This window comes from Mobula hypostoma, chromosome 7 (genome assembly GCF_963921235.1).
Source record: "Mobula hypostoma chromosome 7, sMobHyp1.1, whole genome shotgun sequence".
NCBI lineage: Eukaryota > Metazoa > Chordata > Chondrichthyes > Myliobatiformes > Myliobatidae > Mobula > Mobula hypostoma.
Genome location: NC_086103.1, coordinates 39,746,421 through 39,879,576, shown reverse-complemented (window position 1 = coordinate 39,879,576; position 133,156 = coordinate 39,746,421). Strand labels below are relative to the sequence as shown.

General features: G+C 42.0%; 1 protein-coding gene across 3 annotated transcripts; it reads right to left on the bottom strand.

Moving 5' to 3' along the window:
- Positions 1 to 33,274: 33,274 nt before the first annotated feature.
- Positions 33,275 to 94,536, bottom strand: ddx46 (DEAD (Asp-Glu-Ala-Asp) box polypeptide 46). 3 transcript variants are annotated; one of them, XM_063053290.1, is made up of 24 exons: positions 94,430 to 94,536; positions 91,767 to 91,958; positions 89,951 to 89,989; positions 87,845 to 87,973; positions 82,209 to 82,296; positions 80,844 to 81,009; positions 71,243 to 71,394; positions 69,347 to 69,460; positions 69,049 to 69,214; positions 66,151 to 66,271; positions 65,863 to 66,038; positions 62,480 to 62,601; positions 61,808 to 61,886; positions 57,565 to 57,647; positions 47,764 to 47,928; positions 41,621 to 41,783; positions 40,653 to 40,846; positions 40,413 to 40,550; positions 39,619 to 39,768; positions 39,271 to 39,444; positions 37,689 to 37,907; positions 36,753 to 36,897; positions 35,184 to 35,257; positions 33,275 to 33,617 (listed from the first exon to the last, which is right to left on the bottom strand). In XM_063053290.1, exons 1-24 carry the CDS (start codon positions 94,444 to 94,446, stop codon positions 33,570 to 33,572), a joined length of 3,114 nt encoding a protein of 1,037 aa, XP_062909360.1. In that variant the 5' UTR covers positions 94,447 to 94,536; the 3' UTR covers positions 33,275 to 33,569. The 3 variants fall into 3 exon arrangements, with proteins under 3 accessions (XP_062909360.1, XP_062909361.1, XP_062909362.1); XM_063053291.1 differs by having other exon boundaries at positions 69,347 to 69,457; XM_063053292.1 differs by lacking the exon at positions 89,951 to 89,989.
- Positions 94,537 to 133,156: the final 38,620 nt, after the last annotated feature.

Sequence of the window (133,156 nt, the reverse complement as noted above, 5' to 3'; positions counted from 1 at the left end):
GACACGAGAGATTCTACAATGCCTGAAATCTTGAGCAACACACGCTCAAAATGCTTAAGGAACTCAGCAAGTTAGGCAGCATCCATGGAGCTGAATAAACAGGCTACGTTTTCGGTGGAGATCCTTCAGCGGGGATCTGCAGTGTTACTTAAAGCAAAATTCTCAAGGCACAAAATAGAAAAAAATCCTTTCATAGATTCTTGGAAGTTTACCACTTGTCCCATCCTGCATCCTGGTAGTTCCAATTCCCTTTTCCTTCAGCTTACCAATGTAATTGGTACACTCAGTCAAATCCCTGCACAGGAGTAGTGCACACATTCACCAAATCGGTGAACTGAAGGTAAAGGGGCTGGGGACCTAGGATCTCTTGGAGGTCAACATCAGAACATCTTTCAAGAGGATGAAACCTTGCAAGGCGTCCACCCTGATGGCGTACCTGGTAGAGCTCTGATAACCCGTTCCAGCCAACTGGTGCGAGCATCGTCAACCTCTCCCTGCTGCCATCAGAGGTTCCCACCTGCTTCAAAAGAGCAATAATCATATCAGTGCCCAAGAAGAGCAGGGTGAGCTGTCTCAATCACCGTGACCCAGTGGCACTCTCATCTACTGTGATAATCTGCTTTGAGAAGTTGGTCGTGGCTAGAATGAACTCCTGCCTACGCAAGGACCTGGACCCATTGCAACTTGCCTATTGCCAAATAATCTACAGTGGATGCAGTCTCACTGACTCTCCATTCTCCCTTGGATCACCTGGACAATAGTAATACCTATGTCAAGCTGCTGTTTATTGACTCAGTTCAGCATTCAACACAATCATACCCTCAGTTCTAATCAACAAGCTCCAAACCCTGGGCCTCTGTACCTCCCTCTGCAACTTCCTCACCAGGAGACCACAGTCTGTGCGAATCAGAAATAACATCTCCTCGTCACAGACGATCAACACTTGTACACCTTATGGATGCATGCCTAGCTCACTACTCTACTCTCTCTGCGCCTAGCTGGGTACAGCTCGAATGCCATCTATAAATTCACTCTGGTCAGCAAATTTTTTCAAAAGTGTTGCTTCCTCAGAAGTTCTTTGTGGTTATGATAGACTGCTTGAAGTGAACACAAATATAATTTCAGACTATTTGTATCACATGTAGGAATTTGGAGAAACTAGAAATTAACTTGTAATGTGTTTAACTGCATAACAGTGCCGATGCTTTGCAATATTTCAATGAAGCTAAAATATTTTGTTGATGATTTTCATTTGGACTCAGTGTCTGAGGCTTCTTGTTTAAGTGTCCAACAATAATCAGCCAGCATTAATGGATTCTAGTTGCCCTGATACTGTTTCTCCGTGAGCGCAATGTCCCAGTGAAACTTTTCACCATGCTCATCACTGACAGCGTCAAGATTTGCAGGGAAGAAATCTAAATGGGAATGCAGAAACATGAATGTTTAGTGACATGTTCCATAGTTTTGTGTGCTTGAAGCATGTTGTCAGCCACCTGCACATAGTTTGGTGCTCTGTAGTTGCCAAGCAAATTTTCAACAATATCCTCGAAGGCCTTCCATGCGCTTTTCTATAGTCCCACTAGAAGTTCTTTTAATCGTCTGTCATTGATGACGTGTTCGAGTTGTGGACCAACAAAAAAGCTGTCCTTAATCTTGGCAGACATCTGACTCAGGTTTGGAAAGCCTTCACAGAAATTTGCCTGATCACAACCTCACGGCCTTGTGACCCCTGTTTCCATCCAGGGGGTCAGTGTGGACATGGTGGAGGATTACAAATACCTGGGGATATGATTTGACAATAAACTGGAGTGGTCAAAGAACACTGAGGCTGAATACAAGAAGGGTCAGAGCCGTCTCCATTTCCTGAAGAGACTGAGGTCCTTTAACATCTGTCGGACGATGCTGAGGATGTTCTACGAGTCTGTGGTGGTCAGTGCGATCATGTTTGCTGTTGTGTGCTGGGGCAGCAGGCTGAGGGTAGCAGGCACCAACAGAATCAACAAACTCATTCGTAAGGCCAGTGATGTTGTGGGGATGGAACTGGACTCTCTGACGGTGGTGTCTGAAAAGAGGATGCTGTCCAAGTTGCATGCCATCTTGGACAATGTCTCCCATCCCCCACATAATAGACTGGTTGGGCACAGGAGTACATTCAGCCAGAGACTCATTCCACCGAGATGCAACACAGAGCGTTATAGGAAGTCATTCCTGCCTGTGGCCATCAAACTTTACAACTCCTCCCTTGGAGGGTCAGACACCCTGAGCCAATAGGCTGGTCCTGGACTTATTTCCTGGCATAATTTACATATTACTATTTAATTATTTATGGTTTTATTGCTATTTAATTGTTTATGGTGTAACTGTAACGAAAACCAATTTCCCTGGGAATCAATAAAGTATGACTATGACTATGACTTGAATCCAGTAGTTCTGCTTTTGCCCTTGACAAACCCAAGTCTCTGACCAGGTCATTTAACACGGAATGAGTTATCAGATGAGGCTCACTTTATATAAAGGGTTCAAAATCTGTCTCAGTATCAGTGTCATTTTCCGTTCCTGGCTCGTGCATCATGGCACCTTCGTCTGTCTTCTCTAGTGGTTTTGGTACTGGAAACTATTGTCGTGCAGCACAGGTCTCATGGCTGAAGGGAGATTGGGGTAGTCAATGGATTTCTTGTTTTTAGCAGAGAAACCAGACACACTAGTCAGACAGAAGTAGCAGTCTGTCACATGATCCTTCTGCTCTCACCATATCATCAGGACACAGGACAGCATTGACTTCTGAGCATCTCTGAGCCAAGCTCTACGATCGACAGCACACATTGTACAACAAGTGTGAGGAGCCTAGGCTTTGTCTTGGTCGCCAATTTTACACCCAAGGTAGAGCTGATAGGCTTTCTTAATAAAAGGAGTCATGCTCCATCTTTGAGATTTAAGCGTATACTCGCCACAAATATAACAGAAGGTATCATGGTTATTGCAACATTGGTGAGACATTTTGCTATTACTAATAATCCTGAAAATACAATTACTTTATTATAATAAGTACACACAATATGCTATGCGCATAGAGCATGCACATCAACATGATCGCCAACCGATATACATGTAAAGATGATGCATATAACGGTGTGTGTGTGTGTGTGTGTGTGTGTGTGTGATGTTTTTATAGTCTTTCTAAAAGCTGTCCTGCCATGCAGCATCTGCCCTGCCTCAGCATGCCCTGGTGTGCCTGGACAAGATAGAAAATTTTTCATCCTACAGTGTGGGCAACATTTTAATTGATTTGAATTACGAATTGAAATAACAATAATAGGCGATTTTTTTTTTAAACAAGTTGCATGATAGGGAAATTTCATTGTGATTTTCATGAACAGTAGCCCAAGATCCATGAGGTACACCCAAAAGTAGTCAGGCAGAAAAATATTTGTTATCCAGTGAAATTTGCAGACAACACCAACTACTGATGACAGAATCTGCGATGGTGATGATGAGGTGTTCAGGAGTGAAATAAATCAGATGCTGCTACAGCAACCTTGCACTCAGCTTCAGTAAGACTAAAGAATTTATTGTGGACTACAGGAAGGAGAAATTGGGGGAAAACACCACGTCCTCATCGGGGGATCAGCAGTGGAAAAGTTCCTGCGTGGCAACATTTCTGAAGATCTATCCTACACCCAACATATTGATGCAATTGCAAAGGAGGCATGTCAGCAGCTGTACTTCATTAGGACTTTGAGGAGATTTGGTACGCCACCAAATACACTAGCAAGTGGCTAAATGTACCATGGAGAGCATTCTAACCGGTTGCATCACCGTCTGGTATGGAGGAGTATCAGAGAAAGTTGTAGACGGTTGCAAACTCAGCCAGCTCATGGACATCAGCCTCCCCAGGATCGAAGATACTTTCAAAAGACGATGCCTCAAAATGGCACATCTATCATTAAGGACCTCCATCACCCAGGACATGCCTTCTCATTGCCTCCATCAGGGAAGAGGTACAGGGGCACACTCAGCTTTTCAGGAACAGTTTCTTCCCCTTGTACATCAGATTTATGAACAGACAATGAACCAACTAGTGAACACCACCTCCCCATTTTTGCTCTCTATTTGCACTAGTTATTTTAAATTCAGGGGGTGTCCAGGGATTGGTAGCACCTCTGGTGAAGGGGCTTGTCATGCCTATTCTGGGGCAGCTCACTCACCTTTCGTCCCCACCAGACACTCAGCTCTCACCTGTGGCTCCAAGTAGCTGATCACATGCAAAGGCAGCCACACCCCAGTACACCACTTCAACAAGCAAGCAAAACCAGGTGAGGTAAGATACCCTGGTAAGACAGGGACATGCCTGTCCTACCACACGAAGTCAGCTCCAGCGGACTGGGCAGATGAGATCCAATGGCCAAGAAGGCGTTTCGGCAATACTTCCTGCAGAGCAAAGGGCATGATAAGGCATGGAAGATTCATAGTCATCCACTGCAACTAAAGAAGTCCCCAGTTTGTTCGTACCACTGAACCTGGACTTCTGAGGTTGAGAGAGTGGAACTGTCCCAGTGCAATGGCTTTTCCAGTTTTTAAAGACTCTCCCGCCTAGTTTTCCTGTCATCATCATACACAATGTACAACCACCTATATATAGAATGGGAGATGTGGAGGGGTGAAGTAAAGAGCTGGGAAGCTGATTGGTGACAGAGATACAGGGCTGGAGAAGGGAGAATCTGATAGGAAAGGATGGAAGACCATGGAAGAAAGGGAAGAAGGAGGAGCACCAGGGGGAAATCGTTGTCTGGTAAGGAGAAACAAGAATGGGGAATGGTGAAGAAGATGAAAGGAAGGAAGGAAATTGCCTTTTAAACTCACGAGGGAGCATAGGCCATCAACTTTTTGCTGTTATGTTTCTGTAGCAGGCAATTTCTTTTTTACAAAGTCAAGTTGCTAGCTCAACGCTCAACCCAGCATGGATGGAAAGCGAGCCTGGGGAGCCGGTTGGGTTCGAACTCGGGAACCTTCGTTCCGAAGTCTGGCGCTGATGCCACTACGCCACCAGCCGGCCTTGAAGAAGAGGGGTGGGTGCAATTACTGGAAGTTGTAGAAATCAGGTTGGAGGCTACCCAGACGGAATATAAATTGTTGCTCCTCCAGCCCGAGTATGGCCTCATCACGGCAATAGAGGAGGCCACGGACTGACATGTTGGAATGGGAACGGAAAGTAGAATTGAAATGTGTGGCCTTTCTCCAGCTCTTTATTTCTTTCACCAATCAACTTCCCAGCTCTTACTTCACCCACTCCCCCTCTCCCGGTTTCACCTGTCACCCACCACCTTGTACTTCTTCCTCCCCTCCCCCCACCTTCTTACACTGACTCTCCTCTTTCTTTCCAGTCCTGGTGAAGTTTCTCAGCCCAAAACATAGGCTGTTTACTCTTTTCCATAGATGCTGCCTGGCCTGTTGAGCTCCTCCAGCATTTTGTGCACATTGCTGTGGATTTCCAGCATCTGCAGATATTCTTGCGTTTGTGAAAGTTTACAACATTCGTGTGGTCCAAAACTAGAAGGGCTAAGGTTAACACTGAGAGAGAAAAGATAACAAGGGGACCTGAGGGGTAAGTCTGTCACACGGAGGATAGAGGGTATTTGGAACAAGCTGCCAGAAATAATGATAGAGGCAGGCACCATTATAATGTTGAAAAGAAATTTGGACATGTAAGATAGGAAAGGTTAATGACAGAGACAAATGAAACTCCAGCATGGACAGTCCCAAGCCTAGCTACAGAAGGAGGCAGGTTGGGCATGGAGCCAGCAGCCCCATCACATAAAAAAATGGCAGTAGAGAAACACCAACAGAAGCTCCAAAGACCTCAGCTCTGGGAAAGGACGGATCTTCGATGGGCTAGACTTTGAAAGACTGAAAATCTGTCCCAGAACAGAGGACTCTGGCAAGCTGTTGTCAGCAGCCTATGCCCCAGTATGGCTGATTGCAGAGGAAGAGGAGGAGGAGGACGTTGTTGTTATTAGATAGGCTGGTATAGATGAGTTGGGCTGTATTATTCTATGAATCTAAACTGCACACGTTTATTAACAACATTTTTGCTTACGATTGGCATCCTGTCAATGAGAACTAGTGTCCCATGTGTGCTTTACAACTTTATTGGTGTCTTCCAACTTTGAAAAATTAGTTATTATCTGATCCTCTAGGTCTTTGTCTTTCCATCGATTTTACGCATTCACCAGCTAGTTTATATTTCCTCTCAAAATATATTATTTTGGGTTCATTTGCAATATATTTCAGATGATCGTCCATCTACCCAATTAACTGACATTATAGTCAAGCCTTTTGCCTCTCATTTACATATTGTGCTGAAAGAGATAGAGAGAGCAGAAGAGATAGGTTTAGAAAGTGGTGCGGATAAGCTAATTGTTCTGGAATTGACTCCAGCTTCTGATACAGTGAGCATAATTTAGCCATTATTGCCTCTTCTCAGATCATCAACTTGTACAATCTAGTTGCTTCTGGGAATTAATGTGAAGTATCTCTTCAAATGGTGCTAATGGAAGAAATAATGAACAACTAATTCTTAGCAAACAGAGCAGTGCATCGTTGCTGGATGTAGTTCTACGGTCAGAGCCATTGGGTCCGTGACGACTTCCAGCGGACCAGACTTAATACAGAAGATTCCGGTTAATTGAGACACATTGGGACCAGTACACTTTGGCCCAATTAAGTGGCTGCCACAATTAGATCTGGAAATAGTTAAAAACACATAAAAAGGCAAATTACCATTTAACTGAGAAACAAATTATGCATTGAAATGAAATACAGAACAAACTAGAACACTAAAAATACTACTACAGCACTGTAAGGCTTTCTCTGTCCCAGTTGAACGGACACAGGCTTTTCAAACTCAGATGGTTCAAGGCCAAGAACAAGGTCAGCATCACCACTGTTATGGAGCATCCGCACACAGACAACAATGCCATTGCATCAGATTCTGAGGAAGACCTCCAATATATCCTGAATACCTTCGCCAAGGCATATAGAGCCCTGGGTTAGGTTTTGAATATAAATCAGACACAGGTCCTATATCAGCCAGCCCCCCCAACCAGCCATTCACCCAGCCCTCCATAGAAGTTGATGGTATTGCCCTTGAAAATGCAGACCCCTTTCCCTACCTTGGCAGCACCCTCTCATAAAAGCAGACATTGACTCAGAGGTCAACACCGCCAGTGGAGTCTGTGCAAGATTAAGGAAAAGGGTCTTCGAAGACAGCGACATACCGGTCCAAACAAAACTTTTGGTCCATAGAGCAGTTGTCCTTCCTGCATTACAGTTTGGAGCTGAATCATGGACCATTTAGAGCAGACACCTGAAACCCTGGAACAATACCACCAAGGAACCTTACGAAAGATTTTGAGGGTCAGCTGGAAGGACAAACGCACTAACACCAGTGTACTGGAGAAGGCCAACATGAACGGCATTTCCACCATGATGAAGCAACAACGATTCTGATGGATAGGTCATATCATTCGGATGCCTAACTCATGTCTCCCCAAACAGATCCTTTACTCCCAGTTGAAGGAAGGTCAGCAAGTCCCAGGCGAGCAAAGGAAATGTTTCAAAATTAACATTAAGATCAGCCTGAAGAAATTCAACATTATATTTAAAAACTGGGAAGACATCGCACTCAGTAGATACACCTGAGGAAATCTGTTCAAGAGGGAGCTGTGCTACACGACAGCGAGTTCTGTTGTGCCACAGAGAACAAGCGGCAGCTGTGGATAGAGAGAATGAACAATGAAAAGACCCAACCACTAACCATAGCTACCACTTATTTGTGTCCACACTGCACCACAGTTTGTGGATCTCGATTGGCCTCTTCAGCCTCCTGAGGACCCAGCAATACAAACCCTTAGGAAAACATCTTACTTAACTTGAGTGATTGCACAACCTACCTACTATAAAACTGTTTTAATTCCTAATAGTTGTTGACAGAGGAATTCATCCATGGTACGGTGGCGTGTTCTTTTGATTGACTGTAAGAGAACAAAATCAGTGCAGACACGCTAATACAATACCTTCATACAATGCTATGGACAACTGCATCCTCCCAATCTTCATTTTTGTTGTAACATTCAAGGTATTTGTTGATGCCTTCAAATTCTTCGTATCTCCTAACTTGCTGAAGTAGTGAAATTGTTTCATTTTCACTCCTGGCTGTTTCTAGAATCTCCAAGCCTCAATGCATGAAATCGCAGTGATCGAAACAGTTCTGAATTGTCTTACAGCTTTTTCTTAACTAACTAGCACTGACAAAAGTCACTGCTTTTTGTTTTACACACAAACACCCATAACTGATGCTACCTAAAGACTATTTGCTTTAGCATGGTGTAGTGTATAACAGTCACACGAATGCATGTGACTGGTGATACCTGTTAGAAACTTTGAAAGCAGCTGTCCCAATTTCGTGGTACAGTGTCCCAAATATTCTGACTATTTTCTCTATTAGTTTCTGCTCTTTAGGAGCTGTCCTGAGTAAGTGGCTGCCTTGATTAACTGATGGCCCAATTAACCAGAATCAACTGTAATCCCATTCCCCTTCCTTTGTTTTCCCTGTAGTCTTGCAATGTATTATTTCTTGCAATGCTCATCAACCAGCCCTTAAATTTGTTTGCTACCGACTAAGAGATAACTTCCAATTAACTTGTCAGCGTGACACAGCAGTACTGAACGCTGCATCATTGTGCTGCCAATTGCATTCAAAGAACCACACTGCAGAATCAGAAAAATTTATAACAAGTTTTCACATTTGTTCTAATTGCAATATTAACGTTCATCATGCCTGTCTCCTTCTGCAGCTAATCAATTATTTATTTTTATTTTTTATTGAGAGGTACAGCACAGAACAGGCCCTTCTGGCCCTCGTGACTAAATTAATCTCACACTCCCAATTCTTTTCCTACCGCTCCATATAATATCCTTCAACTACTAAAGCAATTCCCTTTGGAAAACTACTATTACAAAATAGACACTGTATTCCACATTACAATCCAGTGTCAAACACATTTCTCAAGTAGCCTCTTGTTGTTTTTCCAATAAATCCTAAATTTGAATCCTTTGATCACTTGCCCTTTGCATAATATTCTAACTGAGATGGAACCAGAGTTTAATAATCAGTTCTGACAAAGGGCCTAAAATATTACCTGTTTTTTCTTTCCACAGATATAGCCTGACCTGTTGAGAATTTCCAGTGTTTTGTTTTTTATTTTAGATTTCCAGAATCTGCAGATTTAAAAAAAAATAATGCTGTCTGCTTGCTTTTGTTGTCTACGGTTCCATTTATAACAAGAGGGATCCAGAATACTTCTGATTTGCCCTGCTGCCTTTAATCATGGGCTTGCATGCTATGCAAAGTATTTCAGGGTGGCCCCGTTTCTGGTTTTTTTTTGACTTGGTTCATTCTTCCTACCATGTAATGTCACTTCACAAATTCACCAAGTACATTATCTACTCCGATTTCTAAGTCCCTCCCCAAACGTGGATGAGGTAAGCTGCCAGTAAAACTTGCAATTCATTCAAGGAAACATATTATTAACAGAAGCTTGTAGAATTAAGCTGGAGGAAGTGGCAAAAGAATAGATAAGCAGTAATGTCATAAGAGTGGGATAGGAAAATATGAAATTAAACTTTATCACCAGTTTACTATGACCTGAAAAAACATAGAAACATAGATAACCTACAGCACAATACAGGCCCTTCGGCCCACAAAGCTGTGCCAAACATGTCCTTACCTGAGAAATTACCTAGGATTACCCATAGCTCTCTATTTTTCTGAGCTCCATGTACAAGTCCAGGAGCCTCTTAAAAGACCCTGTCATATCCACCTCCACCATCGTCGCCGGCAGCCCATTCCACGCACTCACCACTCTCTGCATAAAAAAACTTACCCCTGACATCTCCTCTGTACTTAATTTATTAATTTATTAATTCATTCTTAGAATGTGGGCAACAATGGCAAGATAGCATTTATTGTACCCTATTCATGTTAAGAGTTGTGGACGGACTCTCTTTGTGGACTTCAGTTCAGAACCCTATTGCTTCAGTTTGTTGTTTGCATAATTTGTTTTTCTTTCTCTCTGCGCATTGAGCGTTCAATTGTCCTTTTTTAAATAGGTTCTTTTGGGTTTCTTTGTTTTGTGGGCCAGTAAGAAGATGAATCTCAAGGTTGTATAATGTATACGTACTTTGATAACAAATGTACTTTGAACTTTGACCACTGTGGGTCAGGGACACAAATAGATATTGACTTGGTGCAGACTCTTTCTTTTCTTGGAAAGGCATTGGTAAATTATTTGGAATTTTCATTCATTTCAGGGGTCACTTTCTGCTCGGACCATCAGCTTCATATCTATTGAATTTCATTTTGAAAAACATGAAAACATGGTTTTGAACTTACTTCTTTTGGGTAAGTCATCCCTTTTTATGACCAAGCTACCATCTATTGAAACATTCCTTATAGGACTGGAAGTGTCCCTCGAGTCTACTGCCACATGCGTTTCAGCAAGAAGAAATTTATTTATAATGCATCTTGGATCAAAACTACAAGACCTAAAGATGAGATAAAATGTCACTGATCATCTGAAAAAAAGATGTATGGTGTTTCTAAGAAATTTGTCTGGGAGGTTGGGGAGGGAAGGGAGGGAAATAAATCGCCCACTGTATTGAATAAAGATGAACATGAAATAAAAAAAGATGTATTACCAAGAGAAACCACTAGCTTGACTGGGACATCAGCTTGAGAATAAGAATCAGGTTTATTATCACTGATATCTGTTGTGAAACATTGTTTTGTGGCAGCAGTACTGTGTAATAACATAAAAAAGTGCTATAAGTGACAGTAAGAATAAATAAATAAGTAAAATACCACAAAAAGAGAGCAAGAGAGAGGAGACTTGGTTGAGTGGGGCAGCAGCAGCAATTTCTTGCTCAGTGTCAGCAAAACGACAGAGCTGATTGTTGACTTCAGGAAGAAGGGTGAGCATGTGGGGATCAGTGGTGGAGAGCGTCAGTAGCTAACATATTGTTGACCTGCGCTGGGCTCAGCCCAATGAGACTTGCAGGATGATTTTATTTCCTGCCACCCCTCCAACAGTGCCCTGGTGTCAGTTGCAAGGTCATCAGTCGAGGACCACCATTCATTGATGTTTCGCTCCCTTAATCCTGGTACATCTCCTGGTGGCGGAGCAGTGCCAGGGCCATCTCCCTGCCACCCCCAGCATCTTCCAGTGGGGTTGGTCAGTGCCCCCAGTTTCTGTCCTTCCTCATCAGACACAGCCAAAAGCTGCCCTCCTCTGCCTCTTCAGCCAACACTCTGGTGGCACTCCTGAGCCTCGATCCAGTCAGTGCCATATTATGGAGTAACCTTGTTGGCGATGCGCCGACAAAGGGTAGATGATGGTCCTCCCGCCAGCTTCCTTGCACTCAGCTGCCAGGTCTGAGTACTTCAGCCTCTTCGGCTTGTGGGCAGCCTCCACTCCCTCCTCCATGGGGTGGTCAACTCGATGAGGAGGACCGTCTTGGCAGCCATGGACCACAGTACTATGTCTGGGTGGAGAGATGTGGTGATTCCACCGAGATGCAAGACAGAGCGTCATATGAAGTCATTCCTGCCTGTGGCCATCAAACTTTACAACTCCTCCCTTGGAGGGTCAGACACCCTGAGCCAATAGGCTGGTCCTGGACTTATTTCTGGGCATAATTTACATATTACTATTTAACTATTTATGGTTTTATTACTATTTATTATTTATGGAGCAACTGTAACCAAAATCAAATTTCCCCCGGGATCAATAAAGTATGACTATGACTACTCCCATGGGGAACTGTAGCTGTCTACTGAGATTGGCCCTCATGTCCCACTCCTTGCCCGTGGAGAGGAGTCCTCAAGGAGCTCTTGGGCGGGTGCACTCAGCGGTCTTACCAGCCTTAACAAATGGGGTGAGTTGTCGACCCGCTGGGGAAAGGCTGCTTCTTGCATCCCGCCTGCAGGTCTCTAGGATCTCCGAAAGCTTCATTAGGACCAGGTCGCGCCACCATCTGTAGCGCCCTTGGGACAGCGCAGACTTGCATCCTGCCAGGATGTGTTGGGGGTTGGCACTGCTGGTATCACACAGGGGGCAGCTATCCTCACAGCTGAGCCACTGGTGAAGATTTCAGGGGCAGGGCAAGGTATCATAGGTTGCCCTGATGTGGAAGCTGGGTCTAGATTGTGGAACCTTCCAAAAGTCAGACCAGCTGAGTGACCTATTGATGGTGCCCTCCCAAGTTGTCCAGCTTCCCAGGAAGCCCTGTGCTACTGCCTTCCCCCAGCCAAGTCCTGCACGTCCGGCCTGGACTTTGCCAACATGCTGCAACCTGCTGAAGGCCTGGTCTACTTCAGCTTGAGCTCTTTACTCACGGCCGGTATGGATTGGAGCGCTGGCACTCCTCACCAGCAGGTCAGTGCACTCCCTCAGCTTAATGACCCGTCAGGTTTTCTCCTGCTTGTACCCAGACGGCTGGAACATGTTCTTCCTGAAGAGGCCAGTGTCTAAGAAACACCAAGACAGCCCCGGCCATTTCCAGATATACTAAATGGCTATGCCATCCATCCTTCTGGCCATTGATGAGGAGATTTTACAGAATTTCAGGGGCCACATCACCCATTGGTACAGTGTGAACCGGTAGCACCACACTTTTTACTTTCTGGGTAGCTGGTTCTGGCCAGGCCCTCTGCGAGCTGTCCCTATGCTACTTCTCCCAGCTGCCTGTCAGAGAGCTCTGTAGTGCATTGCCTCTCAAGGCTTTGGATAGGCTTTAGATAGGCTACCTGGCCAACAATGGGATTTCCTCACCCCCTACAACAAAGGTGATGTCGCTACTGGCCCCTTTTCGGGATGGATAGGCTTCACGACTTGGAGGTCTTGATCTTCATCCTTGCCCGTGTCATGAGGGCAGTTTTTGTAGAGCTTGTGAGGAATTCCATTCCAACCTGGCTCCACCAGTGACCTTGCCTTTTTGAGGACTTCTCTGACCTCACTTTGCTTGGAAGTATTGGAGAAGCAGGATGTGGAACCAAACTGAAGAATGGAATTCCACAGTCCCTCACAACTATCAAAAGTTTTGTTAAGACTGAAAAAGATACCATAGCTGCAAGTCTATGGACCAAGAGCTGAGAAGTTTTATTAACCTGCAAGTTCCTTTTGGGCTGGTGAAGACATAATGGGTTAAATGGCCTCCTGTTTGCAGCCAACTGCCATATTCTTTCCCTCTCATATAAGATCCCTTTATCCCTTTGCAGTCTCATTCTGTCATCCTCACAGCTTACCAGTAGATTTATACTATCAGCTAACTTGGATATCGTCTCAAAAAGAAGTCATTGCATTGTTCATCCCATATTTTTCATTGAACAATTGGCAGCCATGCTCTAACATTATCAGAATCAGAATCAAGTTCACTATCACTGGCATGTATCATGAAATTTGTTAACCTAGCAGCAGCAGATCAATGCAATACATAACATAGAAGAAAAAAATGATAAGTAAATCAATTACAGTATAAGTATATTGATTCTGTTAAAATCGTGCAAAACAGAAATAATATATATTTAAAAAGTGAGGCACTGTTCAAGGGTTCAATATCCATTTAGGAATTGGATGGCAGAGGGGAAGAAGCTATTCGTGAATCACTGAGTGTGTGTCTTCAGGCTTCTGTACCTCCTGCCTGATGGTAAGTCAGAAAAGGGCATGCCCTGGGTGCTAGGGGTCCTTAATAATGGCCGCTGCCTTCTGAGACACCACTCCTCGAAGACGTGGAGCTGTCTATATTTACCACCCTCTGCAGCTTCTTTCGGTCCTGTGCAGTAGCCCCCCACCGCCATACCAGATGGTGATGCAGCCTGTCAGAATACTCTCCATAATACATCTATGGAAGTATTTGAGTGTTTTTGTTGACGTACCAAATCTCTTCAAACTCCTGATGAAGTATAGTCACTGTCTTGCCTTCTTTATAGCTACATCCATATGTTGGGACCTGGTTAGGCCCTCAGATATCTTGACAGCCAGGAACTTGAAACTGTTCACTCTCTCCACTTCTGATCCCTCTATGAGGATTGGTATGTGTTCCTTTGTCTTACTCTTCCTAACATCCACAATCAGCTCTTTCGTCTTTCTGATGTTGGGTGCAAGGTTTTTGCTGCGACACCACTCCCTAGGTGGCATATCTCACTCGTGTACGCCCTCTCGTCTCCATCTGAGATTCTACCTACAATAGTTGTGTCATCAGCAAAGTTATAGATGGTATTTGAGCTATGCCTAGCTACATAGTCATGGGTATAGAGAGAATAGAGCAGTGGGCTAAGCACATGCCCCTGAGGTGCGCCAGTGTTGATCGTCAGCGAGATTATGTTATCACCAATCCACACAGATTGTGGTCTTCTGGTTAGGAAGCTGAGGATTCAATTACAGAGGGAGGTACAGGGGCCCAGGTTCTGTAACTTCTCAATCAGGACTGTGGGAATGGTGGTATTAAATGCTGAGCTATAGTCGATGAACAGCATCCTGATGTAGGTGTTTGTGTTGTCCAGGTGGTCTAAAGCCGTGTAGGGAGCCATTGCGATTGCATCTGCCATTGACCTATTGTGGCGATAGGCAAATTGCAATGGATCCAGGTCCTTGCTGAGGCAGGAGTTCAGTCTAGTCATGACCAACCTCTCGAAGCGTTTCATCACTGTCGATGTGGTACTGGGCGATAGTCATTAAGGCAGCTCACGTTATTCTTCTTAGGCACTGGTATAATTGTTGCTTTTTTGAAGCAAGTGAGAACTTCCACCCATATCAGTGAGAGGTTGAAAATATCCTTGAATACTTCTGCCAGTTGGTTGGCACAAGTTTTCAGAGCCTTACCAGGTACTCCATTGCGACCTTCTGCCTTGTGATGGTTCACCCTCTTTAAAGACAGCTTAACATCGGCCTCCGAGATAGAGATCACAGGGTCACCGGATGCAGCAGGGATCTTTGCAACTGTAGTTATATTCTCCCTTTCAAAGCGGGCATAGAAGATGTTGAGTTCATCTGGTAATGAAGCATCGCTGCCATTCATGCTATTGGGTTTTGCTTTGTAGGAAGTAATGTCTTGCAGACCCTGCCAGAGTTGTCGTACATCCGATGTCACCTCCAACCTCCAACCTCATTCGAAATTCTCTTCACCCTTGAAATAGCCCTCCGCAAATCATTCCTGGTTTCTGGTATAGACCTGGGTCACTAGCCTTGAATGCCACATCTAGCCGTCAGCAGACTACTGGTTCATCCAGGGCTTTTGGTTTGGGAATGTACAGTAAGTCTTTGTGGGCACACACTCATCCACACAGGTTTTAATGAAGTCGGTACAACTGCAGCATACTCACCAGATTCGAAGACGATTCCTTGAATACAGTCCAGTCCACCGATTCAAAGCAGTCCGGTAGGCGTTCTTGTGCTTCCCTTGTCCATACCTTCTTGGTCCTCACTGCTGGTGCTGCAGTCTTCAGTTTCTGCCTATTGTCAGAGAGTAGAGTACATCCAGGTGATCAGACTTCCTGAAGTGAGGGTGTGGAATAGCACGGTAGGCGTTCTTGATGGCGGTGTGATAATGGTCCAGTATGTTGTTTCTTCTGGTATTGCAAATGATCTGTTGATGATAATTGCTTAGTGATTTTTTTCAGACTGGCCTCACCTCCTCCTCCTGTCCAAGATCCTCCCTAAAAACTTTTGGAACAAACTTTCAGTCACCCATCTTTACACTGTCCTCAATTTTGACTGATCTTGCAAAGCAACTGGCAATTTGTATTGAAGACTCTATACACTCTGGGCAAACTGAGGTTGTTGAAATTAAATGAGCCAATCAGATACTTTATTGATCCCAAAGGAACTTACAGTGTCACAGTAGCATTACAAGTGCACAGATCTAAATATTAGAAGAGAAGTAAGAAAGAATAGAAAATAAGTTACCTCAACCAGTCTAACAGGAGGGGTCATCACTTCCTCGGCTATAGGTTGACTCATTATAAAACCTAATGGCTGAAGGTAAGAATGACCTCATACAGTGTTCTTTGAAGCAGCATAGTTGTCTAGTCTATTACTAAAAATGTTCTTCTGTTCAGCCAAGGTGGCATTCAGAGGTTGAGAAACATTTTCCGGAATTGCCAGGATTTTCCATAGGATCCTTTATTCTACTACAGCCTCCAATGTGTCCTGTTTGACTCCTATAATAGAGCCAGCCTTTCTAATCAGATTATTGAGCATGTTGGCATCACCCATGTTGATGCCATTGCCCCAGCACACCACTGCATAGAAGATTGTACTGGTGACAACAGACTAGTAGAACGTATGAAGGAGGGGCCTGCGTACTCCAAAGGACCTCAGTCTCTTCAAGAAGTAGAGGCGACTCTGGCCCTTGGAGTGGTGCTCCACACAAGTCTGTCATCCAGGTGCACCCCAGGTGTTTGTAGGTCCTCATCACATCCATGTCCTCACCACCAATAGTAACAGGGAGCAGTGCAGGGTAAGTCTTCCTAAAGTCCATCACCATCTCCTTTGTCTTCCTGATGTTGAGCTGCAGATGATTCAACTTGCACCATTTGACAAAGTCCTTCACCAGATCCTCCTGTCCTCCCTTTCTACACTCAACTATTGTTGCGTCTTCAGAGAATTTCTGCAGAGGACATAACTCAGTGTTGTATCTAAAGTCAATTAGCTTATGTTATTTGAAGAGAAATGTAATTTATTGAACCAGTTGTCTTCAGGTGATAGAATTCCTGCAGCTGTTGGCTCGTAATATTACCTCAAGAAAATTTGTTTGCTGAATTTTACTGTTACTTTTATAAAAGATGCAAGATTTCTAAAAGTCCTTGCTTTCTGAAATCTCATAGATTTCTTTGAAGATCAACATGAATGCTGACAAAACATTCAAGGCCACAAAGAGTTTTACTTGCTTTCACTAGCTTGTGCTCATCTATTTCCTCGAATCATCCACCCTGAATAAATATTTATTCAGTTCTTCTTGAGTCAGAATCACAGTAAACAAGTCCTTGTTTGTTTAGTGACCCAGATAATATATTACTTATTTAGTAGATTGTTACATGAATCCATTATCTATTATTTGTTTTAGAAAGCAGGCAATGTTGTTTTGAGTTTTATATATTATTTTTATTTTATAAAGAGATCTATCTCTGGAGCTTAGTAATGTACAAGGCCCATGATGTTACAAATAGATTATAGTAGATATCCATAATGAAGTGCAAAATCTAAGTAGGAATTCCAACGCTGAAGCAATCTGCACATTCATATCAATATTTCAACAAGGATTTCAATAGGAGAGACAATTAGAAAACGGGGAAAGATTTATTACTCTGGTCAAAATAGCAAGCACTAATGTAAAGATGTTCAGGTGAAAAGTATGACTGCATAAACTAGAATATTCGGCTGGTACAAAGAAAGCAATGTCCAACATTGGAACCATATACAATTACCCAATGTCTGTATGCTATTATTCATATCTTCATATTTACCAGTTTCTAACATACTAATTTGGTAACTTTGCCAGAGTTAGTAAAGTGATATATAACTATTGCACCGTTACACCTGTTGATTTGAAATAATGCAAAGATATGATCAAGATAAAATTGAATATTTTATGGAGTCATAGAAACAGCACCAAAAGTGGATCTTTGTCCTATGGAGTCTATGCCAATTTACATTACTGTATAATACCATTGTTAATTCTCCCCAGATTCTATCAACTCCTCCTGTACATGAGATAATTATAGCAGTTAATTAATCTACCAACTTCTGCATCTAAAGGAAACACATGCAGTCAGTAGGAGCAGAAGTAGACCATTCAGTCCATCGAGTTTGCTCTGCCATTCTATCATTGCTGAGTCATTATTCCTCTCAACCCCATTCTCCTGCCTTCTCTCTGTAACCTTTGAACATGCAAACTTCACACAGATAATAAGGCCATAAGATATAGAAGCAGAATTATGCCATTTGGACCACCAAGTTTGCTCTGCCATTTCATCATGTCTGATCCATTTTCCTTTCCAGCCCCAGTCTCCTGCCCTCTCCCTGTATTCTTTAATGCCCTGACTAATCAAGAATCTATCGACTTCTGCCTTAAATATACCCAATGACCTGGCCTCCAGAACTGCCTGTGGCAATGAATTCCACAGATTCACCACTCTCTGGCTAAAGGAATTCCTCCTCCTCATCTCTATTCTAAAAGGATGCCCCTCTATTCTAAGGCTGTGTCATCTGGTCTTATACTCCCCTACCAGAGGAAACATCCTTTCTACATCCACTCTATCGAGGTCTTCCACTATTCAATAGGTTTCCATGAGGTCACCCCTCATTCCAATTTGTAGAGGCCCAGAGCCATCCAATATTTCTCATATGACAAGCCTTTCAACCCCAGAATCATTTTCACAAACCTCCTTTGTACCCTCTCCAATGTCAGCACATCCTTTCATAGATAAGGGGCCCAAAACTGCTCACAATACTCCAAGTGAGGCTTCACCAGTGTTTTATAAAGCCTCAACCTTACATCTTTGCTTTTACATCCTAGTCCTCTTGAAATGAATGCTAACATTGCATTTGTCTTCCTCATCACAGACTCAAACTCAACCTGAAAATTGACCTTTAGAGAGTCCTGCATCAAGTCCCCAAGTCCCTTTGTACCTTAGGTTGTTAAATTTTCTCTCCACTTAGAAAATTTTATTTCTTCTACCAAAGTGCATGACCACTTTGCTGGGAGTAAAGTCACTGTAAACACTCTTGTTGAAGTTAATGGAATCACTGGAATTTACAGCCAATTAGACCATAATGACTTTGCATGCAAAAGTCAAGTCTATTATCACTTACCTACATACATGTATACCATCAAACAAAATAACATTCCTCCAAACCAAAGATCACTATTTAGATTAATTTTACTCCAATCTTAAGACTATATTACATACCACTGAAACTACTTAACACCATAAGACAAAGGACAGAATCAGGCCATTCATCCTACCGAGTCTGCTCTGCTACCCAATCATGGCTGATCCCAGATCCCACTCAACCCCATACATCTGCCTTCTCACCATATCCTTTGATGCCCTGACCAATCAGGAAATGATCAACTTCTGCCTTAAATATACCCACAGACTTGGCCTCCACTGCAGTCTGTGGCAGAGCATTCCACAGATTCATGACTCTCTGGCTATATAAAAAAGAATTCCTCCTTACTTCTGTTCTAAAAGGGTGTCCCTCAATTCCTCTAGTTCTGGATACCCCCACCATGGGAAACATCCTCTCCACATCCACCCTATCTAATTCTTTCAACATTTGATAGGTTTCAGTGAGATCCCCACAAATTCTTCAAAATTCCAGTGAGTACAGGTCCAAAGCTGTGAAATGCTCCTCATATGTTAACCCCTTCATTCCCAGAATAATCTTTATAAACCTCCTCTGGACTCTCTCCAGTGACAACGCACCCTTTCAGAGATATGGGGCCCAAAACTGTTAAGAATACTCCAAGTGTGGCCTGACTAGTATCTTATACAGGCTCAGCATTATCTCTTTGCTTTTTTATTCTATTCCCCTTGAAATACTTTGTAAATGCCAACATTGTATTTGCCTTCTTTACTGCAGACTCAACCTGTAATACTTGTGCTATTTTAATTTGAAACACCTTGTTAAATTTCACTTCAGTCGTGTTCCAAGGAAAACAGCCAGGTGCAAACAATCCCCTCTTGTACCTATAATTCTCCAGCCCTAGCAACTTACTTGTATATCATCTCTTTGCCTCTTTAATGCTTTCACTTCCCTTCTCTACAGTTCTACTATGACTTCCTTATTCTCATATTCTATGAATTGGCCATCAACAGCAAGATGCCTCTTAACTATCTGACCAACATTTCTCAGATCTCTTTGCATATTCTGTCCAAGGTAATTTGAATCAAATTTATTTATTTTTGTTTGCTCTTGATTCTGTTAAGCCATTATATTGTAAGATGTTAGTACTTTTTATTGCCTGGTAGTTAAGCTTAGTTGGAATTTTTGTTAAAGTTATTCCATAACCTTCGGATGTGACCAGGGAACCACATTATGCTTCACAAAGTGAACTGTTTGTTTTCCATCTTGTAATTTTAACAGATAAAATACTTTCAAGATTGCCTTCAGTTTGATGCCTCCTTTATGACAGAGATGGGGTGCATCACTTTAGATGATTTAACTACTCTTGAAACTTTAAAATATAGTGTTACCATCCAGGAATACAAAGCTTTTCTTGTAACCAGACATGTATAGCAACAATTAAAGTTCCAAAACATTTTGTTCTCTGTTTTCGGAATCATGAAAGAACAGCAAACATGTATGTTCAGAGTGCATTTATTTAAAATTAATAGGATTGTCTGCCTGTTGTGAAGTAATATCAATATCTGGTGTGACAAAGTTAAGTGGCAGAACCACTGCTAGTACTCTTGTACCTTCAGTTTCCCAGTAGTCTGCTTGTATTATTTGTATGTAAACATCCTTTTGAAAATTAGATCATTAGTTTTAACCTGAATGTGGTAGGTGATTGAACGATTTCTTGCAATATTTATTAGAGTGGTAATCCTCAAGGGTTTCATGTATTGAACACTTTTAAACGTGCCATTGTCGGCCCCTTGCCATGAGAAACTATTCAAAACTGTCAGAAATTTACATCATAATAGTTAAGATTGCTTCTGAAATTACCTTTTGCAGTAATGTGTTTAGTGTGCTGGCAGAACATCCATAAAACATTACAAGATTTTGCTCCAGGGACACAGGATACGGGTAAGAATAATTTATCTCAGTCAGCAGTGCTAAAGCAACAGAATCGATTTGCCAAAGAAAAGTATTGCTGCTACTATATGGCAGTTCGATGCTACTGATTGTGGATAAACTTCTAGATGATAAAGCAGGAATCCTTAAAAGCAAGAGCTCCAACTCAGCAAAAACTTAAAAAGAAAGCCACACGTGATTCCAAGTTTTTTTTTTAGAAATGTATATTTAACACAAGACCAAATGTTTATCAACCACTAATTATGCTACATTTCAAATGGGCTATATTTATATTGGGTGTGGCACGTGGCCAAGTGGTTAGGGCGTTGGGCTAGCGATCTGAAGGTTGTGGGTTCGAGCCTCGGCTGAGGCAGCATGTGTGTCCTTGTGCAAGGCACTTAACCACACAATGCTCCAGTCTACCCAGCTGAGAATGGGTACCGGCAAAAATGCTGGGGGTTAACCTCACGATAGACTGGCATCCTATCCGGGGTGGGGGGAGTCTCATACTCTCAATCAATTCACGCCACGGAAACCGGCATAAGCACCAGCCTGATGGGCCACAAGGCTCGTGACAGACTTTAATCTGAATATTTAAATTGGGCAATCCATATTGGCCAGGATTCTGCCTGCCACTTGGGGTCCACACTTCCTTGCACTTACCTGACATACTGATTTTCCATCTGAGGGAGATCAAGACCTCAATGCTGAATAAGAGATTATGGTTTATAAGGAATTGATTGTTGAATTCAAGAAGGGGAACTCAGGAGAACACACAGCAGTCTTCATTGAAAGGTTAATTGTGGAAAGGGTGAGCAGCTTCAATTCCTTGGGCATCAATGTCTCAGAGGGTCCAGCCTGGGCCAAACACACCAGTGCAATCACAAAGAAGGCATGCCAGTGGCTCTGCATCAGGAGTTTGAGGATATATGGTTATCATCAAATACTCTTGCCTGTTTCTGTGATGTACACTGGACAGCCCTGCATCTTGGTATAGAGCCTCCAATGTACAGGACTGCAAGAAGCTGCAGAGGGTCGTGGGCTTAGCCAGGGCCATCATAGGCACAACCCTCCCCACAACTGAAGACATCTTCAAGAGATTGTATCTCAAGAAGGCAGCAGTTATCCATTAAGGACTTCCATCATCCGGGACATGGTCTCTTCTCATTACTACCATCAGGGAGAGGTACAGGAAGCTGAAGACCCATTCTCAATTTACAAACAACTTCTTCCTCTCTGCCACCTGATTTCTGAACACTCCATGAATCCACGAACACTAACCCTTATCCTTCCCCATTTTTCCTATGTCTTCACATCAAGCAAGACTCGAGGTAGAACCTCAGTTCCTGTCAAAGTTGCTGGTTTCATTAACTCTTTCTAAATGTCCCTTTACAGCAAGTATATTTAAATCTGTGAAAATTACTTAAACTATCAAAAAAATAAATTAATTAGCATTAAGACACACAGAAATAAAAAGAAAGCAAAATAAAATTTACCCTCTCCTCTTGATCTCCAGCCTGGAGATCACAGCTCTACACACCATCCTTACACACCTGGAGAAGAGGGATGCTTATGTGAGAATGCTGTTCTTGGACTACAGTTCAGCATTCAACACCATAATTCCCTACAGACTTGACAAGAAGCTCAGAGACCTTGACCTTCACCCTGTCTTGTGCAGCTGGATCCTGAACTTCCTGTCAGATCACTGGCAGGTGGTAAGAGTGGGTTCCCTCACCTCTGCCCCTCTGACCCTCAACACAGGAGCCCCCCCAGGGCTGTGTCCTAAGCCCCCTCCTGTACTCTCTCTATACCCATGACTGTGTCGCCACCCACAGCTCCAATCTGCTAATTAAATTTGCAGATGATACTACATTGATTGGCCTAATCTCAAATAATAATGAGGCAGCCTACAGAAGTCATCACCTGACACAGTGGTGCCAAGAAAACAACCTCTCCCTTAGTGTTGCAAAAACAGAGGAGCTGGTTGTGGACAGGCTCACCACTATTGACACCAATGGATCTGGGGTTGAGAGGGTGAACAGCTTCAAGTTCCTTGGCATACACATCACTGAAGACCTCATTTGGTCTGTACATACCAGCTGTGTGGTGAAAAAGCACAACAGCACCTCTTTCAACTCAGATGGTTGAAGAAGTTTGGTATGAGTCCCCAAATCATACAGACTTTCTACAGGGGCACAATTGAGAGCATCCTGACTGGCTGTATGGAACTGTACTCTCAATCGCAGGATTTTGCAGAGAGTGGTGCAGACAGCCCAGCGCATTTGTGGTTGTGAACTTCCCAACTATTCAAGACATTTACAGTGATAGTTGTGTAAAAAGGGGCCGAAGGATGATGGGGGACCCGAATCACCCCAACCACAAACTGTTCCAGCTGCTACCATCCGGGAAACAATACTGCAGCATAAAGCCAGGACCATCAGGCTCAGGGACAGCTTCTTCCACCAGGCCATCAGACTGATTAATTCATGCTGACACAATTGCATTTCTAAGCTATATTGACTGTTCTGTTGTATATCTTACTGTACATAGTATTTATTGCAAATTACTATCATTTACACATTGCAGAGAGTTGTAACGTAAAGATTTTTACTCGTGTATGTAAAGGATGTAAGAAATAAAATCAATTCAATTCAGTCCTGTGCCAATTCATATCTTAGAAACAAATTCCTCATGTCAGTACTGCAAGATTCGGCAATTGGACGGAAATGACAAAAGCACTAGTGGTCGTGAATAAGCTAGACTTTTGGGATCAGTATGGGGATTTAGGCACTTTCTCAGGTAAAGATTCACCTTTCTTGATGATAATTTTCATTTTGGCAACAACCTCAGTGGACCTATGTCATCAAGCAGGCTGGTTACCCAGTAATTGTTTGAAGTATCCCAGTAGGTATCTAACTAGGAAATAAAAAAAGCCTTGTTTTTGTTATAATTAGTAGTTGAACATATTGCTCTCAGGAGGAGTTTCCTGTACAGGAAAACTATTTATTGTAAAAATAAAATCTATTCAAAAATAGAGATGGGAAAACAAACTACAGCAACTTTACCCCAAAGAACAGGATAGCTCATTCAAAAAATATAATATGAGGTTAATTACATATAATTTCTTGCAGAAAAAATCTCAGTAACTTACAACAGTGTGAAAACCAAATGTAACTGACAGGAAAATCACTTGATTTTCAGTACTCTTGTTAAAGCATTGTCATAAGCTTAATTTAAAACATTAAAACTTTACAGAGTGAAAATTGGATCTGAGATTAAAATAGCAATTGAGATGTCAATTTAAAAAAAAGTGATTATTATTAATTAAATGGAGGAATTTGATTTTACACATAAAATTAGTATTCACGCTATGAATGTGTTCAACAATAATATTTCTTGGAATGGTGTTGAAAATTTAGTTACGTGTTAGCCATGAAGGAATTAAGAATATTTGAAAACATCTGAAAGGATTGAGTCAAGGACAGTGGAAATAATGAATGCCTTTGTTCATGTTATTTGGTGGAACAAATGGAGGTCACTATTTGGTTAGACTGTTCTTGCAACCACCATTTTGTGACCCTGGCTGGGTTGAGTTGTCCTCCAATCTTGGACACCTTTCAAACCTTTCGTCAGTGCACTGCTGATTGTAGTGTGTCTTCTGAATGTTTGGCCTTTATATACTATACTTTTCAATCAGCTGATTAGATGTCATTTCGGAAACTCGATTGTGATGTGGGGAGGAAATCTCATCGCTGATTGGCTGTGTGGCGAACTTCGTGTGTTGTGGTCTGGAACTTTGCCCACATTGTCTCATAAGTAGGATCGAGGTCAATGTGTTTTTTTTATAGAATTGTTCATGGAAAACCACGCTTCTAGGAATTGTCTGGCACGCCGTGTGTTCACTTGCTTCATGACTTTCACTGATGCCCCTCTGGATCTTCACAGGTAGAGGTGGTCACGTTGCTTTACAGCCAGTTGATATTCATGGATCCATGTGGATAGTTTTCTCCCAAATTGACCAATGTAATATTTGCAGCAGTCCCTGCATTGGATTTTGTAGACCACATTGCTCTTGTCTAATGGCTTGGTTTGGTCTTTTGGTCTGCAAAATACTCTCAACGTTGCTGTTGGCTTGTGCACAATTGAAATTCTATGTTCTTGGAACAATCAGGCCATCATTTCTGAGAAACTTATATGGAAGGACAACCCGTTTGGTCACTTCTTGATTGATGCACTGTTGACCTCGTAGGCATCTCTGTATGAAGTTCCACGGGTATCCTTATCGTGTGAGCACTTAAAAGAAATGTTTCTCCTCTTTATCCTTTAGTTCCATTGTGCAGTTGTGTGTCTCTGTTCTTTGGAACAAAGTTTTGATAAAGCTCTTCTTGTGTACATTTGGATGGTTGCTGTGAACATTTAGGATCCGATCTGTATGTATTTCTTATGAAAAACAGAATGTGATTCTACTGACAAACATGTCCAAGAATGCTAGTTTCCCTTCGTTTTCTGTCTCCATTGTGAACATATCATCAAACACACGCACCAACCAAGAAGTGATGAAATGGGTTGTCCTTTCCATACATTTGAATTATTACTGAAATGACGCCTGACTGCTCCAAGAACATAGAATTTCAATCACGCACAAGCCAACAGCAACATTGAGGAGATTACTTTGCAGGCCGAAAGAATGAACCAAGCTTTGGACAAGACCGATGTGGTCTACAAAATCCAATGCAGTGACTGCTGCAAATATTACATTGGCCAAACTGGGAGAAAACTATCCACATGGATACATGAACATCAACTGGCTGTAAAGTGGTATGACCATCTCTCCGTAGTCTCTACCCATGAAGAATGAGAGAGGCACCAATTCAACTGGGCATCAGTGAAAGTCAAGGCGCAAGCGAACACGCGGCATGCAAGAGAATTCCTAGAATCGTGGTTTCCTCCCCACATCACAATTGAATTTCCGAAATGATGTTCAATCAGCTGATTGAAAAGAACAGCATATAAAGGCCAAGCATTTGGAGGACACACTACAATCAACAACACACTGATGGTATCTGCTTGCATGGTGATGAAATCCTTGCAAGTAAATTACCAAGATCAGAGAACAACTCAACCCAACCATCAACCAACCCAGCTGCACATCTTCTGAATTATTTCCAACATTTTGTGAACCACTTCTTAAACTGATTCTTGCTCAAGGATGGCTGGATTAAAGCAATTGAAAGTAGAAATAATTAAGCCAATAGCAGTATCCTGCTGCAGAACTGTGGAAGAGTGGTCTTTGTCTGTGAACTGAAGTAACCCAAGCCCAGTGTCCAACTTGAGCAGCTGTAACTGGTTAAAAATGGCCTGGCTCAAGAAGAGCGAGGGAATGACATGAGACAAGTCCTCATTTGGGAGAAGAACAAAGAGGTGATGCTACCTGTAGCCTCATGAAAAGTGGACACAGGCTAGCCGGATAAATCAGAGCCAACAGAATTGAAGAATAATGGTACAGAACTACAAATATAAAGGGAATAACAATGAAGGATTTCAGATGTAAGCAGAGAGAACTCAGGAAGCTAACTATCGCAAGGGAATGAACAGGGAAAGGGAAACAGCCAACAAGAGATCCCCTTTTTTGGTGTCTCAAATTGGAGCAGGGTTCTGGGTGAGTACTGATACAAAAATGAACAATAGCATTTGTGAGCCTAAGTCATTGACCCAGGTTTACTTATAACAGAACACCTAGTTTACATGGATATTTACATTAATACAATAAAGAGTTTTGAATTAAGATTTGTGTGGTCATTTACCAAACCTATTTAACAGAGGTGATAGTCGATATATGAAAATCAAAAAGGCTCTTAAAGTAGTTTTACGGCAGAGAAAACAAAATGATGAAGTGCTGACTAGTGCAATAGCTTCAGAAGTATGTTTGGGAGACAGCCACAGAGTCTTCTAATGGAGGGTAGCTTAATATTGTCAGGAAACTTTGGATTTCTATACTGCAAGATAAACACAGTTGATTAAATAGCCTCCTTCACATTGGAAATTTCCAAGTCTGCTTGTGCAGATCCTGAAGTTAGTTCCAGATGAAAAAGTGTAATAACATCAAAAGTTGACCACCATAAAATCCAGCCAAATTCAGTCTTATTTTTGCTGGACTGCTTCAAGAGTATCAAGATCACTGAATTAATCTGTGTCATAAGATGCAATAACTTTGATTGAAGTCCTTTGCTGGAGTGCAGTAACGTGAAAGATCCTTCAGCCTTCAAAATGGTAAAGCCATTTAAAGTAAATAAGCAAATTTCCAATGAAAATCAACATATTCAGTAACACTTACAAGAGAACAAAAAGAGGTAGAAGCAGTATCCACAACAAATATTCACAAAATTAAGTAAATAATTCAAAGCTCATAGCACTAATGGTCACTTTCAGAGCTGAAACAAACACATTTGACCAAATGGGGCCTTTTTTTTATATGAAAAATGTGATTTTTCCCCCTTATAATCCCATAATCAGAGCTTGGAACTGCTCTGTATTGTACAATTGACATACTTAATTTGAGTATTGGATACTGGGACTTTTTAAAGTACTGATATTCCAACAGTTATCTTATTTTCTTTAACTAAAAGAACATGTTGTACTTTTGGCTAAAGCTAAAATACAGTTCCAAGAAAAAGTTTGTGAACTCTTTACAATTACCTGGTTTTCTGCATTAATTACTCATAAAATGTGATCAGTGCTTCATCTGAGTCACAGCCTGCCTAAACTAAAAACACACAATTGTACATCTTCTCGTCAATACTGAGTACACCATTTAAAACAATCACAGTCTAGGTTCAAAGAAAGTATGTGAACCTCTGGGGTAATGCCCTCTACAAATGCTATTTGGAGTCGGGTGTTCTAATCAATGATTGGAGGTGTGGGTGTAGAGGTGCCCTGCCCTATATATAAGAAAAAACATACAGTCAGTTTACTGACGGAGCCCACTCTTCTCAAGAAAGATCTGTTTATGTGCAGCGTGCCTCGATCAAAACAGCTTTCAGAGGACCTTAGAAGAATTGTAGAAATGCATCAAGCCGTAAAAGGCTACAGAAGCATTTCTAAACACCTGAGTGTTCATCAGTCCACAGATAGAGGAATTGTCTACAAATGAAGGAAACTCAGTACTGTTGCACTTTCCCTAGGAGTGGGCATCCTGCAAAGATCACACCAAGAGCACAACGTGCAATGCTGAAGGAGGTGAAAAAGAACCAGATACGATAGGGTCTTGAGGCTGATAAGATAGGGTCTTTTAGGTAGGTACATGGAGCTTAGAAAAATAGAGGGCTATGGGGAAGTCTAGTAACTCCTAAGGTAGGGACATGTTTGGCACAACTTTGTGGGTCAAAGGGCCTGTATTGTGCTGTAGGTTTTCTATATTCTATGTTTCTAACCCAAGGGTAACAGCAAAAGACCTGTAGAAATGTCTAGAACTTGCTAAAGTCTCTGTTCATGTATCCACTACAAGAAAAACACTGAACGAGAATGGTATTCATGGAAGAACACAACTGCTCTCCAAAAAAATATTACCGCATGTTTCATGTTTGCAAATGACCACCTAGATGTTCCACAATGCTTCTGGGACAATGTTCTGTGGACAGATGAGACACAAGTTGAAATTTTTGGCAGAAATGCACACCGCTACGTTTGGAGGAAAAAGGACACTACACACTAACACCAAAATCTCATCCCAACTGTGAAGCATGGTGGAAGGAACATCATGGCTTGGGGCTGCTTTGCTGTACAGCTTAGAGCAATGAATTCAAAATTGCCAGGGTAGTGGTTCATCATCTGAAGCTTAATAGAAGTTGGATGATGCTACAAAACAATGATCCGAAACACAAGAGCAAATCAACAACAGAATGGTTTAAAAAGAACATTTGTGTTTTGTAATGGCCAAGGCAGAATCCAGACTTTAACCCAATTGAGATGCTGTGGCATGACCTGAGGAGGGCTGCTCATGCAAGGTATCCCAGAAATATTGATGAACTGAAACAGTTTTGTATGGAGGAACGGTCTAAAATTCCTCCTCGGTGTTGTGCAAGTCTGATCAGCAGCTACAGGAAACGTTTGGTGGATGTTATTGCTGCTAAAGGAGGTTCTACCAGTTATTAAATACAAGGGTTCACATACTTTTTCCAGCCTGGACTGTGAATGATTAAACAATGTGTTCAATAAAGACATGAAAAGTACAAATGTTTGTGCTAGTTTAGGCAGATTGTGTTTGTCTATTTTTGTGACTTGGATGAAAATCAGACCACATTCTATAAGTAGTTAATACAGAAAACCAGACAATTGCAAAGAGTTCACGTTTTTCTTGCAACTGTATATTTTTAATGAACTGCTAAGTATTCTGGACAGAGATGACATTTCTTCACTACCCAAAGGGCTATGGAGCCTCAGTATCTAAAGCAGGGGTCCTCAATCTTTTTTGCACCGGCGGTTTAATATTGACAATATTCTTGCGGACTGGCCGACGGGGTGGGGGGGGGGAGGTGTTAATCACAACTGGAATATAGCTGATACAAGCCACTTATAAGTGGCTAATAATACACTCAATTTCGTTTCTAAAAGGGTTTATCTAACAAATTTATTATGCACACCGCATATTTTCCTCGCATGAATATAGTGATAAGTCAATTACAAATCACTTAAGGTGGGAGGAAGCGATAGCAGCACACCACACATGCGCTCTTCAGTGAAAATGATATCGTATCTGTTAAATGGGGCCGTCGACAATTCTGATTTGATGGAGACAGACGTGAAAGCACAGAGGAACACCGGGAGAAATTTCTGAAACGCTGGTTCGCTGCCGCTGTTACTGCGCGATCGAGAATCTTCCGGAGGGAAGGCCTCAAAATCCCCGGCTTTGCCTGCTGCTGGCGACCAAGACCAGGGTCGAATCGTTCGGATAGAGATGGTGCTCGGTACTCAGTGTCGCGCTGATCGGAGGCTCGAAGTTTTTGACGACTCAGAGTCGGACTGTGGTCAGGCATGGCAGGGAGAGTTTTCTTCCTTCTCCCGTCTGCGTGAGATGTGGGACTTTCGAGAAACTTTGAACTCTTTTACTGTGCCATGGACTGTTCTTCATCAAGTTATGGCATTGTTGCACCGTTGTGACTATATGTTATAATTATGTGGTTTTGTTAGTTTTTTCAGTCTTGCTCTGTCCTGTGTTTTCTTGATATCACACCGGAGGAATATTGATCATTTCTTAATGCATGCATTACTAAATGACAATAAAAGAGGACTGCGTGTCCTCATAATCGAATCTAAGTCAATAGCATCATAACATTTTAAGTAACGTTTGGATATTAAACACACAGTGCATATTTTCCTCATATGAACATATAAAATCATTGCAACACACCAATATCGCTGAATCAGTGGGAGCCCTAGCCATTGAGGGGTGGTGGGAGACAGCGATACTCGAGGGGGGTTCCTTATGTCCAGTCTATTCCGCAATTTAGTTTTCGTTGCAAGCATTGCAGAAAACCCCGCTTCGCAGAGATATGATGTTGGAAATGGAAGCAACGTTTTCGGTGCTTTCGTGGCTATCTCAGGATATTCAGCCTTGACTTTGATCCAGAATGCCGGCAGAGATGTTATGTCAAACATACTTTTCAGCCTGTCGTCATTTGCAAACTCGAGGAGTTGATCTTCTTCCCACGCTGACATGGATGACATGTGGGTAGTGACCTCGCATGCATTGAAGTTCAACAGCGGGCATGACAGGGAATGAGGAAAGGTGCAGCTGACTCATATCGCCAAATCAAGTCGTTTCCTCGCGGCCCGGTAGCACATGCTTTGCCCGGTGGTTGGGGACCACTGCTCTAAATACATTTAAGATAAATGGATACTTTTAGATATTAAGATAATCAAGTGATTTGGGATTAGTTCAGGGAAATGGCAGAGGTAAAAGATCAGATAAATGATATTAAGTAGTGATGCTGGCATGACAAGCTGAATGGACTTAGTTTGGATATTCTATTTGTTATGCAGGTCGACCTTCTATAATTGGGACCTGAGGAGTGCTGGGTTAGTGAAAATGCCGACTGACAGAAGGATCACATTAAGCAGCAGCTAACCACCTCACCATACCTTTAAAATATCAAAGGATTCAAAGGTTCATTTAATGTCAGAGAAATGTATACAATACACATCCTGAAATGCTTTTTCTTCGCAACCATCTATGAAAACAGAGGAATGCCCCAAAGAATGAACGGCAGTTAAACGTTAGAATCCCTAAGTCCCCCCCCCCCCCGCCCGGCTCCCCACCCTCCTGCACGTAAGCAGCAGTGAGCAACAATCCCCCCTCCCCACCGGCAAAAAAATAAAGTGCACCCACTACCAGCACTCAAGCGTGAGCTAAGCGATAGCAAAGACACAGACTTGCAGTTACCCCAAAGACTACATTGCACTCGCAGTTACTGAGGGAATCCTCGTTAGTCTCTTTTCCACCGCTTAGTAACATGCTTAAATTCAGCGGGTCACCAGGTTTGATCTGAGGTCGTAGGCAGAAGAGAACGAAGCACCGGCCGGGTGACACTGGAGGGCAATGGGCGACTGCCGGCAGGTGGACCGACCCAGCGCGCGTCAGCTCCCCTGCCGTTGGCGGGTGCTGGGCGGCCGCACCTCACGCAAACCATATTAATAAATGCAGGAAAACAAGCAGGAATCGCCTGTGTGCTTACAAGAGTGCGTCAACACATGAACAGATCTAGTGCAACCAAAACAATGCGCAGCAGATTGGTACGGTGGCCCAGAAAATTTGAAATTACAGTTGCACGGAAAATTTGAAATCAGTGTGGATTATTGAGGGAACTGGATACAGGTAGTCCGATTAGTGAAGGTCGACCTGTATTATGAATTTCTATACTTGAGCTCAGGCCAAATTGATGCCAATTTAAAGTTTCATGTTAGGTCTTCTTTAACTTTAAAGAAAACTCAAAACAGGTTCTATGATAAGCCCAAGCTGAACTTCAAATCCCACAGTACAACATTGCGGCATATGCTTCTTTCTCACTTCCATTACTGATGAAATTATAATCCTCACAAGTTACTACAATAGATGATTTTTTTTTAAACGACATCTTCCTCATCTCCCACTTAAATTTTGTTCACTAAGTATTCCAGCCCATATTGTGCACCATTTTCTCTAAAGCTTGACGATCTGTTTTCTGCACTGCATCCTGAGCAAGGTGTCATGAAAATACCTCATCCCAGTTTTCAAGTTCACGACCTCGTTTATCTGCAGATGGAAGACCACACTGACTACTTTGAGAAGAGGCGCAGTCAACGTTTCAGGCCGAGACCCTTCGTCAGGACGAAGGGTCTCGGCCTGAAACGTCGACTGCGCCTCTTCCTATAGATGCTGCTTGGCCTGCTGCGTTCACCAGCAACTTTGATGTATGTTGCTTGAATTTCCAGCATCTGCAGAATTCCTGTTGTTTGTGTTTAAACTGACTACTTTGAGCCCACTTCATTTGAGAAGCTGCTGTTATAGTAACTATTCCTAGACACCAGAATACTACAGCATAGTACAGACCCTACGGCCCTTGATGTTGTGCCAACCCATATAGTCCTTAAAAAAAAAGTACTAAACCCACACTACCCTGTAACCCTCTATTCTTCTTTCATCCATGTGCCTGTCCAAGAGGCTCTTAAATACCCCTAATGTTTTAGCCTCCACCACCATCCCTGGCAAGTCATTCCAGGCACCCATAACCCTCTGTGTAAAAACTTACCCCCCTTAACTTTGTACATATGCCCTCAGGTTAAGCTGGGTGGCTCACTGCTATCCACTAAATTCAAGGCCACACGATTACAGTCATAGACAAAGACTACAGGCTACCCTAAGTATGTGAAAGATTGTTTGAGCATTTTTTTTCAATCACCAATATAGAATTACTCTCAGAAAAAAAAGATTATCCAAACACACAAAAGCTTTTCACTGTCAGTTTTTTTTTAGAAAAAATGATAGAAGCAATTTCCAATCCTCATCTTAAGTCACCAGAAACATTCCTAGTTATTTTGCACATCTTAAGGAGATAAGGGGTATGATGGTACACAATGATATCACTGGTATTAGTACAAACAAGCCTTTCAAAGACCATCGTGAGTGATGGAAATGGGTAAGGCAGCCACAGGGTTCTGGAGAAGCTGTATATGCCAATCCCCTGTATGGTGGATGCAATAGATTGCAGAAGCATGATGAACTCCAACTATACCATCAACTTCAGAGGACGATGGAGACAGGAGGTCATCGATGACCTATGCTCCACTGGGAGCTAAGGGCCTAAGTAAGTAAGTAGCACAAATGTCTACAAGTTTCTTGAATTAAAAAGTCATGAAATTAAACATAATATTCATTTTATTTAACTTTTTGACATTTCTGTAATCCAAGGATACAAAATGCAACTTATTTTACACTTCAAAAGCATAAGTACTTTTTGTTCACTTACAATAAGTTGGATTAAGAAAAAAACCTATCATAAACAGAAACCTATTACTGTAGAACACAGTTTCCAGAAATTCACAAAATAAATTCTACAGATTCTGTAGAATAGCTAAATTCAAAAGCTTTGTAATTTTAACATTATGGAGAGAATCAAAGCACAATAATGAACTACCATTAAAATCAATTTGCAGACATGTAACATACATTTTACAGGATTCCTACAAAACCTTGTATCGTCCACGGTTAGTTGGCTGGTATGAATTTTGCTGCAATAAAAACAAATTTTTAAATTATAAGTTACTACACAAACATACAAATGGATTTAAGTTTAATATTCTATAAAAAGCACATCATTTTAACATTACAAGCAAAATCAAATCCCTATTGAAAGAAACTTAAACCCCTTGTTTGTGGTTGTTTTGAAATTGGCTGTTCTTCCTTTTCAGAAAAAAACAAGAGCTCTAACTATAATTAAGAACCTGAGCAAAGTCTCCAAAATGTAACAGAACAATGTCAAATGTTTCACAATCAACTGTTCCAGATTATAATAGAACTGACAAATTCTAATGAAGGGTTGACAATCTGCAACAGTAAATGTATTTTCATTTCACTCCACATGCTGCACTTTTCTACTCCTCCCTTTTATTTCTGGTTTCCAGCAAATGCAGTGTTCTAGTGTAGTTTCTTCATTCTCTCTACTATCTCTCACTCATTTCCTTATATTTGTAACTTGCCCAGGTGGATTAGCTTCAATTAACAACCTTACACTTTTTTTTCCTCAGAAAATCTTAGCAAACTGTGTCATTTAGTCTCTTTGTCTCCAGTTTACCATAGTCAATGTCATCCTCCACCACTCTGCTTCTCTTTGAAACTTCACACATCTCTGCTTTTAAAAATTTTATTTAGAGATATTAGGATAGCAGGACCTTGGTGATGGGAAAACGTACAAACTCCTTACAGTGGCGCGAATTGAACTTGGGTCGTTGGCTCTGTAATAGCATGATGGTAACCACTATGCTATTGTGCTGACCCTAACTGTTTCTAATTGTCTCTCACTATATATTTGTAGTCTAATATTTCGAGCATTATCTGCATTTTCTGCTTTCTGATTTCCATCAACAGTAGTTTTATTTTGACTTTTTGGTACTTGGTCTGTTGATTATGTATTATGGCCACATATCCCCCAAGAAAAATACTCTCCACCCAAAAAACATACTGCATCATGAATACCCAGACTTGGATCCACTGGCTGTCCAAATCTTGCCCACCACAACTATACTGGCTGCGGAGGGACTTCAGACCCAGGGAACAGCCACTATTAAATGTCTTTCATTAATTTAGTCCTCCTGATCTTCCTTCAGTATCAAGATAATGTTTAACAATAGAAGCAGATCATTATTAAGGTTCAAGAATAAAACACCTCTTCATGAGACTTAGAAGAGGGTAGGAGAAACTTGCAGTCGTGATATTGTGAAATTCACTTCCAGGTTAATGTTCAGACAATAAATTAGGCCAGCATTTAAGATTAGGTTAAGGAAAAGGAATTCAAAGGACAAGTGATACATAAGCAAGAAAAAGTATTTGATCTTGTGGAGAATAAACATATTACTTTCTCTATCCTTATGCCCGTTTGATCACAAAATGGTAATATATTCCCTGTTAAGGAAACTGAAACACGATATTAATTCACTTAAAAATTATAGTCAAAGATATGCTTTAGAAAACAGCACTTCTAACCAATCAAAAGATTATTTTATCTTGTGATTCTTATTAAAGGCAGTTGGACAGGATAGAATATATACATATTAAAAAAATTCCATTAAGGATCTTACCAGTCTGATGAGTTCTTCTTTAATAAGTCGTGTAATCTCAGCCTTTGCTTTCTGAACAGCCAACTCACTTGCACCTGATAAATAGCAGGTTGAAAAAAAGGTATGTTAATAGGTGGGAGTGTGATCAGCATTGAAATTAAATAATACAAGGAATAGCCTAAACCACCATTAAAAAGAGATTTTTATTTGGATCAGGCCACCTTTGGGCAACAAAGTCAGCACCAGATGATCATGAAAAGACAAGACCTAACTTAGCACATTGGTCAGTATGAATTCTGAGAGCATTATTGACAGTCTGGGATTACATATAAATCAGACAGAAGAGAGTGGGAAATCTGCATCCATGAAAGATGCTAGTGGGCTTTTTTTTGTTTCCATAGTCTGATTGTTGCATGGTCACCGTTAATGATGCAGAAGGGTTACAGGTATTGTGCACTGGGTAGTAGACTGCAATGCATGAGATGAGGAAGCCAAGGTTACAATTAGATCAGCATTGTGGAACAGGCTTAAGGGACTCACTCCTGCCCCAATTCATATTTTTCTATCATGGGACATCACTGTACTTGGTTTATTTCTCTGCCCGCTCCATATTTCTCTTAATTCCTTTGATTCAAAGATATTCAACCAATCTCAACCTTCCAACATGATGCCTATGTATCCACAATGCCGAAGTAGAAAAATAAATAAGTTAAATCCATCTGAATAAATTTCTCATTACAACTTTAAATGGCTAACTTCTCACCAAGACTATGTTCCCCAAGTCTGTCCAGAGAAAAAAAGTGTATGCCTTAATGCTCTTTCAGAATTTTTTGAATCAGAACCTGTTGCCAGCATGCATTGCAGATTAGGATTCAAAGTTGGAGCTTTCCTTTCTTGAATCTGCATGTATTGACTACCGCCCTGATCCACAGGGAAATGGAGCAGAATCCTAAGCAACATTCTGCTGTCTAGTGGGTCCCTCCACCAAACAAATCAAAGAATGAGACATCTTGGAAAGCCATGCTCCAAGTAGCTTGAATCCTTTGACTTAGCCTGACATTCAGAATTAAATAGTTTGAAAAATTAACAATACAGAAATAATCAAATCTCAAGTTACCTCAAATTTGTAAATTTGTAAATTATTCTTTCAGCCATTCCAGTCCATACCAAAAAGCTGTTCCTATCTATATTTTTAATGGATGTATTTCCCACTATCCCTGTTGTAAAACTGTAGCAGGTTTGAATTCTGTCATTGGATTATAGTAGAGGTATCATTAGCAAAGAGTGTTTAACAGGTTCTGGCCCTGGGTTTCAATGAGATTAGTATCTAGTCCTCTAAAATGCAGTCAATATAGGTAATTTTAAACAATAACTATTCTTAGGATAAATCCCTTGTCTCTAGGAACTACCCTTGAGAAACTCACTGTATTTTGCTTTTATAAAACACAATAATGAGGTTCTGCCTAAACTTCAGGAGGATGATATGCATTTTTATTCAAATTCCACATTTTGAAGGGAACAGAAACTCTTGCAGTCATTGAACTTTAAGCCTAAAGCAATAATTCCTCAAATATATACATCTTTGCTTACTTTCAATAGCAAGATATATTTTTCTTTCTCCCTCTTTGGGCTCTTTTCCTGGAGGAAAGTAAGTGCCTCTAATAGTGATGGCAGCTTCTGAATATTCACTGATTCTCTGAAGAGCTTCTTTGGAGGTGACCTTCCACCTGGCCGTCTGAAAGAGATCCATTGCAAAGTGATTAGTTACTCAATAATCTGTTTACGTTGTTTTATTATGCAATCAGCTGCTATAACAGGCATTGTTATAGCTTATTATGCTAGCAATCATGATCTATGCATTTATTTCCATGGATTTTTTTTTAACAAGCCTTGTAAATTATTTAAAGTTATCGATAAAAACAAAAAAAACTCAAAATACATATAAAAATTACATTTAGTTTATAAGCACAGATTCTACAGATGCTGGAAATCCAGAGCACCACCCACAAAATGTTGGAGGAACTCAGTAGGTCAGGGAGCAAGTATGTACCTATGCACAATGTGCAAATTTAGTTGATATTAATGTTGAAGTCCTTCAGAATTCACTAATTTCTTTCTTTTATAAAATTCTGAAGCAACTGGCAAGTAGCCAACCATGGCAAAAAAATCAAGTTTTGAGATTATGGCAAATGACTTTTAGTGATTGTTCTTGCACCCTGTTAGTGATTGTTATCAATGAAGACAATGAGTACATGAAAGTAGATGGTAAAAAGTACAAGTGGTCAGAGATAGCTGTGTTGGTGGCCTTTGGAGCATGTCACCTGACATCTCTTTATAATACACTTTGGTACGATAAACTAATGGGCAATTAGATAATCACATCAAAATAATAATATTCATGCATTAATTGAAGATGTGAATAACTTCTAATAAATTACATCGATGGGTGTTACTGCAGCATCCAAACTGGTGTTGGTAAAAAGTCTAGTTTCAATTTTAAACATCATCCACCCAAATATCACTCACCTGTGGAAAATCATTTATCTCAAGCTCTTCCTCATATCTTTTGAATGATTCAGTTTGTGCGTTTTCCGGTTTCTCGTCTTCTTGCTTTTCTGCTGGCACATAGTTGAGTTTGGCATTGATCTTTTCAGCTTTCTGCTCTGCAATTGTTTTTGCAGATACTGTTGGAGCTTGGATGGTGCGTCCCCTCATTATAGCATTTGTAGCCTGTTGCATTACATCCTGAATTTAAAGGAGAAAAATAGGGAAATGTATTAAACTGTAACATTAAAAATACAGCCTATCACTAGAATGCTGCATGTTTATACGTAGAAGGGCACTTATCATAAGCCACTATACAAGTTTACACATTTGACTTGTCAGATTCTCAAACTCAGTAGTGCCACTATTATGCACATGCTTCTGCAATTTAACCAACACGATAATGAAACACTTTCCTGTCCCTCTCTATATGCCAATTAAGGTGAACAGGTATCATGACGTTGTCTGGAGATTCCATTTACACCGGTTCTGTTTTTGTTTTGTCTGTCCTATAAGGGTAGATCTGATTTGCACAGCTCCAAACTGGTGCATAAATTTTCATGTAAATCTCTAAGAACATACTGTAGGTACACTGCACAGTCATGCAATTATATATGATCTAGTGTGATGATTAACCTAAAATTTAAAAATTACCTGAAATCCTGGCTGCAGTCGCGTACTTCTAAAGATCTTAAAACATTTGTTAAGATAGACAATAAGCACAATTCAAAGATGCCATTAGACAGCAAAACGACATCATAAGTAAAAACTCCTAAAATCTTAAACTAGCAATTAGGGTAGTGACATGCTTTCAAATGGACGCAAAAGGTTCCATCATTATCAATAATACATTAATTATTATGTATTTTCTCTTATATTTTTTTTCATATACAGTGGATTCTGGTGAATTAGATCATCAGTTAATAGGGACAGCCACTTATGTGGGACATTATGCCACTTAATTGGGGGAGGAGACTTGCCGAACAGTTTCTAACCAGCATCAATCATGTAAAATGCATGGCCATTAAGACACTACACCATGCTTAGAGCGTCACTTTTTAAAAAGCTTCAGTTGTGTGTGTTTGTGTTCAAAAAGCCCTGACTTTTGTCACTGATGGTTGGTGAGAAATAACTAGTAAGACAATTCAGAACTGTTTAGCTCACTGTGGTTTTAAGCATTCAGGCTTGGAGACGCCAGAAACAGCTGGAAGGGAAAGTGAAATGATTTTGCTACTTCAACAAGTTAGGAATTATATCTTGACTGTTAAAATGAAAATGAAGATTTTGGACAATCCAATCGTCTAAAGCATTGTATGAAGGCAGTTCATAAATTTGTTATGAAGTTACATGGAAGTTTGCCCTATTTTATATCGTTTAACAATTTCCATGAACCTTCGGCTAATTGGGCCAAAATGTACTTGTCCCAATGTGCTCCAATTAATTGGAATCCACTGTATTCCCCATCTCAACTTATCTTAAATCATCTTGTTTAATTAAAATATGGTTATCTTAAAACAGTTTAAAACAATTAATGTTTCACTGATTTACATTAGACATCTATTACCTGTGCTTCTGCACCAAGATTCTTCTGGGCATTGATCTTCAACGCCAGCCTCTTGGCAATCTCCAGTTTCTCTGCATTGCCAGCAGATGGCACTGGCGTGTTAGAAGCTCCTGGCATTGCCATATCTTTCACACGCTTCTTGGAATTGAACATGCTCTCAATTTGTTCATCAATCTGGAAAATATAACCAAACGTTACAGCATATCGCAATGCTCTAAAATCTCAAAATAACAAGCAATTCAAATGTTGTAAGTGATCTTAACAAAAAAAAAGGAAAGTTGAAACCCGTAACTTAGCAATGCACATAGCATCCTTTGCCAGAATTCCCAGTTAGCCTTAAGCACTTACATCAACTGCCGTGTCCTCATCATCAGAATCCTGCAGACCTAGAGCTGCTTTCTGTAGTTTCTTTCTTTCATTGGCCAGGACTTGTTCAGTCTCATCAAACTTAAAGCCTTTCCCAGAAAAACCACTAGACTTCTTTATAGTTTTTCCTTCCTTAAAGACACATTAAAAATAATGGTTAACAAGATCTAGTTGTTGCTTCTTATTTCAGTTATTAAAAAACTTGTGTAAGTATTTGAATGTTAATACACTACAGTATTTTCATAAAAAGACAAAAAGAAATTTCTGAAACACTCGTTCGCTGCTGTCGTTACTGCGCGGTCCGGAATCTTCCGGAGGGAAGGCCTCAAAATCCCCGGCTTTGCCTGCTGTTGGCAACCGAGATTGAGGTCGAATCGTTCGGACAGAGATGGCCTCAGTACTTGGTGTCGGAGAGCTGAATCCGAGGCTCGAAATCTTTGGATGACTCAGAGTCGGACTGTGGTCGGCATGGCAGGAAGAGTTTTTCTTCCTTCTCCCGTCTGCGTGAGATGTGGGACATTTGAAAGACTTTGAACTTTTACTGTGCTCATGGACTTCTTCATCAAGTTATGGTATTGTTGCACTGTTGTAACTATATGTTATAATTATGTGGTTTTGTTAGTTTTTTCAGTCTTGGTCTGTCCTGTGTTTTGTGATATCACACCGGAGGAAATATTGTATCATTTCTTAATGCATGCATTACTAAATGACAATAAAAGAGGACTGCTGCCTTCATAGTCTAAACGATTCTTGAATTTATTGCAATTACTACTTACTGCCTTTTGTTGCTCTTTGAAGTCATTCCACAATTTTTCCAACTCAGATGGAACACAATTTCCTGATAATTCTAACGCTTTAATTATATCACCTGCATAGCGGGCTTGTTCCTCTGTAATAAATGTATATGCATACCCCTACGAAAGAAAAAAAGCAAACAAGTTAACAGAATTCCATTTAATTAAAAAGTAACACATAACAATTCAATGATCCGAGATTATTCTTCTTTGTATACCCACTTTGTTACCAGCTCTTCCAGTACGCCCCACTCGATGTACATAATCTTCATAGTGGTTCGGACAACTGTAGTTGACAACAAGAATCAGGTGTTTAACATCCAGTCCTCGTGCTGCTACTGAAGTGGCCACAAGCAATCGGCACACACCGGTCTTAAAATCATTGATTATACTATCACGATCATATTGATCAATACCTGAAACAAAACATAAACAAAGTCTTTTTGTCTGTTCAAACAACCCAGGAATGCATTCATTTTTTTTGAGATCCTTAAAGTCTGAAAACTGACAATGTACAGTATTAACACTCTATTTTTGCCCAGGATGGCACCAAGGATTTCAAAATTTCAGCCAAGAGCTGGGAAACACATAAAAGTGAGTGCTGCCTCATTAGATGATGAAATGCAGGGGCAGGGTGGAAGGTGTAACTACTGACTGGACACCAGGACCTCTGTGAAGAAGTGCTAGTAAGTCACCGCATTAAAACTGATTTTGTGTTGGAAGATTTGGCCCGTTAGCATTGTGCTTTTCAGTAAATACTGTAGATTTAGGAATGCACAGTATATGCAGTATCGCATGTAGTCAGACAATTTATCTTTAGTGGAATCATTGAGCTGTTATAACCAGTCCATTTGATGATTAGTGCTCAATTATTTCACATCACTTTAGGGAGAATAATCCCTACCCCCTTATTCATCATCTAGATGACACACATGGGTGGTGATCAATAGGTCAGCCACTCATATTGCTGATTTTTCTTCCAAGTAACTTGCTCTAGTGTCAAAATATAGCATTTACCAATTGTTCCCTTCTGCATCTGAAGAATGGTAACTCTAATGAAGTTCAAAGTTACTCACTAATACTCTCAGTGCCAAACACCACACTATAAAACCATCTACACAAGGAAAGGAGAAATGAAAAAGTCCTAAGAGTAAATAACAATATATTATCAGGTAACTGAATATACATACCTCCATGTAATGACATACAAGAGTAGGATGCTCTCAATAAATCCTTCAATAAACCATCAGCATGCTCTTGCTTGTCCACAAACACTATCACAGAACCATTTTGTTGATAATGGCCCAAAAGTTCCAACAACTTCAAGAACTTATTGTCTTCTTCTATGACAACCTACAATAAAAATTGAATCGTAAATTGTTTATAGTCTTGGATTAGAAACTGCAATAATTGACTACACTATCCTTTTCCATTGTCCTACTCAGTGGTAAATGCTCTTTTGCTACCAGGAAAGGTTTAAACTAGATTGGCAGGGGTTGGGACTCGAGAGCAAAATCAATGAGAAGACAGGGGTACGTGCGGCAATCCAATCATGAACTAGCAATGAATGCCACATTTACAGTAAAAGGCCAGACCGGACCACTGCTTTAAGTTGCATGTATTTCAATGCACATAGCTTAACAGGCAAGGTAAACAAACTGCGGACGTGTATTCTCTCTAGGGACTGGGATACTGTGGCCATAAAAGAAACGTGGCTGAGAAAAGGGCAGAACTAGCAGCTCAATGTTCTGGGTGTGACAAAGGAACATGGAGGAGTGGAGGAAGAACATAACAGTAGTGCTTAGAGAGACTATTCTTGAGATCATCTAACAAGGCCATTTGAGTAAAACTTAGAAATAGAGGATGGTTACCTTGGTAGGGCTATATTATGGACACTCCAATAGTGAGTGGGAGATGTGTCGAGAAGTGGTGATTTTAGAGAATAGTAAAGTAGCGCTAATGGGAGGTATAAGCTTTCCCAGTATAAAAGGGACCACCCAGAGTGCAAAAGGGCCTGGATGGAGTGGAATTTGTGTGGTCTTTCAAGACAGCTTCCTCAAGTAATATACATAGGATCCTACTTCATAATTCAAGAATCTATAATATTTTTGAAGAAAATAACCAAAGCATCTACTATTTCTAAACTCACTACTTAATTATTTCCAGATGACTCTATAATTGCTTGTCTTCTTCCTGACTTCACGTCAAGGGTTCAATTCTCCTGCCAAACCAATTTGAACAAGCCCCAATAGTATTAGCTTAACAACCCTCACCCCACGAGGACCCCACTATCCAAAACATTTGCTGCGGAGCAAGTTTGTACCAGTCCGACCGTGACCAGAGATGGGAAAAGTCTGAACCCCTCTTCATGCACTCTCTCTCACTGCCCCCCCCCCCCCGTGTGCTCTGTCCTATTTCTATAATTATCAGCAAGTGGTAAAGTGGTATCTGGAATAATCATGAGGACCTTCACCCACCATGATGCCAGTCTAAACTATTCCAATCTCTCTGCATGCACCTGTACCCTCTATTGCTTGTTTTTCCATGCATCCTTCTAAATGCCTCTTAAATGTTGCTATCGTATTTGCTTAAACCAGTTCCTCTGATTGTGCATTCCAAACACCAACCACTGTAAAAAAAAAACCTGTCTTGCAAATCTCCTTTAAACTTTTCCCTCTCATATTAAACCTGCGACCTATAGTCTTTGATACTCCTGGGGAAAAGACTGACTTTCAGAATCAGAATCAGGTTTATTATCACCGGCGTGCGTCGTGAAATTTGTTAACTTAGCAGCAGCAATTCAATGTAATACATAATATAGAAGAAGAATAAATAAATAAATTACAGAATACATATATTGAATAGATTAAAAATCATGCATAAGACAGAAATAATATATATTAAAAATTTGAGGTGTAGTGTTCACGGGTTCAATGTCCATTTAGGAATCAGACAGCAGAAGGAAAAAGCTGTTCCTGAATCGCTGAGTATGTGCCTTCAGGCTTTTGTACCTCCTACCTGATGGCAACAGTGAGAAAAGGGCATGCCCTGGGCGCTGGAGGTCCTTAATAATGGACGCTGCCTTTCTTAAGACATCGCTCGTTGAAGATGTCCTGGGGACTTTGTAGGCCAGTACCCAAGATGGAGTCGACTAAATTTACAACCCTCTGCAGCTTCTTTCAGTCCTGTACAGTAGCCCCCCCGCCCCCCATACCAGACAGTGATGCAGCCTGTCAGAATGCTCTCCATAATACATCTATAGATGTTTTTGAGTGTATTTGTTGACATACCAAATGAAGTATAGTCGCTGTCTTGCCTTCTTTATAACTGCATTGCTATGTTGGGACCAGATTAGATCCTCAGAGATCTTGACACCCAGGAACTTGAAACTGCTCACTCTCTCCACTTCTGATCCCTCTATGAGGATTGGTGTGTGATCCTTCATCTTATCCTTCCTGAAGTCCACAATCAGCTCTTTCGTCTTTCTGACACTGAGTGCCAGGTTGTTGCTGCGACACCACTCCACTAGTTGGCCTATCTCGCCCCCTCTTCACCAATGGTTGTATCATCACCAAATTTATGGATGGTATTTGAGCTATGCCTAGCCACACAGTTATGGGTATAGAGAGAGTAGAGCAGTGGGCTAAGCACACACCCGAGGTACGCCAGTGTTGATTATCATCGAGGAGGAGATGTTATCACCAATCCGCACAGACTGTGGTCTTCTGGTTAGGAAGTCAAGGATCCAATTGCAGAGGATGGTACAGAGGCCCAGGTTCTGTAACTTCTCAAGCAGGATTGTGGGAATGATGGTATTAAATGCTGAGCTATATTCGATGAACAGCATCCTGACATAGGTATCTGTAAGTCCAGATGGTCTAAGGCCGTGTGAAGTGCCATCGAGATTGCATCTGCCGTTGACCTATTGTGGCGATAGGCAACTTTCTTGCCCATCTAGGCTTCTCATAATTTTATATACTTCTGAGGTCACCTCCTCAGCCTTCAACAAGCCAGAGTAAACGATCCATGTTTGTCCAACCTCTTCTTATAGTTAATTCTCTTCAATCAAGGTAAATCCTGGTGAACCTCTCTGCAGCCTCTCCAAAACCTCCACATCCTTCATATCAAGTGGTGACAAGAACTGCACACTATACTACAAATCTGGTCTAAGTAAAGTTTTATACAGCTGCAACATGAATAGAAAACTCTTGTACTCAATGCACAGATTAATAAAGGCAAGCATGTTGTATGCCTACTTTACCACCATTTCCACTTAGTTTGCACTTTCAGGGAATTATGGACATACTCAAGATCTCTCTGTACATCAGTGTTTCTAAGGGTCCTGCCATTTACTTTCATCTTGTACTTGACCTCCCAAAATGCAACAGCTCAATTTGCTCCAAATGTTGCAATGGAACGGGGCGAACCCAAACGCAGGGCACGGACACGGAGGTAGAGTAATCTAAAGTGTTTATTAACGGTTACAGGGAAGGCTGTGGAACGAGGATTAGGCAGAGGAAAGCTGAGGAGCAAGGAAGGCTTGGCCAGGGATCGAACCCGAGTCGCTACGGTGGGAATGCGGCGTTTAACCACCAAGCCAATGCAGAGTGTAGGCGGGCAGCGGAACGAGGCAGAGCAGGGATGCTGACCAGGGTGCGAACGTGGCTTGAGAACAGCAGGCGGAAGGATGAACAGGAAAACAGGTGGCATGCAATGCTCCTATTAACACGGAGAGACAGAGTTAACACTGGAAAACAGCACAGGAACAGAATTTAGAATACACAATTCTAAGCGGTCGAGAGACAGGGCTAACACTGGAAAACAGCACAGGAACAGAACTTAGAATACACAATTCTAAGCGGTCGAGAGACAGAATTAACACAGGTAAACAGCGTGGGTGAATGGAGAAGCAGGAGGCAGGCAAAACTTTTCTTGACACAGGGCGTTGCTGAAGCTGAATGGCAAAGAAGGGACAGGCGGCAGGCAAAACTTAACTCGACATGGAGCGTAGAAAGGCAAGCGGCAGACAATACTTTTCTTAACACGGAGAGACGGAGTTACACAGGTAAACCTTGGTACTCAACTAAAACTTAAGAATACTTATCTTGGCACGGAGAGACAGAGTTTCACAGGTAAACCTCGGTACTGAAGTACAACTTAGAACAGTGGTCCCCAACCACTGGGCCGCGGACCGGTACCAGGCCGCGATGAAATGATATTATTTGGCGGTATGAGGCGATATGAGTCAGCTGCACCTTTCCTCATTCCCTGTCACGTCCACTGTTGAACTTGAACGTACATGAGGTCATTATGCATGCGAGGCCATCAGTCGGTATGAGTAAAAAACAAACGTCGCTTGAGTTTCTTTGGAAGAGGACATAAAAGGCCTAATGATGATGATAACACAGAGACAGCTGAGGCAGAGACTGCAAAAAAAAGCTTCTTTCAACAGAAAATACCACGAGTTGTACATAAAATATGGCTTTATTGCACCGGTGACTCGCACGCTCCAAGCCCCGTGTGTGATATGTGGAGACAAGCTCTCGGATGAGGCAATGAAGCCCTCAAAACTGCTTCGGCACCTTGAGTCCAAGCACCCTGCACTTAAAGACAAACCCGCCGAGTTTTTTGAGAGGAAAAAACGTGAGCAAGCAGGGCAGAAGCAAGTGCTGAGAGCAACCACCTCCACAAATGCTGCTGCTCTGAGAGCATCGTACTTAGTGGCTATCTGTGTGACATCTTCAACCTGCTCAATGAACTCAATTTGTCACTTCAGGGGAGAATGACAACTGTCTTCAAGTTGGCAGATAAAATGTCTGCTTTCAAAGCCAAACTGGAACGGTGGGGACGGCGAGTGGACTGGGGCATATATGACTTGCTCCCAACATTAGCTGGGATTCTGGGAGAGACTGAGGCTGCATCGTCCTTCTCACAGCTGGTGTGCGATCACCTATCTTTGCTGTCGACAGAATTCGAGCGTTACTTCCCAACTGCAAATGATCCAAGACGTGCAAAGGAATGGGTCCATGACCCATTTGTGAATGTCCCCGGTGAATCATCCATGTCAGCACGGGAAGAAGATCAACTCCTCGAGCTTGCAAATGACAATGGGCAGAAAAGTATGTTTGACATAACATCTCTGCCAGCAATCTGGATGAAAGTCATGGCTGAATATCCTGAGATAGCCATGAAAGCACTGAAAATGTTGCTTCCATTTCCAACATCATATCTCTGCGAAGCAGGATTTTCTGCAATGAATGCAACGAAAACTAAATTGCGGAACAGACTAGACATAAGGAACCCCCTTCGGGTATCGCTGTCTCCCACCACCCCTCAATGGGACCATCTTGTTGCAGGGAAACAAGCACAGGGCTCCCACTGTTTCACCGATATTGGTGTGTTGCAATGATTTTATATGTTCATACGAGGAAAATATGCGCTGTGTGTTTAATATCCAAACGTTACTTAAAATGTTATGATGCTTTTGACTTATAAATGACTTATAATTGACTTATCATTATATTCATGGGAGGAAAATAATGCGCTGTGTGTTTAATATTAAATGTGTTAGATAAACCCTTTTAGAAACGAAATTGAGTGTATTATTAGCCACTTATAAGTGACATATATATTACCTATGTTCCGGTCGTGATTAACACCGTGCGCCCCCCTCCCCGACCACGTCGGCCGGCCCGCAAGAATATTGTCAATATTAAACCGGTCCACGGTGCAAAAAAGGTTGGGAACCCCTGACTTAGAATACTTATCTTGATACGGAGAGACAGTTTCACAGGTAAACCTTGGTACTGAAGTATAACTTAGAATACACCACTCTAAGTGGCTGGGAACGTGAATTACTGCACTAGCTGAAGCAACACTCAGGCAACGAGTGGATGCAAAGCCGGGGTTTTTATGCTGCAGGTTTAGATGAGAATCAGGTGCTGCAATCAAGGAGCCCAGGAGAACACGGGGAAAAGGGAATTAGGAGAATAAGAGGAATTAACGGTCAGGATCGTGACACAGAATAAACTCCAGCTGTCATTTCTCGCCTCAAATAGTCCATCTTCTGCCATATCCTTTCACAATCTTTCTTGCTGTCCTCAGTGCCACCAATTTTCCAGTCATGTGCAAATTTAGGATTATTATCTTTTGAGTTTCAGCTTAGCAAAAGAGCAACATTTAGAATAATCAAAAATAAATACTGGCCACAATGACACCAAATAAAAATTCCTAGCATTGGTTAAGGATTTCTACATGCTAGACAAAAAAAATTAATCAGTGGCAATAAATTGCCCAGCATAATGAGTAGTTTGTGTTATTATTAAGCACTTACCACATGTTGCTCAACATCAGAACAAACAACGCTTCTACTACCCACTTGCACTTCAATAGGTTTTGTAAGTATTCGTCTTGCCAAGGCCTCCATTGCCCTGGGGAATGTAGCAGAAAACATAACAGTTTGTCGGTCTGGTCGAATGTTTTCCACTATTCGCATTACCTGTTAACATACAAATAAAAAGCATTAATCAAAGTAGCTGTCATCTTTAGTAACAGAGTTAACCCATATTTCAGAAATCAGAACTTCTACCAACCGGCTAATTAGATCAGCAACACAGTTCAAGACAAACTGGTTCTTTTCATTAAAAGAAATTACAAAACTACACATAACCCTTGGATGCAAGTTCAAGTTCAAGTTACAAGGATGCTGCCTGGATTGGGGAGCACGCCTTATGAGAATAGGCTGAGTGAACTCTGCCTTTTTTCCTTGGAGCGACGGAGGATGAGAGGTGACCTGATGGAGGTGTATAAGATGATGAGAGGCATTGATCGTGTGGATAGTCAGAGGCTTTTTCCCAGGGCTGAAATGGCTAGCACCAGAGAACACAGTTTTAAGGTGCTTAGAAATAGGTACAGAGGAAATATCAGGGGTAAGTTTTTTTTACGCAGTGGTGAGTGCATGGAATGGGCTGCCGGTGACGGTGGTGAAGGTGAATACGATAAGGTTTTTAAGAGACTCCTGGACAGCTATATGGAGCTCAGAAAAACAGAGGGCCATTGGTAACCCTAGGTAATTTCTCAGGTAAGGGCATGTTCGGCACAGCTTTGTGGGCCGAAGGGCCTGTATTGTGCTGTAGGTTTTCTATGTTTAGATTTAATCAATTAACCATACATGAATAAAGTCAAATGAAACAGTGTTGCTCCAGAGCCAAGTTGTATAACACATTATGAACAGCACACAGCACACTGTACACAGCATATATGGTTATGATTTCAGTAAAAAAAAATCACAAAGGAAAAAACAATATAGCCCTGAGAGGCATGACTTCAGATTGTCCTGGTCCAGTTTGTTCTTCCACCAAGCAAGGACTAGAGAGCAGCACTGATGGAAGGAACAACAGAGTAGTACGAGATCCAGCCTACCCAACAGAGGGCTCCCTTCTCCCCTACCCTAGGCGTATACAACAGCTGACATTGCAGCTGATGCCTAGTCCACTCCACAACCGAGGCAACACAGCTCCCCTACTGTTGGTCTTGTTAATAAATCAGCGAACTGGACTTGCAGTGTTCTACTTTACCAATTTTCAACAGGATCTTGCTACCACAATAAAAATGTCCAAGACGATCACTCACTCAGCTTGTTGCACTGCGCACCATCTCAGTACAACAGTATGCAACAAGTCCAGACAACAACACAACGGTATGCAATAAGTTTAACTCATTCACTATCCAGCAGCTCCAGCATCCAGCAGCGGTGTGGCCATAAAAAAAGACGTACAAGATAAACAAATACACCTTTGGTTGGATGCAGACTGGCCACTGCATCCGATCTTACAGGTAGCATGAGAAAGGCCTCATGCAAGGGGTAGAAAGAAAAAGGCAGGGAGGGAGTAGGACAGTAGCAGCAATCAGTAAATGTACAAACAATGGCTAGCGACAGAAAGTAATTTTACTTAACATCTAATACAGTGGATTTCAGTTTAACTGGAACACATCGGGACCAGTGCATTTTGGCCCAATTAGGCAGCTGACCCAATCAGCCATAAGACCATAACATCTAGCAGGTGAACTAGGCCATTCGGTCCATCTAGTCTGCTCCGTCATTCATCTATGGCTAAGTTATTATCCTTCTCAATCCCATTCTCTTGTCTCCTCTCTGTAGTATTTGACATCCTAACTATTCAGGAACCTATCGACCTCCAAATTAAATATTCTCAATGACTTGGCATCCACTGCCATCCATGATAATGAAATCGGCAGATCCACTATTTCCTGGTTAAAGAAATTACTCACTACTACTACTACGTCGACTCAGGCATGGGGGCCGGCGTTGGGCATGATGATGGACTCTCCACTTCTTCCTCTCCCTCATCAGTGTGTTCAGTTCATCTACATTAGCCGCACCGCTATCTTCTAGGAGCATGTTGACCATAGTCTTGGGAGGGCACCCAGGGTTCATCCCCCCATGCTTGGGCTCCCATATGATGACTAGGCTGGCAGGTAGCTTGGGGTGGCGTAGACAGTGCCCCGCTAATTGCAGTCTCCTTGCCTTGATATTAGCGGTGAGCATCGGTAGGTTGTTATAGAGCTCGACGTTCATCATGTGCTGTTTCCAACTCATGTCAAGAGCCATCCAGAGCATTCGTGTATAGCAACCATGGCTCTCGCGTAGTCTTGGTGAGTGTCCACGTCTCGCATCCGTACATGAAAATGGACTCTATGACTGCTATGAAAGATCCTCTTTTTAAGCCCTCTGGTCAGGTTCGTCTTCCAGATTTCCTTCATGTCGTTCATAGCCCTCACGCCAGCACCTTCTGTATCTTTAAGTCCTTCTCTAAACTCATCATTCTCGACCCGAGGTACCTCATCTCTGTTCTAAATGGACGTTCTTCTATTCTGAGCTTTGCCCTGAGGTTCTAATAAGCTCCTCTAAATCCACTCTTTCTATGCCTTTCAATATTAGATAGGTTTCAATAAGATTTCCCCCCTCATTCTTCTAAACTCCAGCGAGTACAAGTCCAGAGGCATCAAAACCCTTTCATTCCCAGAACCATTCTTGCAAACCTCCTCTGAATCCTCTCCAATGCCAGCACATCAAAAATGCTCACAATACTCCAGGTGCGGTCTGACCAGTGCCCTATAAAACCTCAGGCACATACCTTCAAGGTCGGCAAAGGTGTGGCAAGTGAAGGAGTGAGTGCGGGGATTGGCTGAGAAGGTAAGCTCTTGAGTCTTTTTTTCTGTTGTTTTCAGGATTGGGTGATTTAAAAACTGGTCGGGACCAGCCTGCATCACATACCTTCAAGGTCGGCAAAGGTGCGGCAAGGGAAAAGAATTAGTCAATTTATCAGCCAATAAAAGTAAGGTTTGCTCTAGGGGAGCAGCCTTGTCGAGGGAAGGGCCTTGTGAGAAAAGTGCGAGTCTTTGGCTCGAGTCTTCGGCGAGGAGGCTGAGGGAGGAGACTACGCCACATTTGGAGAGGGTGAGAAGTGGTGAATAAATGACAGGTAAACTGATTCAGTGTGATGCTTGCATGACGTGGGAGGTCAGGGACACTGATGGTGCCTCTGGCTGCTACAACTGTGAAAAGTGTGTCCAGGTTCAGCTCCTGAAGGACCGCGTTGGGGCACTGGAAAAGCAACTGGATGACCTCAGGTTCATCCGGGAAACCGAGAGTTTTCTGGACAGGACCTACAGCGAGATCATTACACCGAAGACACCGGGGGGGGCGGGGGGGCGACGATGAGGAAGGGATGGATGCTTGGAGTACAGGAGACCCCAGGGAATATACCTCTTGGAACAGGTTCACCTGCTTGGAAGCTGTTGGGACAGAAGACACTGCCAGTCTGAGAGGCAGACAGGTCTGCCAGTCAAAAATTAGCGCTGAAGCAAAGCCGAGAAGACAGACATCAGGCAGAGCCGTGGTAGTAGGGGACTCTATAGTGAGAGGTACAGAAAGGGGTTTCTGCGGCAACAGGCGGGAATTAAGGATGGTGTGTTGCCTCCCTGGTGCCAGGATCCAGGACGTCACGGACCGATTGCAGGACATCCTCAAGGGTGAAGGTGAACAACCGGAAGTGATAGTGCATGTCGGCACAAATGACGTCGGGAAGAAGAGGAAAGAAATTCTGCAGCGTTACTTCAGAGAACTCGGAAGGCGCTGAAAAGCAGGACCTCCAGGGTGGTTATCTCCGGTTTGTTTCCAGTTCCTCATGCCGGTGACGGCAGGAACAGAGAGATAGGGGATCTGAATGTATGGCTGAGGAGCTGATGCGGGAAGCAGGGATTTAGATCCCTAGACGACTGGGATCTGTTTTGGGGTAAGAATGAATTGTACAAAAGGGACGGGTTGCACCTTAACAGGTGGGGAACCAGTATTCTGACAGGCAGGTTTGCCACTGCTACGCAGGTGTGTTTACACTAAGTAGTGGGAGGGAGGAGAGGAAATATAAGGATGGAGTTAAAGGGAAAGGGAGAATAAGGAAAATTAAGAAAGACAACAGAATTAACGGGGCAGAAAGCTCAGGAAGGGATCGGAGAGTGTGGCCAAGTGCAATAGAAATTGATGTGAAAGGTGAGGGGAGTAATGGATTACAAGTATTATATATGAATGCACGGAGTACAAGAAATAAAGTGGATGAGCTTGAGGCTCAGTTGGAAATTGGCAAGTATATGTTGTAGGAATAACAGAGACATGGCTGCAAGAGGACCAGGGCTGGGAAATGAATATTCAAGAATATATGTCCTATCGAAAGGACAGACAGGTGGGCAGAGGGGGTGGGGTGGCTCTGTGGGTGAGGAATGAAATTCAGTCCCTTGTGAGGGGCGACATAGAATCAGGAAATGTAGAGTTAGTATGGATAGGACTGAGAAATTGTAAGGGCAAAAAGACCCCGATGGGAGTTATCAAACAGTAGCATGGATATAGGGTGCAAGTTGAATCAGGAGTTAAAATTGGCATGTTGCAAAGGTAATGCTACAGTTGTTATGAGGGATTTCAACATGCAGGTAGACTGGGAAAATCAGGTTGGTTCTGGACCACAAGAAAGGGAGTTTGTGGAGTGCCTCCGAGATGGATTCTTAGGGCAGCTTGTACTGGAGCCTACGAGGGAGAAGGCAATTCTGGATTTAGTGTTGTGTAATGAACCAGATTTGATAAGGGAACTCGAGGTAAAGGAGCCATTAGGAGGTAGTGACCATAATATGATAAGTTTTAATCTACAATTTGAGAGGGAGAAGGGAAAATCGGAAGTGTCAGTATTACAGTTGAACAAAGGGGACTATGGAGCGATGAGGGAGGAGCTGGCCAAAGTTGACTGGAAAGATACCCTAGCAGGGATGACAGTGGAACAACAATGGCAGGTATTTCTGGGAATAACACAGAAGGTGCAGGATCAGTTCATTCCAAAGGGGAAGAAAAATTCTAAAGGGAGTAAGGGGCAACCGTGGCTGACAAGGGAAGTCAAGGACAGTATAAAAATAAAAGAGAAGTATAACTTGATAACGAAGTATAACAAAGATGAGCGGGAAGCCAGAGGATTGGGAAACTTTTAAAGAGCAACAGAGGATAACTAAAAACGCAATACGGAAAGAAAAGATGAGATACGAAGAAGGTAAACTAGCCAAGAATATAAAGGAGGATAGTAAAAGCTTCTTTAGGTATGGGAAGAAGAAAAAATTAGTTAAGACCAAAGTTGGGCCCCCTTGAAGACAGAAACGGGTGAATTTATTATGGGGAACAAGGAAATGGCAGACGAGCTGAACAGGTACTTTGGATCTGTCTTCACTAGGGAAGGCACAAACAATCTCCCAGATGTAATAGTGGCCGGAGGACCTAGGGTAATGGAGGAACTGAAAGAGATTCACATTAGGCAGAAAATGGTGTTGGATAGACTGATGGGACTGAGGACCTGATGGTCTGTACCCCAGGGTACTTAAGGAGGTGGCTCTAGAAATCCTGGAAGCATTGGTAATCATTTTCCAATGTTCTATAGATTCAGGATCAGTTCCTGAGGACTGGAGGGTAGCTAATGTTATCCCACTTTTTAAGAAAGGAGGGAGAGAGAAAACAGGGAATTATAGACCAGTTAGCCTGATATCAGTGGTGGGGAAGATGCTGGAGTCAATTATAAAAGATGAAATAGCAGCACATTTCGATAGCAGTAACAGGATCGGTCCAAGTCAGCATGGATTTACAAAGGGGAAATCATGCTTGACTAATCTTCTGGAATTTTTTGAGGATGTAACTATGAAAATCGACATGGGAGAGCCAGTAGATGTAGTGTACCTGGACCTTCAGAAAGTCTTTAATAATGTCTCACATAGCAGATTACTGGGCAAAATTAGAGCACATGGTATTGGGGGTAGGGTACTGACATGAATAGAAAATTGATTGGCAGACAGGAAACAAAGAGTAGGGATTAACGGTCCCTTTCAGAATGGCAGGCAGTGACTAGTGGGGTACTGCAAGGTTCGGTGCTGGGACCGCAGCTATTTACAATATACATTAATGATTTAGATGAAGGGATTAAAAGTAACATTAGCAAATTTGCAGATGACACAAAGCTGGATGGCAGTGTGAAATGTGCGGAGGATGTTATGATAATGCAGGATGACTTGGACAGGTTGGGTGAGTGGGCAGATGCAGTTTAATGTGGATAAATGTGAGGTTATCCACTGTGGTGGCAAGAACAGGAAGACTAATTACTATCTGAATGGTGTCAAGTTAGGAAAAGGGGAAGTACAATGAGATCTAGGTGTCCTTGTTCATCAGTCACTGAAAGTAAGCATGCAGGTACAGCAGGCAGTGAAGAAAGCTAATAGCATGTTGGCCTTCATAACAAAGGGAGTTGAGTATAAGAGCAAAGAGGTCTTTCTGCAGTTGTACAAGGCCCTGGTGAGACCACACCTGGGGTATTGTGTCTAGTTTTGGTCTCCAAATTTGAGGAAGGACATTCTTGCTATTGAGGGAGTGCAGCGTAGGTTCACGAAGTTAATTCCCAGGATGGCGGGTCTGTCATATGTTGAAAGATTGGAGCTTCTGGGCTTGTATACACTGGAATTTAGAAGGACAAAAGGGGATCTGATTGAAACATATAACATTATTAAGAGATTGGACATGCTAGAAGCAGGAAACATGTTCCCGATGTTGGGAGAGTCCAGAACCAGAGGCCACAGTTTGAGAATAAGGGGTACGCCATTTAGAACAGAATTGAGGAAAAACTTTTTCACCCAGAGAGTTGTGGATCTGTGGAATGCTCTGCCTCAGAAGGCAGTGGAGGCCAAATCTCTGGATGCTTTCAAGAAAGAGATAGATCCAGCTCTTAATGATAGTGGAGTCAAGGGATATGGGGAGAAGGAAGGAACTGCGTACTGATTGTGGATGATCAGCCATGATCACTGTGAATGGCGGTGCTGGCTTGAAAGGCCAAATGGCCTACTCCTGCACCTATTGTCTATTGACATCATTGCTCTTATATTCTAGTCTTCACAAAATGAATGCTAACATTGCATTTGTCTTCCTTACCACAGACTCAACCTGCAAATTTACCTTCAGGGAATCGTGCACGAAGACGCCAAAGTCCCACTGCACCTCTGACTTTTGAACTTTCTCCCCATTTCGAAAATAGTCTACACCTTTATTCCTTCTGCCAAAGTACAGGGACATACACTTCCCTACACTATATACAAAATACTCTGCAAATGCTGGGGTCAAAGCAACACTCACAACACGCTGGAGGAACTCAGCGGGTCGGGCAGCATCCGTGGAAATGAGCAGTTAACATTTCGGGCCGGAACCCTTCGTCAGGACTGAAGAGGGAAGGGGCAAAGGCCCTATAAAGAAGGTGGGGGGAGGGTGGGAAGGAGAAGGCTGGTATGTGCCAGGTGAAAAACCAGTAAGGGGAAAGATAAAGGGGTGGGGGGGAGGGGATAGGCAGGAAAGGCGAAGAAGGAATAGGGCAAAGCACAATGGGTAGTAGAAGGAAGTGAAACCATGAGGGAGGTGATAGGCAGCTGGGGGAGGGGGCAGAGTGAAACTGGGATGGGGGATGGGAGGGGGAGGGAATTACTGGAAGTTGGAGAATTCAATGTTTATACTAAGGGGCTGGAGACTACCCAGATGGTATATGACGTGTTGCTCCTCCAACCTGAGTTTAGTCTCATCATGGCAGTAGAGGAGGCCATGTATGGACATATCCGAATGGGAATGTGAAGCAGAGTTGAAGTGAGTAGTAACCGGGAGATCCTGTCTGTTGTGGCGGATGGAGTGGAGGTGCTCGACGAAGCGGTCCCCCAATCTGCGTCGGGTTTCACCGATGTAGAGGAGGCTGCACCAGGAGCACCGGATGCAATAGGTGACCCCAACAGACTTACAAGTGAAGTGTTGCCTCACCTGGAAGGACTGTTTGGGGCCCTGAATGGTGGCAAGAGAGGAGGTGTAGGGACAGGTGTAGCACTTACGCTTACAGGGATAAGTGCCGAGTGGGAGATCCATGGGGAGGGACGTGTGGACCAGGGAGTCGCGGAGGGAACGATCCCTGTGGAAAGCGGAGAGGGGTGGAGAGGGAAAGATGTGCTTAGTGGTGGGGTCCTGTTTAAGTTGCGGAGGATAATGTGTTGGATCCGGAGGCTGGTGGGGTGGTAGGTGAGGACAAGGGGAACTCTGACCCTGTTGTGGTGGCGGGAGGATGGGGTAAGGGCTGAAGTGCAGGAAATGGAGGAGATGCTGTTGAAGGCATCACTGATGACAGCAGAAGGGAAACCACGATCCTTAAAGGAAGAGGACATTTGAGATGTCCTGGAACGGAAAGCCTCATCCTGGGAGCAGATGCAGCGGAGACGGAGAAACTGGGAATAGGGGATGGCATTTTTGCATGTGGCGGGGTGGGATCTGCCCATTCTCCCAATCTGTCCAAGTTCTTCTGCAGGATCCCTGCTTCCTCAACACTACCTGCCCCTGCACCTATCTTTGTACTGCCTGTAATCTTGGCCACAAAGCTACCAATTCCATCATCCCAAATCATTGACACATAATGTGAAAAGAAGTGATCCCAACACCGACCCATGCGGAACACCACTAGTCACCAGCAGCCAACCAGAAAAGGCCCCCTTTATTCCCATTCCTTGCCTCCTGCCAGTCAGCCAATCTTCCATCCGTGGTAGTATCTTTCCTGTAATACCATGGACTCATATCTTGTTAAGAAGGCTCATGTGTGGAACTTTGTCAAAGGCCTTCTGAAAATCCACTCCTTTGTATATCCTGCCTGTTAATTCCTCAAAGAAATCCAACAGATTTTCTAGGCAAGATTTCCCCTGAGGAAAACCATTTTGATTTAGGCCTATGTTATCACGATGGAATGGCGGAGCAGACTCGATGGGCCAAATGACCCAATTCTGCTTCTATGTTTTATGGTCTTATGATCTTACCTCAACCAACCAAGCAGGATAGTTAACTATCCTAAAATATTTATAAGAAATTTTTTTTTAAAATTGTGTAACCAAATTAGGTATTCTGTCAGCATATACAAATGAAAGACATTCTAGGAAAATAATGAAAGTTAAACATTTTGCTCCATTTGGAGATGGGAGCTGATGGTTATAATCTAAAGATGCAAGGTATGCACTCCTCCACAGATGAATGGTAAAAGCAGATAATGCATACCACAATAGTATATTATGACATGAATTTCAAAATTTACTCATGGTTTTCAATCAAATTGTGGTTTCTGAGCACACCTGGATGATAGATACATCTGCCCAAATAAGCCACTTTGCATGTAAATTAAGTGCTTTATAAGTTTTTATGAGCTTTTATCAAATCACAATCTGTGAAACAAAGTGCAAATTGGTTTGTAAATTGTTCCAAGTGATCCTTCAGTGAGAACAGCTGCAGAATTACCTTATATTACCTCTATTATATAACTTTATTCAGAGCAGAGGGTGGCAGTAATGCACCATTAAGCTGGATGCCAACCGCCGTAAAACAAGATACAGACAGACAGAACTTTATTCAGTGCAGAGATTCGGAATTCTTGATCAGTTATTTGCACACATGCCCAAACAAGTCACACATAACTATATAACACTAGTCAAAGCTATCATATAGTATTTCCAGGAAATACATTTCAATGCCTACCTGAGGCTCAAAGCCCATGTCAAACATTCTATCTGCTTCATCAAGTACAACATAGGTAACTCTGCGAAAATTTGTCACACGACCTGAAAACAGCAAGAATAATTTCAATGAATGCTACATGCAAATATTAGCAATTCCTAAAACACTACCAGTAAACCATTTTGTATGCAAAAACTAAAAAGAATCCAAAATTAAGCATCAAATTGGTCCATACTTTCATGATTATATATCTGCTTTATATTTTGTCTTGCTTCATAAAGAAATTATGTACTAAGTACGAATTTTACATTGGGTATAAACTACATGAAAATAGTTGCCCATGTTTTCTAATTCTTGCATACCATTGGGGCAAGAAGAACCTGCAAAATTCATAAAACAGCCCTCTCCAAAACAAACACCCATCAACAATTTTAGATTGAGATGAAGCAAGAAACCCAAAGGCCATTATTTGACAAGTCTCAGCATTCACCTAGAAAAAAGAACATATTAGAGATTACGCCGCATGTGTGGAAAACAGGGTCCTTGCTACTTGCCTTTAATTGCTATTATTGGTGCATTTTAAATTAAGTATCTGCCTACTTTCTCTAGAGAATTAACCAGTGAAATAGTGTTGAACAGCTGTAAATGCTGGACTTCAAAATCAACTTTCTAAGATTCCGAATACAAGAAAATTAAACCTACAAAAACAGAGAGGAAAAAAAAAGACAACTGAAAATATTCCAACAGTATTGATATATTCTGCGATGAATATGACATATTCACAAGGAGCCACACGTTTAGTAACTGGATACTGCACAACTTGATTAAGGACCTACCTCTGATGGGTTATGTCTTGCATGCCCAAATCAAATCTCTTGAGGAAACTTTCTCCATATGGGTCAAATAATGTTGACAGTTTAGTAAAGTGATATTCAATATCATACAGTGTCTAATATTAAAATGTATACTTTTTTCATGCATTCAAATCAATTATGTATGATATAAAACACACATAAGTGCCAAGTGAAGCCATAATGAACTATTAAATCTACAAATACTACAGCAATATCTTTGATACCATTGTGAGATCTAATTGATTCATATTTTACCTACCATTATATAGCTCCTTTGTCACAGGAAAAAAATATAATTGCTGTGCTAAATGTGTTCAGAATAACTACATAGTGAGATGTAAAAAAATGGATTGAAGGTGATTTACTCCTAGTGTTCATTTTTAGCCATTACAAAACTACCAATAAAGCTAATCTAATACTAGATTCAGCCTCAAAGGTATAATCAGTGTCATATCTCCAAATTGCAAATGAGACTCTATACAAAAGTGATCTGGAACCCAGAGTTGTTTTCATCTTCAATTCATCGCTCAGGGCTCAGAAAAATATCAAGGATAATAATGGACCATGCATTTTCAAGGCAAGCAGCAAAACCAATTATTTGTATTTTAAAATGGATAGGAAGCTTGAGAAGAAGACAGGAATTAACACAGGCAGATGTTTACTCTGAAAGACAGCTCTGCAGGACTGAAAAGTGGAAATGAAGGAATGGATAAAAGTAGTAGAACTGACACAAAATGCTGGAGGATCCCAGCAGTTCACGCAGTATCGATGGAGGAAAATGAGCAGTCAAGATTCCTCACCAGGTTTGGAAAGGAAGGAGGTAGAAGCCAGAATAAAACGATAGGGCCAGGGGAAGACCACTAGCTGGCAGGTGATAGATGAGTCCAGGTGAGGGGGTAGATAGGTGGATGGGGTGGGGGGAGGGAGGAGAATGATTTGAGAAGCTGGGAGATGAGGAATCTTGATGGGAGAGGACATTAGACTATGGAATAAAGGGAAGAAGGTGGGGAATCAGAGGGAGCTGTTGGGCAGGTCATGGGGTAGGAGTGGGGTAAAGGGGTCAGAGAGCAACCAGAATGAAAGAAAGCAAAGAACTTTCCTATGATGAAAGACTGGATCGACTAGGCTTATACTCATTGGAATTTAGAAGATTGAGGGGGGATCTTATTGAAACATATAAAATCCTAAAGGGATTGTACAGGCTAGATGCAGGAAGATTGCTCCCGATGTTGGGGAAGTCCAGAACGAGGGGTCACAGTCTGAGGATAAAGGGGAAGCTTTTTAGGACCGAGATTAGGAAAAACTTCTTCACATAGAGAGTGGTGAATCTGTGGAATTCTCTGCCACAGGAAACTGTTGAGGACAGTTCACTGGCTATATTTAAGAGGGAGCTAGATATGGCCCTTGTGGCTAAAGGGATCGGGGGTATGGAGGGAAGGATGGTACAGGGTTCTGAGTTGGATGGTCAGCCATGATCATACTGAATGGCGGTGCAATTTCAAAGGGCCGAATGGCCTACTCCTGCACCTATTTTCTATGTTTAAAACAGAGGGGTGTGATTAAAGAAGTTAAAGAAATCCACATTCATGTCCTCAGACTGGAGACTACTGAGACATAATATGAGATGTTGCTTCTATTTGTGCCTGGTCTCATCACAGCAGTAGAGAAGGTCGTGGACAGATATTACGGTATGGGAATTGGAAGTGGAATTGTACTGGGTGGCCACTGGAGGTCCTGGCTGTTGTGGCAGATGGAACAAAGGTGCTCAACGAAACCCTACCCAATCTGCGTAGGTTTCAGTAATGTAGAGGAGGTAGCACTAGGAGGACTGGATACAATAAACAATTGACAGATTTGCAGGTGAAGTGTCATCTCACTTGGAAGGCCTGTTCAGTACCCAGAATGATGCTGAGGGAGGAGGTGCAGAGGCAAGTGTAGCACGTAGACAATTACAAGGATAAATACCTAGAGGGATATCAGTGGGGATGGTTGAGTCTTGTGGAGAAAGCAGAGGTGGGGTGCGGGGGAGGGATCCCATTAGTGATGGTGGAAGGTGTGGTAATAATGTGCTGGACGCAGAGGCTCATGTGGTGGCAATAAGGAAAAGAGGAACCTTATCCTTGTTGTGTTGAGGGGGGCGGGTGCGAAAGATCAGACGTGTGGGAAGTGCAAGAGATACAGGGAAGGGCAGCATTGATAGTGATAAAAGGGAAACCCATTAGTACAGTTGTGTAACAACATACATCAAAGTTGCTGGTGAACGCAGCAGGCCAAGCAGCATCTATAGGAAGAGGCGCAGTCGACGTTTCAGGCCGAGACCCTTCGTCAGGACTAACTGAAGGAAGAGTGAGTAAGGGATTTGAAAGCTTTCAAATCCCTTACTCACTCTTCCTTCAGTTAGTCCTGACGAAGGGTCTCGGCCTGAAACGTCGACTGCGCCTCTTCCTATAGATGCTGCTTGGCCTGCTGCGTTCACCAGCAACTTTGATGTATGTTGCTTGAATTTCCAGCATCTGCAGAATTCCTGTTGTTTGCGTTTAAAAAGTACAGTTGTGTAAGTTATTTTTGAGGAAAAAGTATCGATAGCTTCCATTAAATTGGCAAATAAAAGTTCATTTTATGTCACTGAATACATGCAAATATTAACTACATATTAATTGATGCTATGGCCTATAATTTGAAAATTGTCACAATGATTGGCACTTCCAAGTAGTAGTCCACTAAAGCTAATAGAAAATTGTTGTAATGAAGAAATATTAATAACACAAAGACTAATATTTTGAAATTGACCTAACTACAATAAAGTCAGGGTCTTACAGCTCAGAGAAAGGCCTTTCAGCCCATCCTATCCATGCTGATTATCAAAAACCTATCTAAGATTTTATCTTGAGAATGTCTGTTGTCCAATCCAAAATCACTGTGATCATGCATGAGAATGTGGCAGGCCAGGCAGCATCTCTAGGAAGAGGTACAGTCGACGTCTCGGCCCGAAACGTCGACTGTACCTCTTCCTAGAGATGCTGCCTGGCCTGCTGCATTCACCAGCAACTTTGATTATGTGTTGCTTGTATTTCCAGCATCTGCAGAATTCCTCATGTTTACGTGATCATGCACGAGTTATTTTAGATGCAGATGTACATTTGCAAGACAAGCTGCCTATTTTGATAGAGCATTTCACACAGCATGAAAACAATTATCAGAATTAAGATTCCTTTTACAAATTCATGAAATAGTTGCTTGAATAAAGCAGATGCAAAACTTTCTTGCTGATCTCAAAAAATGTGTGAATACGTATGTTCATGTTTTGAAATATTTTCCCCGGCATTCTGCTTTAAGTGGCTTTCATATAAACTTAACATTAAACAAAAAGTAAAGTAAGTGCTCAATTGTTCACAGTTCCCTTTACTTACCGTTATTGGCTGCAAGCATATCTATCATGCGGCCTGGTGTGCACACTATAATTTCTGCTCCTCGCTTTAACTCTGCAATCTGCATTATAAATAAAATATTTGTTATAATATAGAAGGATAAACAATTAACTTTAAATTAACCAAAGAATTAGGATTTAGACATTCACAATGATATCCTTTGAGGAAAGCTTTTTAAAAATTACTGTTAAAGATAAATAAAGTGAGAGACTTCCTGCCATCTCCTCCACCCACCATGAGGGATTACACTGAGAAAAATATAGTCCACAAAATTCAACATTTTATTGTTAGCCACTTAAAAAACACAACAAGTAATAGCTCAGTCAATGTAAATACACAATTTAAAAATCTCAACAAAGCATTTAGCATTACAATGGTGATAATATAAGTTGTTCAAAATAACTTTACTGTCAAGCAATGCAAATGACCTTCCCATCAGACGTAACAATTCGTATTTTCCTGCATAGAACTTCATTTGCATTTTACTTGACCATACTGCATATTTACTAATATCCTCCTGTCATTGATGGTGTTCTGAGTGTTCCCATTCTACTTCCAATTGAATATCATTTATACATTTGATGGATCATTTGCTGCAACAGTACTCAAATGAGTCACTGTTTTCAAGAGACAAGACTGATGTTGAAGAATTACCTGTTCACTTATTCCGGTCCCTCCATAAACACATACTACCCTTAGTCCAAGTGGTTTTGAGAACTTCTTGCATTCTTTGGTAATCTGAAGTGCTAACTCACGGGTTGGAGTTGAGATGAGTGCTGCAGAAGAGAAAAAGAGAGTACTGTATGATTTCAAAAATGTTTTAATAGTTTTTGTAAAATGTTTTTGTAGTTTCTCGCACATCTGATGCAATTCTTTTAAAGCGTTAATAATTTTTTATCATATTTATGTCTTCAATTTTTGCAATCACCACTGTGAGACTAAATATGTTAGAACTATGTGTGGCTTTTCCTGTTTTAAAAATGTCCCCATCCAATCTCTGGCACAACTACTCCTCCCTAATAATTTTGGAAAATTAGTTCTGCTAGTGCTTCAAACATGTTCAGAGTTCTCTGAAACACGGAATCATATCAGAAACTTATTTAAGTTTTCCAAAGCTAATTTCCTTATGATTGAACGCTTCCCACACATTTGTTCAGCCTCAGATAACCAGAAAGGTTATCTAGGACTATATAGGACCCTGGTCAGACCCCCACTTGGAGTACTGTGCTCAGTTCTGGTCGCCTCACTAAAGGAAGGATGTGGAAGCCATAGAAGGGGTGCAGAGGAGATTTACAAGGATGTTGCCTGGATTGGCGAGCATGCCTTATGAAAACAGGTTGAGTAAACTCAGCCTTTTCTCCTTGGAGTGACGGAGGATGAGAGGTGTATAAGGTGATGTGAGGCATTGATCGTGCGGATAGTCAGAGGCTTTCTCCCAGGGCTGAAATGGTTGCCACAAGAGGACACAGGTCTAAGGTGCTGGGGAGTAGGTACAGAGGAGATGTCAGGGGTATGTTTTTTACTCAGAGAGTGGTGAGTGTGTGGAATGGGCTGGCAATTGTGGTGGAGGTGGATATGATAGGGTCTTTTAAGAGACTTTTGGATAGGTACATGGAGCTTAGAAAAATAGAGGGCTATGGGTAAGTCTAGTAATTTCTAAGGTAGGGACATGTTCAGCACAACTTTGTGGGCCGAAGGGCCTGTATTGTGCTGTAGGTTTTCTATCTTTCTAAAGAAAAGTAAGGGTGCTAATTTAAGTTACTAAATTGAAAATTAATGACCTTAAGTTTGAAACATAGAAACCCTAAGATCCCTCTGATCCTCCACACTGCCAAGAGTCTTACCATTTATACTATATTCTGCCAGTATATTTGACCTACCAAAATGAACTACTTCACACTTATCTGGGTTGAACTCCATCTGCAACTTCTCAGCCCATTTTTGCATCCTATCAATGTCCCACTGTAACCTCTGACAGCCCTCCACATTATCCACAACACCCCCAACATTTGTGTCATCAGCAAACTTACTAACCCATCCCTCCACTTCCTCATCCAGGTCATTTATAAAAATCATGAAGAGTAGGGGTCCCAGAACAGATCCCTGAGGCACATCACTGGTCACCGACCTCTATGAAGAATATGACCTGTCTACAACCTCTCTCTGCCTTCTGTGGGCAAGCCAGTTCTGGATCCACAAAGCAATGACCCCTTGGATCCCATGCCTCTTTACTTTCTCAATAAGCCTTGCATGGTGTACCTTTTCAAATGCCTTGCTGAAATCCAGTACATCTACATCTACATCTACAGCTCTTCCTTCATCAATGTGTTTAGTCACATCTTCAAGAATTTCAATCAGGCTCGTAAGGCATGTCCTGCCCTTGACAAAGCTATGCTGACTATTCCTAATCATATTATACCACTCCAAATGTTCATAAATCCTGCCTCTCAGGTTCTCCATCAACTTACCAACCACTGAAGTAAGACTCACTGGTCTATAATTTCCTGGGCTATCTCTACTCCCTTTCTTGAATAAGGAAACAATATCTGCAACCCTCCAATCCTCCGGAACCTCTTCCATTCCCATTGATGATGCAAAGATCATTGCCAGAGGCTCAGCAATCTCCTTCCTCGCCTCCCATAGTAGCCTGGGGTACATCTCATCCGGTCCTGGTGACTTATCCAACTTGATACTTTCCAAAAGCTCCAGTACATCCTCTTCCTTAATATCTACATGCTCCAGCTTTTCAGTCCGCTGCAAGTCATCACTACAATCACCATGATCCTTTTCCATAGTGAATAATGAAGCTAAGTATTCATTAAATACCTCTGCTATTTCCTCCGGTTCCATACACGCTTTCCCACTGTCACACTTGATAGGTCCTAATCTTTCACGTCTTATCCTCTTGCTCTTCACATACTTGTAAAATGCCTTGGCGTTTTCTGTAATCCTGCCCGCCAAGGCCTTCTCATGGCCCCTTCTGGCTCTCCTAATTTCCTTCTTAAGCTCCTTCCTGTCAGCCTTATAATCTTCCAGATTTCTAACATTACCTAGCTCTCTGAACCTTTTGTAAGCTTTTCTTTTCTTCTCAACTAGATTTACTACAGCCTTTGTACACCACGGTTTCTGTACCTTACCATAACTTCCCTGTCTCATTGGAACATACCTATACAGAACTCCACACAAATATCCCCTGAACATTTGCCACATTTCTTCCATACCTTTCCCTGAGAACATCTATTTCCAATTTAAGCCTCCAAGTTCCTGCCTGATAGATTCATAATTCCCCTTACTCCAATTAAACGCTTTTCTAACTTGTCTGTTCCTGTCTCTCTCCAATGCTATTTGGGCTTAAGAATATTTTCTGAGCAAGGGTAAAGTGAAAAATTGGGTCATTGCAACTACTCACGGATATTTTCATTACTAAAGTAAGGACTTTTCAATATTTTGCAAGTTACAGCTATTTTAAATATCCCAGAACAACAAACTGGTTATTAGTAATCCATGAAATTTGGTTGCACATTGGATTTGAAGGCAGCTACTGCTTTAATAGAGTAAATTCAAATTACCCAACAATAAATGGCATGGTAAAAGCCATGATACAGACATTCTCTAATGCTTTACTGCTTTAAATTAATTTACGCTTTCATTCCATTCCATTAATCTAGCGTGCTTCATAATTAAAAGAGCAAATGGATACTGATGGCTTCCATTAAACACATTACTTAATGGAGTTAGCATTACGCAGTTGTTTATTTCATGTTTTTTTTTAACATGCTCATTCATTCAGTTCATTAACACTTGCAGTTTAAATGTATATGTGCTTATATGTAATGATACATACACATTTTACTGCTTTAAACATTTTGGAGCTGCATGCTTCCTTAATAATACGAACTAAATGTTCCAGTAGCTACAAAATAGGACAAATAAACATTAGTTGAATCTCAAATTGAATCAACTCAATTTTTGATTTGATTTCATGATTTTTGATTATAGTGCTACTTTCTATGAAACATGGGAAATTAAATACTTACCAACAGGACCTTCTCCTTCTTCAAGTGGTCTCTGATCCATGATGTGTCGGAACATAGGTAGAAGAAAAGCAATAGTCTTTCCACTTCCAGTTTTGGCAATTCCAATTAAATCACGCCCACACATAATGGCAGGAATTGCTTGTGCCTGGATTGGTGTTGGCTTTTCATAACCTTGTCTGATACACAAAAAAGTATCGTAAGAGATTTCGAGCAAGTATGTAAGTAAGAGCAAGAACTGTTGCATGTCCTATCCTTATAAAAGTCACTTTAGTACATTTTAGTACTCACTTTTTCAATGAACCTAATATTTTCATGGAGATCCCACACTGCACCCAGGACTTAATTGGTTTCGGACATCCTTTGCCACGTACCGCAATACCCTCCAACTCCAATCTGTAGGTATTTACTTCTGTAAAGTAACACAAAAGCTTGAAACAATAAGCATTCAACCAATGCATAAAAATAACCATGTTTATTCAAGTTAGCTAATGGTAATCAGAATGCTTTAAACCTCAATGTAATCAGTAAAGTTTAGTAACTAACTTATTAGGCTGACATGGTTACTGTAGACTAAAAACAGCAATATTAAAGGAAGTAGGATAGACAATAGGGATGGTAGATGCTTTAACTTCAGCGTGATACAAGTATGGCTTGTGGTTATCAACACTTCTGTACTTTTTGATGCAGATTTGAATTACTTTCAACTTCAAGACAGAAGTATCTCATTATGATAAATTTGTAGAGTTCACAATGACTGTAAATATGATCAAGAGCAAGACAAGCTCACTGAACTCCTTGAATGATCGGGGCAAGACAAAATCCTTACATTACTGTAACTGAAAGAAATGGAGGACATACTGAAAAATGACTATGTATGATATTGTAAGGAAACAATAGAATGAGCAATTTTCACAAGCAAAATAACAGTTTGCAGGAAAACTATGACATGGAAAGCTGGCAAATTTCCAGAACCATCTATTTTCTATCAATGGTTTTAAAGAATCTAGCTGAAAAAGGAACAGGTCTCCTGACCAATTTTGTAGAGATGCAAATGTTCCTTCAATTAGTTAACCGCATTAAAAGTGGAGATGAAAAAGGGGACTAGATAAAATCCTGATTGAGAAGTTACAGAACCTGGGCCTCTGTACTTCCCTCTGCAACTGGATCCTTAAAACAGAAGACCACAATCTGTGTGGATCGGTGATAATATCTCCTCTTCACTGATGGATCAACATTGGTGCACCTCAGGGTTTTGTGCTAGGCCCACTACTCTCTCCATACCCATGACTGTGTGGCTAGGCATAGCTCAAATACCACCTATAAATTTGCTAATGATACAACCATTGTGGTAGAATCTCAGATGGAGATGAGAAGGCGTACAGGAGCGAGATATTCCAACTAGTGGAATGGTGCCGCAGCAACAACCTGGCACTCAACATCAGTAAGACTAAAGAGCTGATTGTGGACTCCAGGAAGGGTAAGACGAAGGAACACATACCAATCCACATAGAAGGATCAGAAGTGGAGAGAGAGAGAGCAGTTTCAAGTTCCTGGGTGTCAAGATCTCTGAGGACCTAACCTAGTCCCAACATACCGATGCAGTTATAAAGAAGGCAAGACAGTGACTATACTTCATTAGGAGTTTGAAGAGATTTGGCATGTCAACAAGTACACTCAAAAACTTCCATAGACGTACTGCAGAGAGCATTCTGACAGGCTGCATCACCGTCTTGTGTGTGTGTGTGTGTGTGTGTGTGTGTGGTGGTTTCTGCACAGGACTGAAAGAAGCTGCAGAGGGTTGTAAATTCAGTCAGCTCCATCTTGGGTACTAGCCTACAAAGTCCCCAGGACATCGTCAAGGAGCAGTGTCTCAGAAAGGCAGCATCCATTATTCAGGGCATGCTCTTTTCTCACTGTTAGCATCAGGTAGGAGGAACAGAAGCCTGAAGGCACACACTGAGCGATTCAGGAACAGCTTCTTCCCCTCTGCCGTATGATTCCTAAATGGACATTGAACCCGTGAACACTACCTCACTTTTTAAATATATATTATTTCTGTTTTTGCACAATTTTTAATCTATTCAATTTATGTATACTGTAATTGATTTACTTATTTTATTATTATTTTCTTCTTTTTCTATATTACGTATTGCATTGAACTGCTGCTGCTAAGTTAACAAATTTCACGACACATGCCAGTGATAATAAACCTGATTCTGATTCTGAAATGCAATCCAGAGAATTAAGAGCAATTTTCTGAATCTCAAGAGAGAGGAGCGCAGGCACACAAAGCAAAATCTAAATATTTTGAGTTATATCCACAATATTAAGTTATATCCACAGGCAAAGAGTGGGAATAAATTTGAATATTTTTCTCTGCAAATGGCAACTAATAGTAGGCCAACTGTCAATTTTAAAATCATGAATTTTGCCAACAACTGGTTTCAAAGGGCAAAGACTCCATATGGAATTGGGTGAGAAGTCAGCTATAATCTTCTAAGACCACCAGCAAAGCAGATCACATAGCTATTCAGGAACCTTACATGTTTCCCCCACAGCCAGTCCCCATCCCTGCATAAACAACTATGATCAAAGCTTAAAAGTAAATCCAGTCCTAAGATCACTTTCTTGCTGGCATACTCCATAGATCCATAACAGAGTAATAGCCATAATTGAGATTACATTTAACAGTAGGAAATAATTGGTCCAGTATCAGTAGATAATCACTTTAAACTTGCAAATCAAAAAGATTTGATTCCTCATTCCACATTCTGGATGGAAACAAATTATTGTATTTGCAATTCAAGTACGGGCAGCATTTGTGTTACAGCTATTCGCCCTTACAGAATTCACAAAACACTGCCCAGATATTTGAGACATGGAATAAAATTCTCTTACAGAACTTACGTGGAAAAGAAAACAAACAAATCAACACAAAACTTTCCTGAACTCCTGTTTCTTGACAAGTGCACAGTTTACTCAACCTTGCATTATGAAAAATCACAACACACGAAGCACCTCTCCCCTTTATGCGGGTCACCTGTATGAGTGTGTTCTGTTGTAGCTAAGCTTCTTCCTATAGAGATAACTATAATTTACAATTGTATTCTAAGAAATCACAATGAAACTTAAGGCATAGAACTCATCTCAGCATAAATTCCACCCAGCAGGATTACAAATACTAACCTTCTGCAGACATTTTAGCAAGTTCAGGAACTTCAACATAAAAATTCTTTCGAAATGGCTCATATTTTATTTTGCCATGATCTACAGGTTCCAACAGCTTCCTCTGTTTTGTCTGATATCCTGTAAGTGCAGTCTGAAGGTCAACTTCCTCCTCTTCTGAAGAATACTGCTCAATTAAAAAAAAATCAAATTCGTACACAACTAGAAGAGTTTCAGTTTATCTTTTAAAAAAGTTATATAGTAAAAATTCAAGTTGCTAATAGGAAACTTAAGCGTTAATGGTAATTTTTCTTGTTACCTCCATTGCATCTTGGTCATTCTCCATTAACTCTCCTTTCTTTTTCTCCATTTCAGAATGTGGCTTTTTGGTTGTTACCACAGTCATGACTTTCATTACTGTTGCACCTGACTTCTGGTACCAAAACAAAAGTAAATAATTACAAGCCCAACACACAAATGCTACTCAGAAAAACTATGGAAAGTTGTTTACCATAGAAGTGTATATTCAACACAAATCTTATGAGTTGAAACATTAACCTGCAATTTCCTCCCTTTTGCAAAACACATGCAATAAATATATTATCAAAACATTAGTATTAATAACTATATTACATTTTTTTCATTATGTTTGAAAGATGGCATCATTCAAGAGCTCCTTTTTCACAGAAGATTTTTGGTTGTTTGTAAAATGGAATTATACATTCTAGAATAAGAAACTCAACATGGTAAATGTGGAATTTAAGTTCAATTAAGTTAATCTGGAATTTAACAGAAAAAAATTCCTGAAAAAATAGACAACAAAAATATACAATATCCCAGCTGCAGTGTTGCAGTCTCCACCTTCAAAAGCAATACACCACTAGCCAAGTTGTTCCATAACATTTACAGCACCCTGCAAAATGAAAATTGCTCAGGAATGGCCAGCATAATCAATGACCCCACCCACTCTGTTCATTCTCTCTTTCCTCCCCCGCCCATCAGGCAAAAGATACAAAAGCCTAAAAGCACATAGGACCAGGATCAAGGACTGCTTCTATCCCACTGTTTTAAGACTCATGAATGGTTCCAAGGATGATAAGATGGACTCTTGACCTCACAATCAAACTTGTTATAACCTTGCATGTTACTATCTATCTGCACCACATTTTCTCTTTAACTGTAATACTTTAACTTGTGAGTTAATTGTTTTATCCCTGCTACCTCAATGCACTGTTATATTGAACTGTTCTGCATGAAAGGTATGAAAGACAGGTTTTTCACTGCACCTTGGTACATGTGACAATAAAACCTAAAACCAATTTTGCACTTGCAGATGAGTGTAATTTCAACAAAACTTAAAAAGTTCAAACCACCCAAGACAAAACAGCCCAACTGATTGAGAACCAGTCCACTACTCTATGCATTCATTCCATTCAATAGGGCTACAAAGTATACAGTCTGTAAATTCATCAGTTGCAAAGATTTCATTTTAAATTCATCTTAAGCCAGCATTTATCTTCTATCTCATATTGCCCTTGAGAAAGTGATGGTGAGCCACTTCCTTGAATTATCACAGTGTTTCTGATAAGATACTCCCACAGTGATGCTGGAAAGCACAGGGCTTGAGACTCAGTGATGATGTAGAACCGGTGACATGTTTTCAAGTCAAAACAGTGTGCAGACTGGAGCACAATCTGCCCTGACTGTAGTCCCTTGAAGGAACTTTCCAAATATTAGAGCTCTCCCACCCAGATGTCCAAGGGCAGAACTCTACCAGTTGCAGGTTCCTTCCCAAGTTATGCACGCCTTTTTTAGAAAATATGGCTGCTCCTTCTTCATCACTGGGTCTAAATCCTGGATCTCTCTCACCAAAAGTATTGAGAGAAGACACTAATCAGAAGGATGACAACATTTCACATTAAGTGGTTTTACCACCAGCTCTCAAGAGCAGTTGGAGATGAGTAATATAGACCAGACTTGTCAGAAACACTTGCATCTTGAACAGGGAAAGACATTCTGTACAAAGATTGGGACCAGGTTTCATGTGGAGTTCCAGATCCAGAGAAGATCCGGCTACACAAACAAGTTCCTACACACATCATTTATCTAAAAACAACAGTTTTCAGTTGGTATTCTAAGAAAATATCCACTAATTGCAAAGGAATATAAAAAACATTAAGTACTCTGCAGAGAGAAAAAGTAATAAAAGATATACCTTCTCACTTCCTCCTTTTACACTGCCCATGTTAAATTTTTTCACTTCCTCCTTTATATCTTCCATGTAAGCATCTAAAGGGTCCAATTCTTCATTGTCATTATCTCCTTCTTCTTCTTTCCTTTCACCTTCAATGATTTCATCTTCATCATCTGTTTAAACAAATAGTGAAATTTGACATCCAAGTACAATAAAGAGACAATGGCAAAAGCATTAAAAGCCATGGAAAATTAGACACACTCTGGTATCTGGATTCAAATCAAGCTCATGGCAAACAGAATGAAAGTTGTCTTTCAGTTTATAGGATGGCATTTTACACAGCCATCCACAATTACATTCATACCGTATACAGTCGGCCCTCCTTATCAGCGAGTTCCGCATGCGCGAATTCAACCAACTGCGAATCGAGAAAACCCAGAAGTGCTCTTCCAGCACTTGTTGTTTGAGCATGTACAGACCTTTTTTCTCTTGTCATTATTCCCTAAACAGTGCAGTATAACAACTATTTTACATAGCATTTACATTGTATTAGGTATTATAAGTAATCTAAAGATGATTTAAAGTCTATGGGTGGATGTGCGTAGGTTATCATGGATCGGGATTGAAAAAAAACCGGAAGTTCTCTTACTAAGTAAGTCGGAACAGGTACATGCGGTATTATTTAGCACCAGTTAGTCAAACGTTTGTCTTAGAATATAGTGTCTACTTTACTTTTCTATGCATATAAAACACTTAAGAAACATATGTTTCAGCGCCGTGCTCAGGAACAAAAGTTCCTGAGTTCGATCCAGTGACAGATCGCTCCCGAGCGCGCTCTCCATCCGTGCCGAGTTGATGTGGAGGATCAAAGACCCAAAACCCCAAAACCCAATAATTAAACCACTGCGTTGCTTAGTAATAATTGTAGCTTTCATCGGGGCAGGACCTTTCTCACTTTATCCTTTAAAATTGTTCCGATCATTGACCGACTGTAACCTAATGCTTTTCCAATGACTGATGGCGTTTCACCTCTTTCCGATTGCTTTATTATTTTCACTTTATTTTCAATCATGATCGTGATTACTTTCGTGAACAGAAACACTGTGGATTCAGAGCTCCACCGCCAGGTCCTAATGTCCACGGCATTGAGACAGGTTGAATAAGGGACTTGAGCATCTGCGTTTTTTGGTATCCGCGAGGGGTCCTGGAACCAATCCCTCACAGATACAGAGGGCCGACTGTATTCCAATTAAGCAAAGTTCTTTTTTTCAAACTTAATTCTAAGGCTATAGCTTTGAGTTCTAGTCTCACAGTAAAGTACAGCACAGAAACAGGTCCTTCAGCCTAACTAGTCCATGCCAAAACCATTTAAACTGCCTATCCCCATCAACCTGGACCATAGCTCTTTGTAACCCTACTATCCAGATAGACCACAAGATATTGGAGCAGAAATAGGCCATTCAGCCCATTGAGTCTGCTCCAGCATTTCATCATGGCTTATCCCGGATTCCATTCAACCACCCTCTCACCAGATCCCTTGATGCCCTGAACAATCAGAAATCTATCAACTTCTGATTTAAATATACCCACAGACTTGGCCTCCACCGCAGTCTGTGGCAGAACATTCCACAGATTCACCATTTTTTGGCTAAACAAAAAATTCCGCCTTACTTCTGTTCCAAAAGGTTGGCTTGCAATTTTGAAACTGTGTCCTCTAGTTCTGGATATGCCCACCAGAGGAAACATCCTCTCCAAATCCATCTTATGTAGTCCTTTCAACATTTGGTAGGTTTCAATAAGATCCCCCTGCATTCTTAAATTCTAGTGAGTACAGGCCTAAAGCTGCCAAACACTCCTCATATGTTAACTCCTCCATTACCAGAATCATCCTTGTGAACCTCCTCTGGACTCTCTCCAATGACAATACATCCTTTCTGAGATAATGGGACCAAAACTGTTGACAATACTCCGATTGCGATGTGTCTTATAAAGCTTCAGCACCATCTTTTTACTTTTTATATTCTATTCTCTTTGAAATAAATGCCAACATTGTATTTGCCTTCTTTAACACAGATTAACCTTCCAGAAATCTTGCATGAGGATTCCCAAGTCCCTTTGCACCTCTGATGTTTGAATTTTCTCCCCATTTAGATAATAGTGTGCACTATTGTTCCTTTTACCAACACTGTATTCCATCTGCCACTTTTTTGCCCATTCTTCCAATTTGTTTAAGTCCTGCTACAATCGCATTGCTTCCTCAGCACTACCTACCCCTTCATCTATCACCTGCAAACTTTGCCACAAAGCCATCAATTCCACTATCTAAATCACTGACAAACAATGTGAAAAGTGGTGATCCCAATACTGACCCCCAAGGAACACCACTAGTCACTGGCAGCCAGCCAGAAAGGCCCCCTTTGTTCCCACTCACTGCCTGTCAGCCATTCCTCTATCCATGCTAGTATATCTCCAGTACACCATAGGATTTTAACTTGTTAAGCAGCCTCATATGAGGCACCTTATCAAATGACTTCTGAAAATCTAAGTAATTGACATTGACTGCCTCTCCTTTGTCCACCCTGCTTGTTACTTCCTTGAAGAATTCTAACAGATTTTTCAGGCAAGATTCCCCTTCACAGAAACCATGCGGACTTTGACTTATTTTGTCGTTAGTTTTCAAGTACCCTGAAACCTCATCCTTAATAATGGATTCCAACACTTTCTCAACCGCTAAGGTTAGGCAAACTGGACTATAATTTCCTCTCTTTTGTCTTCCTCCCTTCTTAAAGAGTGGAGTGACATTAGCAGTTTTCCCATCCTCCGAGAGCATGCCAGAATCAAGTGCTTCTTGAAAGATCATGACCAATGCAACCTCTTTCAGGACTGGGATGTAGTCCATCTGGTCCACCTTAAAACCTTCCCTTTATATTAGCAATGGCACTCACTGCTGCTCTCTGGCACTCATGGACCTCTGGCATACAGCTAGTGTCCTCTACAGTAAGGACTGAAGCAAAGTACTTATTAAATTTATCTGCCATTTCTTTGTCCTCCACCACTACCTCACCAACATCATTTTCCAGTGGTCCAATATCAACTTTCACCTCCTTTTTATTCTTTATGTAACTGAAAAACTTTTAGTATCCTGCTTTATATTATTAGCTAGTTTACCCTCACAGTTCATATTTTCCCTTCTTATAGCCTTTTTAGTTGCCTTTAGCTGGATTTTAAAAACTTCCCAATCATCCAACTTCCCACTCACTTTTGCTACCTTATATGCCCTTTTTTTGGCTCTTATGCAGTCCTTAACTTCTCTTGTCAGCCACAGTTGCCTAGCCCTGCCACTTGAGTACAACTTCTGTGGGACATATCTATCTCTGCGCCTTGTGAACTATTCCCAGAAACTTCAGCTGCCTCTGTTCTGGCATCTTCCCCGCCAGTAACTCCCTCCAATCCACCTGGGCAATCTCCTCTCTCATGCCTCTGTAATTCCCTTTATTCCATTGCAATAGTGATACATGTGGCATATGCTTCTCCTCAAATTGCACTATGAATTATGATCATTGCCTCCTAAGGGTTTCTTTACATTAAATTCCCTAATAAAATCTGGGTTATTATACAACACCCAATCTAAGATAGCCATCTCGTAGGCATTCAACAAATTCCCCCTCTTGCGATCTGACACCAACCTGATTTTCCTCATCTCCTTGCATATTGAAGTCCCCCATTACAATTGTGTCATCACCCTTATTACATGCCCTTTCCAGCTCCCTTTGCAATCTCAACCCCACATCTTGGTGACTATTTGGAGGCCTATATACGATTCCCATAATGGTGTTTTTACCCTTGCAGTTTCTTAACTCCACTCACAAAGATTCGACATTCTCTGATCCTCTGATTAAAGATGCAATTCCATGTCTTACCGATAGAGCCACACCACCGCTTATGCCTTCCTGCCTGTCCTTTCGGTACAAAGTATATCCCAACTATAACCTTCTTTCAGCCACGACTCAGTAACGCCCGCAACGTCATACTGATCAATCTCTAATTACACCACAAGTTTGCCCACCTTATTCCAAATGCTATGCGCATTTAAATACAGCTTCAGTCCTGCATTCTCCATCCTTTTGAATTTTGCTCTGTAGTACAACTTAACACTTTGCTCTGTCTGCAATTGTACACAATCATTGGCTTGTCTTTCCTTATATTCATATAACATTATCTGGGTGCCAGGGTCAGGGATGTCTCTGATCGTGTGCACAGCATTCTGAAGTGGGAGGGTGATCAGCCAGAAGTCATGGTACACATCGGTACCAATGACGTAGGAAGAAAGAGTGAGGAGGTCCTGAACAGTGAGTATAGAGAACTTGGTAGGAAGGTAAAAAGCTAGACCTCGAGGGTGGTAATCTCAGGATTGCTACCTGTGCCACGTGCCAGTGAGGGTAAGAATAGGATGCTCTGGTGGATGAACACGTGGCTGAGGAACTGGTGTAGGGGCAGGGTTTCAGATTTCAGGATCATTGGGACCTCTTCTGGGACAGGTGGAACCTGTACAAGAGATGGGTTACACCTGAACTACAAGGGGACCAATATCCTTGCAGGGAGGTTTGTTAGTGCTATTGGGGAAGGTTTAAACTAGATTTGCAGGGGGATGGGAACCAGAGTACCAGAGCAGAGAGTGGTAAAATAGAGGGGTGAAAATAAATGATGTTAAAAGTTCATGCGCAGTCACAAATAGAAGGGTTGTGTGTGGTGGTAATAATCTTCTGAGGTGTGTCTATTTCAATACAAGGAGTATTGTGGGGAAGGCTGACGAGCTGAGGGAGTGGATTGACACATGGAATTACAACATTATACCCATTAGTGAAACTTGGCTACAGGAGGGGCAGGACTGGCAGCTTAATGCCCCAGGGTTCCGATGTTTCAGATGTGATAGAGGCAGAGGAATGAAGGGGGGGGTGGCATTACTAGTGAGGGAAAATGTTACAGCAGTGCTCAGGCAGGACAGATTAGAGGTCTTGTCTACCAAGGCCATATGGGTGGAGCTGAGAAACAGGAAAGATATGACCACGTTAATGGGATTGTATTATAGACCACCTAATAGTCAACGAGAATTGGAGGAGCAAATCTGCAGAGAGATAGCAGAACTGCAGGAAACAACGCTGTGATAGTAGGGGATTTTAATTTTACACATATTGATTGGGACTCCCATACTGTTAAAGGTCTAGACAGGTTAGAGTTCGTAAAATGTGTTCAGGAAAGTTTTCTAAACAATATATAGAGGTACCAATAGAGAGGATGCAATATTAGATCTATTGGGAAACCAGTTAGGACAGGTGACGGAAGTGTGTGTAGAGGAACACTTTGGTTCCAGTGATCATAACACCATTAGTTTCAACTTGATCATGGATAAAGATAGATCTGGTCCTTGGGTTGAGGTTCTAAACTGGAAAAAGGCCAAATTTGAAGAAATGAGAAAGGATCTAAAAAGCAAGGATTGGGACAGGTTGTTCTTTGGCAAAGGATATGATTAGTAAGTGGGAGGCCTTCAAAGGAGAAATTTTGAGAGTGCAGAGTTTGTATGTTCCTGTCAGGATTAAAGGCAAAGGGAATAAGAATAAGGAACCTTGATTCTCAAGGTATATTGCAACTCTGATAAAGAAGGAGAGAGAGAGATGTATGACATGTGTACAAAACAGGGAGCAATAAGGTGCTTGAGGAGTATAAAAGTGCAAAAAAATACTTAAGAAAGAAATCAGGAGGGCTAAAAGAAGACATGAGGTTGCTTTTGCAGTCAAGGTGAAGGATAATCCAAAGAGCTTCTACAGGTATATTAAGAGCAAAAGGATAGTAAGGGATAAAATTGGTCCTCTTGAAGATCAGAGTGGTCGGCTATGTATGGAACCAAAAGAAATGGGGGAGATCTTAAATGGGTTTTTTACGTCTGTATTTACTAAGGAAACTGGCATGGAGTCTATGGAAATAAGACAAACAAGTAGTGAGGTCATGGAACCTATACAGATTGAAGAGGAGGAGGTGCTTGCTATCTTGAGGCAAATCAGAGTAGATAAATCCCCAGGACCTGACAGGGTATTCCCTCGGACCTTGAAGGAGACTAGTGTTGAAATTGCAGGGGCCCTGGCAGATATAATTAAAATGTCAGTATCTACAGGTGAGGTGTCAGAGGATTGGAGGATAGCTCATGTTGTTCTGTTGTTTAAAAAGGGCTCTAAAAGTAATCCAGGAAATTATAGGCCGGTAAATTTGACTTTGGTAGTAGGTAAATTATTGGAAGGGGTACTAAGAGATAGGATCTACAAGTATTTGGATAGACAGGGATTTATTAGGGGTAGTCAACATGGCTTTGTGCATGGTAGGTCATGTTTAACAAAGGTCAACAAGGTCATGTTTTTCCAGGAGGTTATCAGGAAAGTGGATGAAGGGAAGGCAGTGGATATTGTCTACATGGACTTCAGTAAGGCCTTTGACAAGGTCCTGCATGGGAGGTTAGTTAGGAAGATTCAGTTGCTAGGTATACATGGAACGGTAGTAAATTGGATTAGACATTGGCTCAATTGAAGCAGCCAGAGAGTGGTAGTGGAGGACTGCTTCTCTCAAGTGGAGGCCTGTGACTAGTGGTGTGCCACAGGGATCAGTGCTGGGTCCATTGCTATTTGTCATCTGTATTAATGATCTGGATGATAATGTGGTAAATTGGATCAGCAAATTTGCTGATGATACAAAGATTGGAGGTGTAGTGGACAGTGAGGAAGGTTTTCAAAGCTTGCAGAAGGATTTGGACCAGCTGGAAAAATGGACTGAAAAATGGCAGATGGAGTTTAATACAGGCAAGTGTGAGGTATTGCACTTTGGAAGGACAAACCAAGGTAGAATATACAAGGTAAATGGTAGGGCACTGAGGAGAGCAGTAGAACAGAGGGATCTAGGAATACAGATACAAAATTCCCTAAAAGTGACGTGACAGGTAGACAGGGTTGTAAAGAGAGCTTTTGGTACATTGGCCTTTATAAATCAAAGTATTGAGTATAAGAGTTGGAATGTTATGGTGAGGTTGTATAAGGCATTGGTGAGGCCGAATTTGGAGTATTGTATGCAGTTTTGGTCACCAAATTACAGGAAGGATACTAATAAGGTTAAAAGAGTGCAGAGAAGGTTTAAAAGGATGTTGCTGAGACTTGAGAAACTGAGTTACAGAGAAAGGTTGAATATGTGAGGACTTTATTCCCTGCAGCGTAGAAGAATGAGGGGAGATTTGATAGATATATAAAATTATGATGGGTATAGAGTGAATGCAAACAGGCTTTTTCCACTGAGGCTAGGGGAGAAAAAAGCCAGAGGACATGGGTTAAGGGTGAAGGGGGAAAAGTTTAAAGGGAACATTGGGGGGGCTTCTTCACACAGAGAGTGGTGGGAGTGTGGAATGAGCTGCCAGATGAAGTGGTAAATGCGGGCTCACTTTTAACATTTAAGAAAAACTTGGACAGGTACATGGATGAGAGGTGTATGGAAAGATATGGTCCAGGTGCAGGTCATTGGGACTAGGCAGAAAAATGGTTTGGCACAGCCAAGAAGGGCCAAAAGGCCTGTTTCAGTGTTGTAATGTTCTATGGTTCTATCTACTTGTAAACCAAACCTAACAAAACTTTGCTTAAAAGTTGAAATTGAGCATTTGCTTATCAATACCCCTCATAATTTTGTATACCTGTATCAAATCAAGTCTATAGAAGTAATGCAAAGTGTCATCAACATCAAGGACCCTGTACAGATTACAGAGGAGGAGCTGTCTGCTACCCTGAGGCAAATCAGGGTGGATAATTTGTCAGGGCCTGACAAGGTGCTTCCTCAGACACTGTGGGAAATGGCTAAAGCCCTAGCAGAGATATTTAAAACATCCTTAGCAACAGGAGAGTTACCACAGGATTGGAGGACAGCCAATGCTCATCCAATGTTTAGAGAAAAAGACTCTAAACATAAACCAGGAAATTATAGGCGAGTGAGTCTGACATCAGTCGTTGATAAGTTACTGGAAGGTATTGTAAGGGACCGGATATAGAAGTATGTAGATAGACATGGACTGATTAAGGATAATCAGCATGGCTTCGTGCATGGTAGGTCATGTCTATGAAAGCTTTTGGCACATTGGCCTTCATAAATCAATGTATTGAGCACAGGAGATGGGATGTTATGTTGAAACTGTATAAAACGGTGGAGAGGCCTAATTTGGAGTATTGTGTGCAGTTTTGGTCACCTACCTACATATAGACAGGGTGAACGCAAGCGTGCTTTTTCCACTGTGGATGGGTGGGACTACAACCAGAGGTCATGACATAAGGGTGAAAGGTGAGAAGTTTACGAGGAACATTAGGGGAAAACTTCTTCACTCAGATGGTTGAGAGAGTGTGGAATGAGCTGCCAACACAAGTGGTGCATGCGAGCTCAATTTCAACATTTAAGTTTAGATAGGTACATGATAGTAGGGATATGGAGGGCTATGGTCCTGGTGCAGATCAATGGGATTAGGCAAATTAAATGATTTTGGCATGGACTAGATGGGTCAAAGGGCCTCTTTCTGTGCTGTACTTCTCTATGACTCCTCTCAATCTTCTACATTCTAAGGAATAAAGTCCTAACCTATTCAATCTTTCCTTATAACTCAGGTCTTCCAGACCTGGCAACATCATCTTAATTTTTATCTGTATTCTTTCAACCTTATTTACTTTGGTAACCACTGGTTGGTATACTCATCCTAAAATTCCCTTAGGTGATGGCGGTGAGCTACCTTCTTCACCCACCACATTCTACGTGGTTAAGTTTATCCAATGTTTTAAAAGATCATTTGTTCCTGAAGTTCTGTCCCACACAGACAAAGAGATGTCAAAGTATTTCCAAGTTAGGAAGGTGAGTGACTAGGAGAGAATAAAGATGACAGTATTCCCATTGACATCCTTGCCTTTGAGGTTGCGAATTTTGATAATGCATTTGTAATTGGTAGGCTACCACAATAGTTTACCAATGATGCTGAGGATAACTGTTCTACCAGGTGGAGAGATGACAAGCAGGTGGGTTACTTTGTCTTGGGTAGCAGTGAGCTTCCTGAGTATTATTGGAGCAGTAAGAGGGGGTCAAACTCTATCACATTCTTAGCCAGTACCTTATAGATGGTAAAAGGCTTCAGATGGGTAGGAGTGACTCACCACAGTATCACCAGACTTTAACCTGATTATGAATCTGCAATATTTCTGAAATTGGACTATTTCCAATATATTCTCTTCCCCTTCTGTTTTATCCTCATGCCCAAACTAATCTTGAATTTTGATTAAGTGCCTGTCTCAAACAACAAGAAGGAAAGAAATTCAAGATAGCATGTTAATATCTATCCTCTTAAACAGACACAAAATTCTCAAGCACTAGTTTATCAAAGACGAAAAAGGGTCTTTTCGCAGTACAACATATGTACCTAAACGAACATTGCCAAAACAGTAAATATATCCTTCCACAACTATCTTACTAAATCAGAATGACCCAGTGATCAAACAGTTAATGACTGTGGGATAATCTTCAGCATAAATTCACATGAAGCATACGTGTTCATTAAGGATCTTACCATCATCATCCTCAAGGCTCCATTTTTTGCCCTGTTTCATCTCTTCAAGTTCTCTCTTTATTTCACCAATGTTTTCTACAACCTTTTTACGTTGTTCTTCTCTCCATTTTTCAACACGTTCTTTCCGTTTTCTCATTTCTTCTTCTAATTTGCTCTGTTCAAAATTCTAGGAAAATAATAATAGATTTTATATTTAAATATCATTATTTGGAAATTTCTATGCTGTAGTAAATTATATCATCAGGCCTCTATTTTTTTAGTACATTGCTACACAAATGCCACACAGACATTTGTGAATTCATAAAGTTGTTACATTTTTAAGAATAAATTACATTGAGTTATAGGCATCATAACTGTGTATATAATCACAATATTCACCATGCATTATGTACTTCTTACTTTATGATTCATGATTGTGCAAATTATTGCTACAATGTTCTGTTACATAGGAGAGTTTTAAACTACAAGGCAAAGGCTGAGGATAGGAGGCCAGCTACACGAGATTGAGAAGAAAAAGTCTGTGAATTTCTGGAATTTCTACCCCAAAGGTTACTTAATATATAATAACTATATTAAAGTATGAAGGAGATTGATTTTAGGACTTCAGAGGAAATCAGTAATTATAGGAATTGGCCGTGAAAGTGGATCTGAGGTCAAACAACAAAGCAACAATCTTATTTACTAGCAGCGCATTAATAACTTGCTCCTTTTGGTATGTCCCAAGTTCTGTAAAAACAAGATTCCAGCAGCAGAGCACCACTGAAGACAATTGTTTTGCAGAACTAATACCTCTGCAACTAATGAGTTGCAGGAAACTGAGTAAATGATGCAGGCTGGCAAAAAAAAAATGCATGGGTCATGACGCTTTCCACAGATGCTATCTAACTACCACATTTCACATTTCTATTACCTGGAATATTGCACTTTGATATGGAAAATTTCTGGTGATTTGACTACAGTAAACACCCAATAAACAGCATAATCTGATATATAAAGGAAAAATGCTGGAAGTCTCCAGCAGCTAGACAGCATCCATGGAGTTAACATTACCTTTCATCAGAAATATCACTACTGAGAAGTCACTGATCTGAACTGTTAAGTCTGTTCGCATTCCCATAGATACCGCCTGATCTGTCATTAGCAGCATTCTCCATTTTTATTTCAGATTTATAACCCTTACAATTTTTTGATTATCATCAACTTCTTTACTACATCTACCTTTGGTGGATTACCTTGTGCAAACCTGTAACCGGATTTCTCAACACTACAACTGTGACTACATTCTGCAGGTAGCTGAATTGGGTGCTCCAGGGTCACAAAATGTTACCTCTAAATGATATGTTATTTATTTCTAAATTCACTTACACTGACATCTTTGTCATCGTCTTTCTCTTCCTTTTTCTTTTCTTTAGCAGCCTCATTGGTAGCTTCTACACGGTCTTTGGATTTTGACCTGGAAAATACATAAAATCAAAAACTTCAAGACACATTAGCGCTCCTGATGCAAGTTCATCATCCTGAAATGTTAATTTGTATGGATACTGTCTGAACGAATGAGATTTTCCCCCTCCGTTTACAGATCAGATTTCCAAGTACTGTTTTGCTTAAATGTTTTCACCAAATCCATCTTCAGACAGATTTGCAGAAACAGGAATCCTGGCTGATAACCATACATAACAACCTCTGCCATCAATCAGATAAGTTCAGGTCTACCACAATAAGGGTAAATGAGTACAAAGGATTGTTTTACATCATCTAAACCAGTTGCTGTATATTAAGTTAAAAAAAAGATCAACAATATTTTACCATGAACTAATTTTTAATCATTTTATACTAGGACCATATATAACAAGAATGTACCTACTGGCATGAAAATGGTACTACATATAGCCAAGTCAGAAAAACATTTCTTTCTCAAACCTGGCACATGCATGATAAGACCAAATGTTTCCTGCTGTCCAAAATTCCAAAATAAAGGAATTTTGCAATTGGGTTACTTAATTCCCATTGGGTCAAAGTTCTGTAACTTCTCTACCAGGATTCTCTACTATGAACTACAGTGATGAGGTACTCTCTGAGGAGGAGGAAAGCAATGAAATTATGTTGTGATTTTGTGAGAGTTGCACAAGCTGAAAAAGGTAAAGAGAAGAGATGTTGGAAATCTCAGTATAACATTTCAAGTTTAGTCTTAATGTGCAGTCAACAGATATAAATGCACATTTTACTAGATTTAGAACATGTCAAAAGAGGAGACATATCTCCTTGACCTAGTGCTACATTTGGAAAAGTAGTACTTACTTATCATCTTCATTTGCATAGGAGAGGTATAAGTTACTGCTGAGTGTCTTAAAAACTTGTATTTGAATGGGAAGTTAGGGAGAAAATGTCCACCCTGAGTTGAGTAGGAACTTTAATCATAATTATAGAACATACAGGCTCTTCAGCCCTCAATGTTATGCCGACCATGTAACATACTCTAGAAACTGCCTAGAGTTTCCCTACCGCATAGCCCTCCATTTTTCTAAGCTCCATGTACCTATCTAAGAGTCTCTTAAAAGACCCTATTGTGTCCCCCTCTACCACCGTCGCCAGCAGTGCATTCCACGCACACATCTCTCTTTGTGTGGAAAAATTTACCACTGATGTCCCCTCTGCACCTTAAAACTACGCCCCTTCATGTTAGCCATTTCAGCCCTGGAGAAAAGCCTCTGGCTATCTACACGATCAATGCCTCTCATCAACTTATACACCTCTATCAGGTCACTTCTCATCCTCCGTCGCTACAAGGAGAAAAGACCAATGTCACTCAACCTATTCTCATTAGGCACACAATGACACATAGTCATTCTGCACGAAGAACAGACCCACTAGTCTCCAGGTCTGTGATAATCATTGAGAACCCATCTATATTAATTCCTTTTAGCAGCACTTGAGTCCATAGTTGCATACATATTCACCAATCAAATGTTGATTTAGATTTGTATATATTATGAGAGGATCTGCCTCCATCACCCATTCAGGTGCTGCATTTCAGTTTCCGAAAACATGAGTGAAAAAGCTCTTAACAGCTATCCAATCCTCTCATACCTTACTCAGATCCATGCCCTCTAGTTTTAGATACTTCTGCCATGGAGAAAAGTCTTTTTCTAAATATCGTATCTATAACCTTTATAATTCTATATACCACTAACATGTGACTCCTCCCTTACCTCCTCCACTGCAAAGAAAATAAACCCAGTCTACCCAGTCTTTCCTCATAACTTGCACATCAACAAGTCTCCTCTGCACTCTAGTGCAATCATGTCTCTCCCTTGGAATAGCAAAAAGAATTGCACATGGTACTTCAGTTATAGCATAACCAACATGTTATAAAGTTATGCTATAACTTCTCTGTTCTTATATTCTATGCCTAGCTATTAAATAATGGTCCCCTTTTTCTACATTATCTATTGGTGCTGTCATCTTCCGGGATTCTTAGACTTTCACATTAAGGCTCATTTAAATGATAGGTTCAAGTGCTTACCATTCACTGTATTAGTCATAACTTTATCTGCTCTCCCAAGGAGCACTACAACATGCTTATCAAGATTAAATCCCATTGGTCTTTACTTTTCCGATCTTAATGATCATTTAATACACAAATGGACCTTACAACTACACGCTTCATTTTTGAAAATACTATTGATCTTTGTGTCATCTTCAAACTTACTGATCATGTCTCCTACATGATATCTATCATATCTAAATTGCTAATGTGCAATAACATACACTACTGTTTACAGGCCTTCAATCACTAAACGAGATTCAACCATCACTCTGCTTCCTATTACAAAACAAATTTTGAATTGAATTTGCACTGGATTCTGTGAGTGCTAACTCTGGGGATCAGTCTCCAATGTGGGCTCTTGCCTTACTGAAGTCTATGCCCACTACATCAATCACACTGCCCGCATCTGTTGCTTCCATGAAAAATTTAATCAAATGAGACAGATAGGATTTATTTCTAACAAAACCATTCCATCTTTGTTTAATTTTTGTCATTCTAAGTACAGATGAATCTGTCCCCTCAAAAACTTCTCTAATAACTATCCCTACCACAGACATTAGTTTCACAGGCCTGTACTTAACATTCTTCAATAAAGGAAGTACACTTGCTGTTCTCCTGTCTGATCCCTAACTGTAGCTCACAGAGATTTAAGTTTTTAATCAACTCCACTTACCTCCTCCAGATCACTTAAACATATTATGCCAATCTTTTTGAGAGATTTGTAGAACCACCTTTGATACAGTCCTAGCCAGTCCCACTTTCCAACTTTTTCCCCCTTACATTGATGACTGCTTCCTGTACTTCTTCAGTCCTTGAAAAATTCATTGGTTTTGCAACCAACTTCCAACCTGGTCTCACCTTCGCTTGGGCCATCTGATTCTTCCCTGCCCTACCTGCATCTGTCTCCCTCTCAGGGGAGAGGCTAGCCACCAATATTCACTTCTACCCACACATAATGCCGAAGGAACTCGGCATCAATAGATGGAAATGAACAGTCAATGTTTTGGAACAAGACCCTCCATTGATGCTGCCTGATCTGCTGTTCCTCCAGCAATTTTTGAGTTGATCTAGTTTCCCATTGTCTTCAGTCTCTTGTGTCAACATTCACCTCTAGTCCACAGGCACTATGATTATTTCTTTCCAACCTGCTTCCTGCCCCATTTTCACTTTCTTGTACCTGCCACATGCTTCCTTGTTATTTTTGTACCCAGCACTCAACATCTTTTGACATCCAAGGGCTCCTTGGACTTCGTGTTCACGTCATTCACCCTTATGGGAACATGCTGGCCCAAAACTCATGTAATATAGATCTAGAGTGCCTACAAGAAGACTCCTTTCTACCAACACCATGTACTGACTCAAACTGTCCTGGTTCATTATAAAAATTCCACCACGCTACATCTTTTCCATGAAAATAATCACAGCTAATATTGGAGCAATTGTAATACTTAACAACTATAATCCTGTTAGTTTTATATTTGTCTGTGAATTGCCTAGAGTTGCCTACCTTTTAACAGTTATGAGGCCTAGTGTATACAGCCACCAAAGTGATCAAACCCCATCCCAACCATTTGTTCACAAGTTCTACCCATATGGCCTATTTTATAGAACATCTTCCCTCATTGCCAATGTAACGGGTTCTTTATTCTGTAATGCCACCTTCTCTTTTGCACTCTGCCCCAACACATGAAGATTCTATACCCTGGAATATTGAGCTACTAGCCCTGCTCTTTAATCAATTATGTTTCTGAGACACAAAAGATATCATCTTTTCATGTGCTGATCACTGCTCCAGGTTCTGCCTTACTAGTCAGATTCATTGCATTAAAAAAGATCCAATGCTGCCTTATATTTGGTGTCTGCTTGCCTGCTGTATTGTCTTAGGTTTAGAACATACAACAGTACAGTACAGTTACAGGCTCTTCCGTCCACAATGTTGTAAACCAATGGCTAACTAATCTCTTCGGCCTACACAATGTCCATATCCTTCCATTTTCCTCACATTCATGTGCCTACCTAAACATCTCTTAGAAGTCTCTGATGTTTCTGTCTCTATCACCACTCCAGGCAGCGCATTCCAGGCACCCAGAACTGTGTTAAAAACTTGTCCCTCGCATCTCCTTTGAACTCTCACCTTAAATACATGCCCACTGGTATTAGACAGTTCGACCCTTGGAAAGAGATCTATGCCTCTTAATCTTATAAACCTCAATCGGATCTCCTCCCAGACTCCCCCGTTGCAGAGAAAACAACCAAGTTTTTCAACCACAGGCTCATCTAATCCAGGAAACATCCTGGTAAACCTCATCTGCACCCTCTCCAAAGCCTCGATATCCTTCCTGTAATGGGGTAACCAGAACTGCATGCGGTACTCTAGATGCAGCCTAACTAGAGTTTTATAAAGCTGCAACATAACTTTCTCACTTTTGAACTCAGTGCCTTGACTATTAAAAGCAAGTATGCCCAATGTCTTCTTAACCACCCTAAACACCTGAGTAGCCACTTTCAGGGAGTTATAAACTTGGAATGCAAGAGCTCCCTGCTTATCAATACTGTTAAGGATCTTTCCATTTCTCTGACCATATCTACAACTGATCTATATCCTGGTATATTCTTTGCCAGTCTTCTACATTATCCACACCACCACCAATCTTCATATCATCTGCAAACATACTACTCACCTATCTACATTTTCATCCAGGTCATTTATAGACCTGACAAACAGCAGAGGTCCCAGTACAGATCCTTACGGAACACCACTAATCACAGACCTCCAGCTAGAATAAGACCCTTTGACCACCACCCTGCTTCTATTTTTCATATTTAATTGCACCTCCCCAACAACTATTCCATTATCCTGCCAAATTAATTTGAAAGCTTCTCAATATTAAAGATGCCAAATAATAGTAAGAATATGCTGTTAGAATAGCAGGAAACATAATGCCAGTTGTGGACAACAAAATATAATACTGGCTTTAAAAAATGGGAGTAATGAAATATTTGTTAATAGAAGAGATACAATCCACTAAGCTTCTATAATGACAGTAAAGAACACGATGAAAGGGAACGGAAGCAAAACCAACAGTACTGTTTTCAGTGGAGTTTGCTGATGAAATGACAAACAACACTATTGGTAATACAACATACACTGTCCCTATATTACCCAACATTGCAGTTATTCGAGACCAGCACTTGCAAGAATGGAAGAATAAATGATGTTCAAAGTCAACCGGTTATGAAGCAATTGGTCCGGTTATTGAATTTACAGTACTGTTCTTTCAGGTTAATAATGGTCAAAATCTTTTGAAAGGTTCAGGAGTTAATCACAGGTCAAGGAAAACAATCCCTCTGTATTCAGCTCTACTAATTACTTCTACTAAAGAATTCATCTGATCTTGAATTTCTTTTTCATTTGATACTCAGAAGTAATGAATTACACATATCATCGTAATACCTTCTTTCCTTGCTCTTACTGCGACTCCGAGAGCGTGGCTGAGAGTGTGACCTACGACTTCTACCCCTGCTCAACGATCTCCGTTTTTCTCGACTGCGAGATCTTCTTCTCTCTCGACTGCGAGATCGCCTATGATGGAAGTGTTTACATTTCAATGATTGTGAAAACAAGTTATAGTTAATTTGCATACAAATCTTCAGTTAGTTTTCTCTCAGATATTTATCTTTATATTAAGAATTGAAAATGTGAAAATATTTTAACTCATCTTGTATAGTTAAATCCAAATGTAAGAAAACAAATTTGGTATTCCTAGTCTCAAATGTCTTCACATCAAGCAGTATATTAACTATACCCATTTCATGCAAATCTGTTAATAAGTAATTTTTTCTGACCTTTGCAACCAACTAATTGCACAAAATAAGACATTATACTGTAAATTAACATATTGCATTGAGTGAAGAGCAACAGAAACTTAAATATAACACAGAAATAATTCACATTTATGTCATTTGCATTCCTGGTATCTCCTAATGCAATTGTCAAGAAACAAATGATTGTTCTGGCATATTGAGCAATTTGCACTTAGCAAAATTTCACGAACAGCAATACTATAAATTGTCAAATTATCTATTCTTAGTGTAAGGTGAATAATAAATGCTATCCTACACACTATGTCAAATTCCCCTTATATATTTGGAAAATAGCCTTGGGACCCATCACATTTATAAGAGGGCGGACAGGACTTTGGACCTTATCGGAGAGACAGTGCTTCCAATAACAAAAGATTGCCTTAATATGGAGAGAAGACTGGCTGATTGGCAGGAGGCAAAGAGTGGGAATTAAGAGAGCCTTTTACTGTTTGGGTGCCAGTGACTACTGATGTTCCACAGGGGGTCGGCATTGGGATTTTTTTTAAGACACATTATATGTCAATGATTTGGATGACCAAATTGATGGCTTTGTAATCACATTTTCTGACAATACGAAGATAGGTAAGTAGTGCTGGGGAAGCTGGGAGTCTGCAGAAGGAGTTAAACAGATTGGGAGAATGGGCAAAGAAGTGGCAAATGGAACATAATGTATGGAAGTGTATGGCCATGCATTTTGAAAGAAGGAATGAAGGTGTAGACTATTTTCTAAACAGTGAGAAAATTCAAATATCAGAGGTGCAAAGGGACTTGAGTGCCCTTGTGCAGGGTTCCCTAAAGGTTAACTTGCAGTTTAAGTCGGTGATAATAAAGGTAAATGCATTGTTGGCATTCATTTCATGTGGATAAAAGCAAGAATGTCATGCTGAGGCTTTACAAGTCATTGGTCAGGACGCATTTGGAGTAATGTAAGCAATTTTGGGCTCCATATCTAAGAAAGGATGTGCTGGTACTGGAGAGGGTCCGGAAAGTTTCACAAGAATGATCCCAAGACCAAAAAGATTAAAATACAAGGAGCATTTCATGGTTCTGAGCCTGTACTAAATGGAGTTTAGAAGAATGAGGGGGAATCTCATTGAAACCTACTGACTATTAACATGGTTATTAACATGGAGAAATTGATTCCAATAGTGGGAGAGTCTAGGACCACAGGGAACGCCCTCAGAATAGAAGGAAGTCTATTTAGAACAGAGGCAATCAGGATTTTTTTTTAAAGCTACGGAGCGTTTAATCTATCAAATTCATTGCCACAGATGGCTGTGGATGCCAAGTCATAGGGTATCTTTAAAGTAGAGGATGATAAGTTCTAGATTAGAAAGTCTTGATGAAGGGTTTTGGCCCCAAATGTTGCATGTACTCTTTCCCATATATGCTGCCTGGCCTGCGAGTTCCTCCAGCATTATGTGTGCATTGTCTAGATTAGAAAGGGTGTGAAAGGTTATGGGGAGAAGGCAGGAGAATCCATTTAAGAGCGAAAATAAATCTGCCATGATCAAATAGCTGTAGAGGCTCAACGTGAAGCGAATGGCATAATTTTGCTCCTAGGTCTTATGGTCTCTTCAAGACTCAGGAGTGGAAATGGAATTCATAGTTTTCTGACTCAGGCAAGAATGCTACTGAGCCAGGATCAGCAGCTAAAAGTTTGATTAAGGTTAAGTTTAAATTACCATCTACTCACTTTGACATGACCAATGACATTCTGCATCTCTGTGGTGTTCTGTGTAAGATAAACAATTGGAAAGAAAGCGGAAAATAAAACAGTCAAAACTAAATTATATTCAGCTGTACATTTTGCAGTGGATATAAAATGGTTAAAATTTCTGGTTTCTTTAGTCCTGCTGCTATTTTCACTACAGATTAGGGACAACAACCACATTTTTTCTCACAGAACAGCTCTAACAAGTTCTGTACAACGGTACAGATTCCTTAGGTTGTGAAATTTTGCTATTTATACAAAACAAATTCCACAGCAAATGGGGAAGAAAATCAAGAAGGTCAGTTACCAAGCACTGTTCATGCCACAGGAACATTGGTGTTATTCAGGCTGCCCAGTCAAAGCTTAGTCTGAAATGGGAGAAATCTACTGCAAGAAAATCACGCACGGATACCCATACTGTAAAGTCACATGCATTAAATCCAATTGTAGTCATTATTAATGATAGTCTGTCATAACGCACAATAAATAGATTATAATTGGGGAGCATAGTTTTGGTTTATTTTATACAACTAGATTAATTGAAGGGCAATGCATAATACTCAACAAAAAGAGGTATGCTATTAAGAGATAACGAAAAACCTAAATCCATGCAAATTATTATGGTAAATCTCAAAATAAATATAATGAATGTTTGAGGGCATGTTGATATAGGGAAAGGATGCTGATCAAAGTTCCCTGCAAATGCTCAAATTAGTCTATAATCAAATCTAATACTTTCATTAGCTACCAGAACACACTCGGAATATTCATTATATTCTGATTGAAGGCCGCCATTCTCAAATACGCTTCTATAAGTGTTAATCATCACTCTGGTGCAAAGAGAATTAATCTAATAATTCAAGAATTAACAGCATTGTCAGAATCATTATATGGGTCATTAATAGGATAAAATCAGTATATTCTTCTTACCCATTAGAAAATCTGCAAATTCACTAATCTTTGCAGTATTTTCTTGTATATTTTAAGATATAAATGCTTCATATAACTATATAGTTTTCATAATTTATAGCAATGAATTATGATTAAAACAAATTAAAGGATGCTTTCAGCAGAACAAAAGTTCTACCATATTACTTAAACAGTAGCAATATGTGCACACATCTCATCTTATCATTAATGTTTAACTCTGATTTAATAGCAATGAATTAAAGTCAATATGACAATTCAAAACAATACAGAAAAAATATTATCTAAAGCAATTCCTTACTTGCTGGAAAAATAGTCAATAAATTAATTATTCTACAGATATAACAGTAAGAAATTTGATTAATGATACACAATTTAATAATTATTTACAAAGTCTGGATGGCTTCATTATAAAGAATATCAACACTGCTACCCAATGAGTGTACACAACTATAAATATTAAAGCTGTTATTGTTCAAAATATCACCTAATAAGCAGTCTTCAACTGAACTTCTGGGACTAAAATGTATAGCCTGGAGATTAATTAAAAGATAGGTGTGATATTTAAAACATAAAAATCCAAAATAGCAACCGATGAAGTTGGAATCTGTGGCAGCTGAAAAGATATAAATGGTTACAGTTTATTTTATAAATCCAAATCACAGTAAGGTTATTACTGAACTCACCGTCCATAACAGATTATGAAATATTGTCATCACAATCTTACTCTTCTAGTTTCAAACCGACTTAATACCTAGTCTTATATCACAAAAGTAAACTTGCAAACACAATTTAGCCATAACACCACATTATTTATTATTATTACAATAAGCTGAAATACTTTTACTTCACAAAGGCTCAACATCCTCACCTAAGCCGCTTTCTTTCCCGTGACCTTGATCTTCGCCTGTCTCGACTACGAGAACGATCCCTCCTTCGATCACGGTCCCTGCTGCGTGAGCGACCTCTGGTATCGCCAAGCTTAGACCGCTTCTCAGCAGGCGAACGGCTCCTGGAGCGACTCGCAGAACGGCCTCGGGATGTAGATCGCTTCCGGTAATGCCTAGGAAATTATGTATGTTTCAGTTTCAGATGGTCACCTTGATTCATTTTCAAATTAGGCATCAAAAACAACAGCATCAGCAGGTACATTTCAGACCCAAAACTCACAAACTTCTGCTACTTCTTCATTTTCTTTTTTAAAAGAGTGATCTGTGGTTCCAGATGCTCTCACAGGAGGAAACACCATATCCACATTCATCATATCAAGACACCTCAGGATTTTATATTTTTTCAATCAATTCATTCTCACTCTTCAACTCCACAGAATACAAGCCTAGCCAGTCCAATTTCTCCTATGACAATCCACCTACTCCACGTCTCCATCAAAACTGAAACCATTTCTTGATTTTCCTCTGTAGTCTTTATTCCATTCTTTAGACTCAGTGTAACTTATGCCCTTTTCCATTTTGCCATCTACTCCCAAAGTTACACATTTAACTGCAAACCTTGATCACCCTGTAGCCACATCTCTATTTGACTTATTCAATTTCATTTATCCCATTTATTTCTATATGGCCATTAATTGTTAAATCATATTAATTTCAAATCAGATCCAATCTGTTTCAGATGCTGCAGTTCTGATGACAGGTTATTAACTTGTAACATTAACAGTATTTCTTTCTCCACAGAAGCTGCAGAAACCTATGTTTACAAACTATTTCTAGCATGTTGATTTATTTAATGTATATAACATCTATAGTGTTTTGTACTTCACTGTTCCAGCATTTCATTTCTTTGTTAATCTCCTATTTACACCTCCTGTAAAATAACAAGTTGGCTCTCCCTCAGCCAGAACCACCACCAATCAATTTTTTGAGCAAAACCCGTTTTCTCGGGCGGCGTAATTCAAATATCCTACAACATCAGCAGTGAAACCTTTACCAGGGTGTTACACAAGCAATACACACAAAATGCTGGAGAAACTCAGCAGGTCAGGCAGCATCTATGGGAATGAATAGACAATTGACGTTTCAGGCTGAGACCCTCTTTCAGGACTCACAGAAATTCATTTTGTTAACTGCACCCATTCTATTTTTATCAAACTTAAAATCGACAGGGTGGTGAAGCAATAGAATTCTCTCAAGTAGAAGGCATTGCAGTCTCCATTACTTCAAGAAGGTGGGTATTTTACTTCATGTCAAAGGGATCAGAACAGAGAAGGCAAAAATAGATGAGTCTGAAGTGGATGATCAGCCATGATTGTGTTGCAGACTTAAAGCACCTACTCCTGAACTTCTATTTCTAAGGAAAATGTGTTTGGCTTTTAACTGATCCATTCTTATTAAAGGTTCCTGATCCAAAACATTAAATAGTTCTCTTCCCACTGATTGTCAGCATTTTAGCCATTTGCTAGAGCTCATATATCCAGAGCTGCATGATTTTTTTTTCCTCAAGTCAACGTATGGGACTGGCAATGCTGGAACCTGGAGCAACTCTGCCTGTCAGGCAGCATCTACTGGGGGGGAAAAGGAACTGTTGATGTTTCTGGTTGAGACCCTGCATCAAGACTGCAAGTGGAGAATGAAGAAAGCCAGTATAAAGATGAGCGAGGGAATGACATGTTGAAAGATGATGGACAGATCGAGACAGGTAGAGAAGTGGAAGTCATACAAGTGCAAGACAGAGGTAGGTGGGGATAGCTGGAGATAGGTGGGGGGTAGGGGAGAGTGAAGGCAGAAACGGTTACTGGAAGGTGATTAACAGGAACACAAAGGCCAAGTCCTGGAATCTGTAAGTAAAGAAGGTGATAATAGCAACCATTAGGGGCAAAGTATGCAAAAAGCTCCAGATTTTGGAGAGTCCAGTAGATGAGAGGAAGATAAGATTTTTTTCAAGTTTAGCAAACCATGCATAGTAGAATAAAATCCTTCAAAATAATTTAATGTATGTACAGGCAAATAAATTACAGTTAATAAATTAGCGTTTGTCCCGAAACAAGATAGATAGATACTTTATTGATCCCAAAGAAAATTATAGTGTTTTACAGTAGCACTACAAGTGCACAACTATAAATATTAGAAGAGAAGTAGAGAAAATAAGACTGATTACTGCAAATCTCATCTGACATCAGTGCCTGGGTATTTAATCGGGTACAACAGGTACTTCCGAATTTCAACAGCAGCTACGTCAAAGGAAACCTTTTCAAATTACTTTTCCCATTGTCTCATTAGATTTCTCGACACATCTCGGAGAGGAAAATCACAACCCTCCTGGTCCACACGAGCCAGTCTGACACCAGATGTAGACTGTGCCGCACACCTCCTTCCCAGGCTCACCAAGGCAGGACGGCATCAGCTCGGTGGAGGGAGGCGGCTGGGGAAGGCTCCCAGCCACGCATCGCCAAAGTAAGCGGCTTGCGCCGGTGCTTCTCACGCGGCCTAAACCGGTAAGCACAGCTTTTAAACGGTACCGCCGACTTAGAACCGTCCGACGGCAGTTCCCCCGGCGCAGTCGCGACGCATCCCTCTGTACCTGGATTCCCTGCCCATTGCGGACAGTCGTCGCGACGAGCCCGCGGCCACAAAAGGAGCAGCTCCGCGCCTGCACAGCTGCTTCCAGCGTCCAAGATGCACGGCGGAAGCGAGGAAGTGGCGGGCGCCCGGCTCCAGGTGTGGCCGCCCTCTGTTGGCCGGAGGACGGAACGACGGTCCCGCGTTCGCTGGGGACGGTGAACTCTATCGAAGCAACACTCACAACACGCGGGAGGAACTCAGCAGGTCGGGCAGCATCCGTGGAAACGATCAGTCAACGTTCCAGGCCGGGACCCTTCGTCAGGACTGAAGGGAGAAGGGGCAGAGGCCCTATAAAGAAGGTGGGAAGGAGAAGGCTGGTAGGTTCCAGGTGAAAAACCAGTAAGGGGAAAGATAAAGGGGTGGGTGGAGGGGAAGCAGGGAGGTGATAGGCAGGAAAGGTGAAGAAGGAATAGGGGAAAACACAATGAGTAGTATGAGGCAGAACCATGAGGGAGGTGGTAGGCAGCTGGGGGAGATGGCAGAGTGAAATAGGGATAGAGGAAAGGAGGGGGAGGGAATTACCGGAAATTGGAGAATTATATGCTCATACCAAGGAGCTGGAGACTACCTAGACGATATATGAGGTGTTGCTCCTCCAACCCATGCCCCATCATGGCAGTAGAGGAGCCATGTATGGACATATCTGAATGAGAGTGGGAAGCAGAGTTCGAGTTGGTGGCTACCGGGAGATCCTGTTTGTTGTGGCAGACGGAGCGGAGGTGCTTGATGAGGCGGTCCCCCAATCTGCGTTGGGTTTCACCGATGTAGAGGAGTCCACACCGTGAGCTCTGGATGCAATAGATGACCCCAACAGACTCACAAGTGAAGTGTTGCCGCTCCTGGACCCCACCAAAAAACATCAAACCACTGTCTCCCGCACCATCACCACCCTTATCAACTCCGGTGACCTTCCATTCTCAGCCGCTAAACTCACAATTCCCATACCCTGTACCGCTCGGTTTTACCTTCTCCCCAAGATCCACAAGCCTGACTGTCCCGGTAGACCCATAGTTTCTGCCTGCTCCTGTCCCACCGAACTTGTATCTGCCCACCTGGACTCCATTTTGTCACCCATAGTTCAGTCCCTCCCCATCTACATCTGAGATACATCCCATGCCCTCCACCTCTTCAATAACTTCCAGTTCCCCGGTCCCAACCTCTTCATTTTCACTATGGATGTCCAATCCTTATACACCTCCATTCCCCATCAAGAAGGCCTCAAAGCCCTCCGCTACTTTCTGGACGATAGACCTCACCAGTTCCCCACCACCACTACCCTCCTCTGGTTGGCGGAACTGGTTCTCACAATTAATAACTTCTCTTTTGGCTCTTCCCACTTTCTTCAGACCAAGGGTGTAGCTATGGGAACTCACATGGGCCCCAGCTATGCCTGCCTCTTCGTTGGTTATGTGGAACAGTCTGTGCTCCAAACCTATTCTGGTACTGCTCCCCAACTTTTCCTTCGGTACATTGGCGACTACATTGGTGCTACTTCCTGCACCCATGCTGAGCTCGTCAATTTCATCGACTTTACTTCAAACTTCCACCCAGCCCTCAAATTCACTTGGTCTATCTTGGACACTTCTCTCCCCTTTCTCCATCTCTTGGTCTCCATCTCTGGAGACAGGCTGTCCACTGACATCTTCTACAAGCCCGCTGACTCTCATATCTACCTCAACCATACCTTTTCCCACCCCACCACATGCAAAAATGCCATTCCCTATTCCCAGTTCTTCCGTCTCCGCTGCGTCTGCTCCCAGGATGAGGCTTTCCGTTCCAGGACATCTCAAATGTCCTCTTTCTTTAAGAATCGTGGTTTCCCTTCTGCTGTCATCAATGATGCCCTCACTCGCATCTCCTCCATTTCCCGCACTTCGGCCCTCACCCCATCCTCCCGCCACCACAACAGGGACAGAGTTCCCCTTGCCTCCGGATCCTACCCCACCAGCCTCCGGATCCAGCATATTATCCTCCGCAACTTCTGCCACCTTCAACAGGACCCCACCACTAAGCACATCTTTCCCTCTCCACCCCTTCCGCTTTCCGCAGGGATCGGTCCCTCCGCGACTCCCTGATCTACACGTACCTCCCCATGGATCTCCCACCCGACACTTATCCCTGTAAGCGTAAGTGCTACACCTCCTCTCTTGCCACCATTCAGGGCCCCAAACAGTCCTTCCAGGTGAGGCAACACTTCACTTGTGAATCTGTTGGGGTCATCTATTGCATCCGGTGCTCACAGTGTGGCCTCCTGTACATTGGTGAAACCCAGTGCAGATTGGGGGACCGCTTCGTCGAGCACCTGCACTCCATCCGCCACAACAAGCAGGATCTCCCGGTAGCCACCCAGTTCAGCTCTGCTTCCCATTCCCATTTGGATATGTCCATACATAGCCTCCTCTACTGCCATGATGAGGCTAAACTCAGGTTGGAGGAGCAACACCTCATATACCGTCTAGGTAGTCTCCAGCTCCTTGGTATAAACATAGAATTCTCCAATTTCCGGTAATTCCCTCCCCCTTCCTTCCCCTATCTCTATTTCACTCTGCCCTTCCCCCAGCTGTCTATCACCTCCCTCTTGGTTCCACTTCCTTCTACTACCCATTGTGTTTTCCCCTATTCCTTCTTCACCCTTCCTGCCTATCACCTCCCTGCTTCCCCTCCCCCACCCCTTTATCTTTCCCCTTACTGGTTTTTCACCTGGAACCTACCAGCCTTCTCCTTCCCACCCTCCCCCCACCTTCTTTATAGGGCCTCTGCCCCTTCCCCCTACAGTCCTGACGAAGGGTTCCGGCCCGAAACATCAACTGATCATTTCCACGGATGCTGCCCAACCTACTGAGTTCCTCCAGCGTGTTGTGAGTGTTGCTTTGACCCCAGCATCTGCAGAGTATTTTGTGTTTACGAACTCTATCAAAAGTCTGCTGAATGGTGAAGTAGGTGGGTGGTGAGAAAGATCGAGGGGAAAGATGGAAGAAGTACAGGCAGACAGGAAAGCCGGCGAGGAAGACAGGTTTGGTGAAAGGAACGATGGAAAGGAAAGGATGGAGATAGCCGTGAAGAGTAGGTTGTTGCAAGCGGTAGGAAGAACGTGGAGATGGATGTGAAGGAGTGGATTGGGGTCCAGCCGGAAATGATACAGACCTGGAGAGAAGGATGGGGCGGACAGAAGTATGGCATCAGAAAGATGAGAACCTCGTTTACTAAACAGGCAGTGATAAAGTGTGTCATAGACCTAAGAGTTGTTCAATACAGAAGGTGAACCTTCAGGACCATGTCGCAATTGTTGCCCATCTTCACTCGTCCTGTTTTCCCATATTGCGTCTAAATCAGCGTTTCCCAACTTTTTTTTACCCAGTGCTCCCTCCCCCTACTTGCCAATGCCCCTCCTAGGCACAGTATACTTTACGGCACCCCCATAGTGTAAGAACACGTCTACCATAAGCAACACACATAAAAGTTGCTGGTGAACGCAGCAGGTCAGGCAGCATCAACTTTTATGTGTGTTGCTTGAAATTCCAGCATCTGCAGATTTCCTCGTGTTTGCGTTACCATATACTAACATGAGAAAACTGATTCTGCTTTAAATTTGTCTTTAAACCTAGCTTACACTGTACATCAGCTTCGATATCAATGTGATCGTCGAGCTTGATGGTTTTTAGCAAGAGTTGAAATATCTGGTTCAAGTTGTTGAACAGCAAACAGCAACAGCAAAAGCCTTAAGTCCCCACACTAAACAATGTCCAAGTGGCTTCTGGTTTTTTGTGAGTATGTGGTTCACAGCACTGAAACCTCTTTCAGTAAGGGAGGAAGTTGGAAATGCAACAAAGAGCAGTTTGGCTCTTCTCCAAAGACCAGGAAACTTCGTATGACAGTGTAGCCACATACCTCAAAAACTGACATTTTTGAAAAGCATTTTTGCCTCTTCATCATTCTGAATTTCAATAATTTCTTCTTCCTGTTCTTCCACCATGCATAGAAATGGGTTAATTACCTAGTCTGGAAGTTCCAGATCTTTCAAATCCTTGAATTGAATCTGAAAATCCTTCTTCAGTGACTGCAGGTATAAGTAGTACTCTTGCAAATCACTATCTGTGAAAGATAGTGCCATACTGCCCATGCAGGAAATCTCTGAGAACATTCTTCTCCCAACATTTTGCTTATATATTTCAAATTTTCCAATATAAGTGGACACTGCACTTTTTGCCTGGATTAAATTGAAATTCTCACCCTGCAGTTTCATATTTAGAATGTTCATTTTGTTATACTGATTGGCTAGGTATGGCACATCTCCACGTAGAAGTTCAATCTTGTTTCCCAGGCTCTTGTCAACTTAGAGCAGAAATTCAAGCACAGTATTAAAAAGATCAAAAAAACGTTTTAAACAGCCCCCTTTTGACAGCTAGTTCACTTCAGTGTGAAGAAGCAAGCATTCAAACTCTTCATCGTTATCTTGGCATAACTGGTGAAATGTTCTGCTATTTAATAGATGAGCTTTAATTTTGTTCATAGCAGACATTGTCTCGCACAGTTGACTCATCCAGTTGTATAGCAAATTCTCTTTTTTGTAGCTCTGTGCATAGTTGATACTCAATGTCTTAACTCATTTTGTCAATATGACAGCTAGGGTTATTACTCAGAGAGTGGTGAATTTGTGGAATTTGTTGCCACATGCAACTATGGAGGCCAGGACGTTGGGTGTACTTAAGGCAGAGATTGATAGGTTCTCGGTTGGACATGGCATCAAAGGTTACAGGGAGAAGGTCAAGAAATGGGGTTGAGGAGGAGAAAAAAAGGATCAGCCATGATTGAATGGCAGAGCAGACTCGATGGGCCAAATGACCTAATTCTGCTCCTATTTCTTATGGATCAAAAGTCATTCTTAATCCATTTTTGATAAACTGTAGATATGCCATTAACAATGCCTTGTTGTCTCGCATGGTTGAGTCATCCAGTTGTATACAAAATTCTGTTTTTTTGTAGCTCTGTGCATAGCTGTTATTCAATGTTTTAACTCATTTTGTCAATTTGATGAGCTAGAGTTATTATTCAGGAATTGATTTTAAAATACTGGTATCCATTTTGAGAACAGTGGTACAGCAGGCATTATTGATCTTCCAATTGTATGAGATTATCCACATGTTGCTATCATTTTGGAAATGTTATAAGAAGCAGTGAGATCACTATCCCTGTTCCTGTTCCCTGTCCCTGTTCAGGTGCTGACCTTCTTCTCTTCCTGACGAACTTAACGTATTCTACGCAAAATTTGAACAGAGGAGGAGCGTCCCGCTCCCTCTGGATGAACCGGACCTGGAGGCATCGAGATTCATCGTCACTGAGGAGGACGTTAGAAGGGCCTTCCTGAAGATAAATCCAAGGAAGGCGACGGGCCCAGATGGCATCCCGGGACGGGTTCTCCAGGCCTGTGCAAGCAAGCGAGCTAGCTGGAGTGTTTGCTGACATCTTCAACTGCTCCTTGCTTCAGTCTCAGGTCCCCTCGTGTTTTAAGAAGGCAACGATAATCCCAGTGCTGAAGGAGAGCAAGGTGGCATGTCTGAATGACTATCGACCTGTGGGTCTGACATCAATTGCTATGAAGTGCTTCGAGCGATTGGTTATGGCACACATCAACCACAGCCTACCAGTCAACCTCAATGCTTTGCAATTCACCTACCAGAGCAACAGGTCAACGGCAGATGCTATCTCTCTGGCCCTACATTCCTCCTTAGAACTCCTGGAGAATAAAGACGCATACGTAAGGCTCCTTTTCATTGACTACAGCTCTGCCTTTAATACCATCATTCCAAATAAACTGATTCCTGAGCTCTGGAACCTGGGCCTTAGCACTCAGATCTGCAGCTGGATCTTCAACTTCCTCACAGACAGGACCCAGGCTGTAAAAATAGGGGACAAGCTCTCCTCTACAATCACTCTGAGCACGGGTGCTCCACAAGGCTGTGTACTCAGCCCCCTGCTGTACTCACTGTACACCCATGATTGTGTAGCTAAGTTTCCATTGAACACAATATATAAGTTTGCTGATGACACAATTGTAGGCCGTATCTCGGGTAATGATGAGTTTGAGTACAGAGAGGAAATTAAGAACCTGGTGGCATGGTGCGAAGATAACCTATCCCTCAACGTCAGCAAGACGAAGGAATTGGTTATTGACTTCAGAAGGAGTAGTGGACCGCACAACCCAATTTACATCAGTGGTGCGCAAGTGGAATAGGTCAAAAGCTTTAAGTTCCTTGGGGTAAATATTACAAATGATCTGACTTGGTCCAACCAAGCAGAGTCCACTGCCAAGAAGGCCCACCAGCACCTTTACTTCCTAAGAAAACTAAAGAAGTTTGGACTGTCCCCTAAAACACTCATTAATTTTTATAGATGCACCGTAGAAAGCATTCTTCTAGGGTGCATCACAACCTGGTATAGAAGTTGTCCTGTCCAAGACCGGAAGAAGCTGCAGAAGATTGTGAACACGGCGCAGCACATCACACAAACCAATCTTCCATCTGTGGACTCACTTTCCACCGCATGATGTCGGAGCAGTGCTGCCAGGATAATCAAGGACACGGTCCACCCAGCCAACACACTTTTCGTCCCTCTTCCCTCCGGGAGAAGGCTCAGGAGCTTGAAGACTCATATGGCCAGATTTGGGAACAGCTTCTTTCCAACTGTGATAAGACTGCTGAACAGATCCTGACCCGGATCTGGGCCGTACCCTCCAAATATCCGGACCTGCCTCTCGGTTTTTCTGCACTACCTTACTTTCCCTTTTCTATTCTCTATTTATGATTTATAATTTAAATTTTTAATATTTACTATCGATTTGTAATCCAGGGAGCGGGAAGTGCAGAATCAAATATCGCTGAGATGATTGTACACTCTAGTATCAATTGTTTGGCGACAATAAAGTATAATGTATCATTTCTTAATGCATGCATTACTAAATGACAATAAATAGGACTATGTGTCTTCATAATCATAATCATCACAAAGTATCAAGGTCATTTTAAGCTTTCTTTGCAAATGACTGAAGTGTGCAATGTTTGTCAAATATTTTCTTCATCTTCTGGAACTGAGTAATGCTATAAGTAGCCTTTTCAGGGTGTCTTTTTCAGAAATGTTCCTGCAATCTTGATGGTGCTATGGCTTCATTAGAGAGTACAGTACGTAATACAAATAAGACACATGGGGTCTCATGGGAACAGAATAAAACCATACTCCAGGTATGTAACAGTGTATCAATGCACTTTCTGTTGTCTGTGCTTCTTAGCGAGATTAGAATTCAAGGCTTCACTGCCTCCAGACTCATAGAGGTTGTGCCGTACACACGTATCCATCATTAACCAGGCTAAATTAAAATTAAAAATAACACAAACTGGGAATGCCTATTGAATGTTGACGATGGCAACGAGTTGACGCAGATGAAACGATGGTAGTATCACGCAAAGGAACTGCGAGGCGAAGATAAAGACGATCACAACAGCAAAAATTACGTTGACTAGCATTCAGATTGGAACCTGAATGTTAGTTGGGACAGAGCAGGTGTTCGGCAAGCTACCTTTATACTATTCCAGTTAGTGTGATTGACCAATCATGTAAGGTCTCATAATCCCCAAAGGTGGTTCTTGACCCCACATATGAAGCCGAGGTCACTTTGAATACCTCAAGAGGAGTCCTCTGGGTCAGCAGATTCACTGAATCGGCTCTATTGCACCATTTGGTTCCGGCCAGCACTGTATTGTTGCGTGACCTGTTTTCCATAGATCTGTAGAGAAAGTTGAGAGGGTGTACTTGACTTACCAACTGTTAAATTGCATGAACTCGTTCCATGCTGCAAGTCAAGTGGAACTGTTGTTCACCCTGGTTGCTAATTTATGAATCCCCAATAATGTCTGTTTGGTTGGTAAAACCGGATGAGATGGCTGAGTTTCAGATGTGTTGTGACAACGAGTGCTCACCGCCTGCAGAGCTGTGGTTCTTCCTGTGGTCCAGTGCCTCATCTTTTTTTGGAAGTGCCTGCTCTGCTAACGGTCGACAAGTCTCATGCCTCAAGTTAGAGTGCTGCCTACCCTCGCCCCTGGAATCTTGAATGACTTCCATTTCCCCTAACACTCCCTCAGGACACGTAACTGCCCTCGTTGGGAATCTCTGGTCTATATTGTTCCACGTGAGTTTTGTTTTATTCATCTCTAAGGTATTTCTTTAATTGCTGAGAGAATTAGTATTGCAATATTGATGCAGATTCGATGAACTCACTAAAAGTACATGGAAGCATGAATTTGAAACACAGTGTGATTTCCCCTACCTTCCTTTTCTCCATTTAACTACTAAATCAAGATCACAATAAACTGTGGCAACACACATCAAAGTTGCTGGTGAACACAGCAGGCCAGGCAGCATCTCTAGGAAGAGGTACAGTCAACGTTTCAGGCCGAGATCCTTCGTCAGGACAATAAACTGTGCATGCCATAGTCAACAACACAAACACATTCGCAAGTTCCCTTCGATGTAATGACCACTCTTTTTCAGTTGGTGCCCTTTTGTGGTCATGAATGAAATCTCCTTTGTTTTATGGGCAACTAGATGTTCAAGTTAATCTTTAAATTAATTGTTTCCATTATTCAGTCGTCCAATTGCTTGTGTGCAAGGAGAGAAGATAGATCTTTGATGCGCATGCATCCAATGAGTAAATGTGTCTTGTGCTTTAGTCATTTGTCTGCAACACCAGACTTCAGTTCAACTTCACAAACTTTCATGAAATAAGACAATGGGGTGTGAATGAACACACCTGATAAGATTTAGGCATATTATCACTCCGTTGCTGTTCTGTTGTTTAAATTTATCTTTATTTTACTACTGAACGCGGAGGAGGCTTGACCCAGAAGCAGAGCAGCAGAGACAATTTAGCAGGGAGTGATAACTTTAATAATAAACTGCAAAATAACAAGCCACGAGGGGGCCACAAAACAAGAGAGAACAGATACTAAACTCGTAGTCTTCCACACGTGCCCCAGTGGATGCGGATCAGGCTGTACGTGCTGCGTAGGTCCAGTTTAGTGATGATCTGGGCTCCACAGAGTGTTTCGAATGTGCTATCCATGAAGGAGAGAGGATAGCTTAATGGGTTCTTAATGGTGATTTGGTGTGTCCATGGTAGTCAATGCTGGTACGGAGACCCCATCTTTCTTTTTGGCAAAGAAGAATGCTGCACCCACTGGGGACTGGGGTGGCCTAAACTGTAGTCATTCAGGGCTTTGGTCTCAGGAGGGGAGAGGGAAAATAGAAAACCTTAGGGGGTGTGTGTCCGGGAGGAGGTCATTCAGCCATGTGGTCTGTGAGGTGGCAGTGTACTGACTTCCTTTTCACTGAAGGCAATGGCTAAATCATGGTACTCCTGCATGTAAGTTTGAGGACTCCACTGTCTTCACAGATTTACAGGTGAAATTACTGAGGCTGCAAGCATGTGGTCTGGCAGGTGAGTCCCCAAACTCAGCAGTGAACCAGGTGAAGTGAAGGTAGTGAGTGGAGAGTCAGGGATAGCCTGGGATGAGAGGAGTGTTGGGTCAGTCAATAAGAAGGAATTGGATTGACTCATGGTGGTCTCCAATGCTCATGTACATAGGCAGTGTGCACTCTGACCATCCCAGACCCCAGGGTACGTCCATTAATAGCTGTGATGCAGTAGGGGAGTTAGGTTCGGTGAGGAGTCCAAGCTACTCACACAGAGTCCAGTCCAAAAAGTTGTCTGCTGTTCTGTATGTGTAGGATCTTCAGGGTGTGGAGGAGGACAATGAGTGAATCAGGCCATGGAGCAAGAATAAGGGGTCAGGGAGAGCTTATCAGATAGAAGGCCCCTCATATCTACCAGATGGTGCCAGTCCCCAGATGCAACGGGCACTTGATTGGAGTGGGTGATCGGAGGCTCTGCAGTAAGAGCACAAGTTGTTCCTCCACCAATGCTCACACTATTGGAGAGGTTAAGAGAGCTCTCCCTAACTGCCCGGCTTCTGGAGGCATTGCTGATGAGGGTCCTGCAGTCTGAAATGGTTCTGGGAATGGAACTGGGGTTCTGGCTGTTGATCTTGAGGGTCATTCCATAAGATGCTTGTCAAAGCACAGGCCCAGAGAGATGAGGCTTTTGAGGTCAATGGACATCTTCTGGAGACAGCTCATGTTTCAAGCGCTCCGAGTGGCCGTGACGGTAATGGGTCAGCAGCAGTTCTGCATTCGAGCCTCAGTCCGCCACGCAGGTTCTGGATTCCAAATTCCACCGTGTAATCCAGCACCAAGTGTGAACCTCGACACAGCTGAAGTGTACGATCCGCTGCCTCCCTTCCACTTCCCAGGTGGGCGAAGACCTGGCGCATCTCAGTGGTGAATTCCTCATACTTGTTGCAAATTGTGGTTTTAGTGTCCTAGTTAGTGGGCGGTCCAGGCCCAAGCATGCCCACGCAAGAGAGGGATGACGAAGGCAATCTTGGCTCGGTCCATAGAATAAATACAGAGACGGCTGGAGCTCAAAGTGTAAGATGCACTGGCACAGGGAGTTGTGGCACCAAGTTGAGGATCTGTCGAGGTGTTTGGGCACCAGAATCCGGGCCTCAGAAGGGAGGAGGGTGACTGTTGTGGGGTTGCTGTATGGAGACAGAGAGTTGAAGGAGAGTGGCGAGCAGATGGTCACTGGTTTCCTGCTGTTTCTGGAATGCATGCTCTTCTTGATGGACAATTTCCTATAGGTGCGCAAACTCTGCTGGGTCAATCGATGGTTCACCCATCCTGTCAGGAAATGTAAAGGAGGCTTGACCCAAAAGCAGAGCAGTGGAGATGATTTAGTGGTGTCACGTACCCTGTGACGGGTTAAAGAACCAGCAGAAATGGAAAACACTTTGAAGTCCAGTATTGCTCAGTAACTGCTCAGTTCAGTAACTAAGCAATACAGTAATATATATGCAGATAAATCAAACAGATTAGCAACCCAGGCGAGGGTTGGACACACAAATAACTCCCCACCGGTCATGCCCTGTTCACACTGCAAGAGCCACTGATTGATCTGCCTGATCGATCCTCCAAAACCCACTTTTTCTGTGGGCACAACAAAGCTCATTCAGTGTCCAAAATTATGTGTCTCAGGTCTATCTCCTCTTACTGAGTACCAACTGTCATTCAAACAGCTCCTCCCTTCTCTGTAAGAACGTACAAGCAGACGATGTCCTTGGGAAAATATAAACAAAGTATGAGCAGTCTTCATCTCTCTCTCTCTCTCTCTCTCTCTCTCTTAAAAACAAGATGTCGGTGTTAAATAACTCTCTCTTTTCAAAAGCACAGTTCATAGAGGTAATCGAGCACAGTTCATAGGGGTAATTCAGGACCCCGTCACAGCCGTAAGGAATATTTTAATAATCAACTGCAAAATAACACGCCATGAGGGGCCACAAAGCAAGAGAGAATAAATTCTACTCACAGGCAACAAGATAACTGAAGGGTAGGAGCAACCTAATGAGGCCAGCTGGTTTGATGGATGAACAAGCGCTGTGGATGAGAGCTGGGTTTAAATAGGCTGCAGGTGACTGTGGCAGTGGCAGGTGGTCCTGTTAGCTGGGAGGTGCCTGCCTGAGCAGGCCTGACAGTTACTTAACCTTTACCTTACCTGAGGTAAAATAAGCATACAGTGATGACTGAAGATCAAAGGTTCAAAGGTCAAGGTTAATGTCAGAGAAATGTATACAATATACATCCTGAAATGATTTGTACATGTTCCATCAGTGTGTTGGATAGAAAGTGCATTATAAGTGGAGGGTGTTGCTGGGAAATTCAGCTTCTGAGATTACCTGAAAAAAATCACTCTAATCAGTTACGAGCTTGATCATTTTATACTTATTTAACTGAGATTAATCCAGATAGTCTAAATGAGAAATGGCCTTGCTTTAACTTACAAAGCTTGCTCCTGCTAATATTTGTTATGTTTTTACGTAAACTGACAAGGGAAAGTTCCATGTTTGAACAAACATTAATTCACAGAGTCTGTAATGATGACCAATCAGCTGATTTTTAAGCATATAAAGACCAAGCATTTGGAGGACACCGCAGTTAACAGCACACTGATGACGTCTCTTCATATGGTGATGAAACGTTTGCAAATAAATTGCCAAAAGTAGAGAACAAGTCAACCTGGCCATTGACCATCCGAACTATACATATTCCAAATTATTCAAAAATCACAAAGGTCCCAACACCGCCTCTCTGTGGCACACTACTCCTCCTTTCCAAAAACAATGCATTTAACCATCACCCTCTGGTTCCAGGATATGAATCCACTTAACCAGCTCTCTCTGGGTTCCATAGGACTAAATCATCCCGACCAGTCTACTATGTGGGACCTTGTTGAAGGCCTTTCTGAAGTCCAAATAGACAACATCTCTTATCTGCCTGTTTGATTATCTCTTCAAAATACAATATAAAGTTTGTCAAGCATGACCTCCCACACAAAGCCTTCCAAATCAGACTCTGCCTATCCAAATAATGGTTGATCCTGTCTCTCAGAATTCCCTCCAGTAGCATCCCCACTACTGTCGTCAGGCTTTCTGGCCTATAGTTCTCTGGCTTGGCCTAGCTGCCCATTTTAGACAATGGAACAACACTAGCTATCTTCCGTTTCTCAGGAACTCCACCGGTGGCTAATGATGAAGCAAGCATCTCCACAAGGGCCTCCACAGTTTCCTCTCCAGCCTCCTACAAAGCCTGAGGATGCACTCGGTCAAGCCCTGGGGATTTATCCACCTTAGTACTGTAAGGCTGTAACTACCTCCTCCCTAATAAAATAAGTATCCTCCAAAGCATTTCCACTTGTTTCCATTTTCACTTGAGCAAGCATAATTTCTCACCATACTCATTAAAAATCCCACCCATCTCCTGCGGTTCAAGACGTATGGTGACACTGCTAATCTCTAAGGGGACCTGCAGTCTCCCTAGCCACCCTTTTATTCTTAATATAGCCATAACCTCTTAGGACTTTCCCTAGACTTGCCTGCCAGATCCACCTTATAACCTTCCTTTGTCCTGATTCTTAATCTTTTTATAGTTATCAAACGATTTGTTTGATCCTCACCTCATAAACCAAATGTACTGTATGTTTCCTTCTCTTTCTTGAACAAAGCCTCAATATCTCTTATCAGCTAAGGTTTCCTAAACTTGCCATATTTACCTTTTACCTTAACAGGAACATACTGCTCCTAGACATTGCTCTAACACTCTTAAAAGCCTATCACTTGCCATTCAAACCATTCCTTTCAAACAGGTTCACCCAATTGACTTCTGCTAGATTTTGTCTAATTCTCCCAAAATTAGCCCTGCTTCATTTTAGGACCCTAAGCTGTGGACATGATGTATCCTTTTACTTAATTATCTTAAAAATAGTAGAATTGGGGTTCTGGTGATGTCATCGTCCAGAATGGCAGGTTAAATCAATAGCTCCTCCAGAAAAACGCATACTTTGCCCCGTTAATCCATCAAATATAAGATCTTTTGAAAATATCTGAATTGATAAGGGGGGCAAGAATGGAGAAAAGGAATGGAGATAGAAAAAGCATCACTGTGGAGCCTATGGACGAGAGAGGTGCAACGCGCAGCTCTCCTACCTGAACGCGGGCTAGCGAGGCTGACAATGGGCCTCGTTCAGGCGAAGCGGCAAATATGATAAAAATTCTGGAAGAGATACGGGGATTCCAAAAAGATATAAAACAGCAACTAAATGATATCGAATCAGGGCTAAATGATATCAGATCAGGTCATCAAAAAATAGCAATGGCAGAGACACGAATTGAGAAGGTGGAAGATTGCGTGCAAAACATGGAGCGGATACTAAGTAAGATGATAAAAATATTAAATCAACAAGAAAGTGAACTGCTTGACCAGGAGGGAAGATCACGGCGGAAAAATATCAGGATATACAATGTTCCTGAAGGAGCGGAGGGTTTGTCTATGATGGGGTTTGTAGGAAAGTTGCTGCGGGACGCGCTGGAGATTCCCTCAACTATGGAGCTTGAAATTGAGAGAGCGCATCATGTGCTCATCCTGAGGCCTACTGAAGACAGAAAAGATAAGCCACACTCAATAGTAATTAGATTCCTTCGATACAATACCAAGGCAGAGATTCTACGAAGGGCCTGGGGAAAGAAGCAACACACATCAAAGTTGCTGGTAAACGCAGCAGGCCAGGCAGCATCTATTGGAACAGTTTCAGTCGACGTTTCAGGCCGAGACCCTTCGTCAGGACTTCGTCGACTGAAACTCTTCCAATAGATACTGCCTGGCCTGCTGCATTTACCAGCAACTTTGATGTGTGTTGCTTGAATTTCCAGCATCTGCAGAATTCCTGTTGTTATGTTTTTTTTGGGGAAAGAAGAAGGTGTTTTTGAACGGGAAATTAATATATTTTGATCAAGATTACCCCCCGGCAGTCCTGCAGAAACGTAAGGAGTACTCTGAAGTAAAGCGAATATTAAAGCAAGGAAAGATTAGATTCCAAACTCCGTACCCTGCTAAACTGCGAGTGTTTTCTGAAGATGGGACTCAACTGTATCAGACAGTGGAAGAGGCAACTACAGACATGAAAAACAGAGGGCTGACCATTAGTGTGGTCAAACCAATGGAAAGCCTGGCTGAGCCGTTATCCTGATCTGCTTGGGAAATAGTAAGAGAACTGAGAAAGCAGGGGACGGGAGGAGGGCGAGAGAAGAATATAAGATTAGATTAGATTAGATTATGAAGGCACTCAGTCCTCGTTTATTGTCATTTAGAAATGCATGCATTAAAAATGATAGACACTCCTCCAGAATGATATCACAAGAAAACACAGGACAAACCAACTAAAACTGACAAAACCACATAATTATAACATATAGTTACAACAGTGCAAAGTAATACCATAATTTGATAAAGAGCAGACCATGGGCACGGTTAAAAAAAAAGTCTCGAAGTCCTGATAGACTGATCATCTCACGTAGCAGCACCATTGGAAGCTCCCGAACGCAGCGGACTCTGAGTCCATCCGAAAACTTCAAGCCTCCGACCAGCCCCTCTGACACAGCCTCTCCGACACAGCCTCTCCGAGCACCATCCTCTGCCGAGCACTTCGACCCCGCCCCAGCCACCAAGCAACAAACAAACATCCATCAAAGTTGCTGGTGAACGCAGCAGGCCAAGCAGCATCTATAGGAAGAGGCGCAGTCGACGTTTCAGGCCGAGACCCTTCGTCAGGACTAACTGAAGGAAGAGTGAGTAAGGGATTTGAAAGCTGGAGGGGGAGGGGGAGATGCAAAATGATAGGAGAAGACAGGAGGGGGAGGGATAGAGCCGAGAGCTGGACAGGTGATAGGCAAAAGGGAATACGAGAGGATCATGGGACAGGAGGCCTAGGGAGAAAGACGGGGGGGGTGACCAAGAGGATGGGCAAGAGGTATATTTAGAGGGACAGAGGGAGAAAAAGGAGAGTGAGAGAAAGAATGTGTGCATAAAAATGAGTAACAGCTGGGGTACGAGGGGGAGGTGGGGCCTAGCGGAAGTTAGAGAAGTCAATGTTCATGCCATCAGGTTGGAGGCTACCCAGACGGAATATAAGGTGTTGTTCCTCCAACCTGAGTGTGGCTTCATCTTTACAGTAGAGGAGGCCGTGGATAGACATGTCAGAATGGGAATGGGATGTGGAATTAAAATGTGTGGCCACTGGGAGATCCTGCTTTCTCTGGCGGACAGAGCGTAGATGTTCAGCAAAGCGGTCTCCCAGTCTGCGTCGGGTCTCACCAATATATAAAAGGCCACATCGGGAGCACTGGACGCAGTATATCAACCCAGTCGACTCACAGGTGAAGTGATGCCTCACCTGGAAGGACTGTTTGGGGCCCTGAATGGTGGTAAGGGAGGAAGTGTAAGGGCATGTGTAGCACTTGTTCCGCTTACACGGATAAGTGCCAGGAGGGAGATCAGTGGGGAGGGATGGGGGGGACGAATGGACAAGGGAGTTGTGTAGGGAGCGATCCCTGTGGAATGCAGAGAGAGGGGGGCAGGGAAAGATGTGCTTAGTGGTGGGATCCCGTTGGAGGTGGCGGAAGTTACGGAGAATAATATGTTGGACCCGGAGGCTGGTGGGGTGGTAGGTGAGGACCAGGGGAACCCTATTCCTAGTGGGGTGGTGGGAGGATGGAGTGAGAGCAGATGTACGTGAAATGGAGGAGATGCGTTTAAGAGCAGAGTTGATAGTGGAGGAAGGGAAGCCCCTTTCTTTAAAAAATGAAGACATCTCCCTCGTCCTAGAATGAAAAGCCTCATCCTGAGAGCAGATGTGGCGGAGACGGAGGAATTGCGAGAAGGGGATGGCGTTTTTGCAAGAGACAGGGTGAGAAGAGGAATAGTCCAGATAGCTGTGAGAGTCAGTAGGCTTATAGTAGATATCAGTGGATAAGCTGTCTCCAGAGACAGAGACAGAAAGATCTAGAAAGGGGAGGGAGGTGTCGGAAATAGACCAGGTAAACTTGAGGGCAGGGTGAAAGTTGGAGGCAAAGTTAATAAAGTCAATGAGTTCTGCATGCGTGCAGGAAGCAGCGCCAATGCAGTCGTCGATATAGCGAAGGAAAAGTGGGGGACAGATACCAGAATAGACACGGAACATAGATTGTTCCACAAACCCAACAAAAAGGCAGGCATAGCTAGGACCCATACGGGTGCCCATAGCTACACCTTTAGTTTGGAGGAAATGGGAGGAGCAAAAGGAGAAATTATTAAGAGTGAGGACTAATTCCGCTAGACGGAGCAGAGTGGTGGTAGAGGGGAACTGATTAGGTCTGGAATCCAAAAAGAAGCGTAGAGCTTTGAGACCTTCCTGATGGGGGATGGAAGTATATAAGGACTGGACATCCATGGTGAAAATAAAGCGGTGGGGGCCAGGGAACTTAAAATCATCGAAAAGTTTAAGAGCGTGAGAAGTGTCACGAACATAGGTCGGAAGGGATTGAACAAGGGGTGATAAAACAGTGTCGAGGTATGCAGAAACGAGTTCGGTGGGGCAGGAGCAAGCTGAGACAATAGGTCGGCCAGGACAGGCAGGTTTGTGGATCTTGGGTAGGAGGTAGAAACGGGAAGTGCGGGGTGTGGGAACTATAAGGTTGGTAGCAGTGGATGGGAGATCCCCTGAGCGGATAAAGTCGTTGATAGTGTGGGAGACAATGGCCTGGTGCTCCTTGGTGGGGTCACGATCGAGGGGTAAATAAGAGGAGGTATCCGCGAGTTGTCGCTGTGCCTCGGCAAGGTAGAGGTCAGTACGCCAGACTACAACAGCACCCCCTTTATCAGCGGGTTTAATAATAAGGTTAGGATTAGTGCGGAGGGAGTGGAGAGCAGAGCGTTCCGAAGGAGTGAGGTTGGAATGGGGACAAGGTGCGGTGAAGTCGAGACGGTTGATGTCCCGTCGGCAGTTGGCAATAAAGAGATCCAGAGCAGGCAGAAGACCAGAGCGGGGTGTCCATGAAGAAGAGGAGGGTTGAAGACGGGAGAAGGGGTCATCGGTGGGGGTGGAAGAGTCCTTGCCGAAGAAGTAGGCTCGGAGACGGAGACGGCGGAAGAAAAGTTCCGCATCGTGGCGAACACGGAACTCGCTGAGGTGTGGGCGAAGGGGGACAAAGGTGAGGCCCTTACTGAGAACAGAGCGTTCTGCCTCCGACAGTTGAAGGTCGGAGGGGATGGTAAAGACCCGGCACGGATGAGAGCTGGGATCAGAGGGGGGAGGGGGGAGGCTGGGGGTGTCAATGGAGAGGGGAGGGTTGGGGTGAGAGAAAGATGGAGCCTCTGAGGGCCCAGGAGCTGACGGTGGGATCTGAGGAAGACGGGGCTGTGGAGTGGTGGTGGGGGAAGGGGAGACGGGAGTCACAACAGCAGCACATAAAGACCCGGCCTGGTGTTCAAGGCTGGAGTTGCAGTTGGTGGTTGCGTAATCACTTCGAATGTGTCCATGGTCGTTGCTGGAGTCCGGGTTTTGAATATGTCCTGAGGTGTTGGAGCCGCCGAGATCAATGGCAGGGGCCGCAATTGAAAGTTCATGCCTGCTAGCGTTGGGGCCGGCAGGCTCTGGAGTCCGTAGATGTAAGATCTTGCGATCTTTGCCTAACATGACAAAGTCAAAAAAACGGCGATTGCAGGCGTGGATCCGACGGAGGATGAAATACCGGGTAGGACCATTACAGACGGCGAAGAAAGTGTCCCGAAGGTGTGGAAGGGTCTGGGATAGGGACACCACGTACCTCCTCATGGCGGAGAGCGTCGCCTTCAGAGCTTGATGGGAGAAGCGGCGAGAGGCAGAGTCAATAAAATGTGAGTACCTGGGATCCTCAGAAGGTCCAAATTGAGAGGCTTGGAAACGAATCCTAAAGCCAACTGGAGTAAGTTGGCGACGGAGGCACGTTCCAAGAAAGGATACATGGCTGTGATAGCGAGTCCGAGTCAAAATGTGGTCGAAAAGTTGAAGAGCCGAAGAAATTACAGATGGGGAGCAGTGAGAGATGGTTTCACTGAACTCCCGTCGAAGAGAGGATCTAAACTTCTTCGGTGTAGGCATCACCGGAAGAGGCTTCGCAGTAGTGAATTTAAATGCAAACAACAGGAATTCTGCAGATGCTGGAAATTCAAGCAACATACATCAAAGTTGCTGGTGAACGCAGCAGGCCAAGCAGCATCTATAGGAAGAGGCGCAGTCGACGTTTCAGGCCGAGACCCTTCGTCAGGACTAACTGAAGGAAGAGTGAGTAAGGGATTTGAAAGCTGGAGGGGGAGGGGGAGATGCAAAATGATAGGAGAAGACAGGAGGGGGAGGGATAGAGCCGAGAGCTGGACAGGTGATAGGCAAAAGGGGATACGAGAGGATCATGGGACAGGAGGCCTAGGGAGAAAGACGGTGGGGGGGGGTGACCCAGAAGATGGGCAAGAGGCAACAAGCAAAGCTGAGGACTCGGGGCCTTCTCCTCCAGAGATTCTGGACCACACAGTAGCAGCAGCAGTGAGGTAGGCATTTCAGAAGTTTCACCAGATGTTCCTCCATGCTCTCACGTCTGTCTCCATCAAATCAGGATTGTGCACAGCACCCTACTTGACAAATTACAGACATCACCACCGGAGTGGTCGCTGCAAGCTGCGTCGTGCCACCATCTTCCAGTATCAGGAAGAGACTGAGTTTTCCAAAGACAGCCCTCACTCCCTCCAGAAGAGCCATAAGGTTTGGCTAACTTTAAAAGTGTTGATAAGCTAAATGGAAGCAAAATTAGACGGTGATATACCTATCTCAAGAAATACTTATTATAAAAGTGGGTTTTATGTTACTCAATTTTTTTTTATTCGTTCATTCACTCCTTTTTCCCCACCTAAATGAGAATATATCTATATGGGAGGAATACACAGGGAAATCTTTTCTGTGTAATGGACATAGATTTGTTCACTTACTTTTATGGGTACTGCAATGAGAGCCCTCAACTCACAGGGAGGAGGGGCTATCCCCCACAGCTAGTCGTTTCCCCTAGCTCAACCCAGGGTCATCTACTAGAGACCTCAGCCTTGGAATCACACCTTCGTTGCCTTTTTTAAAAATTATTCGCGTTTCTTGGTTCTTATTTGTTCAGGGAGTAGTTCGATTAAGTTTTATTCTGCTAATTACAATGCTATATTGACAGATAAATACACATGGCTAAGGACAAAATAAAATTCATTTCTTTTAATGTCAATGGGCTGTTAAATCCAATCAAACGCAGTAAAATTCTATCAAAAATGAAGAAAGAACAAGCCTATGTTGTATATTTACAGGAAACTCACTTAGGTGATAATGAGCATGGAAAACTAAAGAGAATGGGCTTCACTAATTTGTTTTTCTCCTCATATAAATCAGGACATAGGAGAGGAGTTGCTATTCTTATCTCAAGCAAGCTAAATTTTGAAGAAGTATTCAAAATGGGAGATAAGGAGGGCAGATATATTCTGGTAAAGGGGAATATAGATGGAAATTCAGTTACTTTATTGAATACATACACACCCCCAGGAAGTGATATTAGTTTCTTTCAGAAAATTACTAATATTATGGCAATGGAAACACAAGGTCTCCTGATATGTGGGGGAGACATAAATTTACAATTATAACCAAAGTTAGACTCTTCCAATAGAAAAACCTATGAAACAAAATCCTTACATATGAAAGTTAATACACTTTTTGAGGATGTTGGTCTAATTGATATATGGAGGGACCTTTTCCCCGACAGAAGGGATTACACTCACTATATATTTATCTGTTGATTTTGACCTACAACCAAAGAATACTATTTGGAAACTAAATTCAAGTCTACTCAATGATCCCTACTTTAAGGAAAAAATTAAAAAAGAAACTGGCCTTTACTTAGAATTCAATGATAATGGAGAGGTTTCACCTCCCGTTCTATGGGATACTCTGAAGGCTGTCTTAAGACAGAAAATTATAGCGATATCTTCATATAAGAAAAAATAAGGAATGAAACGTTAGAGGAATTACAAAATAGGCTGAAGGAACTAGAAAAAAAACAAATTGAATTTGGCACAGGATACATTAGAGGAAATTTTTATAAATTAGGAATGAAATTAATAGTTTGGCTACGCAACAAATCAGGAAAAATTTAATGTTTCTGAAACAGATACATTATGAAAGTGGATCTAAATCTATGAAAATACTGGCGTGGAAACTGAAAAAAAAAGATAGCAGAAAATACAATTCATAGAATTAGGGATCCAAGAACAAAAATGATAAAAAAAAGCTAAGTGGAATTCAAGAAGCTTTTGAAGTGTTTAACAAAACTCTGTATTCCAAAGTTCCAGGGGGAAAGCATAACCCAAATTGACACCTTCCTGAATTCTCTAGAGTTACCCACTTTAAGTGAAGAACAAAATAGAACGATGACTGCTGACATAACTGAAGCTGAAATAAAAACTGCAATTAGTAGGCTTAAATTAAGCAAGTCACCAGGTTCAGATGGATATACGGCAGAATGGTACAAAGAATTTTAAAATGAGTTAATTCCTGTCTTACTCCCCACACTGAACCGGCTCTAAAAAAAGGAACAAATGCCACCCAGCTGGAAGGGGGTGATAATCTCAGTTATACCGAAAGAAGGCAAGGATAAAACGGAATGTGGGTCATTTAGACCAATATCCGTTCTTAATGTAGATTATAGATTATTTACCTCCATCATGGCCAAACAATTAGAAGGGTTTCTACCCACACTGATACATAATAATCAGACAGGTTTTATACAACAACGCCAAATACAAGACAATATACGAAGGACACTTCACATTATGGATCATATACAAAAAAAAATAAAATCGAAGCAGTAGTGATAAGCATGGACGCTGAAAAGGCATTTGATTCCATTAATTGGAATTCTGTTTACAGAGTTTTACATAGATTTGGTCTACATGACACAATTATTAAAACTATACTGGCACTGGACTCTTAAAATATGGAGAACTATTATAAAAGAATATAAACTAGAGAGAGACATTGCAATTCTTAACTGGTGTGCGTATGACTCGGATTTTATGCCAAATAAACTGGATGCTAGATTTAAGGACTGGACAGCTAAAGGAATAACAGTTCTTTACAATATAATGAAAGAACGAACACTGTTCAGTTTTGAAATGCTCAAAGAGAAACATTTATTAGAAAAACAAGACGTTTATCGGTATTTACAGATGCGACAGTATGTTAATAGGATGGTTAAAAATGTAACGAAGGCAAGTACATGTTTGATAGAGCTATTTAGAAAAGCATATTATTCAGATAATGGTAGTAGAATCATTTCAAGCATGTATAAAGGTATGTCAAATCTTAAAACACATTCAACTTCATACGTTAAAACAAAATGGGAGAAGGAAGGAGGGATAATGATATCTGGGGAGAATGGACAATAATATGGAGGTATCAATGTAAGTGTACCAATTCACAGAAATGGATGGAATTCAGATGCGAAAACTTGATAAGATATTTTATTTTACCCTCTCAGAAATCCCATTATGATAGTAACTTCCCTGTTTGCTGGAGAAATTGTGGAAATCAAAATGCAAACCATTATCATATTTTCTGGGAATGCCCCGTTATCAAGGAGTGGGATACACAATGCCCTACAAGACATCTTTAAATGTGAAATACCCTTAGAAAGTAAGACCATATATTTTGGGTATATACTTCAAGAATGGTTGAAAAGAGATAAATATTTCATGAATATACTGCTGGTGGCTGGTAAAAAGACTTTTACCAGGAAATGGTTATCACAGGAGAGCCCAACTTTAAATGCATGGATGGAAATTACAATGGACATTTACAAAATGGAGAAGATAACAGCATCTATTAATCATAAGTTGGAACAATTTGATTCATACTGGGAAAAATGGTTTAACTACATAACACCTCATAGGCCTGATTTTATTCTCACAAATCAATGAATATGTTGTAAAAAAAATCACTCCCTACTTGTACATAGTTTTCTCCTTTTGCTTGTTCTTCCTTTCCTCTCCTTTCTGTAGGTGTATACCTCAGATAAATATTTATGTGGAGATTTGTGGCAAATATGACTATGTGTACAATATATATGTGTACAATATCTGAAATACATCTTATGGAAATGTTTGTTTGATGATGAACTTCAATAAAAAATAAATTACAAAATAAAAATAGTAGAGTTATGGTCACCAGAGACAAAGTGACCCCTGACTGCAACTTCAGTTACTTGACCTACCCCGTGCCTTAAGAGAAAGTCCAGTTTCAGGGTGAAAGTACCATCCTCTCTATGGTGACTCAAAGAAACTTGGAAACATTTCATAAATTTCACCCTGTCCAGGGTAGTCTAGTCAATACTGGGGAAATTAAAATCTCACACTAAGACCCACTAAGTTTTTTTTCTTACAACTGTGAGCAATTTCTCTACACACCTGCTCCTCAAGTTCCCACGGACTAATAGGGGTGGGGGGTGGGGGTGGAGTCTATAATACAGCCCCACTTGAGTGACCCTGCCCGCTTTGCTTCTGTTTTACCCATAGGGCCTCAAGGGATGATTCCCCCCAAAATTCTGGACCAAACAGGAATCACGGAAGGATGCTCGCAGTTGTTACAGGGTTTCAATGCTATCACCGCTTACAATGTAAAACCAAGCAGCATATGTAACACCAAGGTTTCACTCCCAGATGAGCTTAATGCCTTTTATGCTCAGCTTTGACCGACAGAACAGGACTCCCACAACTCCCAATGGCCTTATGATTTCATTGTCTGAGGCTGATGTGAGAGCATTCTTCAGGTGGGTGAACCCACAGAAAGCATCTGACCTGGACGAGTACTGAGGGCTTGTGCTGATCAATTGGCCGGAGCGTTCACTGACATTTTTAATCTCTCACTTCGGCAGTCTGAAGTACCCACTTGCTTCAAGAAGGCTTCAATTATACCAGTGCCCAAGAAGAACGTGATAACCTGTCTCAATGATTATTGCCCAATAGCACTTACATCCACTGTGATGAAATGCTTCGAGATGTTGGTGATGAAATATATCAACTCCGGCCTGAGGAGTGACTTGGATTTGCTCCAGTTTGCCTACCATCACAACAGGTCAACGGCAGATGCTGTTTCATTGGCCTTTCATTTATCCCTGGAATATCTGGGCAGTAAAAATCAGAATGCTCAGCAATCAGTCCTTTCATCCCCTCAAATCTAATCAATAGGCTCCAAGACCTAGGCCTCAATACCTACTTCTGAAACTTGGTTCTCGATTTCCTCACTTGCAGACCCCAGTCAGTCTGGACTGGCAACAACATCTCCTCCACAATCTCCTTCGGCAGGTGCACCACAAGGCTGTGTGCTTAGCCCCATGCTCTACTCACTTGATACCTATGACTGTGAGGCTAAGCACAGCTCCAATGCCATATTTGTGTTTGACGATGACACCACTGTCATTGGTGTCAAAGGTGGTGACAGATCAGCATATAGGAGGGAGACTGAAGATCTGACTGAGTGCTGCCACAACAAAAGCCTCTCACTCAGCGTCAGCAAGACCAGGGAGTGGATTATTGACTACAGAAGGAGGATTCCAGAAGTCTTTGAACCGGTTCTTATTGGGGGAATCAGAGGTGGAAAGAGTCAGCAATGTTAAATTTTTTGTTGTTGGCATTTCAGAGGATCTGTCCTGGGTCCAGCATGTAAGTGCCATTACAAAGAAAGCACGGCAGCACCTCCACTTTCTTAAACATTTGTGAAGATTGGGCATGTTGTCTAAAACTCTGACAAACTTCTATAGATCGGATACAACCCAGTCCATCATGGGTAAAACCCTCCCCACCATCGACCATATCTACAAGGAGCGCTGTTGCAGGAAAGCAACATCTATCATCAAGGACCCCCACCATCCAGACCATACTGTCTTCTCACTGCTGCCATCAGGAAGGAGGTACAAGAGCCTCAGAACCCAAACCACCAGGTACAGGAACGGTTATTAACAGTATAAGAGCAAAGAGGTCCTTCTGCAGCTGTACAGGGCCCTGGTGAGACCACACCTGGACTACTGTGTGTAGTTTTGGTCTCCAAATTTGAGGAAGGACATTCTTGCTATTGAGGGAGTGCAGCGTAGGTTCACAAGGTTAATTCCCGGGACAGCGGGACTGTCATATGTCGAAAGATTGGAGCGACTGGGCTTGTATACTCTGGAATTTAGAAAGCTGAGAGGGGATCTTATTGAAACATAAGATTATTAAGGGATTGGACACGCTGGAAGCAGGAAGCATGTTCCCACTGATGGGTGAGTCCAGAACCAGAGGCCACAGTTTAAGAATAAGGGGTAGGCCATTTAGAACGGAGTTGAGGAAAAACTTTTTCATCCAGAGAGTGGTGGATATATGGAATGCTCTGCCCCAGAAGGCTGTGGAGGCCAAGTCTCTGGATGCTTTCAAGAAAGAGATGGATAGAGCTCTTAAAGATAGCGGAATCAAAGGTTATGGGGATAAGGCAGGAACTGGATACTGATTGTGGATGATCAGCCATGATCACAGTGAATGGCGGTGCTGGCTCAAAGGGCCAAAAGGCCTACTCCTGCACCTATTGTCTATTGTCTATTGTCTACTTTGAATGCCTAGAAGAAAATTAATCTCAGGATTGTATATGGTGACATATATGTGAAAACCCTTTTTGCCAGGCATCTCTAGAAACATGGCTGGTTAGCCCCTCGCTAAAAAGCCAATGGATTCAGCAGTGAGAAAACCACCTTTCTTGAACTCTGTACGTCTAGGGTCAATACGATTTTGGTCCCGCCAGACGGGAGAGCCGGGATGTTTCGATCACCCACATTCCAATCTGAGTGAATACTGTGAAAATGCTGCCCACTTACAATTACCCGTTGGCAAGAGATAACAGATTGTACACCATATACATTTATAAAGAAAGTATATTTACAAATTTCAGCTTTATTGAACAATTAATAGGAAAAAGAAAAGAAAAAAATAAAATGCGTCCATTTTGGTTAACTCAGTCCAAATGTGCACATACAGTAAGTTGGAGCCATTTCGAAGTCGTCTTTAGCTCACGTGCTGGACCCACAGTCCGCTCGAAAGCACACACCACCTTCCAAATGTTGTTCGAAATCCATCTCAAACAAATGGGCTCCCCCATGGGAGTATTGGTCCTTTCTCCTTGAAGCAATTCATCTGCACAAAGCACCTTATGCAACAGGCGTGGTGTCCTTAGCCATCTTCCCTCCTGTCTTCTCCCAGCTCCTGCCAGAAGACCTCGACCCACACCAGTGTCCATCACCAAAGATTTCTCCACGCAGCATTCTCTAGAACCTCCTCCCAATTCCACCATCCTGATTGGCTGATATAACATTCCTAAGGTGAACAACATAGCTCCTCATCTTTAGCTCAAACCCAAACATGCTAACAATTGAATAGACTGCTTTTGCAGAACTGCTAAAATGAAATACCTACAGCATAGCAGTAAAAATCTTAACCAGTAAAAATGTTTACATATGCATTTTGATGATAAATTTACTTTGAACTTTGAATGTCATCTCTCAGTATGGCTGTTACACCCCTCTCTCCTGGTGGATAGACGGGAACAGATGGATGTTATTTACTCGGATTTCCAGACGGTGTTCGATAAGGTGCCGCATAAAAGACTTATTCATAAGATAAGGATGCACAGAGTTGGGGGTGATGTATTAGCATGGATAGAGGATTGGTATAATAATAATAATAAAGGCATCCACTAGTCTTGTGAGACCATGGATCTGCGCCTGGAAAGTCTTCACTCTCCAGGGCGCAGGCCTGGGCAAGGTTGTACGGAAGACCAGCAGTTGCCCATGCTGCAAGTCTCCCCTCTCCATGACACCGATGTTGTCCAAGGGTAGGGCATTAGGACCCATACAGCTTGGCACTGGTGTCGTCACAGAGCACTGTGTGATTAAGTGCCTTGCTCAAGGACACAACACCCTGCCTTGGCTGGGGCTCCAACTCACGACCTTCAGATCGCTAGTCGAATGCCTTAACCACTTGGCCATATGCCCACAGAGGATTGGTAAACTTATAGAAAGCAGAGAATTTGGATACATGGGTATTACTCTGGTTGGTAATCAGCAGGGAGCGGTGTGCTGTGGGGTCGGTGCAGGACTGCAACTGTTTACGATATACATTTATGATCTGGAAGAGGGAACCAAGTGTAGTGTATCTAAGTTTTCTGACGATACTAAATTGAGTGGAAAAGCAAATTGTGCAGAAGGTACGAAGAGTGTACAGCTAGATATAGAAAGGTTAAGTGAGTGGGCAAGGATCTGGCTGATGGAGTACAATGTTGGTAAATGCGAGGTCATCCACTTAGGAAGGAAAAATGAAAGAGCAGATTATTATTTAAACGGTAAAAAAATGCAGCACGCTGCTGGGCAGAGGGACTTGGGAGTACTTGTGCATGAATCACAGAAGGTTGGTTTGCAGGTACAGCAGGTTATCAGGAAGGCAAATAGAATGTTGGTCTTCATTGCTAGACGGATTGAATTTAAGAGCAGGGAGGTTATGCTGCAACTGTACAGGGTACTGGTGAGGCCACACCTGCAGTACTGCATGCAGTTCTGGTCTCCTTACTTGAGGAAGGATACACTGGCTTTGGAGGCGATGGAGAGGAGGTTCACCAGGTTGATTCCAGAGATGAGAGGGTTAGACTATGAGGAGAGATTGAGTTACCTGGGACTGTACTTGCTGGAATTCAGAAGAATGAGAGGGGGTCTTATAGAAACATATAAAATTATGAGAGGGAAGTTGTCTCCAACTGGTAGGTGAGACTAGAACTAGGAGACATAGCCTCAAGATTTGGGGGAATAAATTTAGGATGGAGATGAGGAGGAACTGATTTTCCCAAGGAGTGGTGAATCTGTGGAATTCTCTGCCCAAAGAAGCAGTGGAGGCCACCTTAGTAAATATATTTAAGACAAGGTTGGATAGATTTTTGCGTAGTAAGGGAATTAAGGGTTATGGGGAAAAGGCAGGTAGGTGGAGATGAGTCCACGACCAGATCAGCCACGATCTTATTGAATAGCAGAGCAGGCTTGATGGGCCAGATGGCCTATTCCTGCTCCTATTTCTTATGCTCCTATGTCCCTTATCAAAAAGACTACACCCCACCTTGCTTACGTATATTTTAGGTCTGTGGCATCTGTATCCTAAAACACTGAGCTGCCAGTCCTAGTCTTCTCTCAGCCATGTTTCTGTTATGACTATAACATCCCAGTCCTCAGAGCCAATCAATACTCTGAGTTTGTACACTTTACCTTGTGCATTGAAATAAAATGTAGAAACATAGAAAACCTACAGCACAATACAGGCCCTTCGGCCCACAATGCTGTGCTGAACATGTACTGACTTTAGAAATTATCTAGGGTTACCCACAGCCCTCTATTTTTCAAAGCTCCATGTACCTATCCCGGGGTCCCTTAAAAGACCCTATTGTATCCGCCTCCATCACCATCGTCGGCAGCCCATTCCACATACTAACCATCTCTGTGTAAAAAAGCTTAGCCCTAGGATCTCCTCTGTACTTACTTCCAAGCATCTTAAAACTGTGCCCTCTCGTGCTAACCATTTCAGCCCGAGGGAAAAGCCTCTGACTATCCACACGATCAATGCCTCTGATCATCTTATACACCTTTATCAGGTCACCTCTCATCCTTTGTCACTCCAAGGAAAAAAGGCCGAGTTCACTCAACCTATTCTCATAAGGCATGCTCCCCAATCCTGGCAACATCCTTGTAAATCTCCTCTGCAACCTTTCTATGGTTTCCACATCCTTCCTGTAGTGAGGTGACCAGAACTGAGTACAGTACTCCAAGAGGGGTCTGACCAGTGTTCTATATAGCTGCAACATTACCTCTCTGCTCCTAAACTGAATCCCAAGGCTGATGAAGGCCAATGCGCCATATGCCTTCTTAACCACAGAGTCAAACTCTGTAGCAGCTTTAAGTGTCCTATGGACTGGGACCCCAAGATCCCTCCAATCCTCCACACTGCCAAGTGTCTTACCATTAATACTATATTCTGCAATCATATTTGACCTACCAAAATGAACCACCTCACACTTATCTGGGTTGAACTCCATCTGCCACTTCTCAGCCCAGTTTTGCATCCTATCAATGTCCCGCTATAACCTCTGACAGCCCTCCACACTATCAACAGCACCCCCAACATTTGTGTCATCAGCAAATTTACTAACCCATCCCATTTACAAAAATCACGAAGAGAAGGGGTCCCAGAACAGAACCCTGAGGCACACCACTGGTCACCGGCCTCCATGCATAATGACCCGTCTACAACCACTCTTTGCCTTCTGTGGGCAAGCCATTTCTGGATCCACAAAGCAATGTCCCCTTGGATCCCATGCCTCCTTACTTTCTTAATAAGCCTTGCATGGGGTACCTTATCAAATGCCTTGCTGAAATCCATACACACTACATCTTACCTTCATCAATGTGTTTAGTCACATCCTCAAAAAATTCAATCAGGCTCTTAAAGCGTGACCTGCCTTTGACAAAGCCATGCTGACTAGTCCTAATCATATTATGCCTCTCCAAATGTTCATAAATCCTGCCTCTCAGGATCTTTTCCAACAACTTACCAACCACTGAAGTAAGACTCACTGGTCTATAATTTCCTGGGTTATCTCTACTCCCAGTTTTGAACAAGGGAACAACATCCACAATCCTCCGGAACCTCTCCCGTCCCCATTGATGATGCAAAGATCATCACCAGAGTCTCAGCGATCCTCTCACTCACCTCCCACAGTAGCCTGAGGTACATCTTGTCCGGTCCCGGAGACTTATCCAACTTGATGCTTTCCAAAAGCCCCAGCACATCCTCTTTCTTAATATCTATATGCTCAAGCTTTTCAGTCCACTGTAACTTATCCCCACAATCGCCATGATCCTTTTCTGTAGTGAATACTGAAACAAAGTATTCATTAAATACCTCTGCTATCTCCTCTGGTTCCATACACTTGATTCGTTCTATTCTCTCATGTCTTATCCTCTTGCTCTTCACATACTTGTAGAACGCTTTGGGATTTTCCTTAATCCTGTCCGCCAAGGCCTTCTCATGGCCCCTTTTGGCTCTCCTAATTTCATTCTTAAGCTCCTTCCCGCTAGCCTTATACTCTTCTAGATCTCTACCATTACCTAATTTTTTGAACCTTTCTTTTCTTCTTGACTAGATTTTCAACAGCCTTTGTACACCATGGTTCCTGAACCCTGCAATCCTTTCCCTGTCTCATTGGAACGTACCTCTGCAGAACTCCATGCAAATATCCCCTGAGCATTTGCCACATTTCTGCTGTACATTTCCCTGAGGACATCTGTTCCCAATTTATGCTTCCAAATTTCTGCCTGATGGCTTCATATTTCCCCTTACTCCAATTAAACACATTCCTAACCTATCTGTTCCTATCCCTCTCCAATGCTATGGTAAAGGAGATAGAATTGTGATCACTATTCCCAAAATGCTCTCCCACTGAGAGACCTGACACCTGATCAGGTTCATTTCCCAATACCAGATCAAGTACAGCCTCTCCTCTTGCAGGCTTATCTACATATTGTGTCAAGAAAACTTCCTGAACACACCTAACAAACTCCACCTTGCTCTAGGGAGATGCCAATCGATATTTGGGAAATTAAAATCTTCCACCACAATAGCCCTGTTATTATTACACCTTTCCAGAATCAATCTCCCTATCTGCTCCTCGTTGTCCCTGTTACTATTGGGTGGTCCATAAAAAAATACCCAGTAGAGTTATTGACCCCTTTCTGTTCCTAACTTCCACTGACAGAGACTCCGTAAACAATCCCTCCATGTCTTCCTCCCTTTCTGCAGCGGTGCACTATCTCTGAAGCACAGTGCTATGCCCCCACCTCTTTTGCCTCCCTCCCGGTCCTTTCTGAAACGTCTAAAGCCCGGCACACTAAGTAACCATTCCTGCCCCTGAGCCATCCAAATCTCTGTAATGGCCACAACATCATAGCTCCAAGTACTGATCCACACTCGAAGCTCATCCGCTTTGTTCATAATACTCCTTGCATTAAAATAGATACATCTCAAACCATCGGTCTGAGTGCATCCCTTCTCTATCACCTGCCTATCCACCCTCTCACACTGTCCCCTTGTAATTTAACTGAACAATCCTTTCCCTGCTGTTACTGTGACCCTGGCTATCCTGAATACAAGACTCACTTGCTTTAACCCACGACTTGCCTCTGCTCCGAATACCATCCCCTCCTGCCCACAACCTGCCAACATCGTTTGAACCCTATTTGTAGCACCAGCTAATTCCCTGCAAGGATGTTGGTCTCCCTCTGCTTCAAGTGCAACCTGTATATCTTTCACAGGTCACCCCCAGCCCAGATGAGATCCCTGCCTGCTGCACCAGTTTCTCAGCCATGAATTCACCTGCCCTATCCATCTATTTCTGACTTTGGAGATAGTGACCTTAACATGATTGAAGGTTCGTTAAACATAAGGTTTGAGAGATAGAAGCAAGAGATTTTGAACTTGAGTGTGGTAAACTTTGCCAGCAGTGAAAAATAACCATAGAAAATTAGACTAAACTGATAATGAACAATTCTGCAAACAGTAGGATTAAAATTCAACTACAATGCAAAACTATGCTTTCCCTCACAGTTATATGCTCCAGTTGGTCAGTTGGGCACCCATAGACAGGAAACAACATAAAGTTTGGCTTTAAACAAAGCATAAACACTGAAATAAGTACAAAGTAGAAATTCAGTAGACCGAGATATATATACAGTAAATAATGACTTCAAGAAAACAGCAGAAAATTAAATGTTCAGTTTCACTTTAACTTTTAAGAAAACACAATACTTCTATGGTTATAAGTAGAATAAATAATGTCTTTGACTTAAATTTATGTATTTTAAAAGGTTGCTAACCTATTTATTCCTTTTGCATTCAATTACATCTTCCAGATAGATTGGGATTAATTTATTAATTCATCATTTATTTGGTTTCCTATCATCGTTGACTTTCAGGCAAAATGAAACATATATACAGGTTGAGTACCCCTTATCTGAAATGCTTGAGACCGGAGGTGTTTTGGATTTTGGATTCTTTCAGATTTTGGAATATATAATGAGATAGCTTGGGATTGGCGTCATTTCCAACTGAATTTATATGCTACCGGTAAGCAGTTTTTGTCTTACACTTGCTCTTCACACATGCGTACTTAACAGTAAAAATTATTACAGACTATTAATATAATGTAAATATCATGTGTGCAGCATAACAAAAACAGCACGGCAGCATCGGGAGAATATCTGAATCAGCTGTTCAACAACAACAAACAACGCCAGGCTTCCAGTCTCCATCTACGATGTCATGTTTTGATTACAAGGTTACAGTACACTGTATTCGTATTTTATTATTTTTAGATTTTATGTAAGATATAAAAACAACCAATATTGTAGACTTGTTCTGGTTTCAGATTTTCATCAGCAACACTTTAAAAATTTAATTCCATTACGTAAGGTAAAAAAAGCAGCATCATAGACTTGTTCTGGTGCTAGACTTTCGTGATCAGCAGATGCCTTCAAAATTTAATGATGTGCTGAATATTCACAATTTCCTTCAATTTTCAGTTCATCACGATAGATCTTGGCTTGCTTTATAATCAGCATAACGTTAAGCGGCATAACTTCACTGACAATACATGATCAAGATCTTCATTTTTCGCTTTATGTGGTGTTTTTCTATTTTTCGTTAATTTCCATGTGCGGTAACTTCTCAGAACTGTCTGTAGTATCACCTGGGACCTTCCCAGTGTCTTGTGGAATTTTCGGTTTGTGAGATCATGTTAACGCTAAAGAAAAATTTGGATTTCAGAGGTTTTTGGATTTTAGAATTTTGGATAAGGGGTACTCAACCTGTATTTGATAAATACTCCTGTACTCATTTGAAATTAAACTTTTAAAAATCTATACAGATAAAGGATTATTGAACAATTTGTACTGTTTTCAATCTAATTTAACTAAATGTCTCAGGGAAATTATTATTTATGGCTTTATTCATTCTGATAAAAGTCTTTTAATTATACGGTCAGTGGAATTACTCAATTATTCAAAGCCATCAGTTGCTCTTTATTCCCATCCTAGAATGTAAGACAGTATTTTTCTTGGAGCCTTTAAAAACAATGAAAATTTGATTATCTATTATGCAAGCTGCATAAGTTATTATTTCATTTTCTTGGAGTCTATTCAGCTCAGAATGAAGATTAGTGAGACTGTCATGTGTTTGACACTGAAGCTTGTGGTTAATTTCAAAGGACCGGAGACTAAGAGCAAAGTATTGAAGTTTAAATGGAATATAGTCACTAGAACATTGAAAAATGAATTGTATTATAGCAAATATTCACATCTATTGTTCCTACACAAATATTATTAATTTGGACTCATTTGCGTTACTCCAAAATGAAATGGTTTATGAGACAGCAAGGACGAATTGGAAAGTAATGATTATATGTCTGATTCTCTTAGTTCAATCCATAGAACTTGCTGTCGTGCAATGACATAATAATAAAGCATTGTAATGTTATTTTGTCTGGATGACTTCTTTACTGAGCACCTACATTTAGCACTAATGTTTTCCACTTCCCTTCTCTATTCTGCCCTTGGCATGTGGTACATGTAAGGTTTAACACAAATCATGAAGATCAACTCCTCATTTCCCTGACACCCAATTTCCCTCGGGATCAATAAAGTATATCTATCTATCTATTTCACTTTCTTCTAGATGTGGACTCAGTAATAATTCTACTACTTCCAGCAATGTGCTTTCGTTGTAACAAAATTGACAACTTCCACAATAGGGCATTCATCGTGAAACTAGGCTGGATGTTTTTTCTTTCTACATTAGCTCTGCCGGACCTGATGTGCATGTACAACAGCCCTATATTGCAAGACATTTTGCACTCCTTTGTCTGTGTTATCACTGTCTAACTGCTGTTGTTATCTCACTGACCACTACTTATCCTTCAGCATCCCTGGCTTCAGCCTATCACATACTGTACATTCACTTTTCTTCTTCCCATTTCCTCCGCAATTTTGAACTAACTTGTTTGATTTACTTTTCCAGTTCTATCAAAGGGTCGTCGACCTAAAATGTTAACTCTACTTCTCTTTCCACAGCTGTTCGTCCTATGTACAGACCATCCCCTGTGCAGAAAAAAGTTGCCCCTCAGATCATTTTTAAATCTTGCCCCCGTCACCTTTAATCTGTACCCTCAGTAATGGACTCCACAACCCTCGGGAAAAGACTATGATAATCCACCTTATCCATACCCCTCACGACTTTATAAACTTTTGAGGCCATCCCCTTCTCCTGCACTCCCTCAGGTCCTCTAGTCCAGACAGCATCTTCATAAATCTCTTCTACACCCTCTCCAGCTTGACAGTGGCTTTCCTACAACAGGGTGATTAAAATTGAACACAATATATCAATTGCTGCCTCACCAACAACCTGTATGGAGTGTGTCAGAATGCATGGCGCCAGCACGTACATGCAGTTGTCAGGCGTGTTGGCTGGAGTAGGCTGATGATGTGGGGTCTGGTTTTCAAGGTCCCAGATGATCAGGGTGAGTACCTGAGAGGATGCAATGATGGGCTGAGGGTCAGTCTCCATTACAGCTGGGTCGAACTATTGCGACAAGGTTCCGACTTTGTGATCTTGGAACTGGGTCAGCAGGAGATGGTGAAGTTGAATAGTTCAAAGACGAGGGCCCATCAAGCTTGATATGGGTTGAGTTAGCGGGTCTGTAGAATGGATATCAGCTTCTGGTGGTCAGTCCAGATCAGGAAGGCCTCGGTGTTTCCCATCAGCCAATGTCTCCATTCCTCCAAGGCCCATTTAATAGCAAGTAGCTCCATGTCTCCCACTCCATAACAGTGCTGTGTAGGGTAGAAGTTGTGTGAGAATAAGGCACAGGGGTGTGTCTTCCCATCTACTCCTCGCTGGGAGATGATGGGTCCAGTGCCCAAGTCAGATGCATCCATCTATATCACAAAAGGCCTGGAGAGGTTCAGATGGTGGGAAATGGGAGCTGTGGTAAAGTGTCTCTTGAGCTCCTCGAAAGTGTAGTCCACAGCAACAGACCAGGTTATCCATGAGGTATGTAATTTGGCGAGAAAGGAGAGAGGAGTGACATTATGGCTGTAGTTCCTGATGAAATAGTGGTAGAAGTTGGAGAGGCCCAAAAAGCTCTGTAGCTGTTTGGTGGAGTACAGTCAGAGTCTTTCAACGACAGCACGCACTTTCTCTGGGTCAATGGTTACGCCTCGGGGTGAAAGGACAGAACCAGGAAGGAAGTGACTGGGGTGTGGAACTGGCATTTCCCTAACTTTCAGTCCAGCTGGTTTTTGAAGAGGCACTGAAGGATGGAACAGACACGATCGATGTGGTCTTGGGGCTTCCTGAAGAAGATGAGGATGTCGTTGAGGAAGACGAACACATACCTGTGTAGCATGTATTGGAGGATCTTGTGGATGAAGGCTTGGAGAAATCTGAAAGTCATCAGCAAGCATTCATGGTGATCAGTGGGTACTATGAACACTGTCTTCCACTCAACCTCCTGGCGGATGTGGATCACGTTATATGCGCTCTATAGATCCAGCTTGGAGGAGATCTGGGCCCCACAGAGTGTTTTGAATGCACTATCCATCAAAGAGAGAGGATAGCAGTTCTTAGTGCTGATTTTGTTGAGTCCATGGCTGTTAACACCGGGATCAATATCCAACTTTCTTTTTGACAAAGAAGAAAGCTGGGGACTGGGATGGGTGAAGCCATGCAGTAGCGCTTCAGCAACAGAGTCATTCAGGGTTTCAGTCTTGGGAAGGAAGAGGGACAACAGATGACCTTGGGGAGGGGTGGTGCCTGGCAATGGCACATTGCTGTTTGTGAGGTGGCAGGGTGCTGGCTTCCAGTTTACCAAAGGCAATGGCTAAGTCGTGGTATTCCTGTGGGAGTTTGGTGAGGTCAAGGGTTTCCTCCATCCCCACGGATTTACAGGACGGAGTTAACTGAGGTTGCAAGCAGGTAGTCCGGCTGGTGGGTCCCCATCACAGCAGTGCACCAGATGACCAGGCAAAGTGAGGGTCATGAGTGGAAAGCCAGGGGTAACTCAAGATGAGAGGATTGTTATCAGGAGGAATTGGATGGATTCTTGATGCTCTCCAATACTCATGTGCATGTTCTGACTAGCCCAGACCCCAAGGACATCTGTCAATCTGTTGATGTTGAAGGGTTAAAGAGAGGTTCAGTAGGGAGTCCAGAATCCACCAGAGCCGATAGAGTGTGGAGGGGGTCAGAGAGAGTGGTATAGCCTATGATGCTGCAATGAGGGGCTGGGTGGGCCTGCCAGATTGGAGGTCCCTATCCTCTACATGGAGGCATTGTTCTCCCCGACACAGTGGGCTTTTGATGCATAGGTGCTCAGCTGCTCTGCAGAAGGTGCATAAGCCGTTTCTCCATTGACGCTCGTGCTCCTGGAGGGTTAAGGAAACTCCCTAAAGGCTTGGGTCCTGGAAGCATTGCTGATGTGTATTCTGCAGCCTGAAATGGGTCTGGGAATGGAACTAGGGGTCTGGTTGATGATATGGAGGGTCTTTCCTCCACTGGTCACAGTGATGAGGCTTTCGAGGTCGGTGGTCAAAGATGAAGATTTATATTAAGTACTCAATAGTTATTCCAGTCGAAGATGAACTCAAAAACTTAAGGATAGCTATGAGGATGCAAAGTCTATTTGCTGGTAGTCTATTGAATGATTGCATGGACACCTGCACTACGTGGATACAGTGAAAGCCATACTGTCAAAGAAATGCAAAGGAGCAGAGCTTTCTTGTGCTTCTGCTGCCTGGAAAACAATGGAAGATCTCTTCAGTCCTCGAGTGGCTCTTGATGTTTGAAGTGGTTTGCAAGATGCCCTCAATCCTTTGAAAGGCAACCTTCCAACAGTCATGATAAGGATGCTTTGCTGTACTTTTGACAGAATCATCATGGTCGAAAGCCAGTCATGCCTCAGGGACCGTTCGTCCTGCCCCAAATAGCTGATGGCTTGGGAGATGTCAGTTTGTAGGCATTGGCAGGCTGGGTTTACACACTTTGGCTTCAGTCAACTGGTTGTAGATAACAATGGTTTGATGGCACAGTGACGCCAGGGTAATGGTACCGACAGCAAGACACCAGGGCAGAAGGTGATGATTATGAAGCATCTGCTGAGGCCACCAAAAGTTTCAAGAACAGATACGCAAAGCCAAGTAACAAACTAATCAAGGACAGAGACCACATTGAGGTGTCTCTAGTGTTTTGACGCTGGGGGCAGCAAAAAATTATCCATAATGAAGAGCTCAATTCAAGAGTTTGATACTTTGTAGCAATCCGGCATTCCCAAAATAATGGGAATATTCGGAAAATTCAATGGCAACTTTTCAAAGAAATACTGTAATCTGAAAATCAAAAAAAAAAAAAATTGCAGGTGCTGGAAATCTGAAATAAAACCTGAAAGTGTTTGAAATGCTCAGCAGGTCAGGTAGCATCAGTGGGGAGAGAAACAGTGAATATTTCAGTTAAAGAACCCTTAACCAGAACTGGGAAGAATAAGAAGCGTGTTTTAAGTTGCAGAGAGGAAGGAAGGTCAAGAGAATGAAAGGAATATTGGTGAAGTGGTGAGGCCAAATTTGTCTAGGTGACGAGAAAACGCTAACCTGTGGATGTTGGCTGGTTAATAGCTGAATGAGGGCCATCACAGAAGGGGATAAAAATCAAAAGAACTCTCTCGAGTTGTGAGATCCCAAACACATTTGGTTGAAATATAAAACAAAGGATAATATTGGAAATACTCAACACTGCAGGATGCATCAGTGGAGGGAGAAAAGCTGTTAATGTGAAAGGTCAGAACTGGCCAGTATGGGCGACAAACTGGAATGGCTGACTATATGAAATATTTGGATTCAGTATCTGCACCCAAGGGCTACAGCATGTGTAGGAGGAAGATCAGCTGCTGTTCCTCAACTCATGTCGGGCTTCATTGGAGCAATGTAGAAGACCAAAGATGGTGGGACAAAGTGAGGGTGACTAGTATTTCTGGCTTACTTGTGCAGATAAATGAAGCTCTTCTCCTAAGTAGAGTTTCTGCACCATGAGAACGAAGGAGTATATTGTTTCTGAACAAATTGAACAAGCCAGTTCACAGGAGTTTCAGGATAATAGATATTCCAATGTAAAACCCCTTAAACAAATGAAAAATCGAAGGTTAGGCATGAGGTGCTATGGCAAGGTATTATCAACTGTGTTTGGCAGAAGGCAAGACTGCACTAGTTCAGGGGAAAGTGTTGTCAGAATTGCTGAATGATATGGATCAAGGGTAAACTGAGTTTGGTGCTTTAATTGATGGAGCACATAGCAATGTAGAAGTTGTTCTAAAGCTCTGAAGATTCTTTGAGGAATAGCACAGTGGTTAAGAGTTTGATATCGCTAATACAGTGCAGTCTGAATAGTAAGACAAACAAAAAATAGTCACGGAAATATTGAAAACCAATTAAATGATCTGGTTAAGGAAAGTTGGAGGAGATCGTTTTGAGAATTTAAAAGAGAGAACAGGGTCTATTCTTGTTTGATATAGTTAAATCTTATGAAGTGGTATATAACTGATTTTTTAAACTACTTGTTTGGCCCTGAAAAACTAGTTTTATTGTGTAATATAAACACGCAGAATAATTTCATATATTGCAGTTTCTATGATATGCTCATGTGTATTTCACAAGTTTTATTTTTCTCTTAGTAAGCTATTCAAAGAAAAAATAGTTTAAAGAAATAGAGTTTACTGTTTGTGTCTGAGAATTCCTCATTCAGTTTGATAATATCATTGTTCCTGATTATCAGGTTTGTTATAACTGTTTTTTTAATTAACTGTCCAGAAAGGGAAATCCTTCCAAGGATTCTGCTAGATCATTGTGATCTGCTTTTTCATGGCCGATAGCAACCATCATTAATATAGCACTGATAGCAAGATCATCTCCAATGTTTTAATGTAAATAAAGGTATTACCCACTAG

What these genes read in the sequence shown, in the direction of transcription:
- ddx46 (XM_063053290.1), bottom strand. An exon ending in AGTAAGAGCAAGGAAAGAAG is followed by an intron (nt 82,297 to 87,844) that starts GTATTACGATGA and finishes TGTATTTTCCAG; the next exon opens with GTCAAAATCCAAAGACCGTG. An exon ending in TCAAAGAGCAACAAAAGGCA is followed by an intron (nt 39,769 to 40,412) that starts GTAAGTAGTAAT and finishes TGTGTCTTTAAG; the next exon opens with GAAGGAAAAACTATAAAGAA.